The sequence below is a fragment of the Coffea arabica genome, chromosome 1e (genome assembly GCF_036785885.1).
Source record: "Coffea arabica cultivar ET-39 chromosome 1e, Coffea Arabica ET-39 HiFi, whole genome shotgun sequence".
NCBI classification, from domain to species: domain Eukaryota; kingdom Viridiplantae; phylum Streptophyta; class Magnoliopsida; order Gentianales; family Rubiaceae; genus Coffea; species Coffea arabica.
In genome coordinates, this window is record NC_092311.1 from 4,924,086 (window position 1) to 5,043,222 (window position 119,137).

The 119,137-nt window shown below is 35.7% G+C and overlaps 7 protein-coding genes, 1 long non-coding RNA gene and 1 pseudogene across 8 annotated transcripts; 1 reads left to right on the forward strand and 8 right to left on the reverse strand.

Annotated features, from left to right (window-relative positions):
- Nucleotides 1-4,743: 4,743 nt before the first annotated feature.
- LOC113698445 (F-box/kelch-repeat protein At2g44130) lies at nucleotides 4,744-5,983 on the forward strand. Its single transcript, XM_027218271.2, has one exon. The coding sequence runs from the start codon at nucleotides 4,822-4,824 to the stop codon at nucleotides 5,830-5,832; it is 1,011 nt and encodes a 336-aa protein (XP_027074072.1). The 5' UTR covers nucleotides 4,744-4,821; the 3' UTR covers nucleotides 5,833-5,983.
- A 5,977-nt stretch (nucleotides 5,984-11,960) lies between these two features.
- On the reverse strand, nucleotides 11,961-20,597 carry LOC113698454 (disease resistance protein RGA2). The gene is made up of 7 exons (XM_072052300.1): nucleotides 17,223-20,597; nucleotides 16,577-16,651; nucleotides 16,278-16,489; nucleotides 14,128-14,339; nucleotides 12,748-12,822; nucleotides 12,427-12,651; nucleotides 11,961-12,306 (listed from the first exon to the last, which is right to left on the reverse strand). The coding sequence occupies exon 1, from the start codon at nucleotides 19,316-19,318 to the stop codon at nucleotides 18,065-18,067; it is 1,254 nt and encodes a 417-aa protein (XP_071908401.1). The 5' UTR covers nucleotides 19,319-20,597; the 3' UTR covers nucleotides 11,961-12,306; nucleotides 12,427-12,651; nucleotides 12,748-12,822; nucleotides 14,128-14,339; nucleotides 16,278-16,489; nucleotides 16,577-16,651; nucleotides 17,223-18,064.
- On the reverse strand, nucleotides 19,551-20,339 carry LOC140015645 (putative disease resistance protein RGA3). Its single transcript, XM_072068377.1, has one exon. The coding sequence runs from the start codon at nucleotides 20,337-20,339 to the stop codon at nucleotides 19,551-19,553; it is 789 nt and encodes a 262-aa protein (XP_071924478.1).
- Nucleotides 20,598-31,016: 10,419 nt separating the features above from the next.
- LOC113688215 (tabersonine 16-hydroxylase 2-like) lies at nucleotides 31,017-48,928 on the reverse strand. Its single transcript, XM_072068381.1, has 5 exons — nucleotides 48,721-48,928; nucleotides 48,568-48,624; nucleotides 47,465-47,490; nucleotides 45,216-45,383; nucleotides 31,017-31,750 (listed from the first exon to the last, which is right to left on the reverse strand). Exons 1-5 carry the CDS (start codon nucleotides 48,926-48,928, stop codon nucleotides 31,109-31,111), a joined length of 1,101 nt encoding a protein of 366 aa, XP_071924482.1. The 3' UTR covers nucleotides 31,017-31,108.
- A 13,345-nt stretch (nucleotides 48,929-62,273) lies between these two features.
- On the reverse strand, nucleotides 62,274-62,760 carry LOC113688559 (uncharacterized). Its single transcript, XR_003447987.2, has 3 exons — nucleotides 62,710-62,760; nucleotides 62,501-62,619; nucleotides 62,274-62,315 (listed from the first exon to the last, which is right to left on the reverse strand). It is a non-coding gene; the product is annotated as an uncharacterized lncRNA (long non-coding RNA).
- Nucleotides 62,761-62,786: 26 nt separating this feature from the next.
- Nucleotides 62,787-67,135, reverse strand: LOC113688228 (beta-amyrin 6-beta-monooxygenase-like). The gene is made up of 5 exons (XM_072068389.1): nucleotides 67,065-67,135; nucleotides 65,957-66,168; nucleotides 64,345-64,571; nucleotides 63,675-63,752; nucleotides 62,787-62,816 (listed from the first exon to the last, which is right to left on the reverse strand). The coding sequence occupies exons 1-5, from the start codon at nucleotides 67,133-67,135 to the stop codon at nucleotides 62,787-62,789; spliced, it is 618 nt and encodes a 205-aa protein (XP_071924490.1).
- Nucleotides 67,136-75,981: 8,846 nt separating this feature from the next.
- Nucleotides 75,982-85,934, reverse strand: LOC113688235 (bifunctional pinoresinol-lariciresinol reductase-like; annotated as a pseudogene).
- A 146-nt stretch (nucleotides 85,935-86,080) lies between these two features.
- On the reverse strand, nucleotides 86,081-88,907 carry LOC113698487 (scopoletin 8-hydroxylase-like). The gene is made up of 4 exons (XM_027218323.2): nucleotides 88,612-88,907; nucleotides 87,489-88,031; nucleotides 86,918-87,263; nucleotides 86,081-86,526 (listed from the first exon to the last, which is right to left on the reverse strand). Exons 2-4 carry the CDS (start codon nucleotides 87,995-87,997, stop codon nucleotides 86,275-86,277), a joined length of 1,107 nt encoding a protein of 368 aa, XP_027074124.1. The 5' UTR covers nucleotides 87,998-88,031; nucleotides 88,612-88,907; the 3' UTR covers nucleotides 86,081-86,274.
- A 26,748-nt stretch (nucleotides 88,908-115,655) lies between these two features.
- LOC113698479 (scopoletin 8-hydroxylase-like) lies at nucleotides 115,656-118,562 on the reverse strand. The gene is made up of 3 exons (XM_027218312.2): nucleotides 117,826-118,562; nucleotides 117,190-117,535; nucleotides 115,656-116,108 (listed from the first exon to the last, which is right to left on the reverse strand). Exons 1-3 carry the CDS (start codon nucleotides 118,332-118,334, stop codon nucleotides 115,857-115,859), a joined length of 1,107 nt encoding a protein of 368 aa, XP_027074113.1. The 5' UTR covers nucleotides 118,335-118,562; the 3' UTR covers nucleotides 115,656-115,856.
- Nucleotides 118,563-119,137: the final 575 nt, after the last annotated feature.

Below are 119,137 nucleotides of genomic sequence, written 5' to 3' on the forward strand. Positions count from 1 at the left end.
ACATGAGAGTTATATATGTGAAAAGGTGCTAAATCATAGAGGGTAAAGTGTATATTACCCAAAACTATGGATACTTGTCTACTTTCATCACCTCAAATCAATAATTGTATTTTGTCTACTTGTCTACTTGCATTATACCTCTGTTTTTCCCCTTTTGGGTTGGTTAGTAATACATGCATAGTTGCAATTTTTTTTATTCTTAAACAAAGCTCTGAAGCCATCAAGTGGAGAGAAAAGATCAATTATTATGGACAATTTGCAACTTTATTCACAGTTGTCGAATACTTTTAAATGAGCTACAAGTGGTCATGTAACATCTCCAACATTCAACTACAAAAAATAAATAAATAAAAAGCAGCATCTCCAAAAATTTAATCTTCAAAAAAACTTCTTTTCGGGTTTGGCTGTACAGATCATTAAATACGCTACTTAAAAATAGGATAAATCTTGAGTTGATAAACACGGAATTGATAATTTCACCTGAAGAGCACGAGACCAATGGTTTAAGCCAGCCCAAATCAAGAATTATTCTAGCATCCAAAAAAGAACAAAAAGTTTGGCTTGTTTAATTATGTGCCTGTCACACATATATGTATATCCACTTCACTCAAGTATAATTTCTCTATAAAAATTGGGCATACTGATAAAAAAAAATGCGTATTTGGATGAAATAAATTGATCAATATGCCCCTAATGCTCAAGATATTTGATTTCGATCTTAAATTGAGACCCAAAAATGTTAATGATCAAAACGGAACATGTTTGCTACACTTGCTGCCTAGGGTATCCTTGTGAGAGTGTTCTTTGTTTTTTTATTTTATATTTTTTTCCGGTGAGTGAGATTAAAAATTTGGTAGATCTCAAAAATCAAATATGGAAGTCAATCTAAATTTTTCTTTGAAATTCATGTAGTTTTCATCAGATCTGACTATCTAATGATCGAAAGATATGGATACAGATTTCTTAGATTGCAATGATATTCATTTGATGAAAGATTTCCTTGGAGTATCAATGTTATCAAATTTATGATTTTTTTTTTTTAGATATGTTGTATCATTTGGTTTTCAGTTTTTTAAGGATCGATCTGTATAATGTTTGATGTACTTATTGCCATTATTACAAATATTGGAATGAAATTGTTCTTTATATAAAGAAATTCTTTCCTATCTCATACAAAAACAAAGTAAACCTAAACCTTGAAAACAAGAAGTCCGTGAAACGATTCCAAACGGTCATTTAACACCATTATTCCTAATTACCCAAAAGGCCTGCCCTACTTTACGTTTTTTTTTTTTTTTTTTATCTTTTGGAACATAATGGACAAGTCAGATAATCCATTTTAGGTGGGTCTTGTGCTTATAATAAAAAATTGATGGGATGGTACTTTTTGGGTGTGTATCTCATGTTTATACATTATCGCTATTGGGTTTAAAAGTTTTCTGTTGGTATTAGGCACCCCATACATGTTAAGTGCTTCTAAACGAAAGAAAATAGACGAAATGGATCCAGTGTTTTCGACGTGGTGCTTTGTAAAATATGCATCATCATTCACAAGGTATAAATTCTTGAAATTTACTAAAGCTTGTGATATGGAATTCTCTTCTCCCAAAATAGGCTGCCTATAATACAAATAGATGCTTCCAATTGGATTTAGATGGCATTTTTTTTCTTTTTTTTTTCTATTGATATTGCCATTAGATAGAATTTCTTAAGAATTTACCTGTGGCAAGATATTCTATCCCAGAAAGTGATTTAAATCAATAACTATAATAGATTTAAGAAAGCAATACAAATAAAACTAATATTTATATTCTTGTATATCTTCCATTTGGATGAATCATTGTAATTCGATACATATGTGCATGTTTTCTAATGATCAGTTCTTATTAAAACTAATTTAAATCCAAAGAGAAGTTTAGATCTAACAATAATGAAAAAATTACAAATCTAAAAAACTAGATCCTAAATTTACGAAATCGCACATTTCCCAAAAAAAAGACAAAAAATTGCACAAAAAAAGACAAAAACTAAAGAGAAAACTCTCAGAATGAAAAACCCAAGAGAGAAAAAAACTCTTACTAGAAGAATTTAAGAGAGAAAAAACTCTAACTATAAGATCTTAGAAAAGAAGAATCTTTCATTAAAAAATCCTAAGAAAGAATTTATTCAAATAAGGGAAACTAAAAACTAGAAACAGGTTTCCTCTCATGGGGAAAGATAAGATTTGGTTTCTCTCTAATGAGAGACATGAAGGAAACTTTGACTGGAAGAGTTCTAGAGAGGAGGAGGAGGAAAGAGTTATAGAGAGGAGAGAGATAGTCAATGATCCTTCATTTAAATCCAGTGAAAAAACACAAAAAGAATCAGAGTAACCTGACTAGTCAGAAACGGACTTAAACTGTGATTTAATTGTAAGCAGTTTTACGTGAGGACGAAAATTTTCTGAAAGCCTATGATTTGTGATTTGTGTATGGAATTTTCATGATCTGTCCTTTTACTTATAGCAGACCAATTGTCTGTGGCTGATCAAGAATTTCTGCAGATTGACATTAACTGGCGGTTGTAGTGACATAGGGCAATCAAAATAACGTTCTCAATTTAAGATATATAATGCTACAGGCCAAGCAAATGTATTATCCTCTTTTTATTCATACAAATTTTGAAATTAATTTTACGATTTCCAAATATAAACATACTTAATATCATTTTAATTAGTGCCCATTGTGTTGCCTTTAAAAAAAATTGAAAAAAAAAAAAAAGAATTCGCCACATAACAACTGATTCTTTTTTCTTTCTTGAATGAAACAAGTTACTATTAATTAGGCTCGCATTGAAATACTCGTAGTTGTGCTAATGCCAAATTATGAACAGGCTTGAAACAAAAAGAAAAAAATTTAGGGACAGCTTCCATTTGGTGGCCATGGTCTTGGGGTTTGCTTTCTATATAAAAATTGCTACTTCCTAAAGAGCTGTTATAGAGACATTCATTAGCTTGACTGTACTCAATTTTGTATCCTAAAGGAATGTAGGTTTCTACTTTCTAAACTAACATTTGGTCAAAATATACATCTCCAAGTTTGTATCTTCTTCTTTTTTTTTTTTTTTTGGTTGTTGGGGGGGGGGGGGGGGGGTTATCTTGTTATCCTTCTTTTCTTACAAAAAAACAAAGCATTTAATTCGATCAAGTGCAAACAAGGACAAAGCCGACCTAGTACAAAGGAACAAGGGTCATGGCGATTACGGCCAAAAAAATAACAAACTCCCCAACCTATTTAAAAATAGGCCAATTAATTAAATAACTATATATACATATAAAAATACTTCCTACTACATTGATGGGGCAGTATTAGTTGAAGATCATAATGCTATACATTGTATATGGTTCCAAGTGTAAGTGTTCAGTCCCTCTCCAATTTCTTTAACAAATACATCAGCAAAGTCAAAAGCCACAAATTGGTATCTTCCATTTGATAACATAAAAGTCAGCCTCAGGTGTAATGTGCATGAACAATTTAGAGTTTTATATATCCTTTTAAAAGTCACAAAAAAATAAGTGTAGACACAGTTGATTTTGGTGTTTGTTTTAAATACTTTGGGTTTTGTTTTGGGTTATTATCACTTTACCCCATTAACGTTTGGTGCTACTATCAATTTTCCCCTTAACGTTATCTTTTAGTCATTTTGACCGTTAGTCTTGGGGGTAAAGTGACTAAAAGATAACGTTAGGGGGTAAACTGATAGTAGTAATATAGTTTAAGGGGGTAAAGTAATAATAACCCTTTTATTTTCAACAGTAAGTTTTTCTTGTTGTAAGCTAATTAAGCACAACATTGATTGTTTAAAACTTATAGGAAAATTTGAAAACTATTTTTGGTTTTAAATAGTTTAAAGAACAAAAAACCTTTCCTCAAAGCCCTTTTAAACTAAGGTAAACTAATGATTTGGAGAAACCTAAACTTTAAGCTTAAAAAAGTTACAATAAACTGCTGAGATTAATCCCTTTGTCCTTTATTTGTCTGCTTATTTATTTCTGATAGCAATGCAAGAACAGAGGATCTAAATAAAAAAATGTTGATAATCTATGCACATCACTAATATAACATGAAAAACACTTCATATCGCAACCAGAAATACAAAATCAAAACCAATATAATCATATTAAGACAATTGTAATTTTGAAAGTTATAGACACTTATTACAAATTAATTAGTCTCTAATATGTCTGAATTGCCTATTAAATTTTCTAAATGTCCTACAAGCTTCTCTTGTTGAAATCTTCATCGTATTCTTTTCACTTTTTTAAGGAACTTAGGACGTATCACTCATTCTCCTATAACTTCCACACAATTTTTTAGTATCCAATGTGGTAATGAGCAATAATTTGAACTTTATTATGTGTATCCAAATTTCAAAAGTCACTGATGTTACTCAAGTAGTATAATAATCCCTTACCCAATAAAACTTGAAATTGTAAATGTCATGCATGACATGCAATTATTAGTTTATCTTAGACTTATTGTTTTGTCTACTTGCCTTCATGAGTTGCATGGATTTTTCCCCTCTTGCTCAGGAATACATTAGTGCGTATCGCGTAGTTTTTTTTTTTTTGGCCTTTTCCTTAAAAGAAGGCTCTTTTCTAGAACAAGTTGCAAAAGTTAAGCAAATATGGACAATAAATGCCTTTAGACAACAATTGCCAAACACTTGAAAATCTGGACTATAAATAGCCACTATTATATCCTCCAAACTCATCAAATCTTTCCAAACATTCTTCTCATCAACTTCCTTCCTTATTTTTCTCTCCACAAAAATCACTAAGTTATGGAATTAATTCCAGCCTTGCCCGAGGAACTCGGTCTAGAGTGTTTGACTCGGTTACCCTACACGGCTCACCGAGTTGCCACTCAAGTGTGTCGCCAATGGAGCCAGCTGCTGAGAAGTCAAGAATTTTACTACCACAGGAAGAAATATGGGTACACCGAAAAATTGGCTTGCTTAGTCCAGGCATTTCCTGCAGAAAAAACCATCCCTGATGCAAAACCTGCGAGTTCACCGAGTTACGGACTCACTGTGTTTGACCCGGTGAGTCAGACGTGGGAGCGACTCGGTCCAGTTTCCAAGTATCCAGATGGGCTGCCTTTGTTTTGTCAGCCGGCCAGCTGTGAAGGAAAGCTAATTGTCATGGGTGGATGGAACCCGGCGAGTTATGACCCGGTTCGAGATGTTTTCGTGTACGATTTCACGACTCAGGGGTGGACTCAAGGGAAAGACATGCCATCAAAGAGATCATTTTTCGCAGTTGGTGCAATTGGGAGCAAAGTTTATGTAGCAGGCGGGCATGATGAGAACAAGAATGCACTGAAATCTTTGTGGGCTTATAACGTTTCGGAAGACGAGTGGGTTGAGTTGACTCAGATGAGTCAAGAACGTGACGAGTGTGAAGGAGTCGTAATTGGTAATAAGTTCTGGGTGGTGAGCGGGTACGAGACGGAGGCTCAAGGCGAGTTTGAAAGTAGTTGCGAGTCATATCAACTCGACACGGGTGACTGGAGCCGAGTTGAGGGGGTTTGGAAACCTGGAAAATGTCCAAGATCATGTGTTGGAGTAGGAAATGATGGGAAGCCGGCGAGTTGGCCCGAGTCAAATTCCGGAGCTGGAGAAGGAGCAATCGGAATTAAAATGGACGAGTTAGTGATACTGAAGAGTGGCTCAGCCGACCAGGAGTTTTTCTTAGGTAAAATGGATGGGGCAAAAATTGACAAATTGAAGAAGCTGGAGGTGCCCAATGAATTTTCCGGTTTAGTTCAATCGGGGTGCTTTGTGGAAATTTGATAGAATTTGATGACCGTTGGGCCCCACCTTACTTTTCTTTTTAGCCCCCTCAATTTTGAATTGTAGTACGTTTGGTACCAGAAACTTTTGCTTTAATTGGTACTTGGGTTGAATGCTTGAAAAATACATAAGTAGTACTTTACTCCCCAAACCAGTTTTGTGGGCACTTGGCTCTTTCTTGATATTTTTAGACAAGAGTATTACTATGGCTACCTCTGGCATTTTTTTCCTCTTCTTTTTTTTTTTGTGGGTGATTTACAAAAACTACTTTTTATTTTGCATTTTACTCTGTAACGTTATTTTTTTCTCACTTTGCTTAAATTATGAAAAAAAAAAACGTAACTAGCACACGGTCTTTTCCTATCCTAAATTTCATTACCTCTCACCAACGCTCGACAATTAAGTAAAACGTTGGTTCTTATTTTCATGAAATTATTTTCTATTACAACAATAGAGATTAAGAGCTTTTCCTTTTAAATTTTATCTCTCTACAATTCTGACTATTGACAATTGCTAACTGGCTTAAAACATGAAGGATTTTTGCTTTTTCATCATCAACAAATAAGAACCTTCAAGGAAGATTTGGTCTAGTGGTTAAAATTGAGACTTAGGACTTCAACATTCTGGATTATAATCTCACTTCCCTCTCCCATTTCTTTAACCCTATCCTTTTCCTACTAGAAAGAAAATTTAGAAAAAGATAAGGACCAAAGAAAAAGGGCACCACTGTCAGTTTCATATGGAGAAATATCGATCGGAAAAAATGCTTTCTTGTTTGACTAATAAATCTCTGATTGATACGCATACATGTGACAGAAATCTTTCCCTTTTTTTTTTTTTTTTTTTTTCGAAATACGGATAAGAACCAAAGAAAAGAAGCACCACTTGTCAGTTTCATATGGGGTAATAATATCGATTGGAAAAAATAAGGGTTAATTCCACTTTGTCCCCCCAAACTTTGAACGATTACCCACTTTAGTCTTTAAACTTCAAAATAGGACACTTAAGTCCCTAAATTTATAAATACCTCTCAATTAAGGAAAATTGTTAACAGAATCCTGAATGCCGTGATGGTCGAAGTGTCCAATTTTATAAGAGTTTAGGGATTTAAGTGTCATATTTTATAAATTTAGGGACTTAAGTGTCCCAATTTATAAGTTTTAAGGACTCAAGTGTCCCATTTTGAAGTTTAGGGACTAAAGTGGGTAATCATCTAAAGTTTGGGGGGGACAAAGTGGAATTTACCCAAAAAAAAAAGGTAATGTTTGACTAATAAACTACTGATTGATACGCATACATGTGATAGAATGTGTTGACTTAAAAGTCAAGGATATTTAAGACGTAACTATCATACCCGGTAAAATACAGGATGAGAATAACACGAGATATTATACATATGCATATTATACGAGATATTTTTCGAAAGTACGACTAAACATTCGGTATAAAAATATGTGTTTGACAAAATTATGGATATAAACTTATATGTCAATAATACAAAAATATTTGAAAGTTACGGATATAGTGAGACGTTTTTCTCACTATGCTACTTTAATACCAATTTTAAACTTATTTTCTCACTATAGATTTTGTTACCTTATTACTTAAATATGTATAATGCTACAGTTATTATGATATATGTCACTCTTATTTTGTATATAACACATAAATATGTCACTATCCTTACTCAAATTTTATAAGAATTTTTAAAATTGAAGTATAATTTGACGAATATAATAAGTTAAAATTTTATTACATATTTTAGATGATCAATTGAAAAGTATGAGTATTTTTCAAAATATTTTTAAAATGTATGAAATACAGAAGTTCTTTTTAAATATACATATAAATGTGTATGACACGAGTATAATATAAGTATTTACTAACTATGATACCTGCCACCAAAAATATATATCTTATGAGTGATGATCCATTTGGAAGATTTTTAATATTAATTACTATAATATTTTATGATGATGTAAAAATAATTGAAAATACGCTTAAAGACTAATAGAAAACAAATTTTTAAGTAAATCATATCCAAATGAATATCTTCTGACGATAGCATATATGTAAAACCAAATGATAATATCACATCAAAAACCCTCCTTATGCTTTATATACAACCACTAAAACTATTCAACATTTGAATATCATGACAATTGCAACCCTTCGCCCTTCACAGGGTAGCTCGTTTGGTCACGGTAGTTTCCTTAAGGCCGTTGTCCAGCCACCCGCAAGGGTTCGAGTCCTGTGGTTAACGTGTTCGGGGGGATGGGGCCTCTCTTTCCGGATCGGAGTGGGATTAGTCGGATCCCGTAAGAATTGACCCGGACACCCACTCCGTCAGCAAAAAAAAAAAAAAAAAAAGACAATTGCAACCCTTCGTGATTTATCAATGTAAAATACCATTTGCAAGTATTAAGCTCATCATTTCTTTGCATTCAAAGTTGTAGAAATATTGATTCCATACATAAAACACGACGCCACTTGTATTGACTTGAACGAATAATTCCAACGCCTTTTATATCAAGTTAAGAATAATTGAATTCTATCAACTTGATGCCATTGAATCTAAACAATTTCCAAAGTCTTTGGTGCCATTTATTTTCTTGCCACCTTGCCGGAACTCAAACGAAGATTATCTTAGCTCAGGGGCCATATCTATTGTCCACTTGTATTTGTTTCTAGTCATTTTCCCCAAGAAGCTTGGTGGGTTTTCCACATATCCACGTTAGAAGTAGACCTTCAAAAAAGTGCAAAACAGCTTACTTTTGAGTTATGCTGATAACGATTGAAAGAAGATGCATTTAACCGGGAACAGGACATGCATGCAGTTAAAGCGTTTAGCAATAATAAAGAGGTCCATTACGATTTTCAAAAAGATGAATGCGACTGATCATCTGGGAAACACGAAAGTCCATGCGTGAGGAGGACCATAGTGGCAATTGGTAACTGTGCCAATTGTTCTTTTTAGTATCACTGGCAGCAAAAAAACAAAAAAAAAAAATCTATAGATTATTTGAAGACGTATATCGTTTGTGTTATTTACTTTAATATTTTTAATATAATATACGTGAAATAAAAAATAATCAAAAAAGATTGGAACATGTCTTTAGCAATTAATCAAAAAATTTTCTGAATAATTTGTTATCCGTATAGAGCCAAGAATTCTCAAGTGCATACAAAGCACATTTAAAAGTATTTTTTTTCTTTAATACTGGTAGGCATGTCAATAGGCAAGTCTTAACCAAACTCAATTTAAATCCATCATGATTTTTATGAGTTTGAGTCTAAGTTTTCAAATTCAGACCTTACTCAGACCTAAAATCTTATAAAAATCCTGTAAGGGTGTTATGCGGATGAATTAGTGGCGAAGCCACGTGCAAGCAAGTGGAGTCAATTAACTCCACTTAACTTTGGAAAAATTAATTTTTAGTCTTAGAAAATTTAGAAAAATTTAAAGTTGTATACTAGTTGACCCGTTAAATTTTACCAAATTCTATTTTTTGTATATATTGACCCCAAATAATTGAAACTTTATTATTCTTATCATCACAATAATTTGAATTTGTTTGAAGTTATTTATTGAAGTTAGTTCAAGAATAAATTCTTCCAAAATTTCCAAAAATAAAGGATGAACTTTCTTGAGTGGAGTGGGAAAACCAATTCTTCAATCCAATTTTTTCAAACTTCAAAGTTTCAAAAAACAAGAAATTTTCAAGTGGATGCTAAATTTTTTATTTACAATACAAAATTAAGTTATCATGATTTTTATTTGTAATAGGGTAAAGATAAATTTCTTAAAAGAAACCCATAGAAGATTAAGTTGATGATATATAGTTCGCAAATTATTTTTAAAAAAATCAAGAGCTTTAGTTACTTACATTCAAAAAGATGTATTAACAAAATTAATAATGAATTGATTTTGTAATGTTTTAATAAAATGAGTACTCCAAGATACAATTATAATCTGTATGTAATGTTAGCAATTTCTTTTCTTCACAAAAAATAAGTTTTACTGTACTAAAATTTGACCCCACTTACTGTGGGGTCTTGGCTCTGCCCTTGGGCTGAATAGAGTTTGTTTTTATATAATTCAAATCTAGATACCTAAACCTACACAAATGTGCTGTTTAACTATTAGTCAATAGATTTATTGTAAGTCTGTAACCATGTTTTATTACCAAAGGAATATTTTTTATATAAAAAACTATTTTGACACTGCTAGCTTTTATTTTATTTTATGTAAAATGAGTTTCAAAGATTAATTCCCATATGTAAAGCTTACATTACATAATGACACATATTCAAGGACACATTTTGGTGGGGAAGGAGGAAGAGCAGCTGGCCTCCCCTCTTCCTCCCCACCCCTCCCCTCGCCCCTAAAAAAAAATTTAAAACCTTTACTTTATAGCGTAGGTTTTAACTAAAAAGTTCATAATTTTATAATTCTTGCCATCTCAAAAACTTAATATGTTTATCCTTTTTCATTTTTGCTGTACAATTGCAATTTTTTCTTTTTAAAATTAAATATTCTATGAGATAAATTAGGTAAAGAAGTGGATAAGGAGCGTAGAATTTGTACACAGATTAAGGGACTAAGAACAAGAATGATGAATAAGGTAAATTCTAAAATTTTAAAAGATCAACTATTATATGTGAAAGAAACAAGTATAATAAATAGAAGAGTAAATAAGATGTGAGACATAAGTGGAAGAAGGAACAAAATTTCAATTTAACGTTGCAGTTATTTAGAATCTAACTTTTGGCCTTTAAGTCTTTTTTTTTTTTTCCTTGGGAGCATTTTCAATTGATCAAAACTTTCCCGTGAAACTGTAATCTCCGATAGTCTTTGTTGAAAAAAATTCCTTTTAGTGCAAATCAATTTTAAATACGTTAAAAGATAGTTTAGAATACAAAGTTACACCGTTATTCTTCTAATTTAGAAGAACTTAAAGAAACTTGAGAGTTTTGACATCTATAATTTTTTTTTTTTGAATTCAAGGAGAGATTCCGAATCTTACAAGGGAAAGGGAAAGCAAGGATTTGAAATTCGAACTAAGGACCTCAAAATCACCGGCTAATATCGTTCTCTTTATCAAACTTTAATGTTCACTCCCTCCCTCCTAAATAAAAATCCTGATTTCATACCTCCATATATTTACTTTCACTGTAAAATGAAAAAAGTTGAGGAGTTTCATACAACTTTAATTTAATTTGAATGTTGGATGTAGATGAAATTTGCAGAGAAGCTAGCTGATATAACTCTATTGTCATGCCCCATATCCGGAACATAATACCATCATATCCTGTAGCTAATCCATAAGGCACAAGGAACGAAACTAAACAAATTTAAATTCTGTCAAATATCGAATACTATTCCCTACATAGCAGCCATTTCCTTCAGAGCCAAAGGAGATTAAATTTCACAAGTTCATCCAAGGATCTAACTTATAATCAACCATTTCTGAATGCTTACATAACTAGCAAAAATCGAACATCAAATACAAATTCTCATTCCTTTGGTACAATCGTCTCCCCAGGTAGAATTAATGACTGAGATCTCTGACTGCAACCTGCAATCAACTTGAAGGTGCAAAAAGATAACTCTCCAGTCCTTAGTGTCCCTGGAAGCAAATGTTTTAAAACTTCAGATATTTTGCAACTAAATCATCTTACCGTACAATTTTTATCACCTCATGTTGGACAGATTTTAAAAAAATATTAGTAATGTTTTCACTGGAGTATATTGTCCTGAAGAAACCAAAGGCTAGAAATAAAGTATAATATCATTGTCCATCATTTTGACTTAAAATCCCCTTAAAGAATATTTCATTTTTCAGTTTACCCCCTAACCTTTAATTTTGCTCACTTAACCCCCTTTAGGACAAAATTGCCCTTGCATTATTTTGACTTTTCATTTAACTTGTTTTCCTTTCTTTTATTTCCTTTTCTCTTTCTTCTTTATTTAATTCTTCCTCTTTCCCACAAAAATTCACCTTAATGATTGAAATTAAAAAAAGAGGAATTGTAAAGATCTATCTTCTCCTTAAATGATTAAAAAAATATTCAAATCACTTTCCTAAAATACAATTGTTTTCCTTTCTTTCCATTGAGTCACGATAGAATCCACATTTAACTGCTACCGGAACACCAGCCAGTTTTAACTTCTGACGACGAGCAGTATGCCAGAGATATAGCAAATTGAGTTGCAGAACAAGTAAATCAGCACCTCGTTATTGTGACTACAAATTGCTGAATCGTTTGGACAGTTTAAAGGCAACATACCCACAATGGGAATCTCAGCCCTTGACCATTTGAGGCACAGAGCAAAAGAGAATGCGTCCTAGATGTTACTATCTAACTGAAGCAGGATCTTATTCAGCAAGGAATCATAGGACTTTCAAAAAGTAAAGGCAGCATGTAAGAGCCATCGGCGAGGTTCCCCATTGAGTTTTGGGCCTACTATCACTGCAAAGCACAAAAACTGAAACTCAAGATGGCATATACCATAGAACAAAGCTAATGGAAATTTTCAGATCATTGCAAATTTTTGTCATTGCAACCAGAGCACCGAAAGAAGAAACTTACTATAAAAGAAAAGCAACCCACAATCACAAAAGGCAGAGGAAGCTTAAGAGCCTTTAACTAGGTGGATTCACTAAGAGCAGCAAGTTGCAACAAGTAGACTTGACCAACTACCGAAATGCTTCAAAACATCCTGCTTAGACTTGACCATGTTGGAAGATACTCCACCAAGTTTTGTGCAACTTCATTGCATGAACGGTAAATCTTCCTTGGCTACCTCAACAATATCTTCACAATGACGATTTCTTTTGTTTTACATGTAGCATATTAAAAATCAAAGCGATTAACAGTCAAGATTGAGCAGTGACGTGTATCTACAATTACCAGAATTTTGAACCAAAACGCCGAAGTTTTGACCAAAAGCTGTGAAAACTCCTTGATTGACCATTGTCTTCATGGCTAGAAAATCATAACCGAGAAAAAGTGAGTCAGAAAACCATTATTTAGAGACCCAGAGCTATTACTAATCAAATGATTCAGAGAAGTATGCACATGCATTTTCAAGAGGTAAAAGTTACAGAGAAACAAATTCATCCCCTTAGAATCACAAGTTCAAAGAGAGCAAGCTGACTTTAGCAGTAATATTTTACAATTCTGCAGAAGCAGATACGGAATATCAACAAAACTAGACTGCTAGTTGTTAATATATGTTGATGGGGTATTTGTAGGAAATGCAGGCAAAAAAATTATTCAGTTCCAGCCATATATACGGTGCTGAAGAAGCTTCACGATTCTAACCAATGTTCGTCTAAGCAAAGAGACCACAAAAATCAAATTGGGAAGTATTGAAGAAAGGAGTGTGGCCAGAATTGCTGGTCTAAAGAAATATGGAAGAGGGTTCACAAATTTACTGCATATGATATGTAAACTAAGCTGTAAAGCGCAATTTCAACAGGTGCAAGGTGAGAGAAATCATTTAAAGAGACTGAGCTAATCTTAGCGATCATAATGTACAACAGATCAGCTGATATACATGATAAACAAAGTAAAGTCAATTCTTAATTTCTTCCACAATGTTACTGGATTAGTTGATTTGCTTCACTTCTGTTTTATGCAAAACTTGCATTGGTAACCCAGAAAATCTAATGCATTTGGTTATTAACTGCTGAAACAATATATTAACTAAAGCTTCCGGTGAAGACATGGAACGATTTCCTGTTAGTGGTAATGTTATGATTTATGAAGTACACTCTGACTTTCAATCATGATACAAAAACATAAGAAAGACACCAAAATCATGGCACAAAAACATAAGAAAGACACCAAACAAAATTGAAAAGGACAGCTTCATGCAATTTTTCCATTTTTTGTGTAAGATTTAAGAAACTACCAGCATAAGTAAAGATTTACTCAACATCATATAGACCAAGTAGTTTTGAGATGGATATTGACTCTGGGATTAGTGTAGTGGCTACCGTCCGGGTCTTGAGGAATAACAATGAATCTTAAAGTAACAGCATCATTCTAGATATACTATGTTTAACTGCAAAAAGAACAGGCAAACTCACAAAAATCAGGTTGTATGTAATGGAGCTAAGATACAACTTCAAGAAGGGTGGTAGGCAGCTTGTGGAGGCCAACTAACAGACGATAAGTAGTCACAAGAAAGACAGACAATTTTCTGCAACTGAATTGCAGCTAATTTGAGAGACAAGCAGTCTGAGGCAGAAAACCAATTGAGGTTCATAATCAGTGAATTACTACCTCATATCATGACCGACAGTTTGACGGCACAACATTCACAACGTTGATCTCAAACTTTGTCCATCTCAGTCACTAAGAAGCAAAAGAGAGTGCATTCTCTACAATTGTCACCAGTTTGAAAATGATGTGGTTGAAGAAGGAATAACAGCATATTGACAGGTATTGAAGTAATTAAGCCACCGAAGTCTCCGAGGAGATTTGAGCCTAATACACTGCAAAATAGAAAACTTAAACTCGGGACAACGTAAAAAACATCATAAAGCTAACAGGAAATTTCAGATGATTGCACGACATTTCTGTTCAACAAATCTTACAGAAAGCTTAAAAAAAGGCTTTTGTCTTTGTTTTAAAACTTAAATTAGTAAGCAAATATGAAATCCTTCTTCTCAGTTCACAGATACCAAGTAGTGTCATGAAAATTGTTCTAGTTTGTGTCCAAAACTCCAAAAAATGAAAAGAAAAGTGGCAGCCAGTAAACATGACAGGCATAGACAGCTCAAGAATCTTCATGAAGGCGAATTCCTAGAGAGTAGTGACCAATTATTACTATTTGATGCTCAAAAGTTTAAATCATCACAGTTAGACTTAACTTTTCAATAAATGATAATCTACTAAGTCTCTGGAGCTTCATTGCAGGAACAACACTATTTTCCTTGGCAATCTCAAAAAATGACTTGAATATGTCCCTTTTTGTTTTGTTGGTTTTAGTTAACAAATTGAGAATCAAACTGCTTAAACTTCAATATAACATATTTAGAGAAGAAAGGTTGAGTCACAAATTAGGATAATTTTAAGTGAAAAAAAAGAGTGGTATCATAGATTACCAGTCCCTTTGCCAATACCAATTTAAAATCAAGGGGCAGAGAGAATTTGTGGATTGACCACTGTAAAGTTGAGTCGAATCCCATCACTGAGAGACATTGTAGAGAAGATCAAATCTCAGATGGTTCGCAACAAGATGACAAGATGACAATTCATTTTCAAGAGGTGAAAGTGCAGAGCAACCATTTTGTCCCATATAATCTCCACTTTAGGAATCAATGTACAAATCACAGTGGCAGACATATATGGTGAGCAAATAAAAACTGCTACTTTTTATTGAGAGATAGCAAAGGCATGAAACTCAGTGCAAATAGTAGTAAGCTATCATATTATGCATAGCCATCCTCACCAAATAATATGTTCTTAAATATTGTAATCTATAATTGAGTTAGAAGTGAAGTGGATAATGTGACAAAACCAAAATATCAAACTGCTCATCAAATATATCCTTTATATCTGGAAAAAGCCAAAATTATACCAAAAAGAATTGATTGGATTATGAACCGAGTCTCTCGGGGAGGAACTAGAAGTGCCAAATGTGAGGCGTGATGCGTACTTTGTGTGCTATGTGTGTGTGTGTGTGTGTGTTGAGTATGTATTGTGAGTGTGTGCTGTGACATTTTACCGAGTGATGGTGTTTTCTTTGCTAATAGCAGTTAAACGTTTTCAGGCTACCTAAGACAAGCAAAGTTCAGCAAAGCAGACTTCTGCCTTCAACAAACTAAAGTGCAATCAACAATTTAGATCTCTAATTGCAACTTATGATCAAATTGAAGGTGCACAATTGAATGCTCTCAAATTCCTGCTATTGCATTGCTAGACAACATCCTTGGAAGCAGATCCTCATAAGCTTTCAAATTTTTGTAAATTAAATAATTTTAGTTATCATCTCACATACTTCATAAGAGTTTCATTGGAGTATGTTCTCCTATAGGAATAAAAGAATCTATAAATTAAAAAGTCTAAAATCTCTGTCTGTGGTTGCTAGTTCACAATTTTTTGTGCTTGGACATAGTTTCATTTGAGGCTTTACTCCATGAATATGTTGCATTATCTTTTCTTTTTTTACAAGCAAATCAATAAGTAAATAAAATTTTCACAGTAAATGGTGGTGTGTATTCCTGAGTTTGATGAAAGCCATAGATTTTAAATCTCAAGAAATCTTGTTCCTGCATTATAATTATGAAAACAGGAAGTTCTATTACATTTTCTTGAGCTGGGAATCTTACAAATTTGAGTTTCTTTTGTTGCTTTTACCCTAAAGATAATGAGCAGGTAATAAGACTTGATACTATGTACGTATATTTTCCCGGCTTAGACATGCTAACCTGCGGATAATTCTTGAAAGTTAGCAAAACCTCTAATGGTCAATCTGTTTCTCTAGTAATGATCATCAAACTGTAAATAAGGATCATCAGAAACTCCTGGTGATGATGGCTCCCCAAAAACATCCGATAATTTGGGGCAAGAATATTTTCCAAGCAGCTCGTACAGGCCAGCTGATAGTCTTGAGCAATCAAAAACACTGACCGAAAACTTTCTGCAATTAAGTAACAACTATTTTCAAAAACAAGAAGCCAGAAAAAAAAAGAGAAAATTTGTAGTAACATAGCAGGTAAATTCTTACTTCTAGATCTGGTGACTGAAACAGCAGATTGATAGTGTGCAAACTCCGACGATAAGGATATCAGGTGTTGGCTATCTGAGGCAGCAATACGGAAGAAAAGAGTGTCATCATAAACATTTCTGTCCAAGATACTGGCTATGCAATTCAATGAGTAATTAATAGCCAATGGAGATTTGAGCCTAAGATCATTGCAAAATAGAAAATTTGAACTCAGATATTATGCAGGGAACAAGAAATCTAACAAGACAATTCAGATAATTTCGTGAAGCTATTGTTCTGTCAATCCTACAAAAACAAACCGTGGAACAGAATATGAACTGAGTTATAGCAATACATCAAAGCACGGAATAGAATAGGTGCTTGGTTTCATGCTAATTGATGGTTACATGGTATTATGTTGTTAGGAGCAATTGAAAAGCACCAATATTTTGGACCTGGTAAGAAATGCTAATGCTGCATCTCTGAAAGCTAATAAATAGGAAGAGAAAAAGGGAGAAGACAAAATTGTGAAGAATAACCATAGGGACATTTTAGTTTTTTCACGAGAAGGTTAATCAGAAAGGGGGGTGACGAGAAGGCAAATCTTAAAATGCCAAAGAAATTGATTATAAGGCAAATTAAGAAAGTAGGTAAGAGGCAATCTTACATGATAGAATTTGATTTGAAGATGAACTGTTAACCAGATTTGAAGATGAACTGTTAACCACTACTGATGTCTAGGTATTGAATATGAGAAACCTTGGACCACTGGGAGTCAGGGCCACTACTCTGAGGAGTGCATCTTTCTTTTAAGAGAGGAGAACAAAAAACCCGCAAATGCTTTAATTTGGTGAGGCGTCTCATGGCATCGTCAGAGGGTAAATGTCGAAGCTTTTTGAAATCAGATAAATCCAGGTACTCAAGAGCTGTAAAGTTTCCGAGCCAATCTGGTAGAGCTTCTATACCTCCAAAGTCATGTAGCGATAGTGATATGAGGGTGGTCAAGTATTGGAGCAGAAATGGCAGCGAATCCATGTGTGGCAACCCATATAATTTTAGTTCACGAAGTGTTGATGATGAATAGGAGGAGGATATCAAACCAGACCAATCAAATTCATTGTAAATTGAAGAATTTTCATGATCATTATCATCTGAGAAGGGACCAATTACAAGGCAGTTTAAGCTGGTTAGGAAACCAAATCCTTTAGGCGTCATACTTGTTTTCAGTTTGGGACACCGGTATAATTCCAGCTCCAAAAGAGAAGGCGTCTGTTGCAAATCAATTGGAAAGGGGATAAGATTCTTGCAACAACTCACACTAAGCCTTTGGAGAGAGGTACAAGAGTGTAATATGTCACCGAACAGATCTGTCAACCCACTGCAATCATAAATCACCAGCTCCTTAAGAGACGTAAAGTTTTGCAAGGGAAGGAGTTCTCTGCATCTAGAGCAGTAATTAAACTCCAAACTCACTAACTTGGGGAGTGTTGTTGGCAAAACCATTATCCATCAAGGAAATTGATCGCCCATAAAGCCTGAAATTGCCAACTCCTCCAAATTTGGGTGATGTCGAAGGCCGTCTAACACATCTTCTTCGCCGTAGTTGTCGCCTTCTCGATCCCGGCCCCACTCAAGTCGTAAGCTGAATAGATTTATCTTTTCAGATAGATTTGCTTCCTCACCTCCTTCTTTACCCTTTACTAGTTGAAGATTGCGTATCACCAATCTGCCTTTGAGGTTTTTCAAGCATCCAAGCTCTCCAATTTGTCGACCCTTCTCTTGACCCATGTTAAAGAACTCTAGCGTCTGAAGGCAAGTCAATCGTCCCATATTCAGTGGCATTTGAAATTTTTCATTAGGATTGTAATAGTGGAGATGTCTCAAGTTAATCAAATTGCACATCCCCTTTGGAAATTCTTTTAGATCAATGCATTCACTTAGCCTCAGTGTCTGCAAATTATAAAGTTTACAAACAGATTTTGGCAAACTTTTACCACAGAAACCAAAAAATTCAATATATCTCAAATGTATCAGTTTGTCAATTGTGATTGGTAGCTCCTCATTTTGGGCACAATACAAATTCAAAACATACAAGTTCTTCAATTTCTTTAACATACCACCACCAAATAAGTTAACATACCATTTCCGTAACATGTGATCACCAAACAAGCTATTCCTTATAAACAATGTATGAAGCGAAGTTGATAGACTTTCAAGAAGTTTCATTGTGTGTTCTCCAAATGAGTCTATTGCAAGGTAACGAACTTGAATACTATTGTCTACTAATTGAGTCTCTGAGTTAATGACTTTAGTAGACTTTGACACTGATTCTGCAAGGTCATGCACTAGATCATGCATCTTATAATATGTTCCCCGAACATGGCTTGTTTCTTCAAACAATGAACTTTGCAATAAAATTCTCAGATAATTCATTCCAATTTCCTCCATCATCATTTGGCTGTTGACATCTGCTTGGAGGAAGCCTTCTGCCATCCAAAGTTCGATAAGCATATTCCTTTCTACCCCAGTATCCTTGGGAAATGTAGAACAATATGCAAAACATTTCTTAATGGATGGAGATGGTAAACAATCAAAACTCAAGTTAAGTATTTCCATGACACCATCTTCATCTCCACTCAAAATTGAAAGCTTATTCTTCAAAATCAATTGCCACTCCTCTTTTCCCTTCATGCGCAATAAACCTCCCATTACACTTGCAGCTAGTGGTAGACCACAACATTTTTTTATAATTTCCTTTTTCATGACATGCAATTGTTCGGGAATTTCTCCATCTGCAATGGCTTTCTCTGTTAGGATAGACCAACAATCGTCTTCAGATAGCTTTCCTAGCACACAAGAATCATGTGTGGCCACAATGGATGCAATTTGTTGTTTACGAGTAGTCACAATACACCAATTTCCATTAGTTGCATTCAACCCCAGTAACGAATGTAAAAAATCATCCTACAAGATATGGCTTTCGGTCCAGACATCATCAAGAACAAGACGATATTTTTTTTCCCATAAGTTTTTTTTGAATTTTCTTGACGATGACATCCCTACTGGTCATTTCAACATTTCTTCTCTTGAGTGATTCTAAAATCATTTTGAAAAGCCTGGTCACTTCAAAATCGTTGGACACACAAACCCAAATTTTTTTCTCAAAATGGCTATCAACTTGACGATTGTTGTAAACAGATTGAGCTAAAGTTGTCTTTCCCAATCCACCCATCCCAAGGATGGGAATTACAGAAACTGCTTTTTCTGACAAGCTTAGCAAGGTCTCGACTAGACTTGTTTCATCCTTAGCTCTTCCTACAACATTATGGCCAACAACAGTAGTAGATGGGGGGAATGTTTTCCCCTGATTTCTGACCAGCGGAAAATCACTGGCCTCTTTATTGATCTTATTCAACTTCTTGTTGATGTCCCTAATCTTACAGGCCATTCTCCATCGGAAAACAATATTAATGTCAGAGGACAGGATGAAGGAGCGTACCTTGTCCACGAGTTGGCAACGAAGAACTTCATAATTCAGCTCGTCCAACAAATTCTCAGCATCAAACGCCACGCCTTCCAGCCTCCGAAGCCACAGTTGCACGGCCTGGTTATACGTTTGCTTTTTTTCCGCATCAGAAAAGACAGCTTGGATCATGGCAACAGATTCTCTCAGGGTCTCCAAATCCTCCTCCAATTGGAATAACTTGCCAATTCTTTCATTGGCAAGGGAAAGTGTCATCTCCAATGCTACCTCTATTGTGGAAGAAAAAAGTGCATTAGCCATTCTTTTTGTTCCTTGGGTATAGTCTTCAGATCAGAATACTCTTTTTGCAGTGGAAGGTTTTAGCTGCAGCTAGAAGCAGCAACGAACTGCTCTTAAACTGCAGTGACAAGAGTTATGAGGATTTTTTGGTGCAGTGCTCCTTTGACAAACAGGGTCGGATGCTTTTGCAACGGAAGTTGCTTGGCAATTGTCAGTTGAAAATATAGTCGTTGCTGGGATTCTGCATCTGTTTTTGATCCACATTCCACATGCTTGGGCCCCCTGGCCGATTAAAATTGCACCCAAGAACGACAAGAAAGTGAGCTGAATAATGAAAGGTTCAAAATAATTTTTTTATAAATAAATATAAAAGAAAATGACAATCATAATTGAGACTGACAAATCTCACTAGTTGATCCTTGGGACATCAACATAGTATTAAATGACATCTAAATTGTTGATCTTTGGGGTTCAGATTTAACATATATGTAACTACACCTTATTTTGTTGGCTTTCTGCAAGGGGTTATGCTAACACCGTGGCTTAAAATCCTTGAATTTATGTACCATCCAGAGACCTCAAAGTCCTCCATTTCCATGCTAGCTATTTTCCCCTTTAGCTAATTCAGAATAGAAACTTTATATTATAGTGGTGTGGAAGTGCTGCAGCTGTACATGTTTGAGAAACTTGAATGCCATTAATTGCTGTAGAAGTTTGGCTGTCAATTTCACTGGGCCTTATTAATCAATGCTTAGCTGATATTTTCATCTGTTTCTGATTGAAGGATGCTAGCCGGGGCCATCGGTTGTGGAAAATATCTCAAATGGCTATATATATATATAATAACGATCAAAAAAAATGTAAAGGAGAAGGGAAATGACAATCACAGTCGTGGGGGAATAAAAGAACTGAAAAAATAATGGCTGGTTTAGTTATGAAAAGTATGAAATCGAAGAGTATAATATGCAAAATAGTCCCTTGTATTTCCAAAAGTTTTCTAGCACTTTGAACTTACAAAGAAGGAATTAAGAACTCACATTTTGATGCAAAATGTCCTCTTTATGTCCCATATGCAAAATTTAAGAGGTGAAAAATTGAGAAGTTTCTTGATTACCTTATTATTATTTTTATTTTTATAGAGTATAATATGCAATCAATTGGAGTTGGCGGTGAAATACACCTTTATCTTACGCTATATTCGTACACTTTTGCTGAATTTGATATTTTGAAAGGACGAAATGAGCATGTTGTTGTTGATTTTGAATCTTATCCTTGAATTATTTGCCTGTGATAATGAGCACAAGTTTTGCTTAAATGGAATTCTGACCATTCACATATGATGATTTGTCTATTCGGGCGAAGTAGAGCTTGACTAGTATTCAGGCCCGATTCCCAGTTTCGGTAGTGTTTGAGTTCTAGACGAATTGACGTCCGCAAAATTTAGGAGTCAGATCCAATTCCAAATTGGTTCTTAAAATTTCAGTTTAAAAAAAAGGGTCAATTGTAATTTGTAACTTGCACCCCTCAACTATTTAGCAATCAGCCTTTGCATCCCAAACTTTCAATTTCAGTAATCAAACTTCTAATTTTGGGCAATCCACTAAATTTGACAAGTAAAACAAGACCATTTCGCATACTTGCTTTTCTTCTATCCCAAATTAGCCTCCTTTTTTAATCCACATAATAAATCCATAAACTTTGCATAAATAATAAGCTGCCGGAAAAAAATGTTGTCTTGAAAAAATAGGGCAATCCGGGTCAAGATCCCCATCATCGTGCACTCATACATCTCTTTTCCAATGACAGTAGCAAAACCAATCCCGGAGAAGACACAATAATACAGCCATCACTCCCTTATTCCCTCTCTTTTGTGCTTACAGCTTCTTGTTCCAGAGAAGAGTTTCATAGCCTCAATGTTAAGAATTAGAAAGAGTATGACGTCAATTTGTTTTAGACCAAAAAAATTGAGGTTGGAGGAGTTTAAATCAGGATATGTTGTTGGCTGGTTGAAATTGAAAAAGAAATGGTTTTGGTGAAAAAAAGTTGTTTTGTTTTTATAGTAGGAAGAGACAGTGTCGGTGGGTCTTAGAGATTCGAAATTAAGAGGTTATGGCAGTAGCAGTGGTATTGCTATTTTGAACAGATTTGGATGTGAGATTTTTTTTATTTGTTTTCTTGTCTCCTAAAGACTTATGCTCTTTCATTTCTTTGTATTTTATTACCTTTCTATTAATGAGCTTTAAAAAGATTTCTATGTTACCTTACAATTATTTTTTTAGATTTTTTAAAAATGAAAGAAAATTATATAAAATTAAATAAAATCAGTGAAAAATCACAAAAAAATTTAAAATATATTAGAGTCTCTCTTTCAATAAAAGGAAAGATATTGATCTTTATTTGATCAAAAGTGATCATCTTACACTTATTTACACTCTTTAGAAGTATTAAAAATTTTCGTGACTTTTCTATTAATTTTATATGATATTTATAGAATTTATGTACTTTATATCATATTTGTAAATTTTCTTAGATTTTATAAAACATTTTGGACTAATTTGGTCAATTAGCATACTTTAAGTATTATACTTGTTCAGATTGAAATATTAAGGACCAAATTGGTCAACAAACTTTAAATGTCCATTTTTCCTATCAATTTCCTTACCACAATGAAGGATTAGCTACGATGTTTCTACATTACAATCATGCAATTCCAGAATAATCCATATGTAAGAATTTAAATTCTTGATAGGAAATTGAAGGAGTTTACAATTTTGCACTTCATGTAGAATGATTGCCTGCACTTTGATATTTGTGTCGATCATCTGCTTCTCTCATGTCCAACTCAAGTGCATCATGCTTTTACGGGCTTGGATCCAAATTTTTAAAAACTGAACTCTATTCAGATCCATATTGTGTAAATGAATTATTAATTTGGGTAAGATCTTGTTTTGCATAATCTAGCTCAAATCCAAATCTAAACCCAAGCCCCAACTAGACTAACACATACTTAACTAGTAATTAATGGATCAACTGTAACGTTTTAAACATATTTTTCTTTCTAAAGTAGCTTGAAACTAGACTTTTTTTAAATAATATTTTTCCTAAATGATTTTTAGTGGTTAACCAAGATTTGGATTATATAATAATCTATAGTCTCACTAAAAATTGAGAACAAGTGGAGAAGCTTTAAATACATGCAAACTAGATACGGGATGTAGATGAAATTTTTTAAGAAAATAGAATTTGTTAATGTAGTTTTATGATTTTAGTTCTTAATTCTTATACACAACATTCTTCAATGTTGATTTTGTTATTTCTAAATGAGGTTTGAATTATATTTGTGCCTGTTCCCAACTAACTTTGAAAATCTAATTTTGGCATTTGATTTTCAAAAAGCAATTTTATTATGTTTTCAACTGATTTTGATAACCCGATTTTAGATTTCTTTTTGGTCCAAAAAAAAGCTAAAAGTTAGAAAGATATCTTGAGCTGTTTTTAGATTTTGATTGTAACGTACTTTTTATAAATAATTTATAAAAAATTATAGCTTTTTTATAAAGGTCCAAAATAATTTTTTATAAAGAGAAAAAATGACAATGATAATTGAGACACTGACAAATCTCACTAGTTGATCCTTGGGACATAAACATAGCATTAAATTTCATCTAAATTTCATCTAAATTGCTGATCTTTGGGGTTCATATTTAACATATATGCAAGTACACCTTATTTCGTTGGCTTTCTGCAAGGGTTTATGCTAACATTGTGGCTTAAAATCCTTGAATGCCATTAATTGCAATAGAAGTTCGGTTGGCAATTTCACTGGGCCTTATTAATCAATGCTTAGCTGATATTTTCATCTGTTTCTGATTTAAGGATGCTAGCTGCGGCCTTCGGTTGTGGAAAACATCTCAAATGGCTATATATATATATATATATATAAAATAACGATCAAAAAATTGTGAAGGAGAAGGGAAATGACAATCACAGTTGTGGGAGAAAAAAAACTGAAAAATAATGGCAGGTTCAAATATGAAAAATATGAAATCGAATCAGTAATCAGCCTTAGTATGTAGCGATGTAATTGTCCAGCAATTTGATGTTCTTCTTAGCTTTTTACATTTGTGAAATTGTCAAAATAGTCCCTTGTAGTTTCAAAAGCTTTCTAGCATTTTGAACTTACAAAGAAGGAATTAAGAACTCACATTTTGATGCAAAATGTCCACTTTATGGTCCATATAGACTCGGATCATGAGTCAAACTATAAATTCTCCATTGTAAATTTCTGCATATTTTTGAATCTATCGATGTATATGAACATACACATCATTCATTGGAATTTTCTTACAATCTTGATAAGTCAAGGGGATAGCAGCACCTATCGTAAATGAGATCTCCTCTCCGTATGATCGAAACATGGTATAGGAATAGTGAACTTACTGTATCCAGATAAGGAGGGGTAATCAAACTGGATTAAGAGATCCATGGTCGAATGATAGAGTAGGTCAATCTCTTTAACAATAGGATAAGGCTCTTTAATTTGAAGTGATGTGTAGCAATGATTAACCCTGGATGAGGGTCTTTGTGTGTTGTTCGTTCAATCTTTTGATACAAGCGATTCAATAACTGAGGAGACCCTCCAGTAGGAGTAGGAGCACACTCTGTAGTATACATTCTTTTATCTTTCATGCTTAATAGTGTATGCAGCAATAGGGTTTCCCCACCTCTCCTCTTAGGGTTCATTTGGGAGTTGAGGATTTTGACAGAAAAGAAAGGGAAAGAAGAGAAAGTTTGATTTTCTTTTGTTTGTGAGTTTTTAGTAAGAGAGAAAAGAAAGGAAATGGGAGGATGAATAGTACGCAAAATTTTTCCTCCCAAATTGGAGAGAAAGTAGGAGGAAACTTATGAAAATTTTTTAAACTACCTATTTTATCCTTAAAAATGTCTTGAACAAATATTTTAAAACTTTCATATCCAAAATCATTCCACTAATTTTCAAAACTCCCGAACAACATAACAATCCCTTTTTTTCTCTTCTCTTCTCTCATAACTTAAGTTTTCCCTTTTTCTCTTTTCTATTCTAAACTCCCAAACAAGGCATAGCTTCGACTGAAAATATTCCCACTTTTTCTCATGCGCATCCCGATAATCCTTGGGGTTAGGGGATTTAAAATCACCGCATAGTATACGAGTACAGTTATCGTGAGAGGTCATTATTCCCGAGATCCTTTCGTCTTGTTTATCTTCTTAGGAACATTATCCTTTAAGTAAGAATAAAGCGTATGTTTTGGGATAAACCCTCTGGTAAAGTAAGCCTCTTCAGTATGTCCATCCGGCACACCTATTAAGATAGGTTTTATAACATTCATGTATATGAACTCGTTGATGATTGAAAGTGGCGGACCCATGTTAGGAATGACGCTGCTATAAATCTTTGGTATTAGATCGCTGCGTTGAGCAGTTGTTATAAAGCTGTCATGTACTGTGTATAGAGGAGCATTTAAGGAAAGTATTTCATCCAATACACTCATTGCAATATGGGCATCCTCATTGAAAGCAGTTGTTATAAAGTTGTCATGTACTGTGTATTGAGGAGCATTTAAAGAAAGCATTTCATCCACTACACTCATTGCAATATAGGCATCCTCATTCAAAGGAGGAAATGCTCTAGAGCATGTTGTTGTTGATTTTGATTTTTGTCCCTCAATTATTTGCCTGTGATATGAGTACAAGTTTTTTTTTTTTTTTTAATTTTGTAATCTGAAACATGCTCCGACTCAAGCCAATTTGAACCTAAGCCGACACACCAAATCAGAGAAGCACGCTGCAACCCCACACAATGCATCCCAAGCGAGTCACGAGAGTTCAAATTCAAGGTAAGATTCTAACCCAATATCAAATGAATTCTTAAGAGTTCGTTTACCACTAGACTACCTATGGAGCGACATGAGCACAAGTTTTGCTTAAATGGAGTGGTGACCATTAATTAAGACCTTTCACGTATGATGATTTATTTATTTGGACGTAGCTTTACTAGTATTCATGCCCAATTCCCAGTGTCGTAACTGTTCGAGTTCTAGACGAATTGACGTCCGCAAAGTTTAGGAGTCGGATCCAATTACAAATTGGTTCTTAAAATTTTAGTTCAAAAAAAAAAGGGAGTCAATTGTGATTTGCACCCCTCAACTATTTCGCAATCAGTCTTTGCATCCCAAACTTTCAATTTCAGCAATCAACACCTTGAACTTCTAATTCTGGGCAATCCACTATATTTGACAAGTTAAAAAAAGACCATTTTGCATACTTGCTCTTCTTCTGTCCCAAATCAGCCTTCTTTTTTTTAACCCACATAATAAATCCATAAACTTTGCATAAATAATAAGCTGACCTAAAAAAATGCTGTCTTGAAAAAATAGGGCAATCCGAGTCAAGATCACCATCATCGTGCACTCATGGATCTTTTTCCCAATGGCAATAGCAAAACCAACTCCCTGCCCTCTACCTGTACGCCCAATCCCAGAGAAGACACAATAATTCAGCCATCGGTCCCTTATTCCCCCTTTTTTCGTGCTTTCAACTTCCTGTTCTAGAGAAGAGTTTCATAGCCTCGATGTTAAGAATTAGAAAGAGTATGACGTCAACTTGTTTTAGACCAAAAAAAATGGAGGTTGGAGGAGTTTAAATCAAGATATGTTGTTGGACGGTTGAAATTGAAAAAGAAATGTTTTTGGTGAAAAAAAATAGTTTTGTTTTTGCAATAGGGAGAGACAATCATGATGAGTCTTAGAGGTTCGAAATTAAGGGGTTCTGGCAGTAGCAATGTTATTGCTATTCTGACGAGATTTAGATGTGGGATTTTTTCTTATTTGTTTTCTTGTCTCCTAAAGATCCTATTCCTTTTTTTTCCTTTGTATTTTATTACCTTTCTATTAATGAGTTTTAAAAAGTTAAGGTGACCATGGTGGCTAAGATGTTTATGATGTTAGTGGTGGCAGAGTGATCAAGAGGTTGCTATTGATAGTATGACATTTGACTAATGAGGACTGTGAGATTTGGGTATGGATTATGACCTGATTTCTGTTCATGTTTGATGAGTTTTTAGATATTAATTTACGCTTTTTTGAAAGGGCTTTTGTTTTGAAGAATATTTGTAGGGTAAGGGAGGGTATTTTTGGAGGTTTGGCAAAAATTTGAAAGTAAACAAGTATAATCTCTCTCTCTCTCTCTCTCTTTATTAGATTAGCTTGATTTATAAATTGTTCAAAAAATTAGAAGTTGAAGGTAGTGGTCTACTGGAATTTAAAGTTTGGGATGCAAAGTCCAATTGCCAAATGGTTGAGGGGTACAAATTATAATTAACCCAAAAAATGTTGACAATTAATTTTGATCAAATTTGTCCCTAATATTTTGATCTAAACAACTAAATATGCTAAAATAAATTAATTGACCAAATTGGTGCATGATATTTTATAAAATCAAAGAAAATATGTTAATATAATATAAAAATACCAAAAAATCAAAAACAATACGTTAATATAATCCAAATTAGAGGACCCAAGAATTGTAGTATACTATGCTATGGAAATATGTGGCATAAAAATTAAAGTAAAATCACAAAAAAAATTTAAAAATTCTATAAAATATAAAAATAACTTCAAGGTATTTATTTTTGACCAAATGAAGACAATTGGTGCTAAATTATAAATTGGTATATTCAAACTATAATGCTTGATGCATTTTGCTATTAAAAAAAAGTACACAAAAAGTAAATAAATAGAGCCCATGCGCATACATGCTTTATTCCATTATTAAATTGGATTTCTATGTTACCTTACAATTAATTTTTAGGTGTTTAAAAATGAAATAAAATTACATAAAACCAATGAAAAATCGCAAAATATATTCAAAATATAATAGAGTCACTCTTTCAATAAAAGGAAAAGCTTAGCTTTATTTGATCAAAATCGATCATCATACACTTATTTACATTTTTTAGAAGTATTGAAAATTTTGGTGACTTTTCTATTAACTTTATCTTATATTTATAGAATTTTACGTACTTTGTATCATATTTATAATTTTTCTTAGATTTCATAAAACATTTGGGGCTAAATTCTTCATAAAGCATTTTCTTAGATTTTATAAAACATTTGTAAGAATTTAAATTCTTGATAAGAAAATTGAAGAAGTTCCCAATTTTGCACTTCATGTAGAACGATTGCCCTGCACTTTGATATTTGTGTCAATTGTCTGCTTCTCTCAGACCCAACTCAAGTGCATCATGCTTTTACCGGTTTGGATCCAAATTTTAAAAGCTAAACTCTGCTCAGATCCATATTGTGTAAATGAATTTTTAATTGGGGTAAGATCTAGTTTTGCACAAGCCAGCTCAAATCCAGATCTAAACCCAAATCCGAAATAGACTAACACATACTTAACTAGTAATTAATGGATCAACCGTAAATGGGTCATATAATGTTTTAAACATTTTTTTCTTTCTAAAGTAGCTTGAAACTAGACTTTTTTTTGTAACATTTTTCATAAATTACATTTAGTGATTAACCAAGATTTGGATTTCATAATAATCTATAGTTTGACTAAAAATTGAGAAGTGGAGCAGCTTCAAATACAAGCAAATTAGACACGGGATGTAGATGAAATTTTTGAAGAAAATAGACTTAGTTGATGTGGTTTTATGGTTTTAGTTCTTAATTGTTGTACACAACATTCTACAATGTTGATTTTGTTATTTCTAAATGGTGCTTGGATTGTATTTGTGCATGTTCTTAACTAACTTTGCAAATCTAATTTTAGCTTTTGATTTTCAAAAAGGTATTTTATTATGTTTTCGACTGATTTTGATAACCCAGTTTCAGATTTTTTAGGTCCAAAAAAAGCTAAAAATTAGAAGGAAATCTTGAGCAGTTTTTAGATTTTGATTGTAGCGTATTTTTTCATGCAGACAGAAATACTCTTCTAATTTTAAACATAATTACTACCTAAAGGCAAGATAAATTTTATTGCTTCACATCTCGCTCCATTCTGCTCCTATTCTTCTCTTACCTCCAGATGTGTATCTGTTCCTCTTTCCTCTTTGTTTTTCTTCTCCAACAGTTGATCTCTATAAGTAAAGTAATTAATTACAAATTATCTGATTAGCACAAAACACTAATTTGGTCATCTGTTTTTTCAAAATAGCTTTTTAAATAGTAAGCAAAAACAAATAAATTATTCTCAAAAATCTGATTTCTGATAATCAATTTTATTAAATCAACTTTTACAAAATCCAGCCTTTCTTCTCTATGTAGGGCCAATCTGAAAGAGAAGAGAATCAAATAGTTCTTGGTTGTGAATTTTGAACTGGTTGTTTGTTGCTCAAGAATTCTTGTTTAGGCAGCTAATAGCACTCATACATTTTTTTTTGGGGCAAATATGAATCTTTATTGATCAAGAAATAAGCGAGTATACAAGAATCTAACAATTCCTTCTTACATAAATCCTATCACTATTATACTGGATGCAATCATACATTTTGTTTTGATCTACAATTTATCGAAACATATTGTTGCGCAGAGTTAAGGTGCGAAATAAAATATGCAAGAAAGAAGCATTTCCAATTAGAGGTACCAATTACAATCTAATTATGTTGATCTTCCCAAACCCGTTCACCAATAACTCATCCAAACTCGATCATTAATTTTCAATGGGTCTAAATGAGTGCCCAATTAAACCCATTTAATTAGTGGGTTGGGAGTTGGCTCTACTCATCCATTTATACCCATTTAAAAATAATTATATATTTAAACTCAACTTTTAGTGAGTGTTAAGAAAATAAATTTAAAATTTTTATGAACCTAATAATAATAAAATCCCATTATTTATTGTCAAACAACACGCAAAAGAAAAAAAAACGTAGAATTTTGAATGACTTATAAATGAAAAATGGGTATAAACGGGTATCCATTTGTATCTATTTATTTAAATAAGTATAAATGGATGGATCTAGTTATACTTATTACCCAATTATAACCCACCCAAATCTGCCTGAATTACACATTTTAACACCTCTATTATTAATATGTCTATTTATTCGCCTGTTTTGCCTCTTTGAGTTTCTTTGTTTGCCCAATCAAAATGTTTCGTGTACTTCATCAAGTTGTTTTAGTTAAGGAATTACTTTGAAAGGTACATCTAACTTTGTCAACAAAACCACAAGGTTAGCCCAGTGGCCGAATGAAAACTTTAGAGTTTTCCTCACTATTAGGATTTGGGGTTCAGATCTTGTGTTTGAGAGTTGGAGGTGGGAGGATACAAAAAAAAAAAAAAACTTCATTGCCAAAAAAATAATGATTGGCTGAAATGGAAAATACGACTTTTCAGCAGAGACAAAATAATGAGTGATATTTTAAAGGATATTACGGTTTCTTCGCTGAACAAATATAATGGATATTATGACAATTGACCCTGTTGTATCTCTTGGTGCAATATAATGAACTAGATGGGATCTGGTTTTGATTCTTTTATGATATCACACAAAATAAATCAAGACTAAAGATATTGCTAATAATTTAGCAAAAGACATGCAGTAGGGCAAATACAGGATTAGAGAGCAATAAACTTTTTTTGGGGGGGTGCTTTTTTATTTTATTTTTATTTAAAATTTTCAGCCAAGATGACCAAACATACATTAAACCTGTATTTGCACCACCAAACTTCATATTCGGATATCATTAAAAATAAGGGCTTGCCGTACGTGGGATAACATGTATATTGGCACAATTTAGGCATCCCTATGGAGTACTATTATCCATGATCAAGCAGGAACGACTGTAAGGAATTGGAATCAAGAGCAGATCATTTTTCCGCCTCATTGTAATGCCAAATTTTGCAGTCATGTCTAATTCTTCTTGTTTCATTTCACCAGGGAGCTTCCAATCAAAATGGAACAATAATTGTGCAAGAGCTAGCTGAATAACTGGTTGAGAAAATGCTATGCCTGGACAAATCCTTCTTCCAGCACCAAATGGGATGTATTCAAAATCATCCCCTTGGAAATCAATTCTAGAATCAAGAAATCGTGAAGGATTGAATTTCTCAGCTTCACTCCAGTATTTGGGATCTCTGCCAATTGCCCGTGCATTAACGAAAAGTCTTGCCTTGGCTGGTATCTGATAACCATTGATTTCACATTGTTCACCACATTCTCTTGGCACTAAGAGTGGAGCGCTTGGATGTAATCTCAAAATCTCCTTAATGATTGCATCCAAGTATTTGAGCTCATGAAGGCGTGATTCATCAACATTTCCTTGGCCATCAAACAAACTTCTCACCTCATCTTGTTCCCTTTTCATTATTTGTGGCTTTCTAATCATTTCTGACATTGCCCATTCCATGGCTGTTGCTGAGGCCTCACTACTGGCAGCGAAAATGTTCTGAAACATAGATAGGAACATATACCAGTGAAGATTACATATTATGAACTGGGGCTTTAATTGGCCTTTGTGAATAGGGGTGGCGAAACAGCAATTCGCCCGCATCAAACTCTTCGTTCGTACTGGCTACAACTGAAGGTCCCTCCACCGCACTGGTAGCTCCGGTCTCCATGGAGCTACCGCAACCACTCACGCAGCCACCACCCTTGCAGCCACCGCCCCAGCCACCATCCCCACAGTCTCTGCAGTTGATTGAAGACATGCCGCCACCCCCCCAAACCCCCCCCCCCTCAGCCACCCTTTGCACCCTCTCCCCCACCCCTTAGCAACACACTGAAAACCTCCTTCCAACCCTCTCATGTCACCTCCTACAAAGATAGCCTTGACAAAACCCTCTGTGACCACATCTCCACTATTCATGAATCCTTCATTTCCTCTTATCATGATGACTGCTCTGATTCAGAAGATGAATCATCAGAAGACTTGGCAATCCCCATCCACAAATCGGATAAACAAAGAATGAGGAAACCATGGAAACATGCTTTGATTGTCAAAGTATTCAAGAAGCACTTGGAGTTCAAATTCTTCGACCAAAAGATCAGAGAGCTGTGGAAACCGTGCAGAAATATGTCTCTTATAGACATTGGAAAAGGTTTCTACATAGCCAAGTTTGATTCTCCCGAAGATTTCCTCAAAGTTGTAAAGGGAGGGCCTTGGTATATTCTTAAGTATTTCGTATCTATTCAACAATGGGTACCAAATTTCAACTCCAAGAATGGTCAACCCTCTACTACAGCAACCTGGGTTCGTCTCCCGGGACTCCCTTTAGAATACTATGATCGGGAAATCCTTGCCAGAGTGGGAAATAAAATTGGGAAGTTAATCTCCATGGATGCACGCACAGCAAACTCGAAAAGGGGGCGCTACGCCAGATTTTGTATAGAAATTGACCTCTCCAAACCTTTCCCCACTTCTCTCAAATTTGGTAGGTATGTCCAAGAATTACAATTTGAGGGCTTATCCTTCTGTTTTGGCTATGGGTACGTGGGCCATGACTCTGGGAAATGTCAAGAATTTGGTCGTCGGTCCGCTTCTTCTTATCAATATGGCTAGCCGACAGGGAAAGCTGACCGTATTTGCTCCGCAACGCCACAGAACCCAGAAGATGCCCACATTCATTGCAGCTCCGCTTCGCCGCAAAACCCAGAAGATGCCCACATTCATGGTAGCTCCTTCGGGCCTTGGATGACCGTTCCTCATAACCACCACCCAAAAACCAAAGGCAAACCCCTTGACCGGCTTCAGCCCAAACCCCCTTCAACAAAAAATTCAAATTCAAACATTTCAAGTCTGTCTGGCACATCTCAACCACCAAAAAAGGTCCAACACCCAAAAATTTCCTCTTCAATGTTACTCTCGAACAAATCGTTGACCGTAGACAATGCATTCAAACCCCTTGCTGACCTAGACCTTGAGCCACCTCCCTCTGGGAACTTCTCCCGAAGTCATCCAATTCTCCCTTTGCATACAACTCAGGAATGGCTTTCCAAAGACAGCTCTCTGGGCTCCCTTCCTTTCACCAATTTGGAAAATCCTAAAAAGATGAACCCAGAAAATACAACTGCACCAACCCGTGACCTTCATGCTCATCACTCAGTCTCTTTGGATTCTCGAATGATGGAGCCTCCTTCCCCCACTATTTCTCAACTCGTGCAGCCTAGTCCTCATACCAGAAATCCTCCATCCCCCCATAAACAACAAAAGCTGTCCCCCCATGTCTCCACCAAGCTCCAGAAACTCCTCCTCAACCCCGCAAATGCATCGATCCAGAACGACATCCCGCCACTCCAGAACTGCCTGCCGGCTGCACCAGACCGGCATGAGCAACCCACTTTCGACTCCACCGGCCACTTCATTGGCTTGGAAGAAGGTGAGCTCCCACAATATTTACAACCCCCTTCTCAAGTATCAGAACCAACTTCCCATAGAGGATTTCAACCGCCTGAGAGACTGCAACATCTTGGGCAACCTCCTAGTCTGGAGCCACCCATCAGGGATGGCAACGACAATGGAGTTCGACCTGGCAGCATTCCTGGGCCTAAGATATCCCACCTACCTGGATCATTGGATCCCGCCAATACCAATGATGGGGCCGGGGAGACCTGTTAGTGTGGCGTTGTCCCACATTGACTTTTGTATAAGGGAACCTTTTCCTTGGTTGCCTATAAATATAGTGGGCCTGTGATGGAGTTAAGTGCACCAAAACCAAGAGAGCATTAGTGGGCTATTTGGGCCTTTGGGTCATTAAGCCTTTTTGTTTAGTTAAATACTTTTGGGCTCTCTTGTGTTTTAGTATTAGGTGTTTTGGGTGTAGGAACACTTTCCTAAGGCATCTTTTGTACTCTCTTCTTCATAGTAAAATACTGCTCCTCCTCCGCCCGTGGACGTAGGTCAATTTGACCGAACCACGTAAATTCTTGTGTTCTTGTTTTACTTATTTCCGCTTTGTTATTTGTCTTTTGGGGTTGCTACAAATCTTTTTGTCAATTTCCTGGGGCCAGACCTAACAAACTGGTATCAGAGCTTCTTCCGAGGCTTTGAATTTTGTGGCAACAATGACAATAACAAAGACTATCGTTGAGAAATTCGACAGGAATGTCAACTTCGGGATGTGGCAGCTCAAGATGGAGGCCATTTTGGTTCAAGACGGAGTTGATCTAGCGATACACAGAATTGAGAAAAAGCCAAAGAGTGTGACAGAAGCAAATTTTGCTGAGATGGATAAGAAGGCGAGATCCAGTATTATCTTAAATCTTTCTGATGAGGTTTTGCGGGAGGTAGCCACTGAAACTTCGGCAAAGGCCATGTGGGACAAACTTAAGGTCTTGTACATGAAGAAGACAGTTGAGAATCGGCTTTATTTAAAGCAAAGTTTGTATATGCTTCGCATGACTGAAGGTACATCTATACTCTCACATCTTGATAAATTTGATTCCATTATTATGGATTTGGAAAACATAGATTCAAAAATTGATGATGAGGATTAGGCCCTGTTACTTTTGTGTTCCCTTCCCTAATCTTTTAAACATTTTCGCGATACTATGATTTATAGAAAGGAAACAATTTCGTATCGGAAAATTAAATCTGCATTAAAATCTAAGGAGCAGATAGACAGGGATATTACTGGAGAATTTAGTGGGGGCCATGCAGAAGGTCTGGTTGTTAGGGGCAGAACTGAGAGAAGAGAATTTGATAAAAGTAGATCTAAATTTAGATCTAAATCCAAACATAGAAATGTGGAGTGCAATTATTGTCATAAAATAGGCACATTAAGGCAGATTGTTTCAAATTGAAAAATAAATTGAAACAAAAGGGAAAACCTGGTGAGAAAAATTTTGAAACTGCCGAAACTGGTGTTGCAGCTGATGAGAATGAAGGAAGTATTTTCTTTGTGACTGATGACAGGACAAGGTCTAAAAATGAATGGATTTTAGATTCGGGGTGCTCTTATCACATGTGTCCCAATAGGGATTTATTTTTCACTTATGAATCTTACAATGGTGGAATTGTTTTGATGGGTAATAATACTGCATGTAATGTTGTTGGTAAGGGTACAATTCGAATTAAAATGCATGATGGTATTGTGAGGACGCTCACTAATGTTAGACATGTTCCTGATTTGAAAAAGAATCTCATCTCTTTGGGCACTCTAGAGGCTCTTGGGTGCAAATACACAGGTGAAAATGACATTATGAAGGTTTCTAAAGGTGCTTTCGTTGTAATGAAAGCTTGCAGGGTTGGTAGTTTATATGTTTTGCAGGGATCTACTGTCACAGGCTCGGTTGCAGTTTCGTCATCATCATCTTTGTCTGATTCTGACATCACTAAATTGTGGCATATGCGTTTGGGACATATGAGCAAGAAAGGCCTGGGCATACTAAGCAAAAGGGGACTTCTTTGCGGTCAGAGTACTGGGTCACTGGAATTCTGTGAACATTGTATCTTTGGGAAGCAAAAAAGAGTTAGCTTCAGTTCTCAAGCAATCCATAAGACGAAATGTACTCTTGATTATATTCATTCAGATTTATGGGGTCCATCTCGTGTTCCGTCTAAGGGTGGTGCCAGGTATATGTTGACTTTCATTGATGATTATTCAAGAAAAGTTTGGATTTATTTTCTTAAACATAAGAATGATGTTTACCTCACTTTCAAGCGATGAAAAGTTTTGATTGAGAAACAGACAGGTAAACAGGTCAAGCGGCTTAGAACAGATAATGGTATGGAATTTTGTGAAAGAGAATTTGATGAATTTTGCAAGAATGAAGGAATTGTTCAGCATCACACTGTCAGGATGACGCCTCAGTAAAATGGTGTGGCCGAACGTATGAACAGAACACTTTTGGAGAGAGCGAGGTGCATGATCTCTAACGCAGGATTGGCCAAGGATTTTTGGGCTGAAGCAATTTCTATGGCCTGTTATATTGTCAACCGTGCTCCTTCTGCTGCTCTTAATTTCAAAACTCCTGAGAAAATTTGGTCAGGTACTCCTGCTGATTATTCTGATTTTAAAATTTTTGGGTGTCCAGCATACATGCATGTAAATGATGGAAAATTGGAACCTCGAGCTAAAAAGTGTATTTTCCTTAGGTATGCTTTTGGGGTGAAAGGATACAGATTATGGTGTCCGGATTCTAAATCTCCAAAATTTATAATCAGTAGAGATGTTACTTTTGATGAATTCTCTATGTTATCTTCCAAGAAAGAGTCTTCTAGTTCTTGTCAAACAGATGATAGCATGCAGAAGCAGGTGGAGCTTGAGATTGGTAGTTCTGGTCCTTCTATTCAACAAGTGCCAGTAGATGCATCTGAATCTACTGATGAAAATAATTCAGAAGAGAAAGAATATTCCATTGCCAGAGATAGACCAAGGAGGGATATTCGACCACCACAAAGATATGCAAATTTGGTTGCATATGCTTTGTCTATCGCACAAGAAACTGATGTAGTTGATGAACCTACTACTTATTCAGATGCGATTTCTTGTGATGATTCTGCTAAGTGGTTGGTTGCGATGAATGAAGAAATTGAGTCTCTCCATCGAAATAAAACTTGGGTTCTTGTGAAGCTGCCTCCAGGTAAGAAAATTGTTGGATGAAAATGGGTCTTCAAGAAGAAAGAAAGTATTCCAGGAGTTGAAGATACAAGGTATAAAACACGATTGGTTGCAAAGGGCTATAGTCAGGTACAAGGTGTTGATTTTAATGAAGTATTTTCACCTGTTGTTAAGCATAGCTCTATTCGTGTTTTGCTTGCTTTAGTTGCCATGTATGATTTGGAGTTGGAGCAACTTGATGTTAAGACAGCTTTTTTACATGGTGAACTTGAAGAAAAAATTTATATGAAACAACCTCAGGGATTTGAAATTGAAGGAAAGGAAGACCATGTTTGTTTGTTAAAAAAATCCTTATATGGATTGAAACAGTCTCCAAGACAGTGGTATAAGAGATTTGACACTTTTATGCTGAGTCATGGTTATTCAAGGAGCATGTATGATAGTTGCATTTACTTCCGGAAGTTAGATGATGGTTCTTTTATTTATTTGCTATTTTATGTTGATGACATGCTTATTGCTGCCAAGAATTTGTCAGATATTCACACTTTGAAGTTGCAGTTAAGTAGTGAATTTAACATGAAACATTTGGGAGTAACTAAGAAAATTCTTGGCATGGAGATCAAAAGAAACCGAGGAGCTGGAAAATTATTCTTGACTCAAGAAAATTATCTTGAGAAGGTTTTGGAGAAGTTTGGCATGAAAGATGCTAAACCTGTGACTACTCCTCTTGCTAGTCATGTTCGACTATCTGCTGCTCAGTCACCACAGTCAGTTGAAGAGGAAGAGTATATGACACGGGTTCCTTATTCCAACGCAGTTGGTAGCATTATGTATGCAATGGTTTGTACTCGTCCAGATATTGCACAAGCGGTCAGTGTAGTTAGCAGGTATATGTCGTGTCCTGGAAAAGCACATTGACAGGCTGTGAAGTGGATTTTCAGATACTTGCAAGGGATTTCAAATTGTAGTTTGGAGTTTGGAAGAAATAATGGCACTTTGATTGGTTTTGTAGACTCTGACTATGCTGGGGATCTTGACAAGAGAAGATCACTTTCAGGTTACGTATTTTACATTGGCGGTTGTGCAGTTAGTTGGAAAGCTACTTTACAACCCGTTGTAGCTTTATCTACTACAGAGGCAGAATATATGGCCATGACTGAGACAATCAAAGAAGTCTTGTGGTTGAAGAGTCTGTTTGGCGAACTTAGTCTGCATCAAGGTGTTACCACTATTTACTGTGATAGTCAAAGTGCCATTCATTTGACTAAAGATCAGATGTATCATGAGAGGACGAAGCACATTGATGTGAAATTTCATTTCATTCGAGATACTATTGCTGAGAGAAAAGTCCTTGTTCAAAAAATCAGTACCAAGGAGAATCCTGCTGACATGTTCACGAAATCTCTTCCAGTTTACAAGTTCAAACAATGCTTGAGTTGGGTTGGTATTCGTTGTTGGTGAGCCCATTGGGGTTTATGTGGAGAAGGTGGAGCAACTGTTGATGTTGGGGACACGCCAAGGTGGAGATTTGTTAGTGTGGCGTTGTCCCACATCGGCTTTTGTATAAGGGAACCTTTCCCTTAGTTGCCTATAAATATAGTGGGCCTGTGATGGAGTTAAGTGCACCAAAACCAAGAGAGCATTAGTGGGTTATTTGGGCCTTTGGGTCATTAAGCCTTTTTGTTTAGTTAAATACTTTTGGGTTCTCTTGTGTTTTAGTATTAGGTGTTTTGGGTGTAGGAACACTTTTCTAAGGCATCTTTTGTACTCTCTTCTTCATAGTAAAATACTGCTCCTCCTCCGCCCGTGGACGTAGGTCAATTTGACCGAACCACGTAAATTCTTGTGTTCTTATTTTACTTATTTCCGCTTTGTTATTTGTCTTTTGGGGTTGCTACAAATCCTTTTGTCAATTTCCTGGGGCCAGACCTAACAAGACCGACAGCCTCTCCAGCTCCCCCAGCATCCCTTATAAATCCTATGGAGGGCAACATGGAAAGAGCCACGTAGCTGGGTTATCTCCTCCAGCCACCAATAGAAGTAATCCTGGAGCGTCTGTCCCCCTACTCGTTGCCTCTAAGACTCTTTGCCATAAAAGAGTCCGTGGTGGTCTTATCGCCACCCAGAGACCTCACAGGATTCAGACTTTTCATCAACTCCTTTTCGAATCCAAAACCAGGATGTCTAGACTTCGAAGTGGAAATACAACCTAGGTACTACAGAAACGAAGAACGCGTCCTTGCGAGCTGCACTCCGAATCTAGCAGAAAGGAGACTCCCTCAGAGCCCTCTATTGCCCCTTCACCCTAGTCTGGAAGAAATGAAGCTCTTAATGTGGAATGTGAGAGATGCGGGTAGCTCCGCATTTTGTGACCATCTCCTTCAACACATTAACACTCACAAACCTGGCATTGTCATGGTAGTGGAAACTAGATTAAGTGGAAGCAGGGTTGTGGAAGTATGTGAAAGCCTTCCGTTCACCAACTTCCGGATTCAAGATGCAAATACCTTCAAGGGTGGACTGTGGCTCCTGTGGAACGAGGCTGAGGTCAATGTCGAGCCTATCTCCAGCACTTTCCAAGTCATCCATGCAATCATTAAGGTATCTCCTAACACCTCTCCCTGGTTGGTTAGTTGCATCTATGCTAGTCCTAGACTTGAGGAACGCTTGCTTCTATGGGAGCACCTTGAAAATCTATCTTCATTAAATAATTTGCCTTGGATGTGTATTGGTGACTTTAATGAACTGCTTTCTCAACAAGATAAAATAGGAGGGAACCCTATTAATAGATCTAGAGCCTCAGCTTTCTGCTTTGTCATTGAAGCATGTAATCTCTTAGATATGGGCTTTGTAGGACCACGATTCACTTGGGTCTGTAAGAAAAATAATTCTTTCATCTATGAAAGATTAGATAGAGCTTTTTGCGACCCTTTTTGGAGGAATCTTTTTCCTGAAACTTCGATTCAGCACCTAGCCCGCACTAGATCTGATCATTGCCCACTCCTAGTCAACCTCTATCCTCAACCACCAGACCTTTCTATAAAGCCGTTCCGTTTGGAAAAATTTTGGCTTTCTCACCCCTCTTTTTCAGAAATCATCAGAAAAAACTGGTCTTCCTCTCCAACCCCTGTTACTGAGTCCATTAAATGCTTCACAGAAGCCATCAGGGTTTGGAGTAGAGCCTCTTTTGAAAACATCTTCCACAAAAAAAGGAAAATCCTCAATAGACTAGTAGGGATCCAAAAATTTCTTCAAAATCACCCATCTGTCTACCTATCCACTTTGGAAAGTTCCCTCACAGCCCAGTTAGAAGACACTTTAAGGATGGAAAAAGACCTCTGGCTTCTTAAGTCTAGAACTGACCATCTCATCTGGGATGACCTGAATGTCAAATTTCTGCATACCACTACCATTGTGCAGAGGAAAACAAATTGAATTCTTGTCATCAGAGATCATGTTGGTAACTGGATCACTGAGGATCCTGCTATCAAATGTCACATCCGCTCCTTTTTCACCAACCTTTTCACCTCTGACTTTGTAGAAGTCAGCCTTCACCCTGAACCTTTTCCTACATCCCCTCTTACCCTCTCGCCTAGTGAAGCCCAGTTTTTTAGTCGTACCCCTTCCAGCCAAGAAATCAAGAAAGCCTGCTTAGATTTCAAGCCCTTCAAGGCTCCTGGACCTGATGGACTCCACGCCTACTTCTACCAAAAATTCTGGACCCTTCTAGAAAATTCTATTGTCCAGTTTATCCAGGATGCCTTCAACCATTTACCTTTTCCTCAAGGTATCAATGATACTTTCATTTGCTTAATCCCCAAAACAGTTTGCCCTGAACTCATTCAAAGTTTTAGGCCTATTAGTCTGTGCAACTCACTTTACAAAATCCTCTCTAAAGTGATTGTAAACAGACTCAGACCTTACCTGACTAAGGTTATCTCCCCTTTTCAAACCAGTTTCCTACTTGGAAAGAGTTGCTCCGATAATGTCAAACTGGTTCAAGAAGCCATTTTCAAGATTAAATCGAAAAAAGGCACTAAGAGTCTTTGTGCTAAGATTGACCTTGAAAAGGCTTTTGACAAACTAGAGTGGCACTTCATTAGGGAAGCCCTGGTTTTCTTTGGCATTCCCGAAACTCTCACTCAAGTTATCCTCCAATGCATTTTCTCTCCTAGACTTGCCGTTCTGCATAATGGTAAGCCTATTGATTGGATCTCCTCTTCACGGGGTATAAGGCAAGGGGATTCCATCTCCCCTTATTTATTTATTATGTGCATGGAATATCTCTCCTTATCTATAAACAAAGCTATCTCTGAAAAAAAATGGAAGCCACTTTCTTTTGGTCCCAACACTCCCCTTTTATCTCACTGCATTTTTGCGGATGACATTACCTTGTTTGCTGAAGCTAACCCAGGATCCATACTTTCCATCCATAACATCCTGGAAGATTTTTTCCTCCGATCTGGTTTATCTATCAATCGTCAGAAATCAAAAATTTTCTTTTCTCCTAATACCCCCCGAATCTTAGACTCTCTATAGTCAATCAGTTTGGCTTTTCTGAATCTCATGAGTTTGGTAAATACCTTGGTTTCCCCATTTCTGGGGATAGGGTTAGCAGAAACCAGCTAAACTTCATTTTAGACAAGGTAAAAAAAAAACTCTCAGGATGGAAGGCAAGCCTCCTCTCTTTTGCTGGAAGGAAAGCCATAATCCAGCAAACAACCGCTGCCATTCCTGTTTACTACTCCCAATGCACCCCTTCCCTGCTTCTCTCTGTAATGACATTGGCAAGGAGCAATGAAATTTCCTTTGGGGCTCTACTTCTCAAAAGAGGAAGCTTCACCTAGTCTCCTGGGACAAATTTACCAAGCCTAAAGACCTGGGAGGATTGGGAGTCAAACAAACTGCCTTAATTAATAAGGCTTCAATGGCTAATTTCTGTTGGCAGCTTCATACAGAAACCACGAAACCTTGGGCACAAATCATCTCCCACAAATACCTACCCAACTTCCATCCCACCCCATTCCTTGATTGGAATCCTGTTAGACATAGAGGCTCGGTAAATTTCAAATGCATTCAACAAGGCCTCCCCTTGTTCAAGGCTGGTAGGTCTAAAGTTATCAAAAGTGGAGCAAATGCATTTGTTTGGCATGATAAATGGCTTGCTTGTGAAGGACCTATTCAATTCCCTTCATGACTGGAATATGGAAGCCTTGTCTATGGCGCTTCCCCAGGATCTATGCCAAAGGATGTCTGCCATCCCACGGCAGAATTACAACCCCACCCCTGATACCATTAGATAGGGACCTTCCCTTAATGGTAGCTTCTCATTCAAATCTGCCTACTCCCTAGCTTTTCTCCAAAAATACCCAGACCCAACCGAGTCAAACCTCTCGTGGATCTGGTCTCTGCACGTCCCACAAAAATTAAACACTTTCTTTAGTTGCTAGCCCAACAGAGAATTCCTACCAAGCAACACCTCTTCGACCGACATATCATCCCTGACACCTCTTGTCCATTCTGTAACCATTGCTCAGAAGATGCTGAACATGTGGTGAGAGGATGTCCCCGAGCCTTAGAGTTCTGGGACAAAATCCAGCTTCCCTTCCTTCACTACCCTTGGAAACCTTTTAACATTTGGCTCCTTCAGAACTGCAAAAATTCCTTCCCCTTCCCCTACGTTTCCATTTCTTGGAACGTCATTCTTGCTTTCTCTTGTTGGGTACTCTGGAACAATAGAAACAAACTTTTGTTCGAACCCATTAGAGCTTGGAAATTCCCTCACATTCAGGCTTTAAATCTTGCTGCTGAATTTGTCGCTATTGGTCCAAGCCACTCTCCCCTTCCCTTACCCAAAATCCAGGTCCTTATTGGATGGACTCCACCACAAAGAGGATGGCTTAAACTGAATTCTGATGGATCCTGCTCACCCAACCCTGGGCTCGGAGGATGCGGGACCCTAATAAGAGACCATCTTGGTACTTGGATTAAAGGGTCGATTCGAAAGCTCGGCCACACCAACAATCTGATTGCAGAATGTTGGGCCATCAGAGATGGACTCGAAATCGCAAGATCATTGAATATCCAATGTTTGATTGTTGAATGCGACTGTGAAGTTGTCCTTAACATGCTAAACACTTCAATTCCTGAAGGTCATGACCTTGCTCCTATCTTAAATGATTGTAGGTACCTTCTCTCTAATTTCCAGCAAGTGCAAGTAAGGCACATCTACAGAGAGGCGAATAGAGGAGCAGATGCACTAGCAAAGTTGGGTGAAAAGCTTTTGTGTCCCTTTTCACTTCTAGATTCCTGTCCTCTCAGCTTAGGATCTATTTTGTCTGATGATTTGAGCGGAGTCTGTTTCCCCAGATACATTGCTAAGTTGTAACCTTTCCTTTTTTTTTTATGCAAGTCTTTCGTACCAAAAAAAAAAAAAAGAATAGGGGTGGCAATCGGGTCCAAATCGGATTGACGGGTCGGGTTGAGATCTGGATATAACAGAAAATTCGCTGACCTGAACTTGACCCGCCAACCCAAAACGGGACAGATTTGAACCCGAAAATTTCGGGTCGACCCGAATGACCCAAAACTTAATATTAATTTATTAATTTACTACTTTAATTTCTAATACAACCAATTTTGCACAAGACTAATTACATAATCAAGTAATAAAAATTTAAATAAATAATCCCAAACCAAATCTAAAATAAATTAAAATACCGTAAAAGTGTTTTATCCCAAACCAAATATAAAATAAATTAAAACAGTATAAAAGTAAAAAATAATATAATATATTATTTGTCCAAATATAATAATTTCAACTTCACACAAGTTAAATAAATTCATTTAGGATTAAGCGATTAATGCCTTTGAGAAAAAAGAATAACTTAGTTTAGTTAGATAAAATAGTTTTTATGTTTATTAAATTATTTTTAATTCGTAAACGGGTTATTGGGTCATATCGGGTCACCCTAAATTCGACTTGCTTTCTTTTCGGGTTCATCGGGTTCAACCCAATTCTGACCCCAATCCGAAAAATCTCAACCTAAACCCATTAATTTCGTGTTAGGTTCGTATCATGTTTTCAGGTCGTGTACCCCTATTTGTAAGCCAGGCTCTAAGAAGTACAAGCTTAGGCCATTAAACTTTTTAATTATTGAGCTCAAAGCTAAGCTTGTTAAAGTTCATAAATCTTAAGCTCGTATTCGGCTCATCTAATTTAAGTGTAAAATACACTTTACCCGATGTACTTTAGTTATTTTTCATATAATCCACCTAGTTTCAAAAGCTATATATAACCTCTTCATAATATAGATTAAAGTGTCAATATGATAAAAATGATCCTCTATAATAGAACCTAAGGAAATGGATTAAAGTGTAGAAATGATCTTCTATAACCTCCTCATAGCATGGATGAAAGTGTCAATATAATCTTGTTTAAAAACTAAAGCTACCAAAGTGACCAAAATATATAAATTTAATATACATGACACTTTAACCCCTTATGATTTTATGTTTTACTACATAACCCTCTTATAATTTAGTGTTTTACCACATAACCCTCTTATAATTTTTAAAATATATACATAACCCGCCTATGGTTAATTAATAATTTTCAACTTCACAAAGGGGTATTTTTGATATTTTAGTTGATTCCATTATGAAATGCAAACTGGTTTTGACACTTTAGTCCAAATTATGAAAGAATTATATATAGTTTTTAAAACCACAAGGGGGTTATGTGTAAAAACATTAAACCACTGGGGGATAAAGTGTATTTTATCCCTAATTTTATGGGTTTTAGGATGAGTTTGGGCTAGTCCAACGTCAATTATTGATTTTTTTTTTCTTGCTTGGAATAAGAGATTTAACCAAGGACTCAAAATCCTCTCACATTCTTTAACTTGTTTAGATTACTTGAAAGATATTTAGATTTGTAATCTACCAATTAATTAAGTGTATAATTAGGTGTATATATATATAATAATTAGTAAATTTCAAACCCCAATATCTCTGGAGTAATCCAAGCAACTTAGAGAATTTGAGAGAATTTGAAATTTTTCGTAAAATCCCTCTATCCAAATACATTGTATTAGTTATTTTGTGCAACACAATGGCATGAGTACTGTATTTTACTTTTGTATAGTCACGTGAAAACAGAATCAAGTCAACAGCCACAAAAAAAAAAACAGCCACAATTAAGAGATTGGATACTAAAGTGGTGTCCATCTAAAAGTAATTGGACTAAAAGTGGACTAGTGGTCAGTGGTCAAACATATATATATATATATATTTTTTAATCCTAGGAAAATATAAAAAATGGAAAGGCAAAGCTTAAAAAATTTCACTTACTTGGATAATTGCTTTGATGTTTGCATCAGTTAGCTGAGGTTCAAAGTCCCCAGATTTCTGAACATTGAGAAGAACATCAACAAGATCCTCGCCTTCTTGACCTTCATCTTTTACCTCTTTGATCTTTCGTTTATGCTCGTTGAGAATATCCTCAAGTATTTCATCAGACTACTTGTGTGCTTTGTCCAACTTAAATTTCAATGGACTCATCGCTTGAAGCAACTTAATAGAAGGATACATATCAGCCAAGTTGAACCCTGTCAACAGATCATTGTGTTCGTCGAGAATTTGTAGAAACCTCTCTCTGTACGTTCGTTTCTTTTTCCAAATGCTGTGCGGCTCGTGATGCCATAAGTGAGAGAGAAAATGCTTCTGCTTATATTGAAAATCGATCCCTGTTGCGAAGAAATCGAGTTCATGAGATCGAAAACCTCATCTTCTCTAACTGTTTTGAAAGTTTGCACGCGTTTTTGGCTAAGAAGTTCCATGTTGCAAATTTTTTGCAATTCTCTCCACTAATCATTATGGGGAGAAGACATGATATCAGTGAAATTATAGGTTATAAGCTTGAATGCAGGATGATGAGAAGGTCTTGAAGCAAATATGATATCATGTGTTTTGACAATCTCTTTGGCCATTTCTGGCGAACTGACAATGATGGCTGAGATTTCGCCAAGCTTTAGGTGTATCAAAGGGCCATATTTTTTGGATAGGTCTCTCATTATATACACCGGGTTTGGGGAGTCAAGAAATTGAAGCATGTTTCCTACAACAGGCAGTGGATTAGGCCTGGGGGGTAGCATCAATCTTGAGGTTTTCTCAGAGGGTCATTTGAGGATTTTGACTGCCATAAAATAGAAAATAAGGAAAGCAGTGAGAAGTAGAATGAAGGCCATTGAGGACTAAAAAGAGAGAAAAGTGCAATCTGAATTGGTTTGCTTAATGAAGTATGTAAGTACTGAATTTATAGATGATGATATGGTAAAATTCACCTTGTTTTTTCAATAATTTCGCAAACATGATAATTAGTCTCCATCTTAGCTCATTTCATTTTATCACGTATTGGCATCTTTAAAAATGACTGGGGTTTTCAATAAGGTGAGTTCAACTAAAAAGAATAAAATATAGTAATGTTTAGGGTAAATTACTTATAATCTTTTGTAATTTTACATTATGCCAGATGACTGCCCTGGGCTTTCAAAATAGCCACATAACCTCTAAGGTTTTATGTAAAATGAAAATTTGACGGAATGCACAATTAATTACGGCATTTATACCAAATGTGCTCTAGACGCACGTGTGATAAAATTTTAATTTTTAAGTAACCCGCTTATAGTTTATATAAATATCCATTTTACTTCTCTGCAATTTTTGTATTTATGCACATAATCCCTCTATACTTTTATACAAGGCAGTTACACTGTCAATTGATTTAGCATATAAAGAAGGACATTATTGAAATTTCAATTGACGACATTCTATAGGTTATGTTTCATCAAATTTTCACTTTATATAAAACCATAGAGGGGTGAAAAGGATATTTTGAAACATTAGGGGAGTCATGTGGCAATAGACTTAATCATAGGGGGTTATATGTAATTTACCCTAATGCTTATCATAACATTATGTATTTTCATGTTGGTGTTTGGAACAATGAAGAATCGACCGTTCACCTAACTAAGCAACCTCGTTTTCATGATTAAGGACCACTAGAAATGTTTATATGTTGTCTAGGAAGCCAAGATCCCAATATCCGAAGAATCTCCTAGATTTTTTTGTTGAACTTCATCAGTAACGGTTCATGATTGCACGAGAAATCATCATTTCTACAATTCTATATGCCATATCTTTTATGATCGCCATTTATGGTTTTTGTTTAAGTAGGGAGAACGGTTGGACCAATGAACCATCTAGTACAACACTACAGCTTCGAGCCCGTTGGTTTCTTCTTTACTTTTTGGAAAGAAACTTCAAGCTAGAAGCATTACGATCTCTGTAACTACAATGACGCCTCCAGTCTAGGGAGGCTGTTGATGTATGTGGTGCACAATAACACAAAGTACAATAGGCTAAGTATAAAAAAGCAAATTGGGGATAGAGATTTTCATATGTAAATTAAACAGAACAAACAGGACAAGGCCCAATATAGCAATGAGTATGGCAAATGAAGTCTCCCCAATAAATGTGCTTGTGCATAATGTCTGGCCATAGGAACTGCAAAAGATGAATAGAGATTATTCTCAACTCACTTTCAGTAACTGTTGGGAAAGGGGTACTGGTGCACGCACACAATATCAGAATTAATCCAGAATAAATTACTTTTTTCCCAAGTACTAGTTAAAATACAAATAAATCAAATCATCACATAATAATACCAGTAGTGATAATAAAATACAGAAAAATAAAAGGCACAGTACACCAAAATTTTTTAAGTGGAAAACCCAAATTGGGAAAAGCCACGGGACCTAGTCCAATAAAAAATCTCCATTATCACAATGATGGGAATACACAGGTCTATCCAAAATATTCGGATGACAATAATATCACTAATATCAACCAAATGAAATTGCTACAAAATCATCCCCAAAAATTGTAACTGTCAAAGAAGTGGATCTGAAAAGGTGCTACCAAACGAAGAGGAAATCCAAAATCTGAATTAGTAGATGAGTAGAGCTTGATGACAGGATCACGTATGTAAAATTTCGTCTCAATCGGAATTTGAATCACCCTCCAGTCAAGAACTTGAAGTTATTTCTCTCTCTTTGTTCTTCAGCTAGAGACAGCAAGAGTAGCGGCTGACCTTTTTCTCACACACAAAAAAGAAAGCTTCTCATGGCTACTACTTATTTTTCCACTTGAAAACCCTCAAGTCTTGTTAGCTTGTGTTTTAGGTTGGCCCACAAATGGGTTGGCCCACACAAGTCTGACAATCTCCCCCTCCAACTCATTTGGGGGGTTCCACCAAAGCTGTTTCTTGTTTGCAAAACAAGAGTTTCTCCTTGGGCAACGTCTTAGTCAACATGTCAGCACCATTATCACTTGTATGTATCTTCTTAAGTGTTAACAATTTGGAATCCAATACTTTCTGAATCCAATGATATCTCACATCAATGTATTTGGATCGAGAGTGAAATATAGAGTTCTTACACAAATGAACAGTGCTCTAATTGTCACAATAAAGGTTGTACTTCTCTTGCTTCATACCCAACTTCTAAAGGAATTTTTGCAACCAAAGAGTCTCTTTGCATGCTTCAGTAGTTGCGATCTACTCTGCCTCTGTACTAGAGAGAGCGATATACTTCTGTAACTTACTTTGCCATGACACTGCTTCTCTTGAAAAATCATCAAATACCCAGATGTGGATTCATATTGTCAAGATCACCTGTTATATCTGCATCGATATACCCATCTAGCATAGTTTTACCATTGTCGAAACACAAACACAATTTGGGAGTTCTCTTGAGATACCTGAGAATCCATTTGACAGCATTCTAATGCTCCTTACCAGGATTAGAGAGATATCGACTGACTACTCCAACTGCATGAACAATATCTGGCATGGTACAAACCATAACATACATTAAACTACCAACGGCCGAAGCATAAGAAACCTTTTTCATGTCTTCTTTATCTTTCTTACTTGTAGGATACTGCTCGATGCACAGTTTGAAGTGACCCGCAAGTAGAGTTGATACTTCCTTGGCCTTGCTCATGTTAAACTTGTTGAGTACTTTCTCAATGTACTTTTCTTGAGACAACTAAAGCTTTCCATTTTGTCTGTCTCATAAGATTTTCATCCCTAGTATTTTTCTAGTCAGATCCAAATCCTTCATTGCAAAGGATTTACTTAACTCCTTTTTCAGCCTGTCAATCTTCATAGTATCACGGTCAACAATCAACATGTCATCAACATACAATAAGAGAATAATAAAATTACCATCTGAAAAATTTTTCACATAAACACAATGATCAGATGTAATCCTGTGGTACTCATAGTCTATCATGAAGGAGTCAAATTTCTTATATTACTGTCTCGGTGCCTGTTTCAACCCATATAAACTCTTCTTGAGACGACATACAAGGTTTTGCTTACCACTTTCTTTGAACCCCTCTGATTGCTCCATATAGATCTTCTCTTCTAAGTCATCATATAGGAAATCTATCTTCACATCAAGTTGCTCGATCTTCAAATTTAAACTGGCTACAATACCTAGAACAACGCGAATTGACGACATTTTTACCATAGGAGAGAAAATTTCTTCAAAGTCTACACCCTTCTTTTAACTAAATCCCTTCACAACCAATCTTACTTTATACTTTGGTTGTGAACTGTGATCCTAAGTTTTCAATCTATAAGCCCATTTGTTCTTCAGAACTCTCTTACCCTTAGACGGTTTCACTAAGTCATAAGTGTGATTTTCATGCAGGGACACCATTTGCTCTTACATGACTCGCAACCAATCTTCTTTGGTCTCATGCTTTAGAGCCTCACAGTAGGACTCTGGCTCTCATCTATCTGTTAACAACACATATTCATGAGGATTATGTCTGCTAGAAGGTCTCTTCTCTCTAGTAGATTTCCTAAACTCATCTTGTGGTGGCGGTGGTGGAGTAGGTGGTGCCTCATGCTCAGGTTCATCAGCAGTAGGATTACCACCATCATTGACATCCTCTCTCAGCTTTGTCTTAGTTTTCCCTTGATTAAAATCAACAGGTACTGGAATTGGATCTGGATCTGGATTTGAACTAGCAGGAATATCATCTGAGAATTTTAGGTTGTCACCTTTATCAATGTTTTCAATGGTTTGATCTTCAAAGAAAATAATATCTCTGCTTCCGATCACCTTCTTATCAATAGGATCATACAACCTATAACCAAAATGTTCATGTTCATAACCCAAGAAAGTACACTACTTTGATTTTACATCAAGTTTTGACCTCTCATCTTTGGGAATAGGAACAAATGCCCGACAACCAAAAACTCTAAAATGTTTAAAAGATACATCTTTTCCCGTCTATACTCTCTCTGGGATGTTACCATCTAAAGAAACTGATGGAGAAAGATTAATCAAATTGACTGTAGTCCTCATTGCCTCACCTTAAAAGGATTTTGGCAACTTAGCATTAGAAAGCATACATCTGACCCGCTCAGTGATGGATCTATTCATCCTCTTTTCTATTCCATTCTCTTGAAGAGTTTTTGGCACAGTCTTCTCCAATCTGATCCCACGGGACTTGCAATAGATTTCAAATGATCATCTGTACTCACCACCATTATCAGCACGTATACACATTAATTGCTTGCCAGTTTCTCTTTCAATTTTGTTATGAAAATCTTTAAACACATCCAGAATCTGATCTTTGGATTTCAAAACAAAACACCAAACCTTACTAGGAAAGTCGTTAATAAAAGTTACAAAATAAATAGCACCACCAAGAGACTTATTTTTCATATAGCAAACATAAGTGTGCACCAACTCTAACGGATTCAATTTTCTAGATGAAAAAAAATTTTGAAATGCAACTTTGTATTATTTTCCATAAATGCAGTCAATACAAGGTTTAAGTGCATTACCTCTAACTTCAGGTAGGAGTTGCTTGCGAACAAGTGTCTGAATCCTCTTTTCATCTATGTGTCCAAGTCGCCTATGCCAAAGGTCAATTGAGGAATCACGAACTGCATTCACTTCTCCTTTCCTCAACTTGACTTGCATCATGTAGAGGGTATTATGCTTCTTTCCTCTGGCAACAATGAGATTTCCTTTGCCGAGTTTTCATTTCCATCCACCTTGCGAGTTATGGTACCCCCCATCGTTAAGTTTTCCCGTAGAAATAAGATTAAGGCGAATATCAGGAACATGTTGAATATTTCTCAAGATCAGTTGGCACCCGGTATCTATGTCCAAGTATATGTCTCCCATGCCAACAACTTTGCATGAGACCTCATTTTCCATCATAACATAGCCAAAGTCTTCTTCGATGTATGTTGAGAAGAAATACCTGTGTGGAGTAATATGGTAGGATGCACCTAAATCAATTACCCAATCACTATCATAACAGATAATATTCACCTGACCATCATCACAGAATACAAACATATTATCATGAGCTGTCACAACTGCTGTAGTCTCTTCATCACCTTTTTTTTTTGCCTTATCTTTTTTCTCAGCTTGTTCCCGTTTTAAAATTTTGCATTCCTTCATATAATGCACATTCTTTTACAATAATAGCATGCAATATTTTTTGCAACTCATACCTGCTTCTGGATTTGTCATTTCTATTGTGGGGTCCTTTACTTTTGCTTCTCCCTCTTCTTTCTTTCTTTTCTGTCACCAGGGTCTGGAACTCATAGATAATTCCTTGTTCCTTCCTCATGAACTCTTCATTCATCACGGCCTCTTTTGCAATAGCCATTGTCAATGCAGCATTGGGAGCTGAATTGCTGACGGAGATCACCATGGTTTTCTAACTATCTGATAGTGAACTGAACAATAATAGAGCCTACACTTCACCATCCAAATTCAAATTTAACGTAGTTGTCTATTTTATCAATTTCTTGTTCCTTCCCCATGAACTCTTCATTCATCACGACTTCTTTCGCAATAGCCATGGTCAACACACCATTGGGAGCTGAATTGCTGATAGAGACCACTATGGTTTCCTAATTATTCTGTAGTGAACTGAACAATAATAAAACCTGTACTTTATCATCCAAATTCAAATTTAACGTAGTTGCCTGGTTTATTAATCCTTGAAAATTACTCAAGTGTTCAGCCATATCTTCCCTATCTTTATATCTCATATGAGTAATCTGCTTCAGACAACTAACCTTGCTCAAGCCGGTCTTGCGTTCATACACGCTCTCAAGTTTTTTTCATAATACATCAACTCTGGTGTCATTAGCAAATTACTGAAAAATATTCTGACCAATCTATTTTCTAATATTACCAACAATTTTTCTGTGCATAACAACTCTATAGATTCAAACAAGTCTCTACAATACAGATAGTCTTTCATTCTAGACTTCCAAATCGAATAATTAGTTGTATTTGATTTTATCATACAACCACTATCCGAATTATCCATTTTTAACTAGTACAACTGAGCAGTCCAACCTGACTGCTGTGATACCACTTTGCTGGAAAAGGGGTACTGGTGCAGGCACACAATATTGAGAAAGTTTTTACGTGTAAAACTCAAATTGAGAAAAATTACGGGACCTAGTCCAGTAAAAATTCTCAACTATCACAATAATGAGAATACACAGGTGTACCGAAATGCTCGGATGACAATAATATCACAAATATCAATCAAATGAAATTGCTATAAAATCACCCCCAAAAATTGTAACTATCAAAGAATTGGGTTTGAAAAGGTGTTATCAAACGAAGAGGAAATCTAAAATCTGAACTAGTAGATGAGTAGAGCTTGATGAGAGGATCGCATATGTAAAATTTCGTTTCAATCGGAATTCGAATCACCCTCCAATCAAGAATTTGAAATTATTTCTCTCTCTTCGTTCTTCACCCAGAGACAACAAGAATGGCAACTGACCTTTTTCTCACACACAAAAAAGAAAGCTTCTCACGTCTACTACTTATTTTTCCACTTGAAAACCCTCAAGTCTTGTTAGCTTGTGTTTTAGGTTGGCCCACAAATGGGCTGGCCTACAGAAGTCCAACAATATCAGAGTTACTTGTACAGGCACTTTATTGAGAAATGGGTACTGGTGCAGATACACAATATCAGAGTTAACTTGGAATAAATTACATTTTCCCCAAGTACTAGTTAAAATAGGAATAAATCAAATTACCAAGTAGTAGTACCGGTAGTGATAATAAAATATAGGAAAATAAAAGACATAGGACACCAAGATTTTTTACGTGGAAAACCCAAATTGAAAAAAATTACGGGACCTAATCTAGTCAAAAATCTCCACTATCACAATAATGAGAATACACTGGTCTACCCGAAATATTCGGATGATAATAATAGCACCAATATCAACCAAATGAAATTGCTACAAAATCACTCCCAAAAATTGCAACTGCCAAAGAAGTGGGTATGGAAAGACGTTACCAAACGAAGAGAAAATCCGAAATCTGAACCAGTAGATGAGTAGAGCTTGATGAGAGGATTGCGTATTTAAAATTTCGTCTTAATCTGGATTCGAATCACCCCCCAATTAAGAACTTGAAGTCATTTCTCTTTCTCCTATTTCTCTCTCTTTGTTCTTCACCCAAAGACAGCAAGAGTGGCGGCTGACCTTTTTCTCACACACAAAAAAGAAAGCTTCTCATGGCTGCTACTTATTTTTCCATTTGAAAACCCTGAAGTCTTGTTAGCTTATATTTTAGGTTGGCCCACAAATGGGCTAGCTCACACAAGTCCAACAATATCAGAGTTACTGGTACAGGCACTTTGTTGGGAAAGGGGTGCTGGCGCAAGTACAAAATATCAGAGTCAGCCAAGGATAAATTACTCTTTCCCCAAATACTAGTTAAAATAAAAATAAATCAAATTACCAAGTAATAATACCGGCAGTGATAATAAAATGTAAGAAAATAAAAGGCACAGAACACCAAGATTTTTTACGTGAAAAATCCAAATTGAAAAAAATCACTGGATCTAGTCCAGTCAAAAATCTCCACTATCATAATAATGGGAATATACAGGTCTATCCGAAATATTCGGATGACAATAATATCAACCAAACGAAATTGTTACAAAATCATCTCCAAAAATTGCAACTGTCAAAGTAGTGGGTTTGAAAAGGTGGTTAACGAACGAAGAGGAAATCCGAAATCTGAACCAGTAGATGAATAGAGCTTGATGAGAGGATCGCGTATGTAAAATTTGGTCTCAATTGGGATTCGAATCACCCTCCAATCAATAATTTGAAGTTATTTCTCTCTCCTATTTCTCTCTCTTCATTCTTCACCCAGAGACTGCAAGAATGGTGGCTGACCTTTTTCTCTCACATAAAAAGAAAGCTTCTCACAGCTGCTACTTATTTTTCCACTTGAAAACCCTCAAGTCTTGTTAGCTTGTGTTTTAGGTTGGCCCACAAATGGGCTGGCCCACACAAGTCCAACAATATCAAAGTTACTGGTACAGGCACTTATTGGGAAAGGGGTACTGGTGCAGACACATAATATCAGAGTTAGTTCAGGATAAATTACTCTTTCCCCAAATACTCGTTAAAATAGGAATAAATCAAATCACCAAGTAATAATACCAGCAGTGATAATAAAATGCAGGAAAATAAAAGACACAGGACATCAAGATTTTTTACGTGGAAAACCCAAATTAAAAAAAATCACGAGACCTAGTCTAGTAAAAAATCTCCACTATCATAATAATGGGAATACACAGGTTTACCCGAAATATTCGGATGACAATAATATCACTAATATCAACCAAACGAAATTACTACAAAATCACCCTAAAAAATTGCAACTGTCAAAAAAGTGAGTTTGAAAAGGTGTTACCAAATGAAGAGAAAATCAAAAATCTGAACTAGTAGATGAGTAGAGTTCGATGAGAGGATCGCGTATGTAAAATTTCGTCTCAATCGGAATTCGAATCACCCTCCAATCAAAAATTTGAGGTTATTTCTCTCTCTTCGTTCTTCACCCAGAGACAGCAAGAGTGGCGGCTAACCTTTTTCTCACACACAAAAACGAAAGCTTCTCACGCCTGCTACTTATTTTTCCACTTAAAAACCCTCAAGTCTTGTTAGCTTGTGTTTTAGGTTGGCCCACAAATGGGCTTGCCCACACAACTCCAACAGTAACCAAGCTCTACTAAAACCAAAATCTATTGCTAGTAGTCAATATTGATAGGCATTTGTTTTCATGTTTTACAGGGTACTACAGCAATTATTCGGATGCTTCAAAAACAGTTGATGTTTACAGATGCAAAGCTAATAGCTATCCTAGAAGCCATGGCACAGCATTCAAAGTTTCAAACCATCATACTCTTCCTCTAGCCTTCTAGTTCTGAATGAGTACTTCTTTTGACTTTCAACAAAACCATGGGCATCAAATTTCTAAAACAACATTTACAACAATTAGAAATTAATGTTACTTCCATTGACAGGGAGGCTTTAACTGATGCAAGTGTGAGCTCATCGCAAACTTCACGTTTGAATAGAGTTCCCGGAAGAAATACCATAGATTTTGTAAACCCCACCACAAACAGTAGAAGTGTTTTTCATTGAAGTTTGCGGAGATGACATTGTTAGTAACCGCATTTCCAAATATCCCAGAGTAGAAATGTGATGTTGTCAGGATTCCAAGAAATAGAACTAATTAGGAATTAGTGGTATAGTGGGTCTTTAGGCACAGTATTTTTGAAGTTTCTTGATAGTTGTATCGGTTGCACGAAAGTACAGTGGATAGGTATGATGTATTACTGAGGTTTTGCCTCAAATAGTGTAAAATGATTTCTTACTCAATGAAAAGGTTACATTTGCCTTAAAAACAAATTGGGATTTAAGATGATTTTGATGCGTGTTTGTAAATGTATTAATGCCTTTGCTTTTCGGGGTTTTCATTTTCTTTTGATAACTAAACCCTCATTTGGTACATTGACATGTCAAGAATATAAATATATTATCACGCAGTATAAATTTTCATCCAAAATAGTTAAGAAAATTATTTTTCCATTGCAGTGTCTGTTATACAAGTTTGAATGAAATGTCAATTCTTTATTCAGTGTTTCGTAATAAAATAGAATCTGTATAAATTTGACTCAATTGCCTTTGATTGCTTTATGGGACATAACATGTATTAGTTTTGTGCCATTTGTTTCCACTATGTTATTTGTGTAACTCTACATGTAGCTTTGATATATTTTTACTTTAGAAATAAATGAGTGTTCATAATGAAATACTTTAATCATAATATTTGATTAATTCTATAGTATAGATTTTTATTTTAAAATTGTGTATCTGTTAGAGATATAATTAACAAGGTAATGTAGAAATTGTATGAAGTGAAATATTCATAATTTTTTGCTATATTCTCATGATTTATATGAAATACAAAAAATATTGTACAGAATTTTTCAAAAAAGCGGTATCTTAAACATTTTCTTCCTAGTAAAAAGGGAAAATTTTATTAAATATAGAAAAAATTGGTTGTAATTAAAAATTAGAGGTAATGGTTAATTAAACTCATAAATATCATAAGATTGGGTAATGCAATTATACTTGTAAGGAAAAATTTTAATTCATTAGCTATATTTATAAGGGTACCTTTGACATCTTACAATTTTGGCTATTCCAAGATGTAGTTGCCATTTTTTGGATTATTTATTTATTTTTTTGAGGAATAGGGATTTCAAGAAAATGTTGAAATGAGTATTTTAAGGGTAAAGTCTAGGGATTGTAGTGGGTTGAATATTCTCAAAAATCTCTCTTAGCAAACTTTAACTTATTTATCTAAATCATTTACCAAATCCTATTGGGTAATCTTATGGATTTTAATTCTTAATATCAAACCCTCCTACTCACAACATGAATAGTTCAATAAAAAGGAATTAATTTTTATTAAACTAAAATCAATACATACAACATGTTAAATCAACACACTACATTCAGTCTTAAATTTGGGTAGAGCTATTGAACCTACAAGAGAAAATCTAACATTTTATAAAGGGTTAAATTAGTATTCTTCTAATTTTTAATGACAATTGTCTCCATTTGAGACTTTCAAATACATAATACATACATATATAGTGAGTGGCCTTGAATTTAGGACATCCTACTTACAATCTCTTCACACACACACACACACACACACACACACACATATATATATATATATAGGGTTTTTAGGACAATTTTTTTTTTATCAAATTCTATTGGATTGCCTGTCACTAACCCCTCATTAATACCATACCCTAACCATACCCTAATGAATAATTTATCGGTCATGTAATCAGATTAACCATCAAGTCGAGTACTTAGGAGTATCGGGTTTTACCTACCCATCCCTAGGAAAGACCTTTCCAATTTAAATGGTCCATGCCAAACATAAAATGGAATGCCCAAGTAGTGAGAGAGCCCTCTCCATTCTAGGCCATTCCAATGTACCAGAAATGGGACAATAGATTTATCACGATTGATAGCATTTATTGGTTGACCTAAAGGGGGGAGGGTTGGGTTGGGTGATACATGGGGAGGGAGTGTAAGTGAGAGGTCTCGGGTTCGAGTCCTCCTGTTTACACTAAAAAAAAAAAAAATTAAAAAAAAAATTGGTTGACCTAAAGAAACTGAAACTAAGTCAGCAATTTATTAGAGTGCATTTGAATCACTGGATTTGGGGGGTTTTGGATTTGAAATCCCATCCCAAATCCATTGTAGCTGTTTGGATGACATGAAGCTTTGGCTTTTAAATCCGCCCATGCGTACAAGTGGATTTCATGCTCTAAGCCTCTAACATCTATGAATTTTAGATTCACTTATTCCGGGCATTGTTTCAAAGGGTTAAATAATAATAATTAAAAAAAGCAACCTTGCGGTTTAACCGCAAGCAGCCTGAAGCAATGCTCAGTAGTGGCTGTGGCGGCTTCAGGCTGCTTTCAGTGCTCAAAAATTCAAGCATAGTGGTGGCGGCGGCTTCAGGCTCCTTTCAGTCCTCTCATTTTGTTATGCTTCCCCCCCTTCTGTATTTATGGGTTTGGAAGATTTGGGTGTTGACAGTAGTAATCTTGTGTTGCCTATGCCGTGTCTTTTATCTGTGAAGGCTCTTTGATAATTTTGCTTGACATTGAAAATCACTCCACGAAGAACTTTTTGAATTATATTGCTTTACCTTTTAATACATTAAGCACTCATTAATCTGTATTTAAATTTTTAAGTTTACTGAATTTGCTAAATTGATCACGTATAGACTTAATTTGTAATTTTTTTTATTGTTGTCTATTTACATTCTCTTTTTTTTATTACCCCTGAACATCTTCTCTTAAAAATTATCTCTTAGGAAAATCATTCAAAGCGTCAATCACATTCCATCAAATTAATTATTTCATTTTTCACTTTTAAAATATTAAGTTTACGTCCCTTACAGATTTAAGTTAACAAAATTTGGTTTCAAACTAAGTTTTCAATTATTTTTTAGTTTGAAATTACCACGTGACCTATATACAACCATTTTCTAGGTACAAAAAAGCCAGATCCCACATTTTTAATGGTAAAAATGAATATGGATTGAATCTAGACCTATCTATCAATTGGGCCATCTGAACTGGATTTTAACAAGCCCAGCCTTGACTCAAGTAATTAGTATCATTTTCGAGTTTTGGATTATAAGTTTTGAGTTGATCAATGCCAAACTCATACTTGACTCATAAAATATTGGGGTTGTGAGCCTAATTTTGATTGAGTCCAAACTTGCTCATTGCTTCTTAATTTCCTTAATATAATTAATATAACTGTTAAGTTCTAAAGTTAATTTAACATCAACATGACCATAACATTAAAACTATACACAATCCATTAAAAAGTATATAAACCAAGAATTTTTCAATAATAATATATCCAGTTGTTCAAAGTACATGAAAAATAGTAATAAATATGGTCAACAATCAATATATTTTCAAAGATCCTTAATTTGCTCGTACTTGGATTTGTCCTTTTGAATCTTTTGACATAATTTTGTATATTTAATATTTCTTATATACATTAATATATTTTGGCACATAACTCATAAGTATAAAGTATTAGTATTATATATTTAGATATATAATTATATATATGAAAATATAAATATATTATATATAATTATATATATAGATGTAGATTAAAGGGTCGAGTTTGAGCATAATAAGGTTCAAGTTTGGCTCACATTTAATTCGAACTTAATATTTAGATCCAAATTCAGCATAACTCAATGAAAGGTTAGACTCATCGAACTTTTCCTCAAACCTAATGAGTTGAGCTCAAACTTGCCCAGTCCCATTGACTGTCCTAATTGAATCAAATCCCTTTTTTAGGAGAAAAATTAATATAGTTTGGATCAAATTTTACTTTTTTAGAGGGCAAAATGAATATGAATCGAATCACTTATTTAACTATAAATGGGATTTAACCTTTTTATATCTAAAAAAAATGGCCATGTATGATTTATGGTTCACATAACGAATTTAGGTTAAAAAAAATAAAAAATATAGGTTGAGACCAAATATTACTAATTTAAGTTTGTAAACAATATAAAATTACCATTTTAAAAGTAAATGATGAAAATTTTATTTAACAAAATGTGAGCCATGTTTTGAAGATTTTTCCTTTCCTCTTTCATACACTTTTTCTTTCACACACTTTATATGAACACATTTTCATTCTCACGTACACATGCATGTACCTCGACCTTTTGTCACACACGAGCACATTCTCTCTCTCTCTCAAACGCACTTCATTACACGTATGCATTCTTTCTCTTTCACAACAAACTCTCTCCATCTTTTGTACACACATTTTCTTACGTATATAAGCACATAACATAGACCAGTAAACAAGGCAGTATAAATCATAATTCCTAGACCAAGAAAAAAAAAAGATAAGAGCTGACATTGAGCTCTTTCTCGCCATTGAAAATTCTCCAGGTACGTCTTGCAAGAAAGAAAACTTTATTCTTTTTTAATATTTTTTTAATTGACAACATTTACTCTACTCCTACTCTAGTCTATTTTAGGAGAGGTCTAATTAGGTTAATTGAAAAATTAGGAATTGAATCACAATCGAATCAAACTGGTGTACTATGCACTCATAAAGATTTGAAGAATCTACAAAGAGTGGCAACGTGATAGGAGACCAATGTACAAAGGGCCGTTGGTTGCAACAAAGAAAACTTTAAACTGGGGGGTTTTTGAGTTAATGGAAGCACCAAGCACTTACCGTGAACATTCTTTGGCAACTGTGGAAAGCCAGGAATAAGAAGATCTTCAACAACAAGAGTAGGAATCCTTTTGACATTGTACAGAAAGCTCATCTAGAATGGATAGAATACACTGAAGTGCAAGGTACAGGTAAGCTGGCAAGCAGACAGGAAACATCAGCTAGCAATGAAGAGGCACCAGGTGACACAACAAACAGCAACACAATGACAATTGTTGTGGAGGTGAGCCAGCAGAAGGAAACGAAAACTGTGAGCATTGGTATAGTGGCAACCAAGGACAACAAGGTGCATGCTGCATGTGCCATGAAGGACAGAAGTATAGGGGACACTTTATTGGATTATGCTGCTGCACTCAAATTAGCGTTGTGTAAAATCAGCGAAAAGCATTGGCCTGCTGTGCATCTGCTTGTTTCATTCGCACAGATGGTACGAATGCTGAGAAATACCAAGACCACAGACATAAGACTCTTTGCTCAATTGGAAGACATTCACATGTTCAAAGCTTTGTTTATGAACTGCTCATTTAGCTTAGTTGCCAACCAGTGTAATAGATTAGGGAGAAGAATTAGTAAGTATGCTACTACATTAGCGCAAGATGAGGAATATCCAAGTCCTCTGTGTCAAATGACACAATTGTAGAGCTCCTTATGGGCCGGTGCTCAAGTTTGTATAGCTTGTTTTGAAATCAATATATTTCCTAACGTTTCTGTTAAAAAAAAAGGAAAAACAATACAAACATATAAATAATCCGGGGGATAATTTTAGAAACCTCCCTCGAGATTTCCAGCAATTGCAGAGAGCTCTTCTCAAGTTTCAAAAATTACACCTACCACCCTTATTTTTAAGGTTTATGTAACAATATAGGCCCAATGAAATATAAATTTTCACAAATATTCTAAAACACCTTCTTCAAAGAACAAGACAAAACAAAACAAGGTTTTAATCTTTAATTTATTGTACGTGTCATACTCACTAAAACAAACAAAGTCCAACGACTCTAACTCATCTCAAAATTTATTACTTGCTAACTCTTGCCTAATGCAACTTACTACCACCACTACCAATATTAAACTAAGAAATGCCCCCATGCCCCTAAAAATATAATTTATCATTGCTCTAGCACTCTCAGAAATAGAAACAAAAGTCCGCCTTTATAATAAAACCACAGTCAATAGGTAAATAAAAGAGAGAACCAATGAGTAATTGTTAGACTTTTTGCTTAACAAACATAATAGTCACTTCTTTATGTTCCAACTCTCAATTTCATTTTTTTTCTTCACTGCCACCTTTTTCATCTTCCCTGCACCTTGTTAATTTGGTAACTTCAATTGGCTAACATTTGTAAAGAGTAAAACTATTGGAAAAAAAAGAAAGGGTCTAAAATTTTTCTAGAATGAAAGAGACAAAAAGACAAAAAATACAGAGAAATTTTAGAGATAGTAAAAGGTTGATAGTGGTGTGATTGGTAATAATGGAGTGCGATATTTGATGAAAGGGAGAAGCGGTTATAGGAGAAAAAGAGAGAAGAATATGAAAGAAGGAGGGAGGGAGGGAGGGACTAGGGAGGAAGAGATGAAAATTAGAAAATTGATGTAAATTATTTTTTGAGATTAGTAAATGACAAATAGAATAATAAGAAGTATTTTCGGCTTTAAACATCCCTTTATGAATTAATTATTAAGTGGAGGACATTTTAGTCATTTGATTGGTCTAAGGGAGGTCTATGCAATTATTGAAACCTCAGCAGAGCCGAATGAAATTGTCAAAAACCTCAAGGGAGGTTTCTGAAATTATCCCATAATCTGCAGCAAGTAGATATTCTTTGTATCTGTCTTGCTCCTTTTTCTTCCGATGTTACTGACTCCAACAAATACATTGAAGTGGTGCAATAAGACAAATCTGTCATAGAGACGTGTATAAGTTTTGGAAATAGCCCGCCATAGACTTTGTGTGACCAAGTGATAAACCGCATCCTCCTAATAGAAGTAGAGGCCAAGATGGAAGTTTGTTACAGCATAATGTATGTCATAGAGCCTTCTAGCCACATGCTCAACGAATAAATAGTATTTTCAGGCCTGAAATCTTCGAAAGGGTCTTCATTCTTGATTAGATTGTGGTTATGTTGATCTCAACCCCATCAATTGGTCGTGGAAGTGGCAAATAACTCATTCCTGCATCAGCATTGACCAGTTCCCACCTGAAAAGTTTCAAAAATATACATGTCTCATTTTTTTTTTTCATCAGTATTAGAGTTGCATTTGTGCGATAACTTTGATTGCTGAATAAACAAGAACTTGTCAATTTTGAATTTAGCCTTTTTCTTTGTAAATTGGAAAATAAACCAACAGTTGGTGGATAAAATTAGTGTCGTGTATCACATACCTGTACCCTACGACCAAATGGTGGATGAAAATGGCAATTTGCATTCGACCAAGCATATTTCCTGGACATATCCTTGGTCCCCCTCCAAAGATCAAGTTTGTCCAAGGCTTTGGTTTTCCCTGAAAGAAGTATATATCGAAGTTAAATAATTATATATGTAAATTAAAATTCACGTTTTCCAGGAAGATGCAAATGATATTTCTGCTTACATTCCACCTATCTGGATTGAAACTTAACGGATCTTCAAAATTTTTTGGATCAGCATGAACGTATCGTAGCCAGCAGATCACTTTCCATCCTTTAGGTATTTTGTAACCTGTAAGAGTTTCATCAGTTTTTAATTAGCAGAAGGAGATAAGCTGTATGCTCCAAAGAATGCAAAGTTTACCCTTCTGAAAGAAATTTATAGAATCACTTATTCCTTTTATTTGATAAACTAAATGAATTTAAAAAAAAAACAAAGAAATTTACTTTTACCTTTGTACTCAAAATCCTTTTTAGCTGTTCGGAAAAGAAATGGTGAAATATGGGCCGGTCTTACTGTTTCTTCCACAACCTGCTTGCAAGTCACTCCCCGAAATATGAGTAAATTAAGACGATCAAGGCAATAGTCACTAGCAGCGAATTATGTCCTCAATGTACAATCACATCATCCACTATGTGGTCAAATAAGGATAAAATTTTTTTTACATTATCATTATATATACTAGCAAGTGAAGATGCATGTATATGTTGGCCCTCAGGGCTTTGGTCTGGTGGTAATAGCCTAATTAGGTGAGTACCACTGCTAAGGATCGAATCCCCAGTGAAACAACTTACACGGTTTGGGCAGGTTGGTATGGTGATTCAGGATGCCACACGTAGTTATATGACAAAAAAAAAGAAGAAGATGCATGTATATGTGCAAAATTGTATATTGAAATTCAAATTTTATATACGTATCATGTATTTAGAGCTAATGATGTATTCACTATCATGATACGAAAGATTAAACTATATGATAAATAGTTGAACTGGATTTACTAAAATTTTTCCGATATGGCAAGATGCTTCAGCACAACAACCAATGTATCGAACAAAAATGATGAGTTGCACAAAAAGATACACAGGTAATTTAATAGTTTAATAGCATTGGTTTTTCGAGTTTAGTCATATAATCTTTGAATTGATATACCTTATTTGTGTACTGCAAGTTTACAATGTCATCGCGAGAGATGAAATCACCATTCCTACCAAGATTCTTGTGCTCCTCCTGCAGTTAATTTGTTTTACAATCGTGAAGATGACAAACTTAATCAAGAATAACTGAAGAAATCTGATTTTCAATGTCATAAATTAGCTTGTGTTGGGAAACCATACCTGTAGTTAGAGCTGTTAAGTCAATCGAGTAGCTCGAAAGCTCGTTAGAGCTCGATTCGTAAAGGTTCGAGCTCGACTCGTTAATTTTGGTTAACGAGTCGAGCTCGAGCTCGAAACATGCTCGTTTAGTTAACGAGCCGAGTAAGCTCGACTCGTTTGATACTCGAGTAGCTCATTAGAGCTCGTTAGTGAAGGGCATATTTGTCATTTTAGAAATCAAAATTATAAAAATTAAAAATTATAGATTTTTATTAAGGTTAATTTGCACGAGCTCGAGCTCAAGTTCGTGAAGCTCGACTCGTTTGTGATAAACGAGTCGAGCTTGAGCTCGAGCTCGAGCCACATGTACATTTAACGAGTCGAGTTCGAACACATTTTAAAGCTCGTTTTCCTAACGAGCTCAAGTAGAGCTCGGCTCGAATTAAACTCGAGTCGAGCTCGGCAGCCAAATACTCGGCTCGACTCGGCTCGATTAACAGCTCTACCTGTAGTCTTTTAAGTACATTTGGGTACTTTGCGAGATAATACACAGCCCACATAATTGAAAGGGAAGTAGATTCATAGCCAGCAATTATGAGGCCTACGATGTTGTCGAGCACCTCTGTATCTTGAAGTTGCTTACCATCGTCATCTTTTAGATGCAAGAGTTGATCCAACAAATCATACTCAGCTCTTGCAGCATCCCCTTCACACTTTCTCTTGTTTATTACATCTGTAAAAAAATGTTTTGGCTTTCTGAATTAATGAGGGGATCCATCGATCAACGGCCTTGTTTATGTAGAATTGGGTTTCTAAGTCTAGCTCACACAAGGAAATATGAAAAGCTATGGACTTCCCAAGAGTGAAATTACTCAAGCGCTAAGGGTTAATTGCAAAAAACTCCCTTCAAGTTAGGGGTAACGGTCAACTACCATTAGTTAAAATTTCCATTTGAGAATATGGTATAGAATTCACTGGAGGGACTAATCTACAGTCTTCTTGTGTATTTTTATTTTCAATTTTTTTATATTACCGCTTTCAGTTTTCTTTTGCCTACTAAAATTAATTTATTCTTTTTCAAATCACTCACACACTCATTCTTTTATTTTTATTTTTGCTTATATTAGAGGTGGTTTGCTATTTTTCATTTTTAGTAATTGCTTCATCATATGATTCTCTAATTGCTTAATCTGTCAAAGTTGCAAACTATAATTAACAATTGTGTTACTATGGAATAATTAATACCGGTAATTTTGTATTCAGATTTCACTCACTATGATTCGTCTTCAAACACTCAAAAAGACAATAAATTAATTTTTCTCTGAGTTTTGTGTTCGTTCAATCTCTTTTGGTTTCTTTCTCTGGGTTTGAAAATATATACAACTTTGAATTTGAAGTACACATAGTCACGTGATTAAATTAGGGAAGGACTAAATTCACACCCAAACATAATAAATCCACATCCTATATATTTGTTAGACATTTGATACCTTTGACTTTAAGCATTAATCAAAACTTTTTATAGTAATATCTTTTCTAAAGAAAAAAAAATTCACCCCCAATCTTTATATGAGTTTTATATACAGATTCCCATTTCTTGTTTATTTTGTTAAGAGCCCTTTTAACACTTACACATAACCAAAAGATGAATACTAATATGAAGTCAATATGAATATAAATTCCACCTTGAAAAATGCTTAGACTTTGATTTTATGAAATTGAAATATGTTGATATTCCTATTTACATCATTATTAGTAACTAAAAATCTTTTGATTGCTAAATTAAATTATAAATTATAAATTAATATTATGCATTTGTACAATATTCAAAGATAATGCAAACATTTGTTTTTCCTCTTTTTTGCTATATAAATATATGTTTCTCAAAATTATAAAAGCATCAAATAAATTTAAAATTTAAAAGGTAAGGCTATATTTGTCCAATGAATATAGTACAAGGTGTGGATTTATTCCCATTAAATGATTCAAATAGGCTTCTTAGCTTCTTATATGCATCAGGCTATATCTGTCCTTTATTGAATACGACTACTCTTCCTTCTTTGGACCATTGTTGCAGGGCTGCAACTATTCCTGGTTAGACCATAATGGCTATCCTACGGAGGGCATCAGGTTGATTGAGGGCCTTTACAACCAAGCCTCTAATGCTTGTATGTGATGATCCTTCAATGGCGATGAGGAATTTGTTGCCTGTAATTTTAGTGCCAGGCCAACCCATTGCAAAGACTTGATCCGACTGAAGGATAGATTTGTTAGCTGATGGAGAGCATGCAATTATAGAGGTGAACCGAACAGATGGGTTTTGTACAATCCTTCTCCATCACCATATCTGAGTAGATGATTGGTTATAAAGTAACATGTTAACTAAAATTAACTCTACTCAAAAGCTGATGGAATGGATTTTGGTTTTGATTGTGAAGTCTTTCTGATTTACTTTTTAAACCAATAACTAATCTGCAGACCGCCGATTAGAAAAATGTCGATTCAATTCCCAAGTTAACGAGAACTTGCAGATTAGAGATGATGACGTGATGACAATGGCAATTTATTCAAATAGAAGAAGAAGATACAAGCTAGCTTGAGGTGAAAAAGTATTTGACAAAATGTTAAAACCAACCGTCAATGCCCAAAAACTCAAGGATGTGTTTATCGATTGGTCATTCTTCAGAAAATCTCTCTATACTAAAATTTGTTTTTTAACCAACTTTTTATCTCACATACAACACAAAAAAAGGCTACAACATTATTAAAAAAGAAATTCAAATCATCTTCGATCAAAACAGACTTGTAACTTTTTTAGATATTGACTGTTAGTTTTAGCATAAGAATTAGCACTTCTACACTACAACAAAGTACAAAGTATAGGCTTTGAAACCATAAGGTCATATGTTTGAAGAAAAGAAAAAAAAAAGACATATCCTATTGCACACCATCTGTGGTAATACTGATTATTCACGATAAAATGGACATCTCTTTGATTGCTATTTATCAACACATCCATTTCTTGTGTTCAAATATATAGAGATATAAAGTGGATTTGTTTCAGTTCATTTGAAATCTTAATCAATTCAATTGCTTCATTGGTTAAGGATTACGTAAAACAAGAAAGTTTACAACAACAGAAGGAATTGGGGTAAAAAAAAAAATGTCAAAGGTTTAGGGGTTAAATGTCAAATTGTTTTTAAAAGTTTTTCTATTGTCATCCTACGATATCCCTCTGTTCTTCTTCTCTGCTGACTGGGGTGCAACACCGACAACATCATCTCCAGCAGCCGCCATGCTTGAGCTCTCAATCTCGTGCACAAAATTTTCAGTACACCATATTTTTTGGGCCCTCAAACCGCAAACGAGAAAAATCAAATTGAACTCCGATAATTTTTTTTGGGGGGTCATTTTTTTTAAAACAGCAAAATCAATTTACCACCGTTCTTCACTCCATATGAATGGTTTGGAAAAGACATTGATGTCCGATTAGGAAGGATTTGAAATATCACCAAATTTGAATGAACTTCAATTTAATTATTTTTAAGTCCGAAAGTTCGTCCATTTAATGATTTAATTGGTCAATTTCAAATCTCTATCGCTTCGATGTAACACATCAAATCCATATCCACCCAAGCCCATCGATCAAAACAGACCTAAAAGAATGTTGCAAAAGGATTTAAAATATCAAGTTGAAAAAACTATGACAGGCAAACGTGTAAATTTGGGCCTATGCATTTGGTAGCACGTTCATTAGCTTTGCAAACAAAATCAATAAATAAAATGGAACAATAATTATTTAACACTCAAGCGTGGAAAACGAAACTTACTTGTTTCTTTTATTGTTAATGAAATCATCAGGTCTGACAAGTGTCGAGCCTGTGTAATAATAAATACCTACTCGAGAAAAATAAATTTTCTGTGTATAGTAGTGAGTAGGGTCGAATCCACAGGGATTGGAAAAAATTTGATTCCTTTCAAGTTCGGGACACGGGGGGATTTTTATCAGAAATAAACTAAAAATAATTAAACAATTTAACTAAAAATAATTAAATAATTTAACAAAAAAAATAATTAATTAATTAATACAATTGTAAATAGCAATTAAATAAATGATAAATAAATTCTAGCCAAGGATATAACTACGCAGACACAGTCCATTCATCCGATCATTGATGCACAGGGGTTCACTTAATTTAATTAATAGGCTAGTTATAGCCGCCGATAAACTCTAACGACCAGCTTTTCCTTAATTTATTGATAACCAAGGTACGACCGTTGATTACTCCTAACCAGGAAATACTCCTAGGTACGACCGTAGGAATTAATTTCCTAATTGCATTAAAAACTAGAAAAGCCTAACCCAAATTAATAACACGCTACGAGGGTTATTTAAATCAGATTGCATGTCCCCCTAGTATGTGAAAATACTAGTTGTCACTAATATTAACCAACTAAACAATTACGGATTTAATTGATTAATTTGACAAGAGATTAATAAGTCAAATTGCACATCGGTCCCTTGATATCCAATTAACAAAATAATCCCATGGAAATTAAAATAGAAAACATGCAAATATTAATAAATTAAGGAACACGTAAAATTAATTAGATCTCACAGATATTTGGGACTGCGTCTTCGCATTGATCCTTGACTAGAGGAGAAAATTAGCCACGCCTCATAAGAAAATCTTCACACAATTCAATTGAATTTAAAAACATCATCTTTCTTCGATAATTGAGAGAGTGAATAACAAAGCTCTCGGAAGAGAATAAGAAAATTGCACACTAGAATTCAACAAACCAAAACAACTCCCTATTCTCTCCTCTGGAACATCCCTCGGAGAGAAAACTAAAAAGTCCTCTATCCTCCTACGGAGCTTATTTTGAGAGAAAACTCCAAAACTAAAAACTTCTCTTCCCAGACGGAAGAGAAGAAGAAAAACTGACTCTCGAAATGTGCGGCTCTCCCACGAAAAAAAACAAGCCAATTCGAAACTTCACTCCACGCTCACAAAAGAAAACATTCCTTCCCTACCTAATCAACTCCACCGAAAACAAAAGCAAAGCCAACTATGGTTTGTCGGTTTCCTTTGACCAAGTGCACACGTTCACAAATAAGAGAGCAAACCAAAAATGTGTCTTTACACAATGGTCAAGTCTTCGCGGTCCCCACCTAATTGAGATGTTGGCCAGCCAAATGCAATTCAATTCCTTTTCATTATAGAAAGAAATGGACGTTGGTTTACACCATGCATATGGGCCAATTGTATAGAGTTTCACAATAATCTTCTCAAGAAGGTTTCTGCTCCACTTTCTGAAAGTATATCCAAATACCAAATATAAATATATATTGACAATTAAAGCAATATTTGGCAAGGATAAAGAGGAGAATTAACAATAAAATTACTAACAATTAACACCCTATCAAGGTCGTTTAACAACCCTAAAATACCAAAGAAAGTGAAGCATTTCTCCGACAAGTGGAAACCCCATGTTGCCAGCAGGAAGCTTTGTGTCCCAACCGGAACACCGGAATTTAACCGGTAGAACGAAGCAGAGATAACTCCACCACCACATCGCCCACCCCACCACTGGTACAATTCTGACCAGCACTGCTATCCACGTTCCTGAGGTTATTTCCATCTTGGTGGCTTGTGTTTCTAACAGTTTAGTTGCAAATATGGATCAACTCCCTGTAGCCTTATATATAGCTCGCAGTCAAGAGTAGACCTATGTTTTCAGAACTGGATCGAATAACGACTCGGTCGAGCTCAAGGGTCAGGGGTCAATGGGTTCAACCGGATTCGATAGGGGTTCAACCGGATGATGTCATAAATAAAATATATTTAAAAATTAAAATATTATATGTAAAATACTTAATAACATGTTAATATTAATAAAGGTATATTCATATATATTTGATGTTTCAAATATATTTAATAAGAAAATATAAATAAATTAGAGCAATCAAGTAGTAATTTATATTATTTAATAAGCATTAACAAGTTTAGAATTAAAATTATGGACTTAATTAAAAAATAACACCAAACTTTAAGACAACATTTATAAAGTATGAAATATTTGAGGTATGTTAATAATTTTTAACAACTTAAGGATCAAAACATCATATTAAAAATATTCTGACCTTTCAAAAAAAGTAAAAAAAAAAAAAAGACCGGGTTCATTTTTCCGGTCAAACCCGAGTTTTGACCTGGTTTGATCGAGTTTTTTATTTTTCGGTTTTGAGGATTAACTCGGACCGGCCAAATGGCCGTGGCCGGTTCAACCGGTCCGGTCCGGTCCGAGTTTAAAAACAGAGGAGTAGACTAATGATTTTTCTCGCCGCTTTGTTTAAGTGCAGAAATAGTTTATTCACATTCAAGTGAATGGAATTGTGAGCGGCATTGTCATCTTTTGATCAGTGAAAGCAGCCTCGCACTAATTAATCTGAATTCTATAGAAAAGTGACACCAGCTAAAAAAAATCAACCCACGTGAACCTGTTCGGTGGACATTTGCCATTTGGTAGTGCAAGAAAATTAGGGACGAATTATTGTTTCACTAGAATTGTTGTGTCGGCATATAGATATTGGTCACTTGATGCTTTCAGTCACACTCATCATGTCAAGTCGAGTGACGGGTTCTAACCAACACTTTAAATTTTAACCTATTTTTTCATTCGTTGCAAGTATACAGGTTGTGGATCGTAATATTAGGGAGTAAGGATCGATTCCACGAGAATTACTTTCAACTACTAAAACTTTTAGCTCACTCTATTTTCTAAATTAATTAATTTTTAACTAAATAAAATAACCATAATGTTAAAACAATGGAACAAAAAGGATTTACTTTTGAAAAAGGAAAAAAGACTGCAATTTCCATCAAAATTCATTGAAGGAGTTCACACAAAGGTGCAAAACTTCATCTAAGGAGTTTGAAAGGGCATCTTTTGAGAATACTGACCTCAAGTTTCGATTGAAAAACGGGGGTGGCGGATGATAAGTGTATATTTTACGTATTTTTAATGTGTTTTATTAGTTAGTTTTGGTGTAATTTATTTACTTTTATAACTAATTAACTATGATTTTAGTGAAAATATGCATTTTGTGGTTTAAAGTATAAAAATTGCATTGCTATGGATTTTTATGGTAAAAACTTCATGTTTTTATAGATTTAAGGATTCAATCATCAAATGGAGTGATTCGAGAAGATAATTGGATGATTGATGATGATTTGAAGTGATAAAAAGAAAATATGAAGTCCAAAACATTCAAAGGATGAAATGCAAGTTTTCAAGTTTTGACACCTTGTGATATTTCAACTATATCTTGAGTTACAAGCATTGGATTGAGGTGATTCTTGAACCATTTTGAAGTAAGAGATAGATATACATTTGGCATGAAGATATCGAAATCCAGTTCAGTCATTTTCTATGTCATAAAATCGAAATATAGAAGTGCATTTTCTATGGTCGAAGCTGAAACAAGGTTCTGACCAGTTGAGGGTATTTTGGTTATTTGTTGGTACACAGAGCTCCAAATTGGATGATTCTTAATGCATTGGAAAGCTGACTTAAAGAGCTACAACTTTCATGTTTTACACAAGAGGTAGTTCAGCCTTCATCATTGAGAAAATATTAGTTGAAATTGGACAAAAAACGGAGCAAGGATGAATTCTACCTAAAAAGTACAAACTTGCACAAGCAATACGTGGGTAGGCAATAAGTGACCTAAGGTCGCATTTTCAAGTTGTGAATTCTTCATTTTCTACTACAACTTGCTTTGCAACTTGTTCTTTGTTCAAACAACCTTTCCAGCTCATCTACAACTCAGAATTTCGGCTATATCTGACCAAGAAGAGTGTGAAAACTTGGAGAACAACTCTTGATGAGTTAAAAAGCCAATTTTGCCAACCAAAAAACAACTCACCTTGAGCTTGAATCTCTCTATAAATAGCAGCCTTTGGAGGACATTTTGACAACTTTGGAAGGCTAGAGAAACTCACAAAAAATGTAGTCTTCACTAGTTTTTCTTAGTTCATTAGTTAAAGTAGTATAGTACAGGTAGCATAGTTTATCCATCTTGTATTTGTAGTTAGATTTGGATGAAAATTGAGCAACAAAGATAGCGAGTTTGAAGCTCATGTGACAAGGGTGACTTCTCTCCTATCACTTTCTCTTTTGTATTTGATTTCATGTTTAACTATAATACAAGTTTGGTGTTTGTTTTCATATTCTGCTAAAGTTTATGCCTAGAGTATAGATGAACTTGCTATATCTTGTTAATACTGTTTACTTGGTTATTTGATGATATTATTTTGAACAAGATCTGTATTACTTTTGCTCTTTTTATCATAATTAACCGGCCATTAATTATGATAATCTTAAGATGTTAAGTTTGCAATAAGAATTGGAGTTTAACACTAGTTCAATGAAGTGATAAACCTAAGGAGTACACTTACGAAAGTAGAGGTGCACCTATATGGCTTTAGTGACTTGTTTCATATAATTTTATAAAAGAAATGAACTTTAGTTAATTCATAACCATGAGAGTAGATATAATTTAATTATAAGTATAGTTGATTCACTACGAGAGTAGGTTTCACATACATTAGGAAATTACGACATGACTAGCCAAGATAATAATATTCACTTAACTAGTAACTTCATTTACAAGAGTAGTAAGGAATTCCATACCTCTAGGAGCTTTCTAATGTTAATTTTATCACTTTTACTTCATGCTTATAGTCTAAATAAAAAAAGAGTTCGAAATCACCGATAATTGAAAATCTTTCCTATGGGTTCGACCCTTAATACCCTATACTTGCTCTCGACTCGTATATTTGCGAAAAATCGCATGTGGGGTATTTAGGATTTATAAATGTAAATTTTGATTATGGATGAGTTAATTGATATATGTATACTCTGTGCTCGTCAGTGGATCTTAGTAGGTTGCTAAGAGAGTTTGAGGAAATTGACAATATTGCGAATCAGCTTAGGGACGAAATTGCAACTACCACTGAGACCTTGGAGGTTTCTTAAAACAAAGTATTTGAACCGAAGACATTAATGAAGGATCTTGAAGCCAGGGAACTCAGGTCCAATAGGCTAGTGTTCTTAAGATCCTTCAATCCTCTACTTTAGCTCACTTTATTATCTAAACTAATCAAGAATTTTAACTGAGTAAAATAACCACAATGTTAAATCAATGCAAGAAAAATTAACAACTTGAAGAAACTCAACTAACCACAAATATTTTAGGGTATAGAATTCACTAAATGCACCTAACTCTGGATGAAATGTCAATCATCACTAATGCACTTGTCTTGCCAAAGATGCATTTTACTCAAATCATCAGAACTGGCTCTCGCCAATGAACCAAATCTAGTCAACATTATAGTTTCCCTACTTTCATGGTGAAATTACAAGTGTGAAAACTTAATCTAGATCTAGAAATGCCAAAAATATCCACCTTAGTGTACCACTACTTTCGTATGCCTACTCCTTAGATTCCGCCTATTTCATTTCCATCATTATCAACTACTTTCATAGATTAACAACTCTCATGGCTTACAAATGGTGATTAAACATTCACAAGTGTTAAAGTAAGAATAAATGAACTAGTAAGTATAAGACATTGCAATAATCAACTTTTTTCAACTATAATCAAGGTACAAATAGTTTCATCTATTCCTAGAACAAGAAAATTTAGCTAGATATAGTAGATTTAACAATAAAACTCGTATCTTCAATGTGACTAATCATTAATGAAACAACAAAGAGGGTAAAGAGGAAGAAATGCTCATTCAAGTGAAGAAATAAAACCTCTGAGTTTCATCATCGTCGATGCCATCAAAATTACATTGTTACACCAAGAGTTCTTCAAGTTCTTCAAGAGAAATATAAACTAGATCTAAAACTACACTAAGCTAAGTTAGAGAAGAAAAATAAAAAAATGTTGTTCTTCTTGTCAAGAGCTGATCTCTCACTCCAACAATTTGTTTCTTCCTTAATAAGAGTCAAGAAAGAAGCTCCTAGAACCATCGAAAGTTTTTACAAGTTGTCCATTTATGTCTTGTTAAAGATGAAAAAGAAAAAAATATGTAAGTTGGCAACTTGCAATCATCTTCTAATCCCTCAAGGGATTCTTTTAGGGATTATGCAGAGCATGTAATTCTTTGCTTTTCTCTTTGAAGTTAACATTCTGTCCATAATCTCTTGCAAAATCCGTTGAGTAACCCTTGAGGGTTCTTGTCTCTTCTTCTTCTTTTGAAGTTTCATCCTTGAATTGCACCACCTTTTTCAGACATTATTGTGACTTCTCAAGTTTCTAATCCTCACTTTGTTAGTTCACTATTTCACTTCCAATTGAGTTTGATCATTTTCCCTACAAAAACAAAGAAATTTTGCAAGTAAAATGACAAAATCACAACTAATTCATTTATCAATTCAATGTGCAAATTAAAGACAAAAATGAATAACTTATACGAATTAACCTTACAAATTGACTCAAAAACAATATGAAATACCTTCAAAAAGATTACAAAATTAGCCATTGTCATCAAGTATGTCAACTGAGGGCCTGGTATCATGTATGCTTTTACTATTTAGGGTATTTGTTATGGGTACACTTAGGTACCCTATTGTAACTTTTTTTTTGTCTTTTAACTTTTTTACTTGAACCACTTTTGATCCACATGCTTTAATTTGGGAAAATGTAATCCACCAATTTTATTTGTGAATCAATTCAGTACCTTTGAAACTGCACCATTTAGACTAATAATTTTAGCCGTCGCTACCCGTCAAATCAATGTGAACATTGGCAAACATGAGCTACCCACAAAGAAAACTGGAGGACGGTTATGATCTTGAGGTGTGAAAATGATCGTTATTCTTAAAGTTTTATTTGTCCCACTACAAAAGTAATTTCCTTCCGGGCTAAGCCAGCTAATTTCTCAGAATATACGTCAAAAAAAGAAAAGTCCAACAAATATAGCTCTGACGCGGGTGTGGTACAAAATTATAGCCGCCATGCCTAGTCACAGCAAGTTTTTTTTAAGGGCAGCAGGCTACCGTGCACAATCAACACCGTAGCCAATGGAGTTTTTTTTTTTAAAGGCAGTTGGCTGACGTGCTGCCTGTGCACGATAGCTAGGGAGAATAGAAAAAAAAAAAAAAAAAAAAAAAAAAAAAAAAAAAGGAATCGTTCAGTCAAAGGCACCAAGCCTTGACAGGTGAAGCATCTCAAATTTCCCAGAGCTTCTGCTCTCAGAAAAATCTGATTGGCAAAACAGCCTAGCACTACTGCTACCACTAGTATTGAGTTAGCTCATTTTTTCGATAAGCCCGCTTATCTGAAGGTTGTGATGATGATTTTAACTTTTAAAGCAAGTGGGTCAGCGGCAACCCGGATGGCAAATGTGACGGGGAGGAGGAGAGATGAGGCGTTTGAGGGGATCCATCCATCTTTCTGGGGTTGGGTCTCTCTCTGTTTTCTATTTCAATGTTTTCCTCACATCATTGCAACTGGTTTTGCAGCCATGACAGTGTCATTTTCTCTTTCTGATGCTTTTAATTGTAGCCGTGGCCCGTGAGTTGGTCTGAAATGGAACTTGTGAGGCCCCGTTTACCTTTCTGTCACCAATGTTCTGTGTTCTCTAGGCTGCAATGATGATTTTTCTTAGTTGTGATTTGGGCATGGATGAAATCGTGGACTCGTATCTTGGTGGTGCAGCCCTGATGGCATGTGAGATGAAAAGACTTTAAAGATGGGTTCTTTCTTCTCTTTCATGCAACTGGGTTTGTGCAGCTATGGCTGCGTCTTTCCTTTCTTTCTAAAAAACTCCACTGGCTACCGTGCTGACTACGTACTGTAGCCCTTTAAAAAAAAAAACTTACCACCATGCTGACTAGGCAGACAGTTATAATTTTGTACCACTCCCATGTCAGAGCTACATTTGGCAAACTTTTCTTTTTTTTGACATATATTCTGAGAAATTAGCCGGCTAAGCCAAACTACCACCAACATACAACAAAATAGAGAAATTACCCAAAAAAGATTTAGAGAAAATAGACAGTAAAATATATAATTTCTCACGAAGAATGATAATGTAAATAACACTTTACCCTCCTAAACTATAGGGTTAGTCATACATTGCCTCCAGACTATACTTTGCCTCCACGAATGAAAAAATGTGCACTTCCCCCCTATCCTAGTAAATGTTAGGCCCTCGAAACATATGAAAAATTTTCTTCCAGCTTTTGCGCATGGTACTGTATTCACACTTTGTTCCTCCCTTCAGCCTAATAAAAAAACGTGCTCTTCGCTTTAATAATTGGCAACTCTATATATAATATATTGAACCAATAAGAAAGTTATGATATAATTTTAATATTTAAAACTAACACACTTTATGCTAAAATATTATTGATGAAAAGTTTCATATAGTTTCATATATATAGTTCTTCAAAAATAAACTTTCTATAACATTTCTCTACAATGTAATTTTGTAAGTTTTTTCTTCAAGACAGAATTAAAACCAGTTATAGTTAAGAATGTGCTATAATCATATGCCATAATATCCTTTAAAATATTTAAAATTAACTCTAAAATCATTAAACTCAAAGAATTAGAAAAATGAATTATGTAAGAGTTTAATCAATTTGATATTAACATAAAATGTTGACAAAACACTATCAATAAAAAATTTAAAAGCACTTGTCAAAAACTAAACATCAAAAGATAGTGTTCGATATAAGTTTAAACAAAAAAAAAAACAGTTATGTGCTTTTACTTAATCAACCTAAAAGATATAGATATGTTTTTAAATTACGATATTTGCTCCAAGAGTAAGAAATTGTATTTGTACTTCATTGATATCAAATTCATTAAAATTTTACATAACTCAATTTTTTTTTTTTGAGGTTAAAGTTTGAAAGTTTATTTTATACATTTCAAAAGATATTATGGCACATGACATTATTTATAGTACATTTTTTACTATGGAAGTTTTTAATTCTATCTTGAAGAAAACATACAAAAATACATTGCAAGAAAATGTTAATAGTAAAGTGATTATATACAAAGTTTATTTTAAAGAACTATATATATATATATATATGGTATTTTTCATCAGTAATATTTTGGTCTAAAGTATGTTAGTTTTAAGTATTATAATTATATTATAACTTTCTTATCAGTTCAATTTACAATATACAAACTTGCAAATTATTAAAGCAAAGTGTACATTTTTTTTTTGTTCAAGGCAGCAAAGTGTGAATAATATTAAGGGCAAAGTTGAAAGCAAAATTTTCACATATTTTGAGGATCTAACATTAACTAGGATAGAGAGGTAAAGCGTATACTTTTTTGGATTAGGGAACAAAGTGGAACTGCCCTATAGTTCAGGGGCAAAGTGTTATTCACCCTTTATTTTATAAACAAAAGAAGTTCCACTGAATCGGCACTTTATGACCTGACATCATGACCTCAGTGTAGAGGCATCTTTTCCCTAAGAAATTAATCAACTTTTAGACAAAGAAAGGTGCCAAATGAGTACGTTGTAAAGGATTCAGTTTTGATTCCAATGATCATTGAACTGGCCGCTGAGCCTGTACAATATGGTTCATTGTAAAGGCAAAAATGATACACAAATAGCTAAATTCGTTTTCAGAGCCCGATTGAGAGTAATTTGCAAGAGACTAAAATATTGCGAGTGAATAAACAATCAGCATCTTTAAGCTTCCACCCTTGCATCATCATCCGCTTTTGGGATTTTCAATGGAACAATTGATACACCAAAAAAGCTGACTGAAAAGTAATTTAGAGGCAACTAAAATAAATGCACCATTTGATTCACAGTCGGATTGTTATTAAACTACTTTTGGAGTACACTATCTACATTAAATTATTTGCGCAAGTGCTTGTAAAACCAATGTTTTAAAACCGGACCGTTAATTGAACCGGTGAAGTAAAAGGGTCGAGATTCAACCGGTCAGACCGGTTCAACCTTGGTTCAATGAATTTTTTTAAAAATAATTTATATAAATATATATATGCACAAAATAAGACATGTAATGGACTAATTTAATACTTTACATGATGAAAAGTTTACTATTTTTGAATAACTTGAATTTTTAAAAATAAATTATTTATTTTGAATTATCATCAATAAATTAAAAATAAAGATGTTTGATTAAAAAGGGAGTGACAAAAGAAAAGAGGATAGAGAGAGAGAGAGAGAGAGAGTTGAAGATTAAAAAGAAAGAGTCATGAGAAGATGAGATTTTGTAAGAAAAATGGAAAAAAGAAATATGAGTGTTTGTTTTATAAAAATAAATTATAAAAAAAAATTAATAAGATGTGATAGTGCAACGGTTACTATATTGGTCTTATATTATAAAGGTCACGAGTTCGAATCTTGAAAGCTACATTTAAAAAAAAAAAAAAAGAGGAAAACTCGAAAACCGGAAAAAACCGGTTCAATCCGGTTTCGACGGTACCGGTTTCGACGGTTTCACGGTTGGACCAGTTTTTGACCGGTTTTCTAGCATGGTCAATCCTAACATAGAATCAGACCGGTGCCATGGCCGGTTCGCAGTTCAACCGATCGAACTGACCGGTCCGGTCCGATTTTCAAAACATTGTGTAAAACGTGTATCATATTTGCTGTTTTTTTTTAGGTCTACAAGTAGCTATTACATTAGAATTGCACTATTTGTGCCATTCACATGTACATCAACTTGAGATAATTTCAAGAACCTCCCTTGAGATTTTTCACGATTGCGATCTCCTCCTTTAAGGTTTAAAGAATACGCTAACCTCCTTTGGTATTAAGAATGAACTATAATAACCGTCACATAAACTAGAAATCCTAAGTAAAAAAAAGGACCTTTAAAGAGAAAAAAAAATGGGAAACCTTTCTCGCTAGCCCCTCGTTTTTTAAAAACTCTAACCTTATCTTATCAGGTATAATAGATTCCATTTTGAGTGGCTTTTGCTCCACTATACGAAGTGCCGACCAACAAGTAGGAATGCATTTGTCAAGAGGAGTCTCTTCGAAAATAACATAGCAAAGGAAAAATGAAAAAACCAAATCTCAAGAACTAGAAATAGGCACCTCCAAAACATGGCTCAAATTTTTTCTCAAAAAATCACCTTTAGATTTTTTACCAAATGGATAAACATGACATTTGACTTCTTTTGGCAACTAATTATTTACAGAAATCATACTGGGGCAATCTAGGATATTTGTTGTTTTTTTTTTTCATACACCGCCAATTACCAAGGATATTTTTTATCGACTACTACTTCCTTGGATAAATTATGGCATAATTTCCTAAGGCATGTGAAATCTATTTTTGCTAGTGACTAAGTTTTATCTATAACTACTATACCTACTTTTGTAGTTATGAAGCTAACTATAGGTTCTTTTATTTCTAGGAAATAACATGGAATAAATTAAAAAGCCATAAAAGTGTATCTCTACTTCTGTAAGTGTACTTTTTATATTTAGTACTTTTTGAACTAACATTAAATCACAACATTCATTGATAATCTAACACCTTCAGATAATCATAATTAATGGTCAGTTAATCTTTTTTTTTTAAGTATAAACAGGATGACTCGAACCCGAAACCTCTTGCTTACATTCCCTCCCCCCGTACCACCCAACCCATCCCTCCCCCCCCTAATGGCCAGTTAATCATAATTAATATAACTCAATAACCTGTTCAAGATAATAGCATTAAATAACTTAGAAAATATCACATAATAATAAAAGATAATTCATCCAAAACCCAAGGCATTAAACTTGCAATTCATAAAGCAAATGCAAACAAGATCCGAACTTGTATATTAACTAAACATAGAAATCAAATGCAAAAATAAAGAGTTGAAAAGAAAAAACTGTTGTCATTTGAGTTTCCAGCCTCTCCTTCTTCATCCTTGTCGAACTAAATATACAAGAGCAGATGTACTAATTCATCTTCATCTACATAAATTGCTGCAACCAAACGAACAAATAAATTAAGGGAGTTAGACTGAACAGAGGAAATGGTATCTCAGTAAAAAAGAATAAGAGATCAGATTGACAGGATATATGAAATGGCCATCTATTACAAATTTGTCTTCATTCTTGTGGTGATAAAATAATAATGATCCCTACATTAAGGACCAAAATTGATATGAGAAAAAAATGAACTAAACAAAGATTTTTTTGTTTGGATAGGGTATTATTTGGAATAATTACTGTAGCACTTTTTGTGATGTGATGTATGTGAGATAAAAAGGTGGTTGGGAATATAAAGAGGTGGATTGGAAAATGTGTTTCTGATGCAAGCGAAATATTATTTGGGATAAGTTCACTATTCAAACAACTTACCAAGTTTTTTTTTGCAGGGACATTAATCAGATGATTGCGAAGTTCCTGTTTCGATTCTCAAACTCTTCTTCTTTCCCCTTTTGTGACTATTGTCTAAGATCCAATTTAGCTTTTGGTTAAGTGTTATACCATTTTGGTTGCCATCTCCAAGGAGTACAGAATCCCTTGATGGAAGAATTATACCAGGTTGACAAAGACTTCCAACAAAGTATCCTGCAAAGCAATTGGCGGGCACATACGTGAACGGAATCCCAGATTCTTCAACAGCTTTTCTTACTACCATTCTACCATCAAACGTGGCACTTCCTGGTCCCATAGCATCACCCATTCTTGCAATATCAGTTCCAAACTCAGATGACAAGAATCTCTGCATTTAATTTCGCACATATTAAGAAGTAAATAAACTAGGATTAGACTTCTGCCTGGCAATAGATTACATATCTTGACATTTCCAGCCTCTTTGATGGCCTTGACAAGCTCGAGCTGAAGTAAAATATGGTGGGATCGAATATGAACCCCAGAAATTGCACAGGTAATGATGAAGATTCCCAACAATTATGGCTTGATTGTGTTGAAGATTGCCAAAATTATGACTTGATTGTCCCAAAATTATGGCTTAATTATAGTCTATTATCGCTCTTTACCTTGTACAATTGTATTTTGTATCTAGCTAGAATTGTAACTTAGTTCATAGCTCTAGTTTAGGCAAGTTTTGTATTATAAATTCATTCTCAAGCATTGTACAGAGATTATGGAAATCATAATACAAGAAAATCTCCTTAAGTCTGATTGTCATTTTTACATGGTATCAGAGCAAGTCTGATACTAATCTTTTCCAAGGTTTCCCTCATCATGTCAATAGCAAATTGCTCCAGTCAAGAAACTCTCTCGATGATGAACCTTTTTCAAGATCCAACATCACCATATTTTCTCACATCGGCTGATTACACTAATTCTTCCCTTGTGGCCGTGCTGCTTGATGGAGATAACTATCAGAGATGGAGAAGGGCAATGTTGAACGTGCTTCGGGCTAAAAACATGCTTGGATTCATAAATGGAGTTTTGAAGAAACCAACAGACAACCCTCAAGAAGCACTCGCTTGGAGCAAGTGCCATGGTCTGGTAATTTCTTGGTTGACTAACTCCATCAATCCGATTTTGTATGATTCTATTGTCTACCATGAAACTGCTCTTGATCTGTGGAAAGATTTAGAAGAAAGGTTTGGACATTCAAATGAACCACGCATTCATGAACTCCGTCATGAGAGTGCGGCAATGACCCAAGGAGCAACCAGCGTGTCATCTTTCTTTACCCGCCTAAAAGGTGCATGGGATGAACTTAATTCTCATATGACAATTCCGAAGTGTACCTGTGATGCAGCAATGGCATGGCAGGCTGAGAGAGATAAAGAAAAAGTTCATCAATTCCTTATGGGTTTGAACGACAGTTTTAAAACACTTCATTCTCAGATCTTGGCTATGGAGCCTCTCCCCATCTTGAATAGAATCTATTCAATGGTTGTAACAAAGGAGAGAGTTGAGTATCACTCAGCCCAAAGAGATGGAATCAGCTGATACCTTGGCTGTTCAAAATCAACCCAATGTTATTGCTGGCCATTTTCAACCCAATACTCCTGCCAACCGTAGCAAAGGAAATCGACGAAGGCCCCGATGCGATCATTGTCATAAAAATGGACACACGATAGATCATTGTTGGGAACTGATTGGGTATCCAACCAATTGGTAGTCAAAAGGGAAGACTAAGACTAATCTCACTACTGCCAACCTTTGTCGAGAGGAAACTTCCTTTGACTATAAGCAGCAAGGACTCAACGAAGTGCCATCGCAGCCACCAGTTTTCACCCTAGAGCAGTATCAACAGATTTTGAATCTTTTGAGTCATGAAAAGAATCCTGGTTTGGCTAATTTTGCAGGTAGTAAGCACTCCTCTCTTAATTGTGTTGAAACATCCTCCTGGCTTTTAGATTCAGGTGCAACTGACCATTTTTCCAATCAGAAAAGTTCCTTGCAGGATCTCCATCCAATACCCAATAAACCTATTTACCTTGCAGATGGAACCATAAGAAATATTAATGAAGAAGAAGCCTATAGTTTTTCAAATCAACTTAAGATTTCTAAAGTACTATTTGCTCCAGATTTTCAGTGTAACCTCTTTTCTGTTAGCAAACTGACTCGAGAACATAATTGTTCTATTTCTTTTTTTCCCTAACTTTTGCCTTATGCAAGACCTTTTCTCGAAGAAGCTGATTGGAGCGGGTAGGCAACGAGGTGGACTGTATTATCTTCAAAAGGGTAATCATCAACATGCGACGTATGCAGCTACAAGTTCAATGGAATTGTGGCATCAACGTCTTGGTCATCCCTCTCAGGATCGTTTTTTAAACATTCCCAGTTTATCCCATTTACAATTTAAGAGTGATTGTCTTATTTGCCCAAGAGTGAAAGGCTCAAGACATCCCTTTGGTCCTAGTAATAAAAGATCTACATTTGTTTTTTATTTGGTGCATATAGATGTTTGGGGTCTATATCACACACGATCGTCAAGTGGTGTACATTACTTTGTTACCATTGTCGATGATTTTTCTAGATCTGTGTAGACTTTTTTAATGAAACATAAAAGCGATGTTTCACAAATTTTTGTGAACTTTTATAATTTTGTTTTGACACAATTTGGTGCTAAAATAAAAGTTGTTCGAAGTGACAATGCTCATGAATTAGTTGAAGAGACTTTAAAATCCTTTTACAATGAAAAAGGAATTTTTAATCAAACTTCTTGTGCCAGTACTCCACAACAGAATGGCATTGTGGAGAGAAAACATAGAGATATTTTAAATATCACTCGAGCACTACACTTCCAAGCCTATTTGCCCTTAAAGTTTTGGGGAGAATGTGTTCTTACTGCAACATATCTTATTAATCGACTTTCCACTAGAGCTTTAGGCCATAAAACCCCTCATGAGCTTTTGTTTAATAAAACACCATCCTATGATCACTTGCGTGTTTTTGGTTGTCTTTATTTTGCCATCAATCCAATGCATTCAAAGGATAAATTTCAACCTAAAACCCGTACTTGTGTGTTTGTTGGGTATCTTTCAGGACAAAAGGGGTACAAAGTTTATGACTTGGAAACACAAAAGTTTTTTGTATCCCGTGATGTGAATTTTTATGAGAATATTTTTCCTTTCCAAAACCTTCATCTGAGTTTTTTAAGGAAAAACCTTTGCCTCAAACAACTCAATTTCCTGAGTTAAATGAGTTTTTTCATGAATTACCTGTTGAGTCTTTTAATTCCCCTAGTAATCCCAACGATTCTCTTGAACTGCCTAGTTTTACACCAAGTACAGAAAATGACCAACTCCATGGAACTTCACAAAATCGCCGTCCACCAGCCTACTTGAAGGATTATCATTACAGTCTTCCTGGTGGGCCAACTCACTCCAACTCTATTTCCTCAACCAAACAATATCCTATCTCTTCATATATTACTGATCTTGCCTTTTCACCACAGCATCAAACCTTTCTTGTAGCAACATTAGCCGATCAGGAGCCTTCATCTTACTCAGAGGCTCAAAATAATGCAAAATGGGTATCTGCTATAAAGGAAGAATTAGCTGCTCTAGAGGCAAATCATACATGGGACCTTCAACCTCTACCAGATAGGAAACGACCTATTGGATGTCGTTGGGTCTATAAGATGAAGCATAAATTTGATGGGTCAGTAGAACGTTACAAAGCTAGGCTTGTAGCCAAGGGCTATACACAAATTGAGGGGTTAGACTACAAAGAAACTTTTTCTCCAGTAGCAAAATTAACCACTATTCAATGTTTACTTGCTATTGCAGCATCTAAGCAGTGGGAATTACATCAGCTGGATGTCTATAATGCCTTTCTCCATGGTGACCTCCATGAGGAGATCTATATGTTTCCACCACCCGAATACCTTCAACTAGGAGATACTCGCGTTTGTCGTCTCAATAAATCTCTCTATGGGCTCAAACAAGCTTCAAGAGAATGGTTTTTTAAAATTATCATCAGCCCTTAAGACCTACGGCTTTGTACAATCCCGATCCGATTCATCCTTATTTACTTGGTAGTCTAACAATATGTTTCTTGCCGTCCTAGTGTATGTTGATGACATGGTTATTGCAGGGAATGACTCAGCTCAGTGTAGCCGTCTGAAACCATTTCTGGCAACCCAATTCCATCTCAAAGATCTTGGACGTCTCAAGTATTTTCTTGGTCTTGAAGTAGCTCACAGTCCAAAGGGCATTTTTCTTAGTCAACAAAAGTATGCTCTGGATATTCTTGCTGATGCAAGGTTGTTAGATGTCAAACCGAGCACAACGCCCATGCAACAGCAGCACCATTTGGGAACATCTATCAGTTCCTCACTTCATGATCCTACTCCTTTTTGACGTCTAATTGGTCGATTGCTCTATCTAACAATCACTCGACCTGACATCCCCTACGCAGTTAATTTCTTGAGTCAATTCATGCAGACGCCCACTACAGAGCACCAACAAAGCTGCCTTTCGAATCCTGCGATACATTAAGGGTGTCCCAGGCCAAGGGTTATTCTTTCCTCGAGAGAATAGTTTCCAGTTACAAGGGTATTCTGATGTAGATTGGGGAGCCTGCCCTATCACTCGAAGGTCAACAATAGGATACTTTATGACACTTGGTGATGCGCCTATTTCTTGGAAAACCAAGAAGCAGCCCACCATGAGTCGATCTTCGGCAGAAGCAGAGTATAGAGCCATGGCTTCCGCTGCCAGTGAACTATTTGGTTACGTATGTTGTTACGTGACTTTATAGTTGATCACTCTCAACCGATGCAGTTGTTCTGTGATAATCAAGCTGCTATGCATATTGCTTCTAATCCGGTTTATCATGAAAGAACAAAACATATTGAAATTGATTGTCATTTTGTCCGAGAACACATTGAATCAAAGGCAATTGAGATAGCCTACATTCCTTTGGTGATTCAACCAGCAGATATCTTTACTAAAGCCTTGAGTGATGATCAGTTCCATCGATTACTATCCAAGTTGGGTGTTTCATCCTTACACACGCCAACTTGAGGGGGGCTGTTGAAGATTCCCAACAATTATGGCTTGATTGTGTTGAAGATTGCCAAAATTATGACTTGATTGTCCCAAAATTATGGCTTAATCATAGTCTATTATTGCTCTTTACCTTGTACAATTGTATTTTGTATCTAGCTAGAATTGTAGCTTAGTTCATAGCTCTAGTTTAGGCAAGTTTTGTATTATAAATTCATTCTCAAGCATTGTACAGAGATTATGGAAATCATAATACAAGATAATCTCCTTAAGTCTGATTGTCATTTTTACAGGTAACAACGTCCACGCATCAAGTTCACAGCATGAACCAGGCATTGATAATCGTTAAAAGAACCAGGGACAAGGTGGGCACCTTATGCCTTAAAGGACAGCAGCATTTTGGATTTTCTCAATATCAACACCTATCTCTGGACGATGAAGAATGTAGGTTTCATGGCCTTGCTCTAAACTTGCCTTTGCCAGCCTCTTCCCCAAGTATCCTGTTCCCCTAATAATCAGCAACTTGCTGTTCATGGCCTCTATATATATTTTGTACTCAATATGTTCTTAATAATCTTCCTTTTTTAAAACAAATATGTATATTTTATTAATTGAGAAAAGAAAATAAAATATAAGAGGGGGACCAAACCTGACCTCTGATACACAAATATAAAAATAAATTACTTGATACTCTTAATAATCTTCCTTTATTTATTAATTAAATCAATAGTTGGTTGTCTAATTACAAAAAAAAAAAAATTATTGGGGTAAATATGTTGGTTCAATATTTGTCTTATAGCATACTCCACACTATCTAACACAGCATGAAGAATTGTCAATACAACATCACAACGTTATAGCCCAAATGAGTTCTTTTGGTGTCTTTCAAGATAAACCAAATTTCCTTTTTTTCCCCTCTGTTTTGCTAAATTTTAAACTGACATCTTATAAAGAAGCTCCATGCTTCATTTTAATTTGCACTTATTTTGACAAAATCAAGGGATTTCTTTCCATCATGAGCATGTCCAAAAAAGTTGCTCATGTACTCCTGAAATTCTACTTCTCGGTAGATTGCTCCCCCATCAAGCTCTGCCAGATGACGCAGCGGACCTATCTTCGCCGTTGGCCTTGGAATAGCGAAAAATGGTACAGAAACTCGAGATTGTTTGCTCGTCGTACGGACCCTATGCTCAGCACTTTTGTACCTTCCATTGCTCAGGATCTAGGATGCAGAATAAAAATTGTTATAGTTCGAAAGTCATGATCAAATACTAGTATAACCTTAGTAATTCTAGCAAATGATGAATTATATTTGTTTCAATTCTAGAAAGCAATTGTTGTTATGAAGCTTACTGACAAACCAAAAAAATCTCAAAACTCAGATAATCAATCTTTGAAAAGCCATTCAATTGGGAAAATTTGTACACTGGATCAAGTTTCATGTCAGCAAATTACAACCAATTCAGAATTCTTACATACATAGCAATGGATTAGTATTTAGTTAAACTAGGCAAGAAGCTGCTATCTATAATTACCGTAAACAGACTGACGAATTATGAAAATTTAACTTAGCTCAAAATAGCTATGAATATGGTTATTAAGCACTGGCTAACCTGTAAGGAGTCCCCAACATTAATAACTAGAGCGCCAGGAATTGGTGGAATCTCTATCCACTCTTCTTTTCTGCCATCAAGTTTACTTTCTTCCAGCTTTACGTATAAACCTCCAATACCATCTTGCAAAAGCACAGTTAATGTGCCCATATCAGAGTGGCGTCCCACACCAACTGTGAGTTCTGGATTTGGGCAAATGGGGTAGAAATTCATGTTGACCATCTTCATGCCAATTAGGGATTCGAGTATTGAGTCATCAAGGGTTACTCCAAGATTTCCAATTAACACTGTCAGCAGCCTTCTTACCATTTCAATTGATGATTTCAGGTAATCAAATGCCTCTTCCCTGAGAAAATAATACGAACATGGAAATATTGGTACTGAAGTTTAAACATTAAACTTCTTCATGAATCTAGCGGCTAAAATCTAGCTACTCTGAGAGTATAGACTTGAAATTTACCAATGTGTTCACCGTAATGAAATCTGATGCACAGCATAAAAAACTTAAGTTCAAATAAGATGTGTTGGAAGAATTTATAGCTAAGCAATCGAGGTAATCAAGAAAGCTTACTTGCATTCTTTAGGCCAATGCTGTTGTGCATCACCATCATTGGTATAAACCATGCTAACAAAATCTTTCCATTCCAGAGCCTTCTCTTGCTCTGGAGCAAAGCTTGTACCATACTTCACAAAGGGACTAGGACTAACACCCTTCAGATAAACGGCTTTTGCATCTGCTGGTAGAGCAAAAAACCGGTGTGCAGCATCTTTTAGGGACTCCAAGAACTCCAAAGACATGCCATGGTTGATTACCTGAAAGAAACCTAGTGTCTCAGCAGCTTTAACAATGGCCTCCACAACTTGATCATGATCAGGACCATCAAGCTTTGACAAATCAATTGGGACTGATGAGAAGCCATCTTTTGAGCTTTCAACAACTTTCTCCATTCGCTCATGTGGTGGTTGGATATATCTTTGTGGTACTTGTGAAATTCCTGAATCCACCAGACCTTTGACACCATTGCCATCTCTCACAACAAAATCAATCAAAGCGTTGGCATCATCAAAACTCGGTGCCATTTTCTTGGATGTGTTCTTGTCAATTCTTGTGGAACTGGTGCAAAGAATCAGATTAGTACTACGAAAGGATGTCCCAGGTGATCACAATGGCTATGGAATTTATTTTAGCTAAATGTGAAAAACTTCAAAAGAATTTCAAAGTCAATACTTTTATTCTTAACCAAATATTCAAGATTTTTGGTGCATATCTTGTTCATAAATGGGTAGAGACTGCAAATCTCTACACAAACAAAAAAAAAAGGCAAATCTCTAAATTAGAAAAGTATTTTCGACAGTTCAAAGCCTACATAATTTTTGTTTCAGGCGATCGAGATGGTGTCATAAAATCGTACACATGAAAACGCGAATTATTCTAACCAAACTTAGTAAAAGTTCACAGGCTGATTCCGGACGCATCTAATATCATCCGAATAAAATCCATGAGGAATCTGCTATTAGACCAATAATACTTTTCAGATTAAAAATTAGATTTTACTTACCATCAACCTATCACTGCATAGATAAAAAGTTAAAGGTTTCGAAATCAAGATCATGGAGCAATTAGTGATATTGATTTAATAAATCAAAGCTTAAAAAGCCCAAGACTTAAGCTGAAGAAAAGGTTGGATAATTACCTGAATGATGTGAAACGTTCTGGTTTGTTCTTTGCTCGAGAAAACTTGGGATGGTCGGGTTTTAATTTGAGTACTTCCTAAATAGGTCTTGTCAATTTGCTTCAACAGTCGAAGGCTACAGTTTTGGCGGTTAAAATGTGTGATGCCCCGGAATTTTTGCCTTCAAAAAAAAAAATCACCTATTTCTTTGGTTGTTATCCCCAAAATACTCTATTTTGACTAGATGATGCTTTAATTGTACGATATCGTAGTTATCCACATAATAGTGTTTTGACTAGATGATGCTTTAATTGTACGGTAGTGGTGGAGATTAAATAGGACTGGTTATGCTAGAAGTAGAAGGGAAATTGTAGCAGTTATATTACAAGTCATGGAGATTAAATAGGAGAAAAATTTGGGAGTTTGAACATAAAACTAACTTCTCATAACATTTAAGTCTTATCACTTTTCACCTTTCATGTCAGAAAGGAAAAAAATAAATAAATACTTCCAAGGATAAAGTTCCAGGTGAGGAGAAAGATTGGGCAAAAGGACCACAAGAATTTGACTCCTCTGGACAATGGATATGTGAGGCTATAAACTTTTCTTCTAAATTTTCATGTGTTTTGTTTACTACCCAAAGATTTTCATGCTTAGGAGCCCAAAAACATTTCTGGAATTAAAGTAAAACTTTGATCAATTTTGATAGGTTTAGTTGCTGAAATTATATAATTCGTAAGCTATCCAGTTCTCTCCGTACTGAATATTAGTATTGGTACTGATGAACTCATTGAAATTTAACGTTACTATAATTACTATCAGTACGTAAGTGGAACAAGGATATCATTGCAAACTATGAAGGTGTGAAGATGAATTGTTCATGCCTCTACCCATGTTGCCATTTATGCAACTATTACTATTATTTATGGTTTTCCACCATTGAACTCCTGAAACTTTTTCATACAATGCACGTAACCGTTAGGTAAGTGACGATGATGGCTCCACCATCATTGTTAGAGTTGGAGTTTTGCTGATCGGAGAAGTCCAGTTCTTCTTCATCCTTAACATCTTCAGCGGAGATAGCTTGGTAGTACTCGGGCAACTCATCCGTATTGGTGTTGGAGTCGCTCCCACTGCGTTATCCGTGAATTTTCAAATCAATAGGAACAAATCATTGGTGCAATAGAAATCTTATGAAGAAAATGTAAATTTCTATATATATATATATATATATATATATATATATATATATATATATATATATATATATATAAAGCAAATTTTATATGCACTAACAGTATATACACTATTATCATTTGATTTATGACATATGTGCAAAAATTGAATTTCAAATTCAAATTTTGCATAATTGTTATTCATCTAACGCTACACTGTCAGTATAGGAAAGATTAATTTATATATATATATATATATATATATATAGACAAGTTTATGTTCCGACAACCATTGACAAGAATAAAAATGGAGATGGTGAGTTTGGAGCTACTGGAAACACGTAAGTACGTAATGCTCCAATGGTAAGTACGTAAAAATTGTGTCCTCAGAGCAGCCAATGGATGGGTAGTGGGGAAAATGGTTCAAGCTGCAGTTGTAGATGTGGCATAGACCGTTCCACATCGGTCTCGACATATCAATCGCAATTTCAACGAAATGCAAATTTTTAAAATATTTAATATTCTAAAAATTGTAAAAATATATGATAAATAAAAATAATAAAAAGGGAAAATCGCCAATTTAGTCCCTAAACTTTTTTTTTCTGTCAATTTAGTCCCAATACATTATTTATAGCCAATTCAATCCTTAAACTTATATTTCAGTTCCAATCAAGGAGTTTAGCGGCGGCGCCACCACATAATTTCCATCGGCTTCCCAATCGAGCAACCATAAAGGGTATTTTAGGGACTTCCATTGCGGAGCCTTAACCAAAATTAAAAAAAAAAGGTGCAATCTTGCCGTTTCAATTGGTAATGGTGGTTACTCCACCAATCTCCTGCCGGACGGGTTACTCCATTATATCCTTCGTAAACCCCATTATCCGATTTTAAATTGACATCGTCACTGCTACAGCCATAGCTATTTCTCCGATGATTCTGATTCCGGATGGTCACGGTCGGCGTTGTGGTAGTGACTCCATTGGCAGAGCCATAGCTGTTCCGCCGGAGAAGAAGATGGTTCGGATCGGATCTAGGATCAGAATAATCGAATGGTCGAATATCCTTAGCCCTTGATTTGATGGATTGGGACTTGAAAGCTGAATCGTGGCAGGAGTCAGGAAGAAAGATTCGAAGGGCAAGAGAGGTCAAGGGGTCGATGTGGATGTCCTTGGTGGCAACTCTGTCGGTGAATGAAGGATTGGCGGCAGCAAAGAGGTGAATGATATAAATCAGTGTCATTGATGGCAAGTAACTCAGCTTTCTTACAGCCACAATTGTATCCATATCTAATTGCAACTGCTCCGACATACAAACCAATCCCAAAAATAGATTTTTCCATCTCCAAGGTCTCCCGGCGCATCCAAATGAAGAATCTTTCCTCCTAGCCACAGCCTCACCAGTCCTTCTGCCCTGCCAAGCTCATTGCCAGTTTTCAAGGCTTTAGCAGTTATTTTGAAAAAGGGTCCTAAACTTTGGAGGTAGAGGTCCAGATTTTGCCTTTTTGATGCTTCAATGATGTCAGCCATGGTTGGAAAGCTGCGTCAGCAGTAGGGGCGGTGTTTACCCCATCAAGAAAATTGTCTTCTCTCTCAGTTTTGAGGAGGGAAGCTGAACAGAATTTGGAGGAAACTGCTGCATTAGGAGATGAAGCGAATAAAGAAATGGAGTGGGTTCTCAAGGTGGGTGCTTCCAGATGAGGAATATAAGTCGGAAAATTCTTCATAGCTTGTGTTAAAACCATAGCTGCCAAAAAAGGAAAACGAGAGCCAAAAGGATGTCGTGTCACCCGTCCGGCGGGAGATTGGTGGAGTAACCACCATTACCCACTGAAACGGCAAGATTGCACCTTTTTTTTTAATTTTGGTTAAGGCTCCACAATGGAAGTCCCTAAAATACCCCTTATGGGTTGCTCAATTGGGAAGTCGATGGAAATTATGCGGTGGCGCCGCCGCTAAACTCCTTGATTGGAATTGAAATATAAGTTTAAGGATTAAATTGGCTATAAATAATATATTGGGACTAAATCGACAGAAATAAAAAATTTATGGACTAAATTGGAGATTTTTCCTAATAAAAATTAGCAAAAATAATAAAAATTCAAGTTGATTCGGGACGATCTGACTGTTTCTATCCGTCTCGAAAATATCTCGATTGAATTCTCGGTGATCCATTATTTCGAAGTTATCTCATCCTAATATCAAAGCAGAAAGCCCCATTTTGGTAATGACTCAGTCAAGTCATGTCGATTTCGGCTGAGTCTTTGAACCATGGGAAACAGGGAATCTAGGGAGGCTGCAGCAGCTCCTGGAAGCGGCGCAAATGGCAGCTTCTGGTTTCTAGGCGGCTACTGCAGTGGCTCAATATTACCTATCATTACATTCAATTCCGGATGACAGTAGCACGCCCAATTCCAGGCCCCCACCTGTTTGTAGAAAAGCCAGGTTCGTTATCCTTTTATTGTACCTTGAGATCAAATGATTCAGAAAATCCAAAACACAAGGTTTTAGTGAAATATCTTCCAAAGAAATATCCTTCAATTACTCACATATTAAATCGCAAGAACCATCATCTCAACAAGCGCTTTGATCTAACTGATCCATAATTCCATTATCAAAATAAAGAAAACCACCACAAAATTTAATCATAATGTATCATAATACAATTTTGATCTAAACATACATGTATATAAAATTCCCTTTTAACATATTTTTTCATATAACTACTTGAAAACCTCAAACCACACCATCTTCATTAACTCATCTTTATATTTTCACATTTCCAACCATCACAAAATTTAGGGAAAATCATTCAAAACGTCCCTCACATTTTGTAGAATGACTTTTTTCGTCCCTCACTTTTAAAAGTGTAATTTTATGTCCTTTACATATTCACATCGGTCATATTTAGTCCCTAACTAGGTTTCCGATCATTTTTTTGCCGGAATCTATCACGTGCAAGGCACGTGATCATTTTTTAAGGGTAAATTTGTCAAATTATATTTTACATAATCTGATCTATAGTCCTCCACATTTTATAAAACAAATTTTTTCGTCCCTCACATTTTATAAAATGATTTTTTTCATCCCTCACATTTCACAAAATGAATTTCTCCATCCCTCACATTTCAAAAAATGAATTTTTCATTTCTCATTAAGTATGTGTGTGAATACATTTTTTTTAAACACATGTATATGTCTATTTGATTTTGCTTAATAATAATAGCATAAACACATGTACGTGATTAGGCCCAACTTGTGGGCTATCTTCTCTTTTTGTATGATTATGACTAATATTTACTAATAGAACCTTAATTTGCATATTCTTATTGTATGTTGACCAAAAATAGCTTTATTGACCAACTTAACAATGAATGCAAGATTTTTTACTAGCTAATACCGGATGAAATCAAATGATCACATATAATATATGGTATTCGTATTGTTAAGTGAAATCAAATAGACACATACATATATTTATGCTATTCGTATTATTAAGTAAAATCAAATAGATATATACATGTATTTAAACAAAATGTATTCACACACACACACATATATATATATTTTAGGGTTTCCCTCACACACATAATTAGTGAGGGATGGAAATATTCATTTTTTGAAATATGAGGGATGGAGAAATTCATTTTGTGAAATGTGAGGGATGAAAAAATCATTTTATAAAATGTGAGGAACGAAAAAATTTGTTTTATAAAATGTGGAGGACTATAGATTAGATTATGTAAAATATAATTTGACAAATTTACCCTTCAAAAATGATCACATGCCTTGCACGTGATGGATTCCGGCCAAAAGATGATCGGAAACCTAGTTAGGGACTAAATTTGACCGATGTGAATATGTAAGGGACATAAAATTACACTTTTAAAAGTGAGGGACGAAAAAAATCATTTTACAAAATGTGAGGGACGTTTTGGACGATTTTCCCCAAAATTTAATATCCATGACACATTATTTTACTCCAATTGATCAATTGAGTGACCTATCAATGCTATATCTTTACCGATGATACTGTAGGAACTCTTCCGCTTTTTTTTTTTTGGAAAATGGTTCAAAACGTCCCTCATATTTTACAAGATGGCTTTTTTTGTCCTTCACTTTTAAAAGTATAATTTTACGTCCCTTACAAATTCACATTGACCAAATTTGGTCCCTACCTAGGTTTCTGACTAGTTTTTGGCCGGAAACCACCACGGGACTTGCATGTAATCATTTTTTAAGAACAAAATTGTCAAATCAAATTTTTACATAATTTGATTCATAGTCCCTCACATTTCACAAAATGAATTTTTTCGTCCTTAACATTTTACAAAATGAATTGTTTCGTTTCTCATATTTCAAAAAATGAATTTTTCCATCCCTCACATTTTTCAAAATGAATTTTTTCATCCCACATTGATCATGCGTATGAATAGCTTTTTTTCTATAAACCCACGTATATGTCTATTTGATTTTACTTGAACAGTACGAGTAACATGTAATTTATCTTTATTGAATTTCATTTAAACATGCTAATCATAGTTATACACATGCTATTCAATAGATATATATAGGGGTTTAAAACTAATAATTTTGTTTGAAACCCATGTATATATTTATATGATTTCACCATTTGAACCTATTCAATATTTGTGATATTTCTCTTTTGGTAATAATTTATTTATTGAATTGTATAATAAGGTCACCTAATTAATGGGTCCTAACTCGAATTCTATAATTATGCTAATAAATTTCAGTTTAAATATGAAATTTCTACTTGACACTTTTAAGACCAACAGTTGAATTACTTGCCTTGTGATTGTCTTAAAATTTGAAAATGCCAATCACTTATATCTTTTTGTCATACTTTTCTTTTATTTATTTTTTCTATCCAAATTTAATTCAATATAAACACTAGATAATATTTAGGATTAAATGTCTTCTTTATTTTAAAATTTTGAGTAAAAGCAATGAATATAAGTGAAAAACTAACAATTTTTTTAAACCCATGTATATATCTATTTGATTTTACTTGAGCATTACGAATAGTATGTAATATATCTCTATTTGATTTCACATGCTATTCGTACTGTTCAGTTGAAATCAAATAGATACATACATGGATTTTAAAAAAAAATTATTCACACACATGATCAATAAAAGATGAAAAAAATTATTTTGAAAAATGTGAAGGATGAAAAAATTCATTTTGTGAAATGTAAGGGACGAAAAAATTTATTTTATGAAATGTGAGGGATTATGAATCAAATTATATAAAATTTGATTTGACAATTTTGCCCTTAAAATATGATTACGTGCAAGGCACGTGGTGAATTCCGACAAAAAACTAGTCGGAAACCTAAGTAGGGACTAAATTTGACCAATGTGAATTTGTAAGAGACGTAAAATTATATTTTTAAAAGTGAGGGATGAAAAAAGTTATTTTGCAAAATGTGAGGAACGTTTTGAACGATTTTTCCTTTTTTTTTAATAATTTTCCAAATTTTTTTGAATATTTTCAAACACCAGGATAAACTATCTTATGGATTTCAGGATAATAAAGTCCAAGTTACGATATACAATGATGATATTTTACTTTTAAATGCCCAGCTTCAACTGAATTGAACATATTATATAGCAAGTGCAACTATCCAACCGTTAGCCCCTGGACGCTCTTAGGCCTGTCAATGGATCGGATTTGGATTAAAATTAAAAATTTCGAACCCAGACCTGTTTTAATGTACTAGACCTGGATTGGACCCTCATACTTGACGGGTCTTGTGCTTAAGATTCTGAAACCAGGTTAGATTGGTCCCGAGTCAGGTTCGAATCTATCCAAAAAGAAAAGACCCAACATTTATCATTCATTTTCTTTTATCCATGTTAACAAAAGACCCAACATGATCCCAAGATATTTAGCAAAAGCACTTATATGCAACTTGTGATGAATACATTTCTGGGCAAATAAGTTTGCCTCTTCCAAATCCTAATTTCTTAGATGCTTCATTTGGGATACGGGTAATTTGGTTAATTTGATAAAAAAAAATACTTTTGTTAATTTAGTAAAAGAATGTATTTAGAAATATTTATATTTTATAATTATTAATGTATTGTTCGCGTCCAGGTCGAAATCCTAAATTCCGTATCCGACCCGCTTTTTTGTTAGAGTAAACGGGTACGGGTCCAGGTCCGGGTATCAGAATTATTTCTCAACACAAACCTACAAAAAATTATCAAATCTGGGTCGAATTCAGGTCCAAACCCGACCCGTTGACAGCCCTAGATGCTCCAAACCACACCAAATCCATATCAAATAATTAAGACACACATATATTCACCAAGTAGAATTAGTACATCAATTACTAATTCAGAATTTTTACCGCTTCGCCTATTTTCCGGTGCTCCTGTTTATACCACAACAAAGTAATCGAACAATTGGTATTTATCTATGCTCATTTTAGCTCAATTCACTTTTTTAACAGCTATAATTTTATCTGACATTAGATTTTTTATTCCTACAGCTATTCTCTGTATGGTGATACACGTATTCCCACCACGTAATATACCAATTGGTTTGCCGGAAATATGGATACAAGAAATTATCATCATTAGTGAAACCCAACCATGCCCACAACTGTAGATATAGGTATTTTGAGAATATACCTTAATAGCCAATGGTTAACGATGTCTCTTATGGGTGATTTTGCAAAAATAGGCAATAATGAAGTCACTGTTTCAGTAAATGATGTGGAGAGTATGGAATCAAAACACCAAAGAAACCATACTGAAAATACTTTTTAATAGTTCCACAACATAAATAACATATTCTTTGTTTTGCAGGATGCAGCCAATTATTTTCTCAATATCCAAAATTCACCTAGAACTTGATGCAATTCATCTACAACAAATAGTTCTCTTGGTGAATATATATATATATATATATATATATATATATATATATATATATATATATATATATATATGTCGTGTGTGTGCGTGCGTGTGTGTGTGTCTTGTGAGAATTATTTGAAATGGAGTTGATGTGGTTTGGAACATCCCAGTGGTTAATGGTTGGATAGTTGCCTTTGCTATGTAGTATGTTGAATTCAACTGAGGCTGGGCATTTAAAAGTAAAATATCATCATTGTATAGAGTGACCTGGACTCAGTTATCCTGAAATTCATCAGATAGGTTATCATGGTGTTTGAAAATATTCAAAAAAAAAAATTCTGGAAAATTATTAAAAAAAAGAAAAAGAGCTGTCACAGTATCATCGGCAAAGATATAGCATTGATAGGTCGAGTTGTTGTTTTGGGAGCAGCGTGGTAGACTTTTTCCAACTATTGCACGTTTTGCAAACCATTCGGTAGAATGTTCATTCAATTGGTCAATTGGAGTAAAATAGTGTGTCATGGGTATTAAATTTTGTTATGGTTGGAAGTGTGAAACAAAGGTGTTCGATAGATATGGCAACGGACATAAGGATGACTTGATGCTGGTGCGGTTTGAGGTTTTCAAGTATTTATATGAAGAAATATGTTAAAAGGGAATGTTATATATGTGTATGTTTGGATCAAAATTGTATTATGATACATTATTATTATATGTTTCATAAAGTTCATAGCACTAAACCAGTTGGTGCTTTGGTCAATAGATATCTAATGAGTAATTGTTAGTACAATTAAAATCACATCAACTTACCATATAAATGGACACAGTAAAAATTATTATCCTCCTGTGTATTTGTACAAATTCCTTAATTAACTTGGTTTTTTATTTTTAAATTTAACACTTAGACTACATCATAACGAATGTCCGATAAACAGACCCAAATAATTTAGACTTTTTTTTTTTTACTGTGAGTAGTGTCTTGTGTTTTACACGTTGTTCTAAGATTGTACAACTAGTGTAATAGGTATTCACAAGGAAAGTGAATCTTTTTTTTTTAGGCAGGGAAAGTGAATCTTTAGCCATGTGAATAATTGATTTGACATATATTTTAAAAGGGGTCTATCTAAGAGGTGCCCAATAAGATGCATTTCAGGTGTTCGATTTTTAGAAAAGTAAGATTAATTAGGAAAAGTATATAAATTCAAGGGAACAAATTAGGGCAAGTGTATGAATGCAACAGAATGTTAGAATTGTTGATATATGTATATACATGATAATAGGTGGGGTGGAATATAAATATGTTAATGAGTGCCCGAAAAGACAATTTTAAAAAGATTCAGCAAATTGTGTTTGCTTTTGTCATTGAATCTATTTACTCCAGGGCGAAAACTTGGGTAAATCTGGTTTACTGGAGGTAGTCGTCCAAAATTTATCACATTTTCATTGCACATTTAATGCTTGACTTGGTAAGATGGTGTGACAAATTTAGATCCACTCTGTGTAAAGGTAGGGGTTGTAGACCAGATTTATCTTAGTGTTTGCCTTACTCTAGAATTTCATATTCTAAAATTTGGACTTGTGTTAGCCAATACATGAACCTAAGTTCAATTGCTATTACTTACCAATCAAATCTACTATTCGCCCCTTCATCAAAAATATAGTTTTTCTTTTATTGCAAAAGCCTACAAAACACGATTATATGCGTGTACACTTGAACAATTACATGATTGTGTTTTAGAAGGAATAGGTACGTACAAGGAAAGTGAGTGTACTGTTTAACGGCTTGACATTGACATGGTAAGGATCGCGTTGTCTAAATCAATGAACCTTACATTCTCCAGAATTTCGTTGTCTATTGGAAGTATATGCAATTAGCTCCGAGTAGTATTACCTATCGTGCGAAAGCACGCAATCAGATTATTCTAAAGTATAGCATTCTTTGGTGCTCAAATTCTTTGACAAGTTTTGATTGTCAACATTGTAATATATAAGTTTTTTAATTTTTATTTTGCCAATTTGTTTTCTAAAAATATTATTTGCATTGAAGTCATCGATATAATTTTTTCAAACTTTCTATTGAACTATTTGAATAATTTATAGGTCAAAGTCTAACATATTATAACATTGATACACTCCTGATATCATGACATTTAAGTTATAAAAATAAAATTTTTTATACACAACTACAAATATGACTATTCCAAAGAAAATCTATGAATGTCATACATACATACATACATGCATCTATATACATACATGCATATATATATATATATATATATATGAGATAGCAACAAAGATTTCTTTAATAAGAGCCTACCTAAATCAAGCATGAATACTACATGAATAAATATAATCACAATTATTACACCTGCATTTGAATCACAGTTTTAAAATCCAGATCATTCAATGAATTGGAAATCTTACTAGGTCAATGGTCCTCGGTTCAACCGTTAAGTCAACTGTAATCTATCCATTATTGACCCATACCATCATAAATCTGTCATAATTAATTAATATATTATTTTTATTATTATATAGACCATTACAAACTAAAAAGAACTAACTTTGATAAAAACATGAAATTAAAATAATATTAAAAATAAAAGCCTGTGAATTTATGAAATAGTAGAATTGCTATAATGGATGTTAGTTAGAAATATAAAATTTAGTAATAAATTTTGAAGTTTTAAACAATTTAGAGCTATACTGTAATTTTTAAAAAGTGAAATGATACAAAAATAGATTTTGCATGAATTAGGGATTACTTTGAAATCAAAAATGAAATATAAGGATTAATTGAAAAAATATTGGAAGACTAGCTAGCACTTGCACCGTGTGTATCAGATGGGTAGGGCCAGCTTTTTTTAATTGAAATCTGGAATCGAACAGTTGAGTGGAAACTGTTCTGGTTCATTGATTCATTGGTTCAACCAAATGATTCAACTAGTTCCTATAAAACAATGTGGTTTTAAGTTTTTAACCTCATCCTAGCCCAGAAAATTACCCGATCATTGGTTTAATCGATTTGACCGGATGGACGATCCGGGCTGAATTTCAAAAAATTGATTTGGATACTTTCCTCTACAATTATTACGAGAAAAGTCCCACTTCAAATAGCATGCCCAAAGCAGAAAACATGAAAAAGGCTACGTAGCTCCACCAGGCATACTTCGACATCCTCTTCCAAGACCCGACGAGCTCCATGAAAATGGAAATCGAACAACAATCTGTTAGGACCGGGCCAGGAAATAGACAAATCCAAGTTAGGACAAAGTAGGCAGTATAACCGACCATATAATAGATAGGCGGTAGATACCAGCCATATAATAATTAGGCGGTAAAACCGACCATATAAAGACGGATAACAAAGCAAATAAAAGACACAGAAGATTTACGTGATTCGGTCAAATTGACCTACGTCCACGGGCGAGGGAGGAGCAATATTTCTACTATGAAGAAGAAATACAAAAGACCGTAGGAAAGTGGTTCCTAGGCCAATAGGCACTTACAAAAGAGTTTAGAAAATATTCCTAAACTCAAAACAAGAGAGCCTAAAATATTTGACTGAATGGGCTAGATGACTCAAGAAACTAATAGCCCATATAACTCTCTTTAGTGGTGCACCTTAAAACTTCATACGCTTCCCTATTTATAGGAAAACAACGGAAGGCTTTCCTTGGCTGCCATCGATGTGGGATGGAAATGTTTGCCACACAAGTCAAGCCGCAATGCTTGACTATTCAACAAATCTCCACCTTGGCAAAATTTGGAATCCCACCATCGACAATAGTAAAACTGCTCAACCTTCTCCACATAAGCCCCAATGGGCTTAAATCACCAACAATGAACACCAACCAAATCCAAGCACTGCTTGAACTTGTAAACTGGAAGAGGTTTCGTAAACATATCGGCTGGATTGTGCTTAGTATTGATTTTCTGAATAAGGACCTTTCCCTCAGCAATGATATCCCGAATGAAGTGATACTTCACATCAATATGTTTCGTCCTCTCATGATACATCTGATCTTTAGTCAAGTGTATGGCACTTTGACTATCACAGTGAATATCAATAACACCTTGATATAGACTTAGCTCGCTAAATAAACTCTTCAACCACAAGGCTTCTTTGATTGCCTCGGTCACAGCCATATATTCTGCTTCAGTAGTAGACAAAGCTACGACAGGTTGTAGAGTAGCTTTCCAACTAACAGAACAACCGCCAATGCAAAATACATAGCCTGAAAGTGATCTTCTCCTGTCAAGATCCCCAGCGTAGTCTGAGTCTACAAAACCAACCAAAGTGTTATTATTTCTTCCAAACTCCAAACATGCATTTGAAGTACCTCGCAAGTATCTGAGAATCCACTTCACAGCTTGCCAATGTGCTTTACCAGGACAAGACATATATCTGCTAACAACACTGACTGCTTGTGCAATATCTGGACGAGTACAAACTATTGCATACATAATACTGCCGACTGCACTGGAATAAGGAACCCGTGCCATATAATCTTTCTCTTCATCTGATTTTGGTGATTGAGCAGCAGATAGCCGAAAATGGCTAGCAAGAGGAGTAGATACTGGTTTAGCATCTTTCATGCCAAAACGCTCCAAAACTTTCTCAAGGTAATTTTTCTGGGTCAAGAACAACTTCCCTACTCCTCGATCTCGCTTGATCTCCATGCCAAGAATTTTCTTAGCTGCTCCCAAATCTTTCATTTCAAATTCACTATTTAACTACAGTTTCAAAGTGTGAATTTCTGACAAATTCTTGGCAGCAATAAGCATGTCATCAACATAAAGCAGCAAATAAATGAAAGAACCATCATTTAACTTCTGGAAATAAACACAACTATCATACATGCTCCTTGAATAACCATGACCCAACATAAAGGAATCAAACCTCTTATACCATTGTCTTGGAGACTGTTTCAATCCGTATAAGGATTTCTTCAATAAGCAAACATGGTCTTCCTTACCTTCAATCTCAAAACCCTGGGGTTGTTTCATATAAATTTGTTCTTCAAGTTCGCCATGTAAGAAAGCTGTCTTAACATCAAGCTGCTCTAACTCCAAATCATACATGGCAACTAAAGCAAGCAAAACACGAATAGAGCTATGTTTAACAACAGGTGAAAACACATCATTAAAATCAACACCTTGTACCTGACTATAGCCCTTTGCAACTAATCGTGCTTTATACCTTGCATCTTCAACCCCTGGAATACCTTTCTTTTTCTTGAAGACCCACTTGCAACCAACAATTTTCTTATTTGACGGCGGCTTTACAAGAACCCAAGTTTCATTACGATGAAGAGATTCAATTTCTTCATTCATCGCAATCAACCACTTTGCAGAATCATCACAAGAAACTGCTTCTGAATAGGTGGAAGGCTCACCAACTGCATCAGTTTCTTCTGCAACAGATAAAGCATATGCAACTAAATTTGCATATCTTTGTGGTGGTCGAATGTCTCTCCTTTGTCTATCTCTGGCTATGGAATACTCCTCTTCTTCTGAACTATCTTCAACAGTAGATTCAGGTGTATCTACTGGCACTTGTTGAATAGAAGATTTGGACTGAGAAGGACCAGAGCTGCCAATATCAAGCTCCACCTGCTTCTGTGTACTATCAGTAGTACAAGGACTGGAAGACTCCTTCTTGGAAGATAACATAGACAATTCATCAAAAGTAACATCTCTACTGATTACAAATTTTGGGAATTTGGGATCAGGACACCATAATCTATATCCTTTCACCCCAAAAGCATACCCAAGAAAAATACACCTTTTAGCCCTAGGCTCCAATTTTCCATCATTCACGTGCATGTATGCTGGACACCCAAAAATTTTTAAATTGGAGTAATCAGCAGGAGTACCTGACCAAACTTTCTCAGGAGTTTTGAAATCAAGAGATGCAGAAGGAGAACGGTTGACAATACAACAGGTCATATTGATCGCCTCTACCCAAAAGTCGTTTGTCAACCCTGCATTAGAGATCATACACCTTGTTCCCTCCAAAAGCGGTCTGTTCATACGTTCGGCCACACCATTTTGTTGAGGCGTCATCCTGACGGTGTGATGCCGAACAATTCCTTCATTCTTGCAGAATTCATTAAATTCACCTCCACAAAATTCCATGCCATTATCTGTTCTCAACCGCTTAATGTGTTTTCCTGTTTGCTTCTCAATCAAAACTTTCCATTGCTTGAAAGTTAGGAAAACATCATTTTTATGCTTAAAAAAATATACCCAAACTTTCCTTGAATAATCATCAATGAAAGTCAACATGTACCTGGCACCACCTTTAGAAGGAGCACGAGAAGGACCCCATAGATCTGAATGAATGTAATCAAGAGTACCTTTTGTCTTGTGAATTGCTGGTGAACTAAAGCTGACTCTTTTCTGCTTCCCAAAAATACAATGTTCACAGAATTCCAATGGCCCGGTACTTTGTCCACAAAGGAGTCCTCTTTTGCTCAGAATGCCCAAGCCTTTTTCGCTCATATGCCCCAAACGCATATGCCATAATTTGGTGATGTCTGTATCTGACAAAGATAATGTTGAAACAGTAGCAGCACCTGTAACAGTAGATCCCTGCAAAATATATAGAGTACCAGATCTGTGTGCCTTCATAACAACAAGAGCTCCTCGAGTGATTTTGAGAACTCCATGTCCACCTGAATACCTGCACCCAATAGACTCAAGAGTGCCCAAAGAGATGAGATTTTTCTTTAAATCTGGAACATGTCTAACATCTGTGAGCGTCCTCACAATACCATCGTACATTTTAATCCGGATTGTGCCTTTGCCAACAACTTTACAAACAGTGTTGTTGCCCATTAAGACAACTCCACCTTCAGTTGATTCATATGTTGAAAACCAGTCCTTATTGGGACACATATGATACGAATAACCCGAATCTAAAATTCACTCATTGTTAGACCTAAAATTATTTTCCGTTGCACAGAAAATGGTTCCATCATTCTCATCAGCTGCTATACTAGCTTCAGCGGATTCAGTATTTTTCTCAACAAATTTTCCCTTTTGCTTTTCTTTATTTTTCAATTTAAAGCAATCAGAGATAACATGGCCCTTCTTTTTACAATAATTGCACACCACATTTTTATGTCTGGACTTGGATCTACTTCTATTTTCTGTGTTTCTCTTTTCAGATCTACCCCGAACAAACAAGCCATCGGCTTGACTCCCACTAGTTTTCCCAGTAATGTCCCTATCTATCTGCTCTTTAGATTTTAATGCAGATTTAATTTCCAGATACGAAATTGTTTCCTTTCCATAAATCATAGTATCGCGGAAATGCTTAAAAGACTGGGGAAGGGAACACAAAAGTAATAGGGCTTGATCTTCATCATCAATTTTCGAATCTATATTCCCCAAATTCATAATAATAGAATCAAATTTATCAAGATGGGAGAGTATAGATGTACCTTCAAACATCCGAAGCATAAACAAACTCTGCTTCAAATATAGCCGATTCTCGACTGTCTTCTTCATATACAAGGCTTTCAATTTATCCCACATAGCTTTGGCCGAAGTCTCCGTTGCTACCTCACGCAATACCTCATCGGAGAGATTTAAGATTATGCTGGATCTGGCCTTCTTATCCATATCGGCGAAATCCGCATCCTTTACATCTTCTGGTTTGTTCTCGATTCCGTGAATCGCTAGATCAACTCCGTCTTGAACAAGAATGACCTCCATCTTGAGCTGCCACATTCCGAAATTGACATTCCTGTCGAATTTCTCGACAACCGTCTTTGTTATCGCCATTGTTGCCACAAAATCAGTAACTTAAAATTTGTCTCAAAAAATTGGCCAAACAAATATGCAAGTCTCGTGAGCGGGCCCCACAGGGTGAGCAGGCCCCATGAGATAAGCTGGCCCCATGGATAAACGGACCCCACAAGGTGAGCGGGCCCCACGGATAAACGGACCCCATAGGATGAGTGGGCCCCACAGGATGGACGGACCCCACCAGATGAACGGGCCTCACCAGATGAACCTATCTTGCAAAATATAACAACCAGCTCTGATACCAGTTTGTTAGGACCGAGCCAGGAAATAGACAAATCCAAGTTAGGACAAAGTAGGGGGTATAACCGACCATATAATAGATAGGCGGTAGATACCAGCCATATAATAATTAGGCGGTAAAACCGACCATATAAAGACGGATAACAAAGCAAATAAAAGACACAGAAGATTTACGTGGTTCGGTCAAATTGACCTACGTCCACGGGCGAGGGAGGAGCAATATTTCTACTATGAAGAAGAAATACAAAAGACCGTAGGAAAGTGGTTCCTAGGCCAATAGGCACTTACAAAAGAGTTTAGAAAATATTCCTAAACTCAAAACAAGAGAGCCTAAAATATTTGACTGAATGGGCTAGATGACTCAAGAAGCTAATAGCCCATATAACTCTCTTGAGTGGTGCACCTTAAACCTTCATACGCTTCCCTATTTATAGGAAAACAACGGAAGGCTTTCCTTGGCTGCCATCGATGTGGGATGGAAATGTTTGCCACACAAGTCAAGCCGCAATGCTTGACTATTCAACACAATCAAGCTTTAACCCAGACATTAGATACCGGTTCTGTTTTCAAAAAGCATAAATTGTTCGATGAAGATACAGAGGAGAATGCTGATCCTTCTACTTTCCTTGCTATTGTTTCCTCTGAAAGCATGACTCTTGAGGAAAGTATCATTATTGAGATGCAATAAGCATTTAATTAGTGTGTGAAGGGTAGCTTGAATATCACAAAAACTAAGACTAAGACTGACAATACCTTTCATATATTACTATTTATTGTTTATCCATTCATTGAATCTTTGAGCTGATTTTTCTAGCGGGTGCATGTTTGATATTCATGCACAGTCACGATAACGCAGTGGGGACATTGAGGGCTTGGAATATTCTAAGCTGTCCTCGCAAATAGCAGAACCTCTGCATATTGCATTCTCATTGTTAACACGGGTCACGTTTCTGGTGGGTTCAAGTTTTTTACACACTCAGTGTAGAAAATTCTTTTTATTTAATCGTGTTTAAATTCATAATATATGTGAAAAATATTTAACTTACACTTAATGCTAGGATGATAGATTCAGATTAGGTACCTCACAAGTTGAGTTTTATCAATTTAAATTGATTCGTGTAATTCTTAAGAAATTTGGTGTAAACTCGTACAATTTGGGTGTAAATATGAATTTGTCAACTTATAAAACTAAGTTGACAATTAAGATAAAACTAAATAGATTTATATTAAATGTAGTAACAATTACATGAAACGGCTTGAATTGGACAAAATTCAACTTGTGAGACTCCGAATACTTTATCTTCTAGTGATGGTGTACATGGAAAAATCCTCCTTAGTCTTTACATACAATTAAATTAACTAGATCATGAAGATGGACTTATGGACCATTGTAACCCTTCATTTTGTGGCTATTTATTTGATGGAAAATCTGATTTGCAAGCCCTAAGTTTATCATCTCTCTACTTTCAAAGTCGTAGACTATTAAAATACAGTTCAAGAAGGGAAATTAAAGATGAAGCAACTTGTACAGACCTGAACCAATAACTCCATCAAATTTAAGCTATTGAATTTTGGCATTTGATAATGTCTTTGATGTTATTCATTTCCTTGTCGGTCAAATGAAGTTTGTCTAGCCAAGGACCATGTCCACCCGTATTTAATCACTCTCTCCTCCAAGCTAGGTTTGTTTTGTGAGGCCCCAGTCAGTTCGTAAGTTGATATTAGGGTATTCATTATTCGGTGTGGTGAAATTTGGGTTTTAGGGCTAAGGAGAAACCCTAATCTTGGTTAAGAATGAAAACCCTAGTTTATGTATTATTATTCGTAGGTTCGAGCTATAATTTATATTCGGTGTTCTAGTGTGTGTTTTGGCATACGTAAGTTTAGGATTTGTTTTAGTTTACAAAGGTTTAGCAAGTTTGAAATGGTTAGCAAACTCTAGATTAGCAAACCTCTAGTGTTACAATTTATTAGAAAGTTTAAGTGGGGCTTACAAACCCTAATTTTGCCAAAGTTATAAAAGTTGTTGTTTGATTGTTTTTATTATGGAAAAAGTATGTTTAAGTATAGGTGATTAGGATAGGAAGGTGATTAGTGAAGTAATTAAGCGTGATTACATGTTTTAGACTAGATTAAGTTACAACCTATGGAGTTAATTGAAAGATTATTAAATGTTTAAGGGCTAGAGTTGAACAAAAACTAAGTTGAAGGTGGAAGGGCTTGAGAGCAAATTGGAAACTTTTATGTGATTGGTGGAAAGAGAAATATCTTCTCTTGTCTTTGACTAGCTTATATATATATCTTAGACTTGCAAGATATCATAAGAAAACAAAACAAAATAAGAAAGAAAAGAGAGAGAGAGGTGCCGACCCAAAGAGGGAAGAAAAGAGAAAAAACTACCTTCAAATTCTTCAATTTCTAGCTTCCATCTTGTTGTTGGAGCTTAAGGGAAACAACTTGGGGCCTTGTTGTGGTAGTTTTCTTCATATACCAAGCTCTCTTGAAGGTAAGACATCTTTCTTTGAAGTTAAAGTTTGGTGCTTCATTTTGAAGCCATGGAAGTGAAGTTTTGTTGTGATGATGCACTTGCATAGCTCATGTGGTGATTATTGTGTTGAATGATGGTATATTTTAGTTGGTTGTTGCTGCAAAATTTCAGTTAAGCTTATGAAAGAATTAGGGTTTCATGCTAAACAAGTTAAGTAGCTCTAATTTTGTGTTATGAAGATTGTAATGGTTGTGTTTGATGATTTGTTTGGTGAGTGAGTGGTAAAAAACTGAATTGGGTTAAGAAACCCTAGGCTTTCTTAGGTTGGTTTAGCTTGGCTAATGTTTAATTAGTTAGGGTTTGGTTAGTAAGTTGTTGGATTAAGTTTGGTGATGCAAATGAAGTTAGTTTAAGGATCATGGTTAGTTTTGGCAATTTTGTAGTGGCTTAGAGGGAAAACTTTGGACCATTGGTAGGTCATTTAGAAGTTAGTATATGTGTGTTTATTTGGTATGAGAATAGTTAGAAACCTTGCATAAGAACCATAGAAATGAACCATGCGTTTGCGACATTGGAAACCGGCAAAACGGGTAACCAGGGCAGTTCAGCATTTGAACTTCGGTTTCATTTTTCTAAATGTTACGTATGGATTCAGAAGTTCCTCAAAACATGAAAGTTTTAGCCTCTTATGTCCTGAATATTCCTACAAAATATTAGGTCAAACGGATCAGTGTAGCCCGAGTTATAGACAAAACACTAGCACCTGTTTTGTATCCTGAAATGTGTTACGTTTTGACTTTTGCTTCTGCCCATGTTTTATCCATTTTGATAACGTGCGAACTGGGTGTTGATCCCTTCATAAGAAATGTAGATCTTGGTTTCAGCTTCGAAACGGTATAAAGTACGTCAAAATCCGAGTTCCGTAGCTCCTGTTATGACCAAAACAAGATCGATCGTCAGAACTGCCTTGAATCTGGACAGTTCTGACGGGTACTTTGACACTCAACTTTCGTTCTGTTCTGAATGGATTCAGGTCTTGACCAAAACATCAAAGTTTTATCCTTATGTCTCAGCTTTCTAATGCCTTTGGAATTTCCTGATTTAGATTGATGAACTGGGAGTTATGGTCCAGCAAACATACCCTGTCCGTCACTCTAAAGTGCAAATTTCTGGAACGATTTTCCATACTTTCGACCTATTTCTGTTCAGATCAGGACTTAGGTGTCTTCATGAAAATTGTAGCCCTTCCTCATAGTTTCAAAACGGTGTCTAGCTCACCTTGATCCAACATTCCTAGCCTAACTTTTCATCAAAACGGTTTGAGATGGCAGATTTGGCCATTTCAGTTTGCCGTTCCGCGCGGGCGCGTGCGCCCATTTTGCCGTTTCCGCACTTGCATGTGCCGATTTTGCCATTTTACTTGTTTTAGGCATGTTATTGGCCGTTTGTGATAATATGTGATACAATCTTCTATTTCAGACGTTGGTGAGCTAGGTGGAGCCGGTGGGGCCTACTAGCTACTCCTCGCGGCACGAATTTCATACTTTTGCTCTTTTGTTCGTTGAGTAAGTATTCAGGCCGCTCTTATGTGTTAGTTGCTTATGTGTTTCGATATGTATGAAAAGGGTACCTAGGCGAGAGTGTACTTTATCGCACTCGACCTAAACCCTAATTTACGCACATATTTGTACATGGCATATGTATTTGAATCATTTTGGAACTAAACCCCTTGAGCTTGTGGCTCGGGGTGACTTTTGAGTAAATTTTATGAAGTTTGTGAGTTTGGGGCCCGATCTCATGACCTAGATGGACTATTCGAGCCGTTTAGGGCTTGGTCGAAATCAGTCCAACCTGGCTTGAGGTCACCAAGTTTGTGAATTCGGTTCACCGATTATGTGGACCAAGTTTGTGACCCGAGCTTGTGAACCAAGCTCAATTTCGTTCGCTCGATCAAGTTTGTGAGGTGTCTGGCCAGAGAGGGTGATAAGGTGTACGGTGGGAGTACAAGTGAAGTTCTACGGACCATTATTTGTGGTCGACGGAGTGTCGGCAGGAGGCCACACATGGCAAACGATCTGGCTTTGGAGCCACCTGTATCCTTATTATGTGATGTTACTTTTCTGCTTTTGCTTTACTCTTAATGTGTAATTGTTAATATGTGAGATTTACGCTTTTGCCCCTGTTTACTTGCTAAGCATATAGCTTACCCCTTTTCTTTTGTTTTCCTTAGCAGGGGCCGACGCGGGGACTTTTGACACATACACTAGTACAGTTACGATGTTTGTTTTTGTTTTGGTGGTTTGTATAAGAACCCTCCTTAGGGTCTACCTTCTCATGGTTGTTATTATAATGTATTAGAGCGGTTTGACTCGATACTTTTGAAAATGTAAATAGAATTTTGGCGGTTGTATATATTATAAATAGTTCTCTTTTGGTTTAATATAATTTTGTTAGTTTTGTGTTTTGAGTCCTGGCGCGAGCTAGGCAGGCGTCCCGCCGATACCCTCGGATTCGCCCTTGGGAGAAGTGAGGTCGTCACAGGTGGTATCAGAGCGCCTGGGTTAGAGGACTTGGGCAAGTGGGACATACGTTGTAGGCACTAGGCATACTTGATTCTTTTAAGATGAATGATATATTTTAAGCTGAAATGCCGGAGAACTGACGAATTAATGTTTTGTAGGTATGTACCCGGGCAGTTCGACGGGTGCGGGACCCAGTTGCGTGGGACCGAGACCTCTGAGTGCGAGGGGCCCAGAGGATCGAGTGATGCGTAAGTGGGAGATCCGTTATCGGCAGAGGCCTGGAGAGCCTTACACTTTGTACTCCCCTTTTGGTCAGGTGTCGCACCGACCTTGTAGGTGTTGGTATACGTACAGTTACCCTGACGAGGTCGTCCTGGCAGTGGACGATGAGCGACGCAGTCTGATTAGTCAGCTAGAGGAGGCCAGAGAGGTTGGCCACGGGCAGGTGATGCGCATTAGGGACTTGGAGCGGGGTCTCCGAGATGAGATGCAGTGGGCGGACGCTTTACGCCATCAGCTTCAGGACAAACACCAGCACCTCTTCGCTATGAAGAGGCAGCTGAAGGAGAGGGTTCGGAGTATTTCGATGGACTGCGAGGTCATTCTAGATATGGCCGCGGAAGCACCGTCTCGAGCCACCGGTCCAGAGGGGATGGACGAGGTGGACACGTTAGGTTCCGTTGGGAACCTGGGCCCTAGGGGAGGCGTTTAGGGTCGCTTTTGTACTTTTGTTTAGTTAGTGGATTACCTTTGTTAAAACTGGCATGACCACTTTCTTTCGTTATTTGGTTGACTGACTAGATTTTTGGAGCCGGTGCTCATGTGTACATTGGATTTTGTACCGATTGGAGGTCGGTAATCTGTAAATCTTTTGGTGTGACTTTGTAAATATGTGTATATATTTGAGTGGCATGTTGAACTTATCTTTTGTGTGTCTTTTGTGCATACGCTTTACGTCCGTACTTTTGCTTATAGTTTGGATAATAAGTATATGTAATGTTCCGATCTATAGACTTGTGCCCCGAAATGGACCCCGGTGGTCAAAGTAGAGCCGGAGAGCAAGGACGAGGCTCTGAAGGAAATAATGGAAATGGGCCGGATCAAGTCGCTACAGCCATCCAGCGGATGGCCGATCTACTAGAGCGAATGACAAATCAACAGGGCCAGGGGAGCAGTACTGGGAATCCTGAACATAATCCGGGACATAATCCGGGTAATCATGAGGGAGAGGACCGTACTTTAGAACGGTTCCAGAAATTTGTACCTCCTAAGTTTATAGGTGGACCTACTCCTGACCTAGCCGAGGGCTGGATGGATCGTATGTTAGACATATTTGCCGCGCTTAGGTATTCGGAGGAGCGGCAGATATCCTTTGCCGTCTCTCAGTTCGAAGGGGCCGCGCGAGCCTGGTGGAACGTGATCAAAGCCAAGTGGGAGCGAGAACAGACCCCCTGGAGATGGGTCAATTTTACTCGAGAATTTAATGAGAAATACTTGCCGCCCATTGTGCAAGAGAAACGAGAAGATGATTTTATCCTCCTGCGTCAAGGGGCATCTAGTGTGGCGGAGTATGAAATTCAGTTTACAAAACTCTCTCGCTTTGCCCCAGAGCTGGTGCTGACGGAGCAAAAGCGAATTCGCCGCTTTATCCAAGGCTTAAATGTGGAAATCCAGGAAGCACTGGCGGCCGCACAGCTGGACACGTTTAGTCAGGCACTAGAAAAAGCACAGCGGATTGAGACTGCCAGGGGACAGGTTAAAGCCTTCCATGACCGGAAAAGGAGGCAACCTAGCTCGAATGATTCCGCGGTTGGACAGAGCTCGCGAAACGAGCCACTCGCTAAGGCGAGTAAAGGCGCAGACGGTCCACGACCTGTAAGAACTCTGAATAATTTTGGGCGAGGTCAGATAGTGCAAGAGCCCCAGAGGAATGCCCAGCATGGAGGGTCAAGTACGGCCACTAAGCCAACCTGTGGTTTTTGTGGGGGCAATCACACCGATGACAATTGTTGGAAAAATAGTTCGGTACAGAAGTGCTTCAAATGTGGCAGCACCGAACATATGATTGCCCGGTGCCCTGAGATGCAGAAGGAAGGACTCAAACCACTAACAGTAGGGACCACAATAAAACCGATGAACGCCGGGGAAAATCGACCAACAGGGCCAGCAAGAGTGTATGCAATGGGTCAACAAGAGGTGACTGACCCTTCGGCGGGTTTCGAAGGTACTCTTTGACCAAAGAATTAATTTCGAGGACGAAATTGTCCTAAGTGAGGAAGATTGTGAGGCCCCAGTCAGTTCGTAAGTTGATATTAGGGTTATTCATTATTCGGTGTGGTGAAATTTGGATTTTAGGGCTAAGGAGAAACCCTAATTTTGGTTAAGAATGAAAACCCTAGTTTATGTATTATTATTCGTAGGTTCGAGCTATAATTTATATTCGGTGTTCTAGTGTGTGTTTTGGCATACGTAAGTTTAGGATTTGTTTTAGTTTACAAAGGTTTAGCAAGTTTGAAATGGTTAGCAAACTCTAGATTAGCAAACCTCTAGTGTTACAATTTATTAGAAAGCTTAAGTGGGGTTTACAAACCCTAATTTTGCCAAAGTTATAAAAGTTGTTGTTTGATTGTTTTTATTATGGAAAAAGTATGTTTAAGTATAGGTGATTAGGATAGGAAGGTGATTAGTGAAGTAATTAAGCGTGATTACATGTTTTAGACTAGATTAAGTTACAACCTATGGAGTTAATTGAAAGATTATTAAATGTTTAAGGGCTAGAGTTGAACAAAAACTAAGTTGAAGGTGGAAGGGCTTGAGAGCAAATTGGAAACTTTTATGTGATTGGTGGAAAGAGAAATATCTTCTCTTGTCTTTGACTAGCTTATATATATATCTTAGACTTGCAAGATATCATAAGAAAACAAAACAAAATAAGAAAGAAAAGAGAGAGAAAGGTGCCGACCCAAAGAGGGAAGAAAAGAGAAAAAACTTCCTTCAAATTCTTCAATTTCTAGCTTCCATCTTGTTGTTGGAGCTTAAGGGAAACAACTTGGGGCCTTGTTGTGGTAGTTTTCTTCATATACCAAGCTCTCTTGAAGGTAAGACATCTTTCTTTGAAGTTAAAGTTTGGTGCTTCATTTTGAAGCCATGGAAGTGAAGTTTTGTTGTGATGATGCACTTGCATAGCTCATGTGGTGATTATTGTGTTGAATGATGGTATATTTTAGTTGGTTGTTGCTGCAAAATTTCAGTTAAGCTTATGAAAGAATTAGGGTTTCATGCTAAACAAGTTAAGTAGCTCTAATTTTGTGTTATGAAGATTGTAATGGTTGTGTTTGATGATTTGTTTGGTGAGTGAGTGGTAAAAAACTGAATTGGGTTAAGAAACCCTAGGCTTTCTTAGGTTGGTTTAGCTTGGCTAATGTTTAATTAGTTAGGGTTTGGTTAGTAAGTTGCTGGATTAAGTTTGGTGATGCAAATGAAGTTAGTTTAAGGATCATGGTTAGTTTTGGCAATTTTGTAGTGGCTTAGAGGGAAAACTTTGGACCATTGGTAGGTCATTTAGAAGTTAGTATATGTGTGTTTATTTGGTATGAGAATAGTTAGAAACCTTGCATAAGAACCATAGAAATGAACCATGCGTTTGCGACATTGGAAACCGGCAAAACGGGTAACCAGGGCAGTTCAGCATTTGAACTTCGGTTTCATTTTTCTTAATGTTACGTACGGATTCAGAAGTTCCTCAAAACATGAAAGTTTTAGCCTCTTATGTCCTGAATATTCCTACAAAATTTCAGGTCAAACGGATCAGTGTAACCCAAGTTATAGACAAAACACTAGCACCTGTTTTGTACCCTGAAATGTGTTACGTTTTGACTTTTGCTTCTGCCCATGTTTTATCCATTTTGATAACGTGCGAACTGGGTGTTGATCCCTTCATAAGAAATGTAGATCTTGGTTTCAGCTTCGAAACGGTATAAAGTACGTCAAAATCCGAGTTCCGTAGCTCCTGTTATGACCAAAACAAGATCGATCGTCAGAACTGCCTTGAATCTGGACAGTTCTGACGGGTACTTTGACACTCAACTTTCGTTCTGTTCTGAATGGATTCAGGTCTTGACCAAAACATCAAAGTTTTATCCTTATGTCTCAGCTTTCTAATGCCTTTGGAATTTCCTGATTTAGATTGATGAGCTGGGAGTTATGGTCCAGCAAACATACCCTGTCCGTCACTCTAAAGTGCAAATTTCTGGAACGATTTTCCATACTTTCGACCTATTTCTGTTCAGATCCGGACTTAGGTGTCTTCATGAAAATTGTAACCCTTCCTCATAGCTTCGAAACGGTGTCTAGGTCACCTTGATCCGACATTCCTAGCCTAACTTTTCATCAAAACGGTTTGAGATGGCAGATTTGGCCATTTCCGTTTGCCGTTCCGCGCGGGCGCGTGCGCCCATTTTGCCGTTTCCGCACTTGCATGTGCCGATTTTGCCGTTTTGCTTGTTTTGGGCATGTTATTGGCCGTTTGTGATAATATGTGATACAATCTTCTATTTCAGACGTTGGTGAGCTAGGTGGAGCCGATGGGGCCTACTAGCTACTCCTCGCGACACGAATTTCGTACTTTTGCTCTTTTGTTCGTTGAGTAAGTATTCAGGCCGCTCTTATGTGTTAGTTGCTTATGTGTTTCGATATGTATGAAAAGGGTACCTAGGTGAGGGTGTACTTTATCGCACTCGACCTAAACCCTAATTTACGCACATATTTGTACATGGCATATGTATTTGAATCATTTTGGAACTAAACCCCTTGAGCTTGTGGCTCGGGGTGACTTTTGAGTAAATTTTGTGAAGTTTGTGAGTTTGGGGCCCGATCTCATGACCTAGATGGACTATTCGAGCCGGTTAGGGCTTGGTCGAAGTCAGTCCAACCTGGTTTGAGGTCACCAAGTTTGTGAATCCGGTTCACCGATTATGTGGACCAAGTTTGTGACCCGAGCTTGTGAACCAAGCTCAATTTCGTTCGCTCGATCAAGTTTGTGAGGTGTCTGGCCAGAGAGGGTGATAAGGTGTACGGTGGGAGTACAAGTGAAGTTCTACGGACCATTATTTGTGGTCGACGGAGTGTCGGCAGGAGGCCACACATGGCAAACGATCTGGCTTTGGAGCCACCTGTATCCTTATTATGTGATGTTACTTTTCTGCTTTTGCTTTACTCTTAATGTGTAATTGTTAATATGTGAGATTTACGCTTTTGCCCCTGTTTACTTGCTAAGCATATAGCTTACCCCTTTTCTTTTGTTTTCCTTAGCAGGGGCCGACGCGGGGACTTTTGACACATACACTAGTACAGTTAGGATGTTTGTTTTTGTTTTGGTGGTTTGTATAAGAACCCTCCTTAGGGTCTACCTTCTGATGGTTGTTATTATAATGTATTAGAGCGGTTTGACTCGATACTTTTGAAGATGTAAATAGAATTTTGGCGGTTGTATATATTATAAATAGTTCTCTTTTGGTTTAATATAATTTTCTTAGCTTTGTGTTTTGAGTCCTGGCGCGAGCTAGGCAGGCGTCCCGCCGATACCCTCGGGTTCGCCCTTGGGAGAAGTGGGGTCGTCACATGTTTCTAATTTTCCTTGTTAAAACTTAAAATATACTTCACAAAACAAAAAAGTACAAAACACCTTACTTATTCTTTGTGTTATGACTAGCAGCTTAAAATATTGAAAATTATTGGAAGAATTGCTTGCATCAAACAAACCTATTCAAAAGGTCTTGGTGGAGGTGGGAGGTCAAAGGTTCAACCCTTGCCTCCCACCTTGCTATTTAATTGTGGTTACCACTTTCAAGTAGTTTCCTCCGACGGAATTTCCTTTCAGTTAGACTCCCTCTTCCTCTAGACTAGACTAGAATATGTTATACAAATATTATCGTTGCGATAAAAAAAAAATCTATTCAAGATTGACATGAATATTGGTTGCATAGCATACTCCACAGTATTTCGGACAGCATGAAGAATTGTAAATACAACATCAAATAAGCTATTCCACTGTCTTTCAAGATGAACTATTTTTTTCTTTATTTCTCGCTGAATTCTGAATTGAGAATCCTGTGAAGAAGCTCCATACTTCATTTCAGTTTGCATTTATTTTGGCAAAGTCAAGGGATTTCTTTCCTTCATGAGAATGTCCAAAAAAATTGTTCATGTACTCTTGAAATATAACATCACGGTAAAGAGCTCCACCATCAAGCTTTGCAAGATGAGGCAGCGGACCTATCTTCTCAGTTGGTCTCGGAGCAGTGAACACAGGAATGGAAACTCTTGATTGTTTGCTTGTGGTACGAACTCTATGTTCAGCACTGGTGTACCTCCCATTGCTTAGGATCTAGGAGGCAGAAAAAAAAATGTTTTAGTTCCTAATCATGATAGCCAAAAATAAATTTTTTTTTGTTTGAATTGTTGTTCTAAAGCCGGTTAATAAAACAAAAAAAAATCTCAATCAGATATTCAACTCCTGTAAAAGTCATTTAGTTGGAAAACTTTGTACACCGGATCGAATATTTAGGTAAGCAAATTACTACCAATTGAGATTTTATGACATGCATAGCTATATCTTAGCATTTCAGTGCTTCTAATTTTGAATCCTAACTTAACAAAGTGCCAAAATTAGTTAATTGACCAACAAAACTTTTTTTTAATGCAACGAGCAACCGAACTTTGGGCCTGTTTGACAAACAAGCTTTTGGCCAAGTTTATGTGCTACAAGTTTTTTAGCATTTTTAGCTACAGTAATCTTAAAAAACTTCTCAAAATTTTTAAACTATACACTTCAAAATATTCAAAAATTTACACACTTCAAAAATTTTTCCTACAACTTTTACAATAATTTATAGTAAAATTTTCAAAAAACTCATTTGTCAAACAAGATCTTTATTTGTTACAACACTAGGATTGACAATGGTCAACATTCAACATACTGTTGCGCCAACCCCTGTGCGGAAACATTCATAGGTTTGCAACATTAATAATATTATTGTCATTATTAGTAGTAGTAGTTTGATTCAAGGGGAGAATCAAAGTCGTATAAGGGAAAAGTGAAAAAGACTACCAACTAAACTAGATCTTGAAAATGTCCGTCACAATTTCTTTTGAAGTAAAAAATACCCATTTCGTTTTTCCCCCTTTTATTGGAGAAGAGGTTTTGGCACGATTCAAACTTGTATCCAACATGCCTTCATTGCCTGCAGACTGACGGCTATGGATCAATTGTCAATATAAATTATAATTTTGGATCTCACAAGTAATCTAAAACAGAAAATCTTTCCTTGGCGTGTGACTGAAAACAATAGTTCGCAAAATAGAATATCATGGGGGACAGATCTATAATGCTTGTGAACCCATAACGAATTATAAAGGTTGACTTGTTCAACTGCACTTATGAAGATGGTGATGGAAAATGAACTAACCTGTAATGAATCGCCAACATTAATAACTAGAGCACCAGGAATTGGTGGAATCTCTAGCCATTCTTCTTTTCTGCCAACAAGTGCATCTTCTTCCAGCTTTACATATAAACCTCCAATACCATCTTGCAAAAGCACAGTTAAAGTGCCCATATCAGAGTGGCGCCCTACACCAACTGTTAGTTCTGGATTTGGGCATGTTGGATAGAAGTTCATGTTCACCAACTTCGTGCCAATGAGTGATTCAAGTTTTGAGTCATCAACGGTCACTCCAAGATTTCCAATCAATATTCCTAACAGCCTTTTTACCATGTTAGTGGATGATTTCAAGTAGTCAAGTGCCACTTCCCTGAGGAAATAATCCAAACATGGACATATTTGGTTATAGGAATATATTTTTTTTTGAAATTAAAATTAAATCGCTTCTAGTAAATCGAGTAACATGTAATATGCAGCGTTGGATGATTGATATGTACAAGAAGTATAAAATCAATCCAAGGTGGATCCATGATTGAGGACTTCACCAGTAAGAATATCTCAAGTCCGATTTTCTTCCTGAATCAAATAATCTTTTCTAACTAAGATCTAGCCACTTGGTGACATATTGGCTACTCTATTGAGGTAATAAAGAAAACTTACTTGCACTCTTTAGGCCAATGTTTTCGTGCATCACTGTCATTGGTATAAAACATGCTAAGATAATCTTTCCACTCCAGAGCCTTTTCTTGCTCGGGTGCAAAGCTTGTACCGTACTTCACAAACGGACTAGGACTAATGCCCTTCAGATAAACAGCTTTTGCATCTGCTGGTTGCCTGAAAAATCGGTGTGCAGCGTCTTTGAGGGACTCCAACAAGTCCAAAGACATGCCATGGTTAATTACCTGAAAGAATCCTAGTGTTTCAGCAGCTCTAATAATGGCCTCCACCACTTGATCATGCTGGGGACCATCAAGCTTTGATAAATCAATTGGGATTGATGAGAAGTGATCTTTCGAGTTTTCAACGAGTTTCCCTATTCGCTCATATGGTGGTTGGATGTATTTTTCTGGTACTTTTGCAATTCCTGAATCCACCAGACCTTTGACACCATTTCCTTCTTTCACAACAAAATCAAACAAAGTGTTGCCATCATCGAAACTTGGTGCCATATTCTTATGAAGGCTGTTTGCTAATTGCTGAAGAACTGGTCCAAAGAAACTGATTAGTTTTATTGAAAGAGGTCCCTGGTGGACTCCTTAAATAAGCAAAGATCCATATGATGGAGACCTTTGACACCAGTGAATCTATTTACTGAGATTTTCCTTTCATAACTCTGAGCATGTATTGAGTAAAGTTTTTTCTAACAAGTGCATGCACCTAATTTCCATTACATTTAGACACTGTGCCAAATTAATGTCATTTGTGCAAAACATTTACACTTGAAATCTCTATAACGACCACTTGTTAGCAAAACCTAAAGTAATATATACACCTGATTATTTCCTTTAAGCTATGTTAAACCTAATTGAGTTGGAAATTTCTTTAATTGGTGCCCACTAGACACTCAATATTATACCAAATTTGCTACCTGATTTACCATATTTAAATGTACAGAATCTTGTTTCCCAATTTAACTTCATTTGTCCAGAAAAAGGAATAACAAAAGTAACTATCGAAGCCCCTCTTAACAGGCGTCTATGGGTCAAAGGTGTAACCTGCCGGCACTGCGGCAAAACGGATACAATTCCGCAAGTATGCCATCTCGGGAAAAGTCCAAAATCTATTAAAAAATTCTGCCGTCTCATGCAAAGTCTAAAATCGATCGAGCATGCTTTGTCATCTCAAGCAAGTATGTGCTATAAATGACGTCCGTGTTAAGTAGCCCTCCATCATCTATTACTCCTACGTAAAAAGAATCAACAAATTGAAGTTTTCTTAACATGTGGCTGAAGCTTAGCTAGCATCTAGCTAG

Excerpts from the sequence above, each read along its gene's own strand:
- LOC140015645 (XM_072068377.1), bottom strand. The coding sequence starts at position 20,339 with ATGGCTAATGCACTTTTTTCTTCCACAATAGAGGTAGCATTGGAGATG.
- LOC113698479 (XM_027218312.2), bottom strand. The coding sequence starts at position 118,334 with ATGGCACCAAGTTTCGATGATGGCAACACTTTGTTTGATTTTGTTGTG. Across the intron at positions 117,536-117,825 it reads CATTGGCCTAAAGAGTGCAA|GGAAGTGGCACTTGACTACT; the intron begins GTAAGTTTTCTT and ends TTATTTCCTCAG. Across the intron at positions 116,109-117,189 it reads ATGTTGGCGATTCATTACAG|ATCCTAAGCAATGGGAGGTA; the intron begins GTTAGTTCATTT and ends TCTGCCTCCTAG.
- LOC113688215 (XM_072068381.1), bottom strand. The coding sequence starts at position 48,928 with ATGAGCAAGGCCAAGGAAGTATCAACTCTACTTGCGGGTCACTTCAAA. Across the intron at positions 47,491-48,567 it reads CAATATGAATCCACATCTGG|TACCCCTTTCCCAACAGTTA; the intron begins GTATTTGATGAT and ends TGCGTGCACCAG. Across the intron at positions 45,384-47,464 it reads TTTCCCAACAGTTACTGAAA|TCTGATGAAATACTTGAGGA; the intron begins GTGAGTTGAGAA and ends GCACACAAGTAG.
- LOC113698487 (XM_027218323.2), bottom strand. The coding sequence starts at position 87,997 with ATGGCACCGAGTTTTGATGATGCCAACGCTTTGATTGATTTTGTTGTG. Across the intron at positions 87,264-87,488 it reads CATTGGCCTAAAGAATGCAA|GGAAGAGGCATTTGATTACC; the intron begins GTAAGCTTTCTT and ends TTATTTTCTCAG. Across the intron at positions 86,527-86,917 it reads ATGTTGGGGACTCCTTACAG|ATCCTGAGCAATGGAAGGTA; the intron begins GTTAGCCAGTGC and ends TCTGCATCCTAG.
- LOC113698445 (XM_027218271.2), top strand. The coding sequence starts at position 4,822 with ATGGAATTAATTCCAGCCTTGCCCGAGGAACTCGGTCTAGAGTGTTTG.
- LOC113698454 (XM_072052300.1), bottom strand. The coding sequence starts at position 19,318 with ATGAAAAAGGAAATTATAAAAAAATGTTGTGGTCTACCACTAGCTGCA.
- LOC113688228 (XM_072068389.1), bottom strand. The coding sequence starts at position 67,135 with ATGGCGGCTGCTGGAGATGATGTTGTCGGTGTTGCACCCCAGTCAGCA. Across the intron at positions 64,572-65,956 it reads CAATCAACCTGATGCCCTCC|ATGTAATAAACAAGAGAAAG; the intron begins GTAGGATAGCCA and ends ATTTTTTTACAG. Across the intron at positions 62,817-63,674 it reads ACTTGCAGTACACAAATAAG|GTTACAAAATACCTAAAGGA; the intron begins GTATATCAATTC and ends AAACTCTTACAG.